Source organism: Platichthys flesus, chromosome 15 (genome assembly GCF_949316205.1).
Source record: "Platichthys flesus chromosome 15, fPlaFle2.1, whole genome shotgun sequence".
Lineage (NCBI taxonomy): Eukaryota > Metazoa > Chordata > Actinopteri > Pleuronectiformes > Pleuronectidae > Platichthys > Platichthys flesus.
In genome coordinates this window covers 5559068-5698975 of record NC_084959.1, presented here as the reverse complement: position 1 = coordinate 5698975, position 139908 = coordinate 5559068, and the positions used below count along the sequence as shown (strand labels likewise).

The 139908-nt window shown below is 42.7% G+C and overlaps 14 protein-coding genes and 2 non-coding genes across 21 annotated transcripts in view; 4 read left to right on the top strand and 12 right to left on the bottom strand.

Annotated features, from left to right (window-relative positions):
• caln2 (calneuron 2) overlaps positions 1 to 21149 on the bottom strand; it is a 22809-nt gene extending 1660 nt beyond the window's left edge. The window contains exons 1-5 of the mRNA XM_062406230.1: positions 20448 to 21149; positions 13947 to 14071; positions 9271 to 9414; positions 6980 to 7092; positions 1033 to 1186 (exon numbers count right to left, since the gene is read on the bottom strand). Of these exons, the coding sequence (XP_062262214.1) occupies positions 1033 to 1186; positions 6980 to 7092; positions 9271 to 9414; positions 13947 to 14064 (529 nt within the window). The 5' untranslated portion in view covers positions 14065 to 14071; positions 20448 to 21149. The remainder of the gene's footprint in view (positions 1 to 1032; positions 1187 to 6979; positions 7093 to 9270; positions 9415 to 13946; positions 14072 to 20447) is intronic.
• A 26048-nt stretch (positions 21150 to 47197) lies between these two features.
• On the bottom strand, positions 47198 to 51294 carry mettl27 (methyltransferase like 27). 2 transcript variants are annotated; one of them, XM_062406174.1, is made up of 7 exons: positions 50987 to 51294; positions 49473 to 49553; positions 49216 to 49338; positions 48910 to 49038; positions 48567 to 48702; positions 47965 to 48060; positions 47198 to 47875 (listed from the first exon to the last, which is right to left on the bottom strand). In XM_062406174.1, the coding sequence occupies exons 3-7, from the start codon at positions 49327 to 49329 to the stop codon at positions 47673 to 47675; spliced, it is 678 nt and encodes a 225-aa protein (XP_062262158.1). In that variant the 5' UTR covers positions 49330 to 49338; positions 49473 to 49553; positions 50987 to 51294; the 3' UTR covers positions 47198 to 47672. The 2 variants fall into 2 exon arrangements, with proteins under 2 accessions (XP_062262158.1, XP_062262157.1); XM_062406173.1 differs by lacking the exon at positions 49473 to 49553 and having other exon boundaries at positions 50987 to 51293.
• A 29-nt stretch (positions 51295 to 51323) lies between these two features.
• On the top strand, positions 51324 to 61277 carry nf2b (NF2, moesin-ezrin-radixin like (MERLIN) tumor suppressor b). The gene is made up of 17 exons (XM_062406172.1): positions 51324 to 51673; positions 51934 to 52050; positions 53163 to 53288; positions 53669 to 53791; positions 53917 to 54000; positions 54346 to 54414; positions 54526 to 54608; positions 54725 to 54800; positions 54900 to 55037; positions 55367 to 55441; positions 55530 to 55643; positions 55761 to 55883; positions 55996 to 56213; positions 57511 to 57613; positions 57801 to 57931; positions 58028 to 58196; positions 59070 to 61277. The coding sequence occupies exons 2-17, from the start codon at positions 51961 to 51963 to the stop codon at positions 59115 to 59117; spliced, it is 1770 nt and encodes a 589-aa protein (XP_062262156.1). The 5' UTR covers positions 51324 to 51673; positions 51934 to 51960; the 3' UTR covers positions 59118 to 61277.
• A 1204-nt stretch (positions 61278 to 62481) lies between these two features.
• LOC133969595 (uncharacterized) lies at positions 62482 to 66902 on the bottom strand. Its single transcript, XM_062406177.1, has 2 exons — positions 66347 to 66902; positions 62482 to 64054 (listed from the first exon to the last, which is right to left on the bottom strand). The coding sequence occupies exons 1-2, from the start codon at positions 66832 to 66834 to the stop codon at positions 63100 to 63102; spliced, it is 1443 nt and encodes a 480-aa protein (XP_062262161.1). The 5' UTR covers positions 66835 to 66902; the 3' UTR covers positions 62482 to 63099.
• Positions 66903 to 68462: 1560 nt separating this feature from the next.
• Positions 68463 to 69731, bottom strand: LOC133969594 (claudin-4-like). The gene has a single exon (XM_062406176.1). The coding sequence runs from the start codon at positions 69369 to 69371 to the stop codon at positions 68814 to 68816; it is 558 nt and encodes a 185-aa protein (XP_062262160.1). The 5' UTR covers positions 69372 to 69731; the 3' UTR covers positions 68463 to 68813.
• Positions 69732 to 71451: 1720 nt separating this feature from the next.
• On the bottom strand, positions 71452 to 79248 carry LOC133969829 (uncharacterized). The gene is made up of 4 exons (XM_062406533.1): positions 78694 to 79248; positions 76416 to 76987; positions 74141 to 74327; positions 71452 to 72335 (listed from the first exon to the last, which is right to left on the bottom strand). Exons 1-4 carry the CDS (start codon positions 79167 to 79169, stop codon positions 71594 to 71596), a joined length of 1977 nt encoding a protein of 658 aa, XP_062262517.1. The 5' UTR covers positions 79170 to 79248; the 3' UTR covers positions 71452 to 71593.
• Positions 73867 to 74982, top strand: LOC133969593 (claudin-4-like). Its single transcript, XM_062406175.1, has one exon. It carries the CDS (start codon positions 73913 to 73915, stop codon positions 74543 to 74545), a length of 633 nt encoding a protein of 210 aa, XP_062262159.1. The 5' UTR covers positions 73867 to 73912; the 3' UTR covers positions 74546 to 74982.
• Positions 79249 to 84956: 5708 nt separating the features above from the next.
• Positions 84957 to 90794, top strand: LOC133969493 (claudin-3-like). The gene is made up of 2 exons (XM_062406009.1): positions 84957 to 85805; positions 89020 to 90794. The coding sequence occupies exons 1-2, from the start codon at positions 85315 to 85317 to the stop codon at positions 89675 to 89677; spliced, it is 1149 nt and encodes a 382-aa protein (XP_062261993.1). The 5' UTR covers positions 84957 to 85314; the 3' UTR covers positions 89678 to 90794.
• Positions 90795 to 97663: 6869 nt separating this feature from the next.
• abhd11 (abhydrolase domain containing 11) lies at positions 97664 to 103120 on the top strand. The gene is made up of 6 exons (XM_062405882.1): positions 97664 to 97989; positions 99240 to 99375; positions 99716 to 99889; positions 100023 to 100193; positions 100668 to 100849; positions 100988 to 103120. The coding sequence occupies exons 1-6, from the start codon at positions 97862 to 97864 to the stop codon at positions 101121 to 101123; spliced, it is 927 nt and encodes a 308-aa protein (XP_062261866.1). The 5' UTR covers positions 97664 to 97861; the 3' UTR covers positions 101124 to 103120.
• A 22-nt stretch (positions 103121 to 103142) lies between these two features.
• On the bottom strand, positions 103143 to 107929 carry bicdl2l (bicaudal-D-related protein 2-like). Its single transcript, XM_062405881.1, has 6 exons — positions 107273 to 107929; positions 106840 to 106959; positions 106406 to 106564; positions 105764 to 105849; positions 105522 to 105642; positions 103143 to 104105 (listed from the first exon to the last, which is right to left on the bottom strand). Exons 1-6 carry the CDS (start codon positions 107819 to 107821, stop codon positions 103755 to 103757), a joined length of 1386 nt encoding a protein of 461 aa, XP_062261865.1. The 5' UTR covers positions 107822 to 107929; the 3' UTR covers positions 103143 to 103754.
• Positions 107930 to 110693: 2764 nt separating this feature from the next.
• Positions 110694 to 113388, bottom strand: sumf2 (sulfatase modifying factor 2). 4 transcript variants are annotated; one of them, XM_062405877.1, is made up of 9 exons: positions 113202 to 113388; positions 112972 to 113125; positions 112782 to 112896; positions 112133 to 112177; positions 111888 to 112038; positions 111722 to 111777; positions 111483 to 111567; positions 111206 to 111347; positions 110694 to 111121 (listed from the first exon to the last, which is right to left on the bottom strand). In XM_062405877.1, exons 1-9 carry the CDS (start codon positions 113254 to 113256, stop codon positions 111019 to 111021), a joined length of 906 nt encoding a protein of 301 aa, XP_062261861.1. In that variant the 5' UTR covers positions 113257 to 113388; the 3' UTR covers positions 110694 to 111018. The 4 variants fall into 4 exon arrangements, with proteins under 4 accessions (XP_062261861.1, XP_062261863.1, XP_062261862.1 ...); XM_062405879.1 differs by having other exon boundaries at positions 112972 to 113119; XM_062405878.1 differs by having other exon boundaries at positions 112972 to 113122; positions 113202 to 113387.
• A 569-nt stretch (positions 113389 to 113957) lies between these two features.
• Positions 113958 to 120456, bottom strand: cct6a (chaperonin containing TCP1, subunit 6A (zeta 1)). The gene is made up of 13 exons (XM_062406088.1): positions 120237 to 120456; positions 119546 to 119609; positions 118370 to 118504; positions 118060 to 118233; positions 117641 to 117744; positions 117261 to 117531; positions 116708 to 116790; positions 116081 to 116177; positions 115831 to 115978; positions 114974 to 115107; positions 114705 to 114807; positions 114439 to 114511; positions 113958 to 114331 (listed from the first exon to the last, which is right to left on the bottom strand). The coding sequence occupies exons 1-13, from the start codon at positions 120371 to 120373 to the stop codon at positions 114259 to 114261; spliced, it is 1596 nt and encodes a 531-aa protein (XP_062262072.1). The 5' UTR covers positions 120374 to 120456; the 3' UTR covers positions 113958 to 114258.
• Positions 115212 to 115349, bottom strand: LOC133970225 (small nucleolar RNA SNORA22). The gene has a single exon (XR_009924281.1). It is a non-coding gene; the product is annotated as a small nucleolar RNA SNORA22 (small nucleolar RNA).
• On the bottom strand, positions 116870 to 117007 carry LOC133970234 (small nucleolar RNA SNORA22). Its single transcript, XR_009924290.1, has one exon. It is a non-coding gene; the product is annotated as a small nucleolar RNA SNORA22 (small nucleolar RNA).
• A 960-nt stretch (positions 120457 to 121416) lies between the features above and the next one.
• On the bottom strand, positions 121417 to 128772 carry LOC133969494 (protein NipSnap homolog 2-like). 2 transcript variants are annotated; one of them, XM_062406010.1, is made up of 10 exons: positions 128542 to 128772; positions 127020 to 127147; positions 126894 to 126939; positions 126689 to 126783; positions 125400 to 125470; positions 124607 to 124747; positions 124455 to 124486; positions 123857 to 123951; positions 123301 to 123384; positions 121417 to 122698 (listed from the first exon to the last, which is right to left on the bottom strand). In XM_062406010.1, the coding sequence occupies exons 1-10, from the start codon at positions 128631 to 128633 to the stop codon at positions 122634 to 122636; spliced, it is 849 nt and encodes a 282-aa protein (XP_062261994.1). In that variant the 5' UTR covers positions 128634 to 128772; the 3' UTR covers positions 121417 to 122633. The 2 variants fall into 2 exon arrangements, with proteins under 2 accessions (XP_062261994.1, XP_062261995.1); XM_062406011.1 differs by lacking the exon at positions 125400 to 125470 and having other exon boundaries at positions 128542 to 128699.
• Positions 128773 to 129320: 548 nt separating this feature from the next.
• On the bottom strand, positions 129321 to 131877 carry mrps17 (mitochondrial ribosomal protein S17). Its single transcript, XM_062406013.1, has 3 exons — positions 131767 to 131877; positions 130582 to 130725; positions 129321 to 129921 (listed from the first exon to the last, which is right to left on the bottom strand). Exons 2-3 carry the CDS (start codon positions 130702 to 130704, stop codon positions 129595 to 129597), a joined length of 450 nt encoding a protein of 149 aa, XP_062261997.1. The 5' UTR covers positions 130705 to 130725; positions 131767 to 131877; the 3' UTR covers positions 129321 to 129594.
• Between the last annotated feature and the right edge of the window lie 8031 nt (positions 131878 to 139908).

Below are 139908 nucleotides of genomic sequence, written 5' to 3'. Positions count from 1 at the left end.
ACTGTAGGCCAGTACCCGATGGATTCATTAGGACTTTTCTGGCTTTGTGGCGCATTTGATCCGTCTTTACCTTTGTCCTAGTCGGACTATGTGGATGATTCACAGCAGAAGAGCTATTTCAAACTCTCACTGACACAGGGTCAGATTTATCCTTTCGTTTCCCTCTTCTCCCTAAAGCAACATAACTTGAGTCTTATGCTGCAAGAAAAATGTCTTTTCAATTTCGCTTGCGGTTTCAAACATTGGCAACATTAGATTGTTTTGGACTTTTCTCTCGAGACCAAGGCCGTACAGATGGAAGCTCTGTGTCAGATGGTGCCGTAATAGCAGCAGAAGAAACAATTAAGGATTTCACCTTGAAACTTGTCAAGCAAAACCTCAAAAGTGGTTTAAAAGTGTGTTTGTTTGTGTTATTTTTATCGTCCTCAATAAAACTGTTGTTTCCCATTTTATTAGGTCTGTTAATAAAAGCTTATCTAGCGAGTTCTGAGCTGTTGCTGTGTCGCTGACATCTGCCATAGATTTATTTATTCGTCTGTTCATCAATAATTTCACATCCAAGCTTGTTGCCATTTTAGTTTGGCTATATAATAATGGATGTAGCTACGTAGCTCACAGCGAGCTAGTTATTCTGAATCATCCCAAGTTAACTCTGATTGGCCACTTTCAACAGAAACAAAAAACAGCATCAAAAAACTTAAATGAATTCTTGTTCAAAATTGCAATAAATGTCTGGAACAGGCTAGTTTAGCTTTTCTTTCAGGCTGAGCTGAGCAGGCTGATCACACACATGAGATCGTTATGGATCTTTTTGTGTTTTAAGTATCTAAGTCAATGTCCCATCTGCGTACATGGAGTAGGCAGGGTTTATGCCTTGTACTGCAGACACCCAGCAGGGGGCGATTTGGCTTCGATTTTGTGTCATGACGTCCATCTTTATACACAGCATGGATTAAACGTGTCGTGTATTACAGTTACAGAATTAGAGGTATATATATAAAGCTTAAGTTTCCATGAGAACAGCTTCCTCACCTCCCTCGTACTCGGGGCAGTTCCCTGAGCCTTCGTTGAGGCTCTCCTCCTCGGTGATGATGATGTTCTCGATGTCCTTCATTGTCAGGTGGTCCCGGAAGGCGTGGAACAGCACCTGCTTCAGCTCATCCAGAGACAGCTGCTGCATGTCAAACTGTGGGGACACAAGGCGATCAATGCAGACACCGTCTTCCACAAGCCGGCTCGAGGGCAGATAAATATAGATGTGATAAGATATGGATGAGGTGTGAGATGCACTCGCGGTAAAAAAAAAAACAATGGCATCTATGAACGTGTGCTCTGTTGCCTACAGGGTACAGTATGTAAGCAGGGGAGGTGTCAGTTGTAATGTAATGGCAGCGTGTTTGCTCGTGCATCACTGCTGCTATTTTTGGGAGCCGGAATCAGTATGCAAACCTGCGTGTGTGTGCGAAGTGATTAAGTCGGATACAAGCACTATTGATTTAATGGGCATATCAATTAAAATGAAAATACCAGCACATTAACTCCATTGTAGCTGCTTGCATCCTCAGGTGTTTGTTCTTGTTCGAATTGAAAAGAGCTTTCGAGGCTCTGACCCATCGCTGACTTAAAGTGTCCGTCAGATCCCACCTACAATCTACACACACACACATGCATAGCGTCCGTGTCTGTGATTATCACTGACAATACAATCGGTTACCTAGTGGAACACCACAGATGGACATACTGCGCCAGACGTGGCAAAGAGGAAGAGAATAAGGGGTCGATAGAGAGTCGCAGAGAGAGGCTGCAGAAACGACAAAATGGAGAGTATGGCGAGGTCAGAGAAAACTGAGACGATGGAAGTGGGAGACACAGATGGAGCAAACAGAACTGGCAGACAATAGTGGTGGAGACGTACGAGTTGTGATGGTGGAGAAGAGATGCTCATTTCAGCGAGGGGACTGTAATCCTGCCTGAGCTTCATTGCTTTGCTCACTAAATGCGAAACAGTGTCTTTCATACACAAACACCTCGGGTAGAAACAACAGATACTGTTTTGCATAAGCTGCTTTCAAACATGTCTGGATGTTTTCCTGAAGTTTTCCTGAGGGGCGTGACGTAACAAATTCAAACAACAGGTCATTTGCTACGGACATCTGACAGAACCTTTCCTGGGAACCCCTGACAAAAAATGTCAGAGGGAGCCCATGGGAGACCACAGGGCTGCAAATTTTAATTGGGCACGATTTGGCATGTTGATGTTATTTCTAACACACAACAGAAGCAAAAACTGGAAGAACACAAACATCTCAGGATGAATTGGAGGAGCTGTACATGTAGAAGATGCTGCAGATGTGATGAACATAAAAAGAATAGATGCAGAAACAGCAAGTAACTGCATCCTCTACAATCCCCTGCTGCGCTCTTCATATGTGAAAAACAAAGCTCATGTCTGAAAACTGTGCAAATGAAAAATAGCAAATGTGAAAATTGTATTTTTGTGACTGGGAGCTGTCATGTCGTGCATGTTTGTACTGAGTTTATGTTGCCAAGCTGTCGTTTCTCCCAGTTTGACAGAAATGTTTGAAACGCCTCAACAGCAACCTACTCTCAGTTATTAATACTTTCGCATCAGGAAACACAGCTGCAAAACCGTCAATCATTTCAATAATGATTTTCATACATATGTTCAAACAAAGGTATTAGACCTTGAACTGCTGAGACCCATGCCACCCTTATGTGACACTCCAGGGCAGATAAACAGGGAGCGGCAGCAGCAGCTGGAGGCCGGAGATGCCTGATCGCTGCTCTCCTCCTCTCGCCACAGCTGTCTCTGCCTCCAACGGCTGCAGGGAGACGGAGGGAAGGACTCTTTGGGCCGCAGCCGCAGGACAGACGACATGACGGCTCAGGACAGAAACATGCAGAGCGTACAATGTTCCTGTCTGTCTGTTTGTGATGGGGGGGGGAAGGCTGCCACACCTGTTACTAACCAGCGGAGAGATTTCTCCTCCTGTCTCTGAAGGACATCCACTTCCCCAAAACACACACAGAGGTGATGGGGAGATAGCGACAAGGGAGTTCGTCCATTAGAGGGTTTTGTCTTTCACTGACAACTCAAATATGGGATGTGTGTGTGTGTGTGGGGGGGGGGGGGGGGGGTAAAAACAGCAGGGGATTTGTGAGCAGTGACCAGTGGGACGCTGAAGGAGTCAGGACACATCAATCAGAGGTCCTTCCAGTCTAATCCTACCAGCACTCCTCAAAGTGGTTTCGTCAGTCGACCACCTGCTTCGTGTTGTGACCCTTCTCGAAAAAGTCACCCAGAGTTACGACCTGGAACTTTTGTGTCTGTTATTCTCTATTATCCCTCTCATTTGTACTTTATTGAAAAAGACTAAAAAAGGGTGTTTATCCATGTGTTCTACATGTTGCACACACACATGCACACAGAGGAAACACGCTGCGAAACACTGCAGGTACCAGAGGATATTTTTAACCTAAACAGCAGAGGCTGGAGCCAAGTACAAATGAATAATAGATTAATTAGATCCACAGAAACAGAATAAGGCACCGGAGCTAGAAGACGTTTGCCCTTAAAATAGATTTGGTGAATGTGAAACAAAATGTTGTTCAGTGGAGCTGATGAATCAGAGGAGCTGCTCAGGTCAGACTTTTTCAGAAACACCAGTGTTAGAATAATTGCACTTATGGTTCTGCACTCTGGAAGAAGAAAGCAGCCACCAAATGGCAGCCGTTACGTAATAGAGAGACACGGTCTTTAAAAAAACGTATTCTACATTTAGCATCACCGGTCCTGAGCATAAACATCACAGACCGACTCAACAGATGTAGACGTCACTGGGCGAATACTCCATCCTGCTTCTCCTTCACTTTCTGCTCCCAATAGACAGAAATACTGGCAGCTGGTGGAGCTTAAAATCATAAATTTGGGGTAGAAAGCTCTGTATTGACTTCACATTTATAACATAACGTTTGACACAAATAAGAACAGACGACCTACTCGAGAAAGTTGAAGGGTCTGTCATTGATTTTCACTCAAACTAGTTTCACCCCGAGACTGTTTGTAAAGATGGATGAGAAGAGCTGGGGAAGCCATTTCTTAATTTCTCTAGTCTAGTACTCTGTGTGAAGCGAAGCTAACGAGCTGCTGGTAATAGGAACAGGCATTAAGATGATATTGATGTTCTCGTCAAATTCTTGGCAAGAAAACCAAACTGCTCGTTTTGAACAAGTAGTTTTAGTTTTGTTCGTAAACAGAACAGAACAGTGGGGTTTTCAAACAACTGTAATGATAAAGAGATGTGTCACGAAGGGGCTTTAGTGCACCTGCGCTTCACTGCAGCAGCATGAGAGGAAAACTACTGATCTGCAAAAGATGGAATTCATTCACAAATCTGCAGGGGATGTTATGATACCTGCTACCCTGCATGGGTGCATGTAAGGTAAAGTCGCTGTGTACGTTACTGGTTGGTGGAGTAAGTGTGTGATTCTTCATGTGGTTCAGTGTAGCAACTGTTGTTCTCTGGCTTGCTGTCACACTTGAGTGAGTGTAACCTGACCAACGAGGTGTTGAGCGAGCACCTGAATAAGAACGATCACTAAACCGTCACTACTTTATGCCCCTGGTTTAAAAAGATCGAACAATTAAAACACACAACTCTTAATTTGCAGTAAACTCTTTCAGGGTCATAGCTCAGGTCAAAGACTTGGTCATTAATCCATTTAATTGGTGCCCTATGGCTCCATGTTCTGTCCCGTGTCCTTGAGCAAGACACAAACCTCAGAGACCCTTCAGGACAAGAAGGTCTGACAGATGAGCGTGATGTGAAGTGGACCACTGAAGACTACATTTCCTAGCTATTGTAAAATGATCAAAGAGTCTGCAGACCTCTCTCCTGCAGTTGTTCCGCACAAATATATGTGTCAGACTCTCGTATACACACTGTTATGAGCTGAAAATGACTCTTAGGGCACCGCGGCTTGATATGCAATGGAAGACTGGGCGCTTCCTTTTTTCAACTTTAATTTCCTGCCTGTCAGCAGAAAATGGGGTAACTTGAGTAAAGAGTTTTTCAAAGCTAAATCTCCTCGAGGTTCTTTGTGCGACCGGGCGGCAACAGAAAATAAACAGAAAAACAGGAATGTTTCTCAGATATTTCAAACCGAATCAAAGAGGAGGGACACACACTGAGTGTTTTTACAAATACACACATGGAGGAAAAATGTCATTACACAAACAAGTCAACACCAGCCTTTCTGATGAAGTCGGTCATTACACATCTCTCTGTGTGTGAGGATATTACCTGAACTGAGTGATTATGGCCCAACCTGATGGGCCTCCTTCTCTTTCCATCTTTCTCTTTTCAACACAATGACTCTCCCTCTCTGCCTGCCTCCCTCTGAGGTCTGTGAAAAATCAACACACACACACACACAGCTCTCATAGTCCTCAGACACTCTTCCTCCCACCATCTCACCCCCCTCCTCTTCTTCCTTCTTATATTCTTTCTCCCTCTGCTCTTATCGCTCCCTCTCTCGCTTCTCCTGCATCCTTCCTCTCTGGCTTTTTTCCTGTCCCCCTTTCTTCCTCCTGTTTTCTCCCGGTCTTTGTGTCAGGTGGACATTGTAATTCACCCCTGAGACGCACACCGTCTGCGACCTTCATGAATTACAGTCCCTCGTACCTCTTTCTTTCATTGTCTCCCACTCTTCTCCTTTGTGGCTTTCACTTATATTCCAGTCTCTATGTGGGGCACCCCCCCCCCCCCCCCGCTCCCACTGCACCACCCTCCCCTTCCCCACATATTGTCCAGCGTGCCTCGCTGTTCTCTCATCTCTTTCAGCCTCGCTGGCTGGAACACACTATAGTCCTTGCTGCTTCATCTCTCTGCCACAGACGCATTGTGTCTCATTTAATTTCTATTTCACACAACGATCTGAAATGATCCTGGTGTTAAAATCTGGAGTTTTTTTCTTTGCAGTAAATTATTTTGTTTTCTGTTTGAATGGCTTTTTTTTTGGTGCATTTTCTGAAGTGAACAATGAAATCGAGGATGAAGACCTCCACACTCACACGCACGCACGCACACACACACACACACACACACACACACACACACACACACACACACACACGCACCACACCTCTTCATTTCAGTGAGTCACCCTCTAAACGTTTCTCCTCTCATTTGACTCAAGGAAAGCAGAGAGCAGCTTCCTGAGAGCTGTCACCCTGCTCAACCAGCCGTTCTCACACTCAGCACCCCAACACACACACACACACACACAGACACACACTCCAAACTCTGCACTTTTCATTACTGTCGCATGTCTTACCTAAGAGGCACAAAAGGAAAAACTCTCTGAGGGAAGGAAATTTTCTATCTGGAACAATTTCTCTGAAAACAAAGTAAGCACGTTCAAAAGCATGTAGATGAGCTGCAGCCTTAATCACCACTGAGCCCAGTTTGGACTCTTGAAGCACACAAGCTCAGACTTTCCCCATAAAGTGGTGCATCTGTGAAATCGTTATTATGGTAATACCTTCTGCACCACTGTGACTGGTAAACCCCCCCAAACACGGCCGAACCGGAAAAAAACATGCACGTACACACGTACGGAGAAACACACTTATTTCTCAGCAGGTAACTTTTCCTTCAAGGTCCTCATCCTCCAAGTTGAAAGAAAAAATGTCTCCATTTCTGACAGGGGAACAGAAGAAGCAGGCAGGGGGGGCCCGAAAGTGTGTTTGTGTGTTTTTGCACTAAAGTAGTTGCGTGCCTGTGTCGAGTTCCTGCAGAAACTAGGGCTGAGCTTAAGGGAGTAAGACCTGCTGAAAAACAGAGTCCGACAGACGTGAGACGGGCTAAGTGAGAGGAGTCGTTCAGGATGGAGGTGATAAGCGATGGAGTGAGTGATGAGAAGCAGACTCTCTGCCAGCTGGGAGGAGGGAGCTCACCTGCCAGAAGATGTTGTCAATAGTGTTGCCCAGGAATCCTTCTCTGTTGTCGGACGACAGCAGTTTGGGCCCAAGTATCGTCATGAACTCCTCAAAGTCCACCTGGCCGTCCCCTGCAGTCACACACACACACACACACACACAGACACACACACACACAGAAAGAGCCAGAGATAGACCATGACGATAAGTGAGACACTCAGGAAGGAAGGCTGGCAGACCATGCTGACGTTTATTTGTTTGCAGAAACTATGAAAATCAGAATGAGATGAATCAACAGGCCGATGAGCCCTCATCCGTGACAGACATTCACGGATCATCAATACTAAGTCACCTTTTCGAATCAGGTGTGTGCATCTGTGTGTGTGTCTGTAAACAATCATTGTCCGTATTGTTTTACAGCTGCATTATGCATTCTGCTGCTGAACGTTGTTAGAGATAGCAATCAACGGCCACTGTCCCGTGGAATTAGTTCTCAGTGAACATCTCAACAACAACAGGTCTTATAAACTGAGTTTCAACACAGAGTTATTACACTGGATATTGCAAATACTGACATTACCAACAGTTAACTATGTTATCTAATCTTTATTGTTTGCAACAATAAGCAGCATATCAGAGGAATAATTGTGAGTCTTCAGGAGTGCCAGTGCTGTTGTGTGGGATGTTAAATTTATGGATCTGTAGAAGTTTGCTCACGTTGAAACCAGATCATTCAGCAAGATCATGTCAACTTGTTGCCGCAGAAGTGACTGGAACCGCCTGATATTCTGACTGATTTACATCCATCCCTCAACAGGTTGGATCCATCAAATGAGACAGTTTAGATACAAAAACTGTCCGAGGAGTGACCAACGGCAGCGACGCCTGAATCATCCTGCAGAGGTTGCGGGTTCGGGTATCAGAACTTTGCTTCTATCGATACAGGTGAAATGCTCAAAAAGATATCTGAGGTCTGCTGAATCTTCTATTGAGGCGATATGAAACTAATTGGATGGTTTATTTTATCAAGAAGAGGAAATCAACACCTCCTGACCATTGTAGTCTCTCTACATTTTTCCGTCACTCTGTGCTACATCCTAATTTCTGTTGCTCTGACCAGTTGCAGGTCTGTTCTGTAAACATTACCCACGCCACTTTAAAATGGAAAAAGAACCGAGATGTTCCGGGACTGATTGCGAATGTGAATGCAAGTTTAGAAGTTCCCTCAAAAACACTTTGTAATTTGGTACTCATTAAAGGGAAAATCAAGTTAGTTTTATACCAGTACACTGGCTATAATTGAAGTCTAATTAGGTGCTGAGTAGTTTAGAGAGTCTTTGAGTCAGTGCACAGCAGCTGAACATGCACAATGTTCTACAGACAAGCAAACCATTCAAAAAAGGTTTTCAACAGTGTTTACTTGGGTTCAAACGGAGCTGTTCTTCCAAGAACATTCAGTTTTCCCACTAAATTCAGGGCTAAAATTACAGAGTTATTTTCAGGCAGGTTTTCAAGGGGATTACTGAGAAATGACTGCGCAATTACAGGTTCATAAAACGCAGCGCTGCCATGTTTTACTGTGTATTAATAGTATAAAGGACGAGCAGGTCTCTGTTCTGAAACCTGACTGCAGTTTCTTTTAAATGCAGCTTTGAATTACCATAATATAATCGTACATTTTAAAAGCACTTTGCCCCAAACCTGAAGGGAGGGTGAGAAGATAATGGCCCAGATCAGCGGATGAATATTCCTTAGGGACATGAAACACCTGATAATAACTGATATGCTTTGACTAATTCTTCCAGCGACCACTTTCCCTGCTTTATAAGAGATGACACTGGGATGATTGGTGTGAGATCTGTCCTCAGAGGGAAAGGTTGACCAGCTTGTTTTCGATGCAGAGACTGTTTCCTCTGGGAATTCACAGACGGAGCTGGAGTTTAAGGAGCAGGAAGTGGACATTGCTCTTTATCGTCTCAGGGGGAATTCGTTTTTTTTAGATCTGACCACCTGCTTCTCCTACGGACGTTTATAGAAACATTCGGAGGGAGCATTTCTGAGGAAAGCTGCAACGCTAAATCCCATTTGCCCAGCGGAAAGTTAAAAGAGGCTTTAATTTCCCTGTTTTTGGCATCATTTACATCACATTAAAATTCAACACACAGAAATATTTACACGACTCGGTTTCTTTGAAAAGGAAAATAGATACTTGAAGCTTCCACATATTTTAATACAGAAACAACCACTCTAAAGAAACACCCAGGATCTTTTTAACTGAACACTGCTTGTGTGCTTGTGTGTCGCCTCACCGTCCATGTCCAGTCTCTGCATGATAATGGCCAGCTCCACTTCGCTGGGCATGTAACCCAGGGAGCGCATGGCCATGCCCAGCTCCTGCTTGGAGATGAAACCATTCCCGTCACGATCCAAGATACGAAACGCCTCACGGATCTCTGCGTGATGAAGACACAACATATCACTGCACATGTTAGTGTGTCTCTCCTCGTCCTCACTCTCTCTCTTGGTGACTAGGTGAAACAAGACTTCACTTTCCTTTTAATGTCTTGTACGTGTTTCGAAGGTCTGAGCTCTCCACAGCAGACGGAATTATTCATTCATCTTTAATTTTCATTGCCGCCAAATAACTCAAGGCCGGTGCATAATTGTTTGAGTGATTTCTCTGGTGCTTCCTGTGTGTGTGTGTGTGTGTGAGTGTTTTTGATGAAGAGCTATGCTCCGCTATTTCAACGCTTTCCTTTAATTCATTTGCATTTCAGATGTTGTGACGGATATTTGGAAATAATTAGGAGATTTGTTTACCACCGTTTTTTACTTGTAAGTTTATTTTCTTGCTCTGTTTGAAAAATAGTCTTCCTGACACTCAGTGTGTGTTTGATCGTTGTGTTTCTATGGGTTTTCTGTTCTAATTTCATCCTCTATACCACTTATCACACAGATGCTGATAAAATGCAAAGAATAAAACACATAAATAATAACGACAGTTCTGCCATACCTCTTTGACACATTTTTGCATCCTCTCCCTATTCATGTTCAGCCTGGTTTTCTTCAATTATCTTATTTACAAACCCAAAAGCAGACGCACTCCATATATTTTTATTTCAACAATCCATTAAATCCCTACTTGTGTGTAATAGAGTTCCCCTGAACCTCTAACTCAGAGAATTACCACCTGACTCAGCTGTAAAGAGTCTGAGCTCATTGTGTTTTTTGTTTTTACAGCTCACAACTTTAGTGTTCTGGCTCACTACACTAATAGTATTGTGTTCGGATGCAGCGGTGATAAAGCTCTTAAAACCCTCACAGTAGAATTCCTGCTCGGCACCGAGCAGCAAACGCACAAAGAAGAAACTATCAAGTGAAAAGAGGATTTAAAAGTCACATATTCCTCAGCAGGTGGTAGAGACCAAAACTGAGCTGAAAGAGGGAAGATTGGACACAAATACACAAATATAGTTTCCTTCCTCGTGCAATCATCCTGTGCCACTGACAGAAGTAGATTTTCTAAAGATTATATTCCTATATGTAGTGAAAGGTGTATATTAGGTAAACACTTAGATGTGTCAACTTGGTAGCCAATTACAAACAGACTACTGCGGTTTAGGTTGGAGAACAACCACAAACATTGCATCAAGACAATATTCCTGTCTCATGCTGGTGTCTTTAGCCTCATAAAGTGTAATCCTGAAATGTAAACACAGAGCCGTCCGATGGTGTCGGTGAGATGGACTCATTCAGGAGATGGAATGAATGATTAACAGATAGGAGGCCGGTCTGGAGAGGATGCTGAAAGGTGCTTCCCCGGTGCTGATAACAGGCTTTCCCATTAAATGGAAGTGCTGCAACCTTTCTGTCAAGGTGAGGCTGAGCTCCCGCAGTTCCTCCTCCCCCTCCCCGTCCTCCCCCTCCTCCTCCTCCTCTTCCTCCCTGCTCTCTGTCTTACTCCTTTTCCTTGTTTGTACTACATCTTTATATACTTATTGCATTCCACAACCCCCCCCAGGGGCCCATCCCTTCCCCTTCGCACGGCACAATCATCACCAGCATTGCCAATAGCATTTCTGACTCTCTCCTCCCACATAAAAGCCTTTTTCTGACTTGAAATTGTAAGCAAATGTGCACATCTCCAAAGGCGTCTATCTGTTAGTGCAGGAGAATTACTGAACCCTCTCAGGACCTCACAAAATACTCCGCTCAATCACAGGCTAATTGCCTGTCAATCAGTTAGCCCCATGTGAGCTGAGGTGCGAGAGGGAGAGGTGGTCAAATTTATCGACTCGATAAAGACACAGAGACAGGGCAGACTTCTCAGGTCTTTATTCAACATCTATTCTCATGCCAGTGTTTCATTGTTCTGCAGATCACGGCACCCCGGTGGTTGGAAGTAGTGTCACCGAGGGTTCGGCAGAAACACAGTCGCAAAGAGTAAAAGCCGCCTGCGCGACAGATTTAAATCACAATTTCCCCAAGACTAATCCTTTTTCTAACTTAAACAATGAATTTTACATGAAATGCATCTGGCTCTCTGTCTCTCTCAGGCCGTTTGTCATTAATATTCTCGTCCAGACATGCTGTTCCTTCCTTCCGATGTGTAATAAGTCCGTCTCAGATCTGCCTCCTTTGCCTGACTCTGCTCTGTCACTTGCGTGAGAGACGAAGTTCAGTCGCGGCCCACATCTAAGCCTGTAAATATCCCCCACGGCTGCTAACTCGAGTCGAGCACCGTGCCGCCGCCGCCGCCTCACTTCCTCTCTCACTAAATAAAGTGAGAATCAGAGGCGATTGGAATGGGAATGTGGGTGAGAGTGTGGCCTCGAAAAACAAAGCGAAACGTATCTGTATGCAGCTCAACAGCAAAGAGTGCATTTCAGTGTGGTATGAATGAGCTGGTCCCTGATGTATTACTGTGCAATTCCTGTGTGTGTGTGTGTGTGTGTGTGTGTGTCTGTGTGTGCGGTTGTGTTTTACGAAGCCAGCCCCCTAGGATTGTACATGTTCTCACTGTGACTGATGAAACACCTCAGAACCAGAGCAGTGATAGCGGCGGTCTAACACAGGGGTGATTAAATGGCCGTCTATCTGCGCTAACAGATGATCCTGGAAGAACCTTCGGCATCTCTCTGAAGTGGGATTAGGAGTTTTCAAATGCTGACAGCAAACACAATGGTTAGTTTGTCCGCATCAAGCAATTTCATCAGCTGGATTTCTGGCTGACAGAGTCTGGATAATGACTCATCATGATGTCCACTGTCTCGGAGTCCAAATTCAATTTATGTAATAGCTTTACATAGGTTCAGAACGCTTTACCCTTCTCGCTGCCCTTGACGAGACACAAACTAACCGGACTAAAGATGATGAGATGTTTCAGTCACTGTGGCCCTCTCTGCTTTCAACGACACCAGAAGCAACTGTTTTAGCAAACTGGGTTGAGTTGAGCACAGGGGACGGTGGATTAAAAGATTTATGCTACAAAGTACTTCCTCGCAGAGCTTGTTTGAGCAAACGACAATAGGCCAAATGTATAAACACAAACAGTCAGAGACACACTGGTGCTCCGTCCTCACACGGTGACAGGATCAGATGTTTCTTTCCAACTGAAGAAGCGTTTTTGTGCGACGTGCAGCCATCAAAGTAACACGTGAGGTTGTGGCATGACATCAAATCACCGGAAAACACCCGGAGCAGGAAGTCGTAACTTCACTCTGTCAGTTGAAGACAATTTAAAGGTAAATTGCTTCTACCGTGGTGTAACTTGCTCTGGCCATGATGAATCAGCTATCCTGTATTAAATGAGCTAATTCCAGATTAGTCACCACCTTGATTGGTATGATACTACTAATAACTGATACAAAGGCAAACTGGGAGTGCAAACGCTTGCAACAAATACTGCAGCCGAACCAGAACATTTTCTGTGTGCTGTGATGGAAGCTCACAACCGATTGAGTTGACTCAATTACCCTGAACAATTAATCATTGGTGATCTGCCGTTTTGAAGCTCGGGGATGTGTGGGGGGGGGGATGTCATTCACACAGTATCCATGCCCAATGCACACACTGCTTTATCGTCTATTTGTCTCTAAATGAGACAATAGTTAAGAGATTAACATCACGATGTATTGAAGATGTATTGTATTATCTTTACTTACATTGGCTTCAATTTCTATGACTCAAATCTGCTTTGTACCAACTCTAGTACAATACATTACAAAGCAAGGTTTGTTTCATGTTTTACAAGAAGATAAATGCAAATTTCACCACTTATTCTCATTTCTCGATGGCACCTACAGTATTTTTAGAGCTTGCGTGCTGAGATCACATGAATTACCGACTAGAGCTCAGTATGACTATAAAATCGAAGCTGTAGGTTTCCTGAAACAATATACTGGGTTGTGTCAGTATGAGTCATAGGAGAAGTATTATGTTTTAGAAATCTGTAACTTCGACTTTACCATCAACCTGCAGTTGAAAACCAGCCTGCATAACAAAATCTGACAGATTGACACGCTGGACATAATATGCATTGTCCCTTTTAAATAAATTAAATTAAAATAATATCAAAAGCTATATTCAGTACAGTGCTGCTGACATCATTGTTCATGCCATATGGATTGAACACTTGAATTATGACTCTAATATCAATATATTTATGTCCTAATTCAGACTTGGTCAAACATATTTTAATTCTGTCAGACACCTGGGTCCTGTGACTCATTCAATTTCCTAACAACTCTAATCGGCAAATGGAAAAACGTAACCCCCGGGAGAGCTGGACCATTGTATCTACATTTTCCAGTTGAGGGAATAAATTGCTCGTAGGCGACCCGACTCTTTGCCCTGCATGCATACCCCCCCCCCCCCCGTCTCTGTCTGTCTCTGTCTCTGTCTCTGTCTCTGTCTCTGTCTCTGTCTCTGTCTCTGTCTCTGTCTCTGTCTCTGTCTCTGTCTCTGTCTCTGTCAACGCACTCACCTCCGAGCTCCTCCGTGGAGATGCTGTTGAGCTGGAAGGCTTCACTGCCCTCTGTCAGGGAGCTGCTCAGGTAGTTGTCTGGATAGAGCAGGCCCGCCCGCACATGGTGGAATGGCATCTTCTCCCTGTGGAGCACACACACACACAAATACACAGAAACACACTGTCAAAATAACCTTTGCATGTGTGTGTGTATGTGACCGAGCTACAGGTAAGAAGCGTGCAAGTGTTTTCAAACACACGCATGTGCCCTTGTTAGAAACACGCTTCTGTGGAGGGACCATTGTTTCTTCCACTCTGTCGATGCTCATTTCTGGGAGAAACCGCCGTCTCCTTGTGACTGAATCACAGTGACAAATGATGTAATCACATTATAATTCATTGTAGTCAGAAAGAAATATTCCACTGTTATTGTTCTGATAAACACCATCATTATTATTGTCCAACGATCATTCTCTCGCTGTCTTTCTCCTGCCTGCTCTTTGTTCAGTCTCCCTGCAGAGGAAAAGCACTGAAGTCCTGTCACTCGCTATCTTTTCTTAGGCCCACCGCCCCGTCACATCTGTTGACTTCCTGTGGCACCAGACAATCCAAGCCGCCACCCAGCATCTCACCCGGAGACCTGAGGGCTCGACAGGGCATCAATCAGCCACGGCTCCTGCTGCCACATGATCAGAGCGATCCACGGCTTTGATTCAGGAGACTTGTCGCTCTGAGGGCTGTCCCGGCATAATGTTTTGACACTTTGGCAATATGTTATCATGTGATATTCCTGCCAATAGTACATGCTGCACTGAATTGCACTGAGGTGAGGGAGACATGGGAAGATAAGACGAGAGGAAGAGATAGAGATCCCAAGAGCCTTTTCGTGAGCAGGCTGCTGGCAGGCGGGAGAGACAGAGATAGAAGTGGGGATGTCTCTATCAGAGGAAACATGGTCCAACGTACGAGCACAACCCTCCTCTTCGCTCCCCTCCCCTTCCCTTCAAGACCTTAATCCTTTGTGGATCTTGGGATCGGAGCCGAGGCACGAGGAGGACACAGACTGAGCGTGGAGACAAAGACAGTGTGAGAGGTTAAGAGCTGTGGGACATGTGCATGCCGGCTCTGTGTGATCTGCAGAGGACACCGGGTCTGACAACGTCTGTTTGCATGAGACAAGAGACAGACAGCGAGCAGAGTGTGTGCAGAGAAGTGTGTCAGGGCAGCAGTGTGTGTGTGTACAGAGAAGTGTGTAAGGGCATCGGTGTGTGTGTACAGAGAAGTGTGTAAGGGCATCGGTGTGTGTGTGCAAAGAAGTGTGTAAGGGCAGCAGTGTGTGTGTGTGCAGAGAAGTGTGTAAAGGTAGCAGTGTGTGTGCAGAGAAGTGTGTAAAGGTAGCAGTGTGTGTGCAGAGAAGTGTGTAAGGGCAGCAGAGTGTGTGCAGAGAAGTGTGTAAGGGCAACTGTGTGTGTGCAGAGACGTGTGTCAGGGCAGCAGTGTGTGTGTGAAGAGAAGTTTGTAAGGGCAGCAGAGTGTGTGTGTGTGCGTGTGTGTGTTTGTGTGTGTGTGTGTGAGTGTGTGTGTGTGTGTGCAGAAAGGTGTGTAAGGGCAGCAGTGTGTGTGCAGAGAAGTGTGTCAGGCTAGCAGTGTGTGTGTGTTCAGAGAGCCGTGTAGGGGCAGCAGTGTGTGTGTGCATAGAGGTGTCTAAGGGCAGCGGTGTGTGTGCATGAGACAAGAGACAGACAGCGAGCAGTGTGTGTGTGCAGAGAAGTGTGTAGGGTCAGCATCTGTTCCTGGTTCCACTCTTGTCTGACCTGACATTAAAGGTGCTCAGGTCACCATGACAAATCTGTATGTTCAGTCGAGACACACATACACACACACACACACACACACACAGTCCAACCTGCACTTTTTTCTCCAATCATTATGTCAAGATGTCACTTGCACTTGCACATACATGCCCCTCTTCCCTCTTACAAATTAAAAGTTAAATTTAAACACAACAAATTGCACCTTCTTGCTGCCACAGGTCTACGTGATGTGACGGTGGCTGTGATGGCCTGATCCACAGCCACACAATTAAAATGAATGGTACAATTCATCACAGATTCATTTAGGCTCATGGTTTCACACTCTAACATAATCATCGCAGGCTTTGTTATTTTCTCTGCATTAGTAAACGAAGACAGCAACAGATTTTTTGATCAAATCTTGTTTATTTCTATGAAACGACATTGTTTTCTGACCGCGGCACTCACATTAGGTTTACACTGTTTTAAGGTAATTAGTTATATTAACTCAGTTTTCTTTGGATGTTTGTTTGTAAGCTAGTTACTTAGTTAGTTTGTTAGATGGTAGGTCACCATGTGTCTGCTGCATCAGTCCTCCTTCCTGGTTTGGCCAAAAGATGTGGCCGAGGGCGCACCCTAGTTAAATACTGAGAAACAGTAGCATGGACAAGACCAAGTGCTGCCTCAGCATGGGGGAATGGGGATTCTCTGTATTGATATTTACATGTTGTCTATTTTGATTCCACCTATAGTCTCCAAATGGTCCGATCAGCCAGGTTATATGTCTCCACTGTAGCTCATTAGTGAGGTGAGCTGTTTGAGTTGAGGTCCTGTTTTGTTTGTAGTGTTTTCCAGTAGAGTTGACTTCAGTTATTAACTTAATCCCATCCTGTGAAAATAAATCCTGGGCTCACTTGATGTTGGGCTGCTTGCTCCCTGACACTGTCTATTGTTGTTTGTTGCTGTGTGTCTGACGTCCCCTCACTCCACTGATTGTGTCTCTTTTCTACTTGTGCTTCTGTTGCTTGACGTCTTATCAGTTTTCCATCATCATGATTTGATTTCACTTTGGCTGCTTTTCGCAGAAATGACACAGTCTCCCTAAAAGGTGCCACGGAGAGCATATTAACATCAAAGAAATACTGCTGCATTAATTTAGAGATTTAATTAATGTAGGATTTAATTAATTGAATGCGTGAGGCCATCGCTGAGAACACTGGCAGCCCCTCTACTACATTTAACCTTGTGTGGCATCAAGTTGGTTTTACAACATGGCACAAATGTCCTTGTTCAGTTTTTCACAGTCGCAAAAAATGAAATTTTGTGAGATATGCTCCTAATAAAGTAAAGGGCAAATCATTTGAAGGAAAAGGACATGTTTCGGGTGAATGCAGTTTTATTGGTTGTTTAGATGAGCAATATCTTTTGTTCGAGCTGCTTGTCCACAGCTCTCTGGTGTCAGGTTATATTTCCTGCTGTGTTCGTCCATTTCCGTAACTTTACAAAACAAACACTCCAACATTGACAGACTGTTTTTCACACCCACTTCACACAGTGATCGGCCAGCTGTGCTAAATTTGAAAAGATGGGGCCGGGGGTTTGCTCTCCCTGTTTTATTCAAGGTGCGGCTGTGGGTTAGATCCGGTTGTCCAAATTGTCCAGGGTTGATGGTTCGATCCCAGTCTCCCCCATTCTGCATCCTGAAGTGACCTTGGGCAAGATACTGGACCACAAATTGCCCCTGACAGCAGTGCCGGCACATGTGTGAGCGACGTGTGATGGAGAAAGTGCTGCACATAGATGCACTGCATGAAACTGTGCTGTGAAGTGCTCTGAGTGGTCATCAAGACTAGAACAGCACAGACCAGAGACCTTTCAACATCTCGACACAACTACGTCTGTGACTTTTCATGCACACAGCCAAGTGTAGCACTCTGAAACTAAGAATATAATAATAAAAAAGTATAATACAGTGTGTTTTATCGCCTCTCTCTACATGATGACCAACGTTTCACCCTGAGTGTGACAAAATAGACACTTCAGTTTTTCCAATGTATTTAAAAAACATGTCATCCTAAGTAGTTCCTTGCATAAGCCAATTATATATTTTTGGGTGTATTTGATCGGGAGGTGGTGACTCAATGTGCGTGTTTAAATTCCTAGATGTAAATGATGCATGTTTGTAAGACACGTCTATCGTGGAACACTGCATGTGAAGATTGAACTAACCCTAACCCTAACCCTAACCCTAACCCTAACCCAAAATGAAAAGTGTGGAATGTTAGAGCCACAGCTGGAACCCTGAAATACTTCTGCTCCTCGAATGAAACCCAGTAACTATTTAATCAGTGTACAAATTAATAAGACATATGATATGAAATTAATATGAGAGTATATTTTAACGGTCCATCTGCTCTCACACTTGTTCCACTGACAGAAACACCCACTCACTCATGGCGAAAACCAGCACACATGCAAACACATGCATCCAACTCAGTCGCACACTGATTTTCATATTTTATTTTCTCCCCCTACCTCTCACTCATTCTGTATTTTTTCTGCCGTGTATTTTTGGATTGAGGTCTTCTTCTAGTCATGCAAACGCAGACTGTTGTTGCACAGACAGACATGAGAGCTGACAAGGACATGGTTTGGTAGAAAAAACCTCCATCTGATGAGCCTCAATTATCGGCTGAGAGGCGGAAGGAGAGCAGCATAAAGACAGACAGACAGACAGACGGTTACAGTGATGGGTGGGGTGGGGGCTGGGGGGGTACAAAGGGGATGAAAAGAGCAAATGAAGAGGGGCTGACTGACGGTGTTTGAACTGTGGGGTCAGCTGTACCCCAGGGAGTCCGGTTTCAAGTCTGCAGCGTGGTGATCAGAGCGAGTTTAAGCCCAGAGAGGAGAGTCGAGGCTGAGATGAAGGGGAAGGAGCCACCGACACCGAGCCGAGAGTGGCAGAGGGGGGAGAGAGGAGAATCATGTTTTTCCTCTCACCTCCCTCTGTCCCCGCGGAGGAAAATGCATTAGCAGAATGACAGGTAAGAGCTGAAGGGGTCACAACAGCCAGTTTCCCAACATGCACACGCACAGCTGGGCAGGCAGCCCTGCACGACAAGACAACGCAATCAAGCCGTATCTGCCAAATCAAACAAAACAGGTTGTTTACTAGATGACGCCGCCAACGATGCAAAACATGCAAAACTGTGCGATTCAGCTTCATCCCAGGATTCTCTGATATGCACGACATCCGTTGGCTGATGGACGTCAAGATTAATCAAGTGATTCTCCGTCAGGGAGCTCTCGCCATGTCTTCCCCAGTCCTGGATATGAGGCCGCTGCAACCTGCCAGAAACAATGATAGATCCCAGCTGATCACTTGAATTAGTTCTGCAGGGAAACAGCAAGTCTCTGATTCGTCAAATCAACCACAAAAAACAACAACAGTCAAAATGGTTCAAAGAGAGATGAGTGTCACCTCAAGAGGCAGCCATCAATAAACTGACTTCTGATCAGTTGTTTGTCTCACCCAGTGCTAAAGCTTGTTAATGCTTTGCTGATTCTGCTCAGTGTCACATTATCGGTATCCTATTGAAGTCACCTTGGAGAAAGACAGGCAGGCAGCACGCGGCTGTGATCTCTGCTGTCTCTCTCTCATCCATCAAGGCTGTGTCTCTACTTCCTCAGCAGAGGCGCTGCACATCCTTACTGCTGCGCATCTTGACGCCTCTGCTCGAGGTCAACCTGGGTCACCCAGCGCGCTCCTTAGCAGGTTGTCTGGCCCCAACACCAGCCCGCCGGTGGAGCGGTTCTGGCAGAGGAAGGTGGACGCGTGTGGCCTTGATTTCGGCCTCAAATGACGCTTTTGTCGGATGTTATAGTCCCAGGCAACGGGGGCAGAGTTGGAAACCTGTGCCACGCCGCGCGCATCTGCAGCTGCACGCACACGCATATACTCCAAACTACAGCCACACAATCAAGGCACCCACGTTGCAGTGAGATTAGGATGTCAAAGAACTCATGCGTGTGTTACCCCTCACTCACCCAAAATGCTCTCACACACACACACACCATCCATTATGCGCTCGTAAACCCACCTCAACACCCACAGGCGGGTCTCCTCCAGGGATGGTGCATGTGTGTGTGAGCGAGGTGGATTTGACCACTGTGCAGTAACTATGGAGTTTGGGAGGAACTGGGAAACAGAGTGAAAACAATGGGGCTGTATTCTGCAGCCGGTCCACATTGATCAAAACCAGTGTGTGATGTATGGTGGCGCGCTTTACCTCCCGCTGCGTGTTGAGACAATTATCCTGTAATTACACGCATGGCGCGCGTGTGATGGACCTATAATCAACTAATCACACCGATCAAACCCACAAGGCGCGCACCGACGCGCGGTAACGCACACGCGCAGCTGGAGGGAGGTTTTCCTGAGCAGTTGATGGAAACTAAATGTGGACAGACACGGGCATCATTATGTTGTCATCTTGTCACCCGCTGCAACAACACGGCCCATCAGCACGCACACACACAGGTATATTTACACATAAGCACACGCACACGCATATTCACACGGATTACAACAGGTGCAGTCGCCTGCGCGGCGGCGCTGCGGCCGTCGGCGGCACCGACAGACGCATGGGCGGTAATCACCTTAACCACCTTTTGCACGTCTGTCCAGAGGTGTCACACTCATCAACCGACGGGTGCGAGCCATTACCTGCCTGTGAAACTGACCGCTCCCCCGCTGTGAGATTCACCCCCGCTCCGTTACACCACCGGATCTGGCGGAGACGCTGAGGGTGCTGCGAATTGCCAAGATGTGTTTAGTCCGTTCGCATCCGTCCTGTGCGCCCGAGGAGTCCGTCCGACCGCCAAAGATGGACTCATTCAGTCTCTGTGCTGGACTTCACCCGTGCGTCAATGTGCTCCACACTTTTCAGACAGTTGCATCAAAAAATATCAACTGGTTAGACGATGAGGAGGAGGAGGAGGTGGAGGAAGAGGAGGAGGAGGATGGTGGTGGAGGTGATGAAGATATTCTATCCGTATCAGCTGAAGTCCAGATCCACATGAATGGCCTCCCATCCGCTACATCTCATGTCTCATCGCCGTATCTTGAGGATTTGAGGTGTTGTTGAGATGGAGCAGTGTGGAGCCAAATGCTCGTCCAGACGCCACCCAGCCGCCCACGGGTCTGGGTCTGTAAGAACTGCTGCTGCTGCTGCTGGAGATGATGCTGCTGCTGTCTCTCGCTTCTTATGACAATGATAACAGGATTTAAATTCAGAGGAAGCTTTGAGCGTTCACACAGCGTAAGAATGGTGAGGGAAGAGGTCTCCTCTCCTGGTGCGCCCACCTCCGGTGCTTTGATTTCGGCTGCTGCCGTTGGCAGAGTGAACTCATGTACCGTGGACCATGCACGGCAGCGGAGGTGCGACTGTGTGGGTGAGCGCGAAATATGCGACGCTCAACGGGAGCTGCCCTCCTTGCAGGTGCGTGTGTGTGAGTGAGAGAGAGATGGAGAGAGAGATAGAGATATATATATATATATAGAGAGAGAGAGAGAGAGAGAAAGAGAGAGAGAGAGAGAGAGAGAGAGAGAGAGAGAGAGGAGGAGGAGGAGGAGGATGTGGGGTCCGAGTAATTAAGGTCTCCAGGTTTCAACGGATCACTGAAGCCACAACATCTCCCCTGGGGAGTGTGCTTGTGTGTGTGTGCGTTTGTGTGTGGGCGGGTATTTGTGTTTGTGTGTGTGATCCAGGTATTGCTCATGTTGTGGGGACCTACATCTGTTCGATGTTTAGGTGAAGACATGTTGCAATATTAGGTTTAGGTTAAAGTTAGTGTTAGGTCAGCGTTTAGGTTAAGGTTAGGTTTAGGATAAAGTTAGACATGTAGTATCTATATGGTTAAGGTTAGTGTAAGCCTCCAAAGCGTGTGTGTGTGTGTGTTTGTGGGAGTGTGGGAGTGTGCGTGTGTGTGTGTGTGATTATTAAAGCCCATTCTTTACAGATTTGAGAGTCATCGATGACCATGGTGCTCAGGAAATGACATCAGCCGCAGTACTTAAATGATGCAGAGCAAGTACCCCCCCCCCTCCCCCCCTCTCTCTCTCTCTCCCCTCCCCTCCACCATCCCATATTTCTTTTAATCGTCGTGGATTGAAGGAACACAAACCTCTTTTTCCAGCACTGTTGTCAGACGTCCTCTCCCCTCCTGTTAGCTCCTCACCAGGCTGCCAGTGGGTTTCCCTCTCTGATTAGAGAACCCCACCACTATCTCATTTACATTGCCCCCTTATAATTGCAGCCTATGTGTGAAGCACCAGTTCTCCACCAATGGGACCGCAGCAGCCCAATTGCAGTATTTGCCTTGATGTTGCTGCTGCGCCATTATAATTAAATGTGGTTGCAGCAACTTGGGCCTATAACCACCCAGTCTAATCTGCTGATTGTGAAGGGTTAACACACTGTGTGTGCGCCTGGGAGGTGTAACAGTGTGGTGTGCTACCATGCAGGCTGCTGCCACTGGGAGCGGAGGCATCACTGAAAAGTAAAGATAACAGTCTTGAACGTTTCACCCTGGCGCTCTAACAGCATTGTATATTATCAAATGAGTCAAACCAAGGATTTGAGCAGACTTTCTTAATATTCATGAGAAATTTAGAGCAATCGGAGAGTCAAGGCCGTTAAATATGCAATTAAATGTTCTTATAAATCATGTTGGAGAAGTAGAGCGTCCTCTGACCACACGTGTGTCTCTGGTGCTGGATTCCTGGAGCTGTCCGTGGTGCTGAAGGCTTTTCTTCTGCAGAGGCAGGACAAACGAAGGTCAGCACAACTAGGAATTATTGATTCCTTGATGTGTCACTCAAAAGAACATGAATCTGCAACCCATTTGTTGATCAGTTATTAATTAAGTAACATTTTAAACAAAACTATACCTTACATTTGCTGGTTCATTTATGGAATTCTCTATAAATGCTTCTCAGATGACAAAATAGGTTTGACCCAGATTCGACGCACACCAAACACTGTCATCCAGCCCACATACCGTGTGGAATGATGGCACATGGGGGGTGTGATCCTGTTTGCCAGATATGGGCCACAAGTGAGCATGTCGACAATAGGTGCGAAATTTGGCAGGAATTAGTTTTGTGCTATTTGGGCCTCGCCAAGAGCCAGACTACATGTTTGCCAAAAAAGGCCCATATTGGTTTTGGCATATTTTGGCCACGTTTGCGATTTAAAAGTGGGCCACTTTAGGCTCCCATCTATTTTGTCTGGGCCACAAGAAGGGCAGAAGTGCTGCATCATTGCCTGAAGTGGTCCACACCTGTCTGGGTGAGAGGCTTTGCGTGTACTTTTCAATGCATGTAATGAAATTAAATGTGAAAACGGACACAGCTGTGTGGTGGGTATCTGGTCAGTTAATCATCTTAAATCTCATGGTGAATTGAGCTCAAATCTCTCAGGTGTTGAGAAATCTAATTTATCAAGGTGCTTTTTGTGGCTGTGGGGGGTGTCTGCAAACACAGAACGTTTGCAGTTCAATCACGAGAAAAACACTTTTATACAATAAGAATAAAAATAATAATTATAATTATTACACAATATCAACAGCTTTTCTTTGTGTTTCCTTCAATACAAACCTCTCCGCTGAGTCAGAGAACTTGACTTACTTTCAGTGTCCTGATTCACTGTGTGCTGCCGTTCTCCGCTGAATACACTTCACCCTGGGTATTACATGGATTGTACATTCACAATCGGAACCTGCTAAGTGACCTGAGAGAATTGACGATTGGTAAAAAACCTCCGTCTTCTCAAATACAAAGAGCGGAGTCGTGGGAGGAAGTGTAAACCATAAAATAGAGCCACAGGGCTACGAATAACATGGACTCTGACCTCACAAAACAAATCAATACAGGGAGTCATGTCGACAATCAAAAGTGGCTGCTCCGGTTTTCCTCCCTGTAACGTTTGCTCTGTCAAACCATTTATTGCAACGCTAATAGAGATATGCTTTCATCCTGCCCCCTGAGCTTTAATCACTAAATCAATGAGCCTGGAGTGACAGAGTTAATACTCAGGATTTTTATAATTGGATTGTTGACAGAGAAGCGTACAGCAACATATAAGTGAAGGGCATGAGACACAGAGAGTTGAATCTGAACACCAGGACACCAAATGAATCAAATTCATTCAGGGGATAAATAAAATATTAAATAAATTAAACGATCCACGTTCACATAGAGAGAGAAATATGTGGTAGCATATTGTGAAGCGGAAAGAGGCATAATGAGATTTATAGATTGAAAGAGTCTCTGTTGAGGTCACAGTGCGCAGTAGGTACATTAGCATTTCAAAGTTCATGTTCTGATATGGCAATTTATATCCTCCGTGAAAGGTGATGATAATGTGCTGTTTTAATAGCCTCCTTCCGGGTGGTGCATTTATCAAAATGAAAGGATCATATTGAAGTTTGTGTTAAGATGATGAAGCTCAAATTGGAGATGTAAGGAAATCAAGTGTAGTGTGCTGTACCAAAACTGCAAAGATGAAGAAGACACTATCGTTCACGGTACGTCGGATATTGAGTATAAATTCTGTATCCTTTGTAAAGTTACAGCTGGAAGAGAGGTGGTGCCTCGGTCATATTTCCTGCTCCCTCCTGAAGTTGAAGCACCGGAGCCATGGGAACACGAGGAAGCCGATCACGGTCTCTGATCACGACCCTGCCGCTTAATGCATTCAACATCTCACCAAATCCAGCCTTATTTTCATTAGCATTTAAATATGGTCATCATGAATTCCACTCGACGTCCCTGCCGAGCTGATTCCATGTTCTGCAGCAGCGAGGGCTTTCGATGTGAGACAGACAAACAGGATCCTGACAATCGCTGAGAATAAAAGAGCAGGTTAATTCACATTCAGCCACGTGGCAGAGATTGTGAACAGGAGGAGACAGTAAAACAATCAGCAGTTGTGTTTGACATATAGTGAGTCAGTGCTCAGCGAGTGAGGCAGAGACCAAGTGAATAAGAAACAGATGGAGTGAAATCGGAGGAAAGCAGGTGAATGCCGGAGCTGAAAAATACATAAACATACATTGTGAGGTTCAAGAGTGCAAGGCCTGAATTTCCAACCCCCCTGTTATTCAATCACAACCGCTCAAAGGTCAAGCAGCTAAACAATAAGCCTGGTACATGTGCAAAAACTTGGTGGTATACACACACACACACACACACACACACATATAAGTGAATATGTGTCCTGTATAATAGACAGTACCTTGAGGAGCTGGGGGAAAATCTTAAAGTTCTTAAAGTTCCTCTCAGGAAGGTTATATCTGCAACACCTAATGAATAATGCAACACTAACTGGATTTAACACCCAGACCTTTGGAAAGAGTGTGTGCGTGTGTGTGTTTGTGTGTTTGTGTGTGTGCGTGTGTGCGAGAGAGAGAGTTATAAATTGGTCAGCTACTTGCAGATGTGGTGACAAAGTGCTTTGATGGGGCTGGAAATCAAAGCAAGGGCAAGATAGTGAAAAACTGTAGAAACCTTTGCAAATGTTTAAGATGTTTAACAGAACTTTCAGTACTTTTATCTGTTTTCTTGAGACAGATATGATCCTTTAAAAGCAGTGGAATCTGATCATTATACATTATAGAGAGTATTATATCAGTGGACAGTGGAAGAGTGTGTCCTCATTCCAGCTTGAATACAAGTAGAATAAAGTATATTATATAAGGATTATGCCGGGATATTTGTTATATGTAGAGACATCCTCTTAGTTTCCAGTTCCAATCAGCTCCCCTATTTCATTTCCTTTTTGAAAAAGTTTTGAAAAATAGAGAAATTGGCTTTATGGTCTCATTTTGAAAGTGATACACACTTGAGTGTTTTAAGCTGAAAACTAAATGATATGACTGCGCTCTGATGAATTACATTAACGCTGGTTTTTTAAAATTGGATTTCTTATCACATTTATAGAAAATCTACATTCATGGCTCATAACACCACAGAACCATCTTGGAGCTTTCGGGGCCAGTGCTCGTGTATAGCCAGTCATTTGGAACATCTCTACGTCATTACATCTATATATATTTAAAAAATGTACTCTTATCAAAGGCGGTCTCCCACTGGCAGCAATTACTGGTGAGCGAGTCCCAGTCCCGTCTCCCATCACTGTTCTCAAAGCATCATTTGAATTTCCAGGTGGAGGCACATCACCAAAACCTTGGGGTGAAGTATATTTGATGTAATCATTTTTACACTATAGTGCTGCACATTAAAACTGTTTGGATGAGAAGGCTTCAGCGAGGACACATGAAGTGCCTTGGAGAAAGTCAGTGAGGCTTCACCTGCTCCGTGTTTGGAAGCCGTCAGCCGAGTCACTTTAGTAAAATGTATCCGACAGCTTGTAACGACATAAGGTGTTTTAGCTTCAGTACAGTCTGTTGCCCCTGTTCTTTACAGACCATGACATTTAGAATTACTGCCATTAGCAACAGGTGCAGATCTGCTAACCGGTTAGCTGTGCACCGCGACCGCCCTGACAACCTGCCGGTACCTGCTGGAGACATGATGGATGTCTTCTCAAAGTGTAACAGCACTCACTTCCATTTGGAGATTAGTTGGTGACTCATCATCTCCCAGAAATAGATGATACACTCAGGAACACACACACATACGCACGCACACACACACACACACACACACACACACACACACACACACACACACAAGAATGCATGCACATGAACACTGTATTCCAATATATCATACTTGTCAGTCAGTGTCAGCGTCATTGTGGATGTGACAGATCCAAAGAGCCATCTTAATATCCACTGCAAATTTAATTATCTAGCAGCGGTTTGGTAAATTTAAAGCTCATTTTATGCTCAAGTCTCAGAACGTTCAACAGGAGACGTTAAACCCTGAGAGAATTGAATATTCACTGAGTTTCGGGAAAAGTCTGAGTGCGATATTTTGGTGTAAATGTGATTTCAGAATCTTCCTCTAATCGAGATATAAATATTAGCGTGAAAACACTTAATTGTAATGCATAGGATATCATCTATAGGAACCTTATTTCCAAAATATTCCATATCAGCTGTACCTCAGCAGACCCACACACACAGACACACACCCACACTCAGACAGCATGAATAAATCTCACACCTTGGTAGGTTTAAGCTGCTCTACACTGCTTTCTCTTCTGAGCCAGGCAGCTGCCAGTCCATCATCCCTCCAGACACCTCCATTGAGCAGCAGCAGTTTCCCTCTTATCTTGTTTGGTTCCAAATGGTTTGAGTTCGAATCGGGCTGAATTTAAATCCAACAGGCACACGGTACGTGGACAGAGTCAGCAAACTGATAAAAAAACAATTCACCCGACGGATTCAAGTGTCTGTGAATTCTCTGTGCATCTTTGTGTACAACTGTATGAAAAGCGACAGTGGAGGCACACAACCGAGCCTGATTCAATTTAGGCTGTGGAAAAGGGTAAATACAAAATCAAAGCGAGAGGCGAAAAATTGAATAACTAAACGCATCAGCGAGATGAGCTCAAGTTGAGAGAGCAGCTGTGCTATCAGCAAGTGTACGAGTGGGGGTTCTTTAAAGTCCAGCACCACAAACAATACACAAGTAAAAGTCTTCAAGCCCTTGTCTTACCCTAGCGCAAACCAATTACCTCATCCTAACTCTAACCTAAACCCAAAGCTAAACCAGCACCTTCAACCTGGTCTCCTAACCCTAACCTAAACATGTAATGATGACGTTATGGGGACTTGTTTTTTGTCCCTGCAAGGAAGACAAGTCCCCATAATGTGACTGTGCAAACAGATTTAGGTCCCCACATCATGTGTAATACCTGGACCACAAACATACACATATTCTTACACTTCTGTATAAGTGAGGACTCTCATTGACATAATGCATTCCCTAGCCCCTTACCCTAACCTTAACTATCCCACCAAGTTGCCTTAACTTACTCCTAATTTCACCCCTAACCCTGAAAACCAGTCTTAACCCTAATGCAGCCCCAAGAATGTCCTCAGTCTGTAAGTCCTGTGTTCAAATGGTCCTCACAAAACACGCGCACACACACACTCTCCACATGCTGTAACGGACCCAAATGAGGTTTAATTAAAACACGATTCAATTAGTTTTAATTCATGATATGGAAATGCTGCTGACGCTCTCCGAGAAAGTCTGAGGGATCAAATTAACAGGATTACAAGTTCCTCCGAGCTCCAAACTTCATGACTCACAAAGTAAACAAAAATTCCCAGTAAACAATGGTGTGCGATTAGAGCTGGCCACAAACAAACTCTGCCTATCTGCACAAAAGAAAGCATCAGGCTAATCAGGGGACGCATTGAATAATTACACTAAAAAGGGATGCACTATTTCCTGTTTTTGTATTGTTTACCAAATGATATTTGTTGTTTATTTGTGTAACCATTTGTCGTTATTCTGAAAATCAACTGCATCACAACACAAAAACCCGTTGTTCTAAAACTGATGATTCCTATCATATGAAAACACAGTGTCAACAAATGTCTAGTTGCAGCAGCTTATATCACTATATCATTTTGTTGTATTGCCCCGTGTATGATAAACTAAATCAATGAGATGTATGTAATGTTTATTCTGCCAATATACTTTTATTGCAGGGACATTCTCATGTGACACGATCTTAAGGTTAAACAAAATTTATAAAGCAGCTTTGTGCCACAGGCCCTTTATTTCAACAGATACATATCACAGAACGACTGCCCAGAGAAGATTGTACTTTATCTGAGACATTCAGATCTGTCCTCTGCAGCTCAGAGTCCTTTGGGTTGAATATAAATGGGCAATACATTTTGTCTTCATCGCCACAGCTCCTGCAGCCGCACGTCACAGCGTCTGGAGACTATCCCAGGTGAAGAGCATTCCCTGCAGCTAATAATTCCCTTGTCAATAATGCATGAAGTCACATAAATCACAATGCGTCTGTTTATCTGGCCTCTTCAAGGTCGTTCCTCCTCTTCCTCGCCTTCATCTTCTCATCTATTTCTCATCCTCCACCCCGTGTTTCTTCCCCGCCGTGGCTGTCAGAGCATTACCCCTCATCATCCGTTCATTCCAGCGCCTCCTAATGTCTCCCACCTCATACTCAATCATATGAATAAGTGATGACCATCTTGGCGTGATTGTAAGTTAGTTTGTTTACTCGGAGACAAGCTCAGGCTGCAAAGAATCAAACAATCTCTGCTCTGCTGAAGGGCAATATTGTGCACACTGCAGACCTGCAAACGCACACACACACATGCGCTCCATTGTATACACACACGCACACTTGCACGCACGCAACAGTGCAGCTACACCCCCTGAATCCCTGCTGAGCCATCACAAGTCACGGCTGTCTAAATTAAATAACATAAAATCAGGTTAAAGTGAATGAAACATCGCTGAGGAGCAGGAGGAGGAGAGGATGGAAGGGCTGTGTAGGGACAGTGAGGAGGACGAGAGCAGGGAGAGGTGGGACAGAGACGCAGCCAGGTTCTATAGATTTAAGGTGAAAGAAAGGTCGTGGAGAGAAAGACAGGAGAAGAGCAGGGGGAAGTAAACAAACAACAGCCGGGCCAGGAGGAGCGTATGTGTGTGTTTGTGTGTGTGTGTGTGTGTGCCTCTGTGTGTGCCTCTGACCCTGTGCAGCATATCGTTGTCTTTTGTAAAACTAAAATAAAACCCCCTGAATGGAACATGCTCTTTGTGGTGCTCCTTCATGTGCTGCCAGCTCATCAGACTCAAGCGACAGGAATATTCAACTCAGCTACCATGGGGATTACCATGGCAACATGCTATTAGCTTTTCTGAGTCACTTTGCCCATTGGACCAAAGTCGGGGCTGAAACCGACTCTAATACCTATGACAACCTTACCAAGCGTTTTGCAGTGAACGCTGCACTCAGACAGAAAGCGTTCGTTTCCGAAGGGCCCACGACGTTGTTGCAACCGCACCAGTGCCCTCCAGATTTCCCTGAGTAATGCTCCTCCTCTCGGACTATGAAGTGTCCTATAAAGTCCCGGCTACAGCAGGTGAATAGAACCCCCGGTGTTTCCTCAGGTATTAATATCCCTCCTGGGACGGAGCACTAAACTGGAGACGGAGGCAGGCGGCCATGGAGGGGATCCTAATCTGAACTTGGGCAGTAAATCAACCCCTGCTCGAGGCACAAGGAGGCTGAGACCAGAGAGAGTGATGGGACCCCTCCACCTCCAGCCACCCGTCGACCTCTACCCCCCCCCCCCCCCCAATTTGCCCCTTTTCCCACCACTTTCCTACACATGCACACCTCCTCCGCAAGTCTCCTCACGCTCCTCATCTCAACCCAGTGCACATGCCTTGGATTTCATTTAATTCCTTTACCTCAACTCTCCCTCCATCAACCCAATTTTGGCAGTCCATCATAGGCAGTTGCAGTTCCCTTCTTCTGTGTCTCCCCCGATGCCTCCCTCATCCTCTCCTCTCTCACCTCCTGCTGGCAAACTCCCCGGAGATGCGGAAAAGGAGGTCAGCTTTGTCACAACATAGGTTCACATTTCATTGCCACAGCGTGGGGGCTGCCAGCATGAGGGATTGATGGTTTTTAGGGGTTTTCCGCTGGCCCAGAGAGGAGACGTCACCTGTGAGGGATGAATACAATGGAAGCCAATGATAGCAGGTAGGAAGTAAAGAAGGGCGAGATTCAAATGTACAGTTTGTGGGAGATTAACTTCAGCAACAACAAGAAACACCAGATCTGAAAACAAAGACAAGGCAGAGGGGAAAGTCTTCCAGATGCCTGAGGGGGAAAATTCACGTTTCTCACTAACATGAAAAGCCCGGTAAGAAAATTAGTTGATTAAAGAGTAATCTTACTTAATTCACTCACTCTCTGATTCATGTCTTTCGATTTACAAAATCTAGAAGCAGCTTTAACAGATGTTTTCTGCCAACCTGTAGGAAGAAAAACGACTTAATATACATTTTATCGACATATTAGCTCCCCAACCCTATAATAATAAAGTAAATTATTAATATGTTTCTGTGTCTGCTCTATGCTCTAGTTGTGTGTGTCATCATGTCCCTGCTTATATTTCAACATGAAACTCTTTCATTTAATGTTCTGCCCGCGTTGACCAGGAGTCTATATCCCAGTGGGACCCTCGTGTTTAATTAAAAGATGCATTTTTAAAAAGTGTTTTTATCCATCTGATGGATTTCAATCAAATATTTAGACTCTTTCAGCTCCGCTTTGGTCCCGACTCATGAGGGAAATATCTTCCTCTTTAGCGTCTAAATGCAACGAGAAGTTCCTTAACCGGCTGTAATCTTGCTTGTTTGTTGTTTGGTGCTGGAACAGATGCAGACTGAAAACAAGAATGATAAGGGGGTGTGAATAATGAGTGAATTAGCCGGCTTTTAAACCAAAACAAAGAACTGAAAGAGGATAAAACACTCTGCAAAGCTGCATAAGAATACACAATTTGACCTATATTCACTATAACATATAGTTTAACGCAGCTTTAAGAATTAAAAACAGTTAATTAAGCCTCACTATACTCTGAGGCGCTGACATCCGCTATCGAAGTCATTGAGCTGCGTGTCACAAGTGTTTGTATATTTCCTCCCTGGTGCTTTGTTTCATATCCTTTTTTGATGTTTACTCAAACAGTGTCTCTTTGAACTGAATGGAAGGAGGCAGAGATAATGAACAAGTTGTAGATGGTGTGTGATTCATTAATACTAATGAGTAAAGCATAGATCGGCAGCATCAAGAGGGAGATGAGACGCACACACGCACCCACAGACACTCACACACATACACACGCACGCACTCAGGATTCAGAGAGTAACTGAATCTTGTTTGAACTGGAGCAATGGGCAAAGGTCTCTATCTGATGCCAGTTTAATGCCCGATAATAAACTCGCCAGTCTATTTGTCAGTGATGCTCTCATCACCCCACTTTTATTGTTCTCTACCAAACCGACTAACACACTCCTCTTCCGCCTGGGTCTCATCTCAGCAACAATAACATCTGACCACCAAGTCTGATCACGACTTCTGTTTGTATTGTCGTGTTCAAAGTGAAATCAAGTAAAAGTAAAACATGTTAAAAGTGAATGTCTGTGTTGACATTGAACTTTGCCTCCTCCTACATGTGACCATCTGTCAGCAGCTGGTGAGGGATAAGCAACCATACATGTACCAGACCCTCTGCATGTAAACATGCACAGATGCTCACATACACTCGGATTCTCCTGTCACATGCAATTAAATACACATGAAGTGACAAAAAGATTCAGATTTGTGTCCTTCTGTCTTAGAATATAATCAAATGCACCTAATTTACTTGGCAAGTCAATTAACAATTTTTTTGCTGGAACCAGATGTCAAACCTTCCGATTAGCACATGGGAACGGAAAGAGGAGCGAGCCTCATGTTGTCTATACGTGCGCTGGATGCAGATGACAAAGACTGTTGTCGGATGGGGTGGAGGTGGTCAGGGGCAGGCTCACCTTGAGGTTGGACAGCCAATCAGAAAGCAGGATGTGTGTTGCAACAGCACCACAATAACACCTAAACAAACCAGCACATCATACATGAACTTCACACACACAAACAAACACATAAACACACACAGACAAACAGCTGGTGTCCCTTTGTTTCTTTTATTCAGTCAGTAAAAAAGCTCTGAGAAGCTCAGCTAGAAACACGGTAAATGAGAACACTGAGAGTACCGATCGATTTCCTGCAACTTTCAACGTGTGTGTGTGTGTGTGGTATGTGTGTGTGTGTGTGTGTGTGTGTGTGTGACGGACGGTACGTATTCATGTCTGCTGGCACAGTATTGATTCTGCAACGGGGCGATCAAAGACATGCGGGAAGAAAGATTTTCTGGAGAGCAATTAAAGGCCAGTTTGTGTCACTCAGTGGGTCCACAAGGAGCTTCGCCCTCTTGCTGAACGTTACCTCCGTTTCTTTAATATTCAATCGCTCTTTTCATGTGGGGCCGACGCAGGGAGAACATGAAAGACGGCTCGGATGAATGACACGATGAGGGGCAAGAGCGAGAGAGCGAGACATCAATCACTTGTTTTTTTTTTAAGGCTTAAATGGTTGATGGGAGCCAGAGGAGACGTCCGCACGTTTTTTTTCTGCAATTACAATGTCAATGGTGCTGTGAATGGAAATAATGAGGATTGTGTAAACTCGTTTTTTCATTTCCTCCGTCTTTGTCTGCTTATTAACTTCATCATGAAAGGGAGAGTGTGAGTCAGCGATATAATGGGATCTGAATTTGGGGGAAATGATAAGCGTGTGGATTGAGATTTGGGAAATATAAAACAAGACCCGGCTGAACATGTCTCTGTGCATGTGTGGTTGTTTGTGCATTTGTATGTTTACCCTCTGCCTGTTTGTGTGTGTGTGTGTGTGTGTGTACACATAATGTGATTCAAGACCACATCAGCAGAAGGACGGAGGGATGAAGGGCGTACTTAATATGGAAAGGTGCTCTTCATTAACATGAGAGCAAACTGCGGAGGAACAATAGCACCTCTAGGTGCAACTCTCCTTACAGGCAATTTCACTCACTCATATTTAATCTTGTACATTTGTGTTATACGTTAGTGAGCAGAGAACAGAGCTGGAATAGTTGGAGTTTCCACACTGTGTGGCACAAGTTGTAATAAGTGGCTCACAGGTGCCACTGTTCACCGCAGCGTTTCCAAGCTGCTTAATGAGGGATGTGCCCGAGGTGGATTATTAGGCTCAGCACACAGCACAAATAATTCATACTGTTAAATAATCTGTGAAGTCTCCATACCTGGGTAACTTGGTTGAAATGCAGCTAACGAGCCTGAAAGACTTGACACATTTCACGTTGTTAATTTGGTCATAAACCATGGTGGTGTAGTGGTGTGTTGACCAGTTCATTTATTCTGTCCCGATTCTGGAAATAAGTGTCAGCACAGAAAAACCAACAGATAATTTTAAGGGGATGTTATGTCTGCCTAGGAGGTTTGGTTTTCACCCCTGTCCGTTTGTATATGACCAAGATTACTCAAAACTCCTGCACAGACTAACACCAGACTTGGTGGAAGTTTGTGTTAAAGGGACGGTTCACCCAAAATTAACTGCTGCCAGTTCTCCCAGGAGCCGCAACAGTAAGTAGGAGGAAACTAATAAGCAAAATAAGGCTAAAACATGGTGTAAATGACGCAGTTTCGAGTTGTACTTTTTCCTGTTGTTTTTTTTATGTTTGAAGTTGTTTCAATTTTATTAGATTTGGCTGAAACTGGAATCAAACACTTCATTAAGGGTCTGATGGGCCTCGGCGGAGATTTGTACTCGACTCTGTGACATTCTAATTTAAATTACATTGGCGACTATGACCAGTTGTCTAGTGAATCAGTCCTCAACAAGGATTCCTTATCAAGGCTCAACAGCCCCTTTAAATTCTGCCCCAGATCTGTCATGTTTGTTTGGACATAGTTCTTGTTATTGGAAATACATATAAACTGTTGATTCCCTTCTGAATCTACCTGATCTTATTGGCCCTGTTTGTTACGTACAGCAAGTGAAAAGAATCCCATTCTCGTAGATGTCTGTCCCCAACATGTGCCTGATGTGTTTCACCAACATTCATGAATTAAAAACATGTAAAAAAAAAATTGCTGCGTCTCTGAATGTTAAAGTGAAAATAATAAGTGAAACTGGGCCTTAATGTAATGGGTTCTTTCTCAGCCCATGTCCCATCCTTGCACCAAGTTCTGCTGAGATCCATTTGGTAGATTTTGTGTCATCCTGCTAACAAATGAACAAACCAATGGAAGTTGGTGAAAAACAAACATCCGTGGTGGAGGTCATCATAAGACAAGTAATGAGAACAATTTGTCCAGTCGCGGCAATATCTTGGGAAGGTCATTCAGCCGCTCTCTCAGCTGAGTCTGATCGAATTGTTGCATCTGCAGTGAGGAGACCGGGGACCAGCGGAGATCATCGTGTAATTGAAATGTCACCGATTCAATCTCTGCACAAAGTAACCAACTTGCTCTGAAGTCATGAGTCCTGTCAAAGTTCACTTTAATATGACACTTAACTCTTTTTCAAAATCGGGCAAGAGCATCAACAGGAGGCCGTGAGGAAAGAACAAGGGTATTTCTCAAAAGGGGGATTCGACTTGACAGTGTGTTGACGTTGTGTTTGCGGATCCAAAGTATTTAACAGACAAATAAGCCACAACTGGAGGTTTAGACTGAAACCAGTGAACAGCTTGTCAGAATATTCTCTTCGACACACAACACAAATCTACAAGCTCACACACACACACACAGACAAACACCTATATAAACTCATACTCACACACACACAAAGACACACATGCACTCGCCAGAGGCAGTGATTGCTAATTACTGACAGGAGGGGTCTCAAGGGGACAAGGAAAAAGGGAAGTGCCCCTCGGCATCTTGGGACCTGTTGTGCCCTCCAGCGTCGTTGGACCTGCAGTTCTCCCACTTAATCACCAGTGCTGCCAGCTGCTCACGTGATCGGGGAGGAAGTAGGCCATAACAGAGGAGCAAGAGAAACCGCTGGAGTGTGTATGGAGGTGTGTGTGTGTGAGAGAGAGAGAGAGAGAGAGTGAGAGAGAGAGAGGGGGGAACATATTAGCATACTTATACTTAAAACCCCTAATATCTAAATATACATACTCAAACAAGAAGACTGCCAAATCTCAGATGATGAAATGAACAGCCTGAGGATTTTGGAGGTTGAGCCAAAACAAACACATACACATACACACACACACACACACACACACACACACACACACACACACACACACACAGTTGCATCTATTAAAATCTTCAACTTGGAGAATTTTAGCGTTCTATACAAATAAATATAAGTCTATATTGAATCCTCTAACATCACAAATACACACAAACATTTAACAAAAAAAAAACAAGGACAGATCCATCACACACCTTCGCCTCTCACAACAGATCTGCACCTTGTTGTTCTGTGCAAACATATGTGACTTTGCTCTTACCTCTGCTGACTCATCTCCTTCAAATTGTTCTTTGCTTCTACTCAATCAGGTTTTCTGGCCAAACAACTGAGACTCTGACTTCCAGGTAGCAAAGGTGGAGCTAATGGAGTCGCTCCTTAATGTGATTGGATCAGAGTATGTGAACATTATCATAAATAAACCGTTTAACAGGTTAAAGAATAGTAACTGTTGTTGGCCATGGAATCAAAAGGTGGCATTTCATCTTGTATGGTTCATTGTTCACCAACTATTAGCCGCCTTTTGCCTATTAGACGTCCAATCAGTTGCAGGTTTTACTCTTGCCATCAAGATAGAATGCTCTACTTAAAAGCTTCACCACCCAACATGGGGCTCAAACCCACAACCCTGAGATTAAGAGTCTCATGCTCTACCTAACTGAGCTAGCCGGGCTTTTTCAACAACAGAAATGCGCACATCACACATTTCAAGTTATAAATATCCATCATCAACCAAAATAAAATCATTACCCAAACAATTCTAGAAAGACCTTATACAAAATCACTATGCTTACCAGACAGAAGGATTCTAAGATGGCATCAGTAAACATGTGATGAACTGAAATTGAGATTCCTCATCATCTCGTGGTGTGACATTATCCTGTCCGATTGATCCATCGCCAAATCAACACTGTCACCTCATGTTGATGAGCTGCATTACAGAAAAACAGGCGGACTCAACCTTCACATGCAGAAGGCTTCCCATACAAATGAGAATAGATCTATCCATATTTGTTAAATAGATCGCAAGCACACACAGAGAGAGAGAGAGAGAGAGAGAGAGAGAGAGAGAGCGAGAGAGAGAGAGAGAGAGAGAGAGAGAGAGAGAGAGAGAGACAGACCAGATATTTACCAAGTTAAGTGAAGTCGGTTAATTCTGAACATGCCATGAGGGCTACCTTCAAAGAGTGACCTGCAGTTAACAGATACTATATCGTTTTTCGAGAAATCAATGTCGGTTGGGGGGGCAGAATAACAGGAGTGCCCTAACATTAATTCACAAACACAATCACGCACACAAGTTTGATCAATATCTTGTTTGACATCGCCTTCACCAGATCTGCGAAGCAACGCAAAAGGTGAGGTGACAGCTGAGAGGTGACAGCGACTGTGATCACGAGCTTATAGAGGAAAATCGCGAGAATGTCACTAAAAATATGATGCCATAGCAAAGTGTTTGTTCAAATAGACAGGAAACTAATGCAAAGGATCAGACAAAGCTCATATGTGTGTGGGTGTGTGTGTGTGATTCCATTGTTTTCAATCATTCGAGATTTAATTGTCGCATCCGCTTTGTCCTCTGCAATGTTTTAATGCCAGAATCAGTGCCACCAGCTGCTTATCTCAACGCTCTCAACTCAAAACATTTGCATAATTGTGTGTAGCAATTGGTGGAAACTTGTCTTCATTTGCATTTTCTTCTGACCATTCTCAGAAACCGCTGTTTTGAATCTGCCACAATGGGAAGGAGCTATGCCTCTAGAAGAAGACACCCCCATGCGGCACCACTGGATGAAAGTCTAATATATGGGAACAACTTTTACAGCAACTTCTTCTCCAGTGTTCCGTGTTTCTCCAGATGGTTATTGGATCTAGTTTCAGGGAAACATCTTGAGAGGCGTCGGAGCAGAAGAAGAAGAAGAAGAAGAAGAAGAAGAAGAAGAAGAAGAAGAAGAGGAAGAAGAAGAAGAAGAACATGTGACACTGACCACTTAAAAAATACATACATCACGAGGAGCAGTGTCAGAGTGACACAACATTTCTAAGATAACTGACATCACAAAAGAATGAATCTCTCACGACAGTACGGCTGCAGCTGTGACCGTCTCCTGAAATCTCCTCATCAGCATGAAATTGTCCCCACATTTACAAATTTATTGCGATTTTATAATAATTGCAAACTTAATCCCATTCGCTCAAATTCCACTACTGAGTCAAACTAAAACTTTTGGTTATGATATATTTCAACAGCGTAATGGATAAAACGTGTTTCGGAAGACAAATCCTCTCTAACTGAATAAAGCCCACACAGAATACCTGTATTGCAGAATGATTGGATTTTCAGAGGCTGATTGGCTTGATTCAATTTGTGCAGGGGGTTGCCCAGACGGCTGCTGTGCTGCAGCCGACACCGATGGTGACTGATCACAAAGAAAGGCCTTTTTACAACACAGTGTCTCGAGGCACCGGCATGTGTGAAGCATTGGGGGGAAAAAGTTGGGCTTTAATGTGTGTGGGCCTGTCTGTGCTTGTGTATATATTTGTGTGTGCAGGCCTGTGTGTGTGTGTGTAGTAGCCCGACTCTCAACGCTTTTTTTCCCCTCCCCAGTGCTGCATGGATTTGCATCTCATTGACAAAGTTACGCAGCAACAGAAGCCACTTTCTTTTGCGAGTTGCACCAAAAAGCCTCAGTAACGACCCCTTTGAACCAAAATAAAAGCATCTCTACCTCTGGTTATTCTCTCTGCGTCAAGTCAAATGGAAAGAATAAACCGTGATAGATGAAGTTCTCATTTTTCTGTCTGGTTTGTCCCTTCTTAGGCAGCACAGTGTTTGTAACAAAAGAAGTAGACATAAATAGATCTCTCTCTCTAAAAAGACAGGAGCATATGGATAAAACACAAACACACAGCCACACTCACTTTTAAAATAAAAGCTCTGGAATATGTCAGACTGCATCTGTCACCTCTATGCAGTAAACTGTGGCCAGATGCTAACAGATAAGAGAGGCCCTGACCTTGGCAGGTAGACTAATGGTTTCACAGGTACAGTATATACAGGGTGAGCACACACACCCTTAAACATGTGTGTGTGTGTGCTTGACACAGATTGGACTGCATGGGTATACACATCTAAAGTGGCAACCATCCTCTGCTCAGCGGCTGATCACGCATTGATTGATCAATCACCATCCATTCATTCATCAATTATCTATATAGCTTTTTACTGTAAAGGTCAAGGAGCTGAGCTTTAGCAAATCCCAGTGGATATTGGACCAGAGAGGCGAGCTACAGCCTGGACAGGTCGTCAGCCCACCACAGGGCCAACATACAGACACAAACAACCATTCACACTCACATTCATACCACTGGTGAATTTAGAGTGTCTGATTGACCTCACCCCAATCTGCATGTCCTTGGACTTTGGGAGGAAGGTGGAGCAGATGCAGAAAACTCACTAACTGGTAGTAGAACCAGGAGTGGGTTTTTTGGGGGTCATCAACAAATAAAACATCTCTAAATCATACCATCAAACTGAATAGAGTTGTTCTGCAGATCACGGCTGCACACATAGTTTGGTCTCAGGGTAACTTCTAAGGGAGATCATTTGAAACTTTGTCTGTCACCTTCAATTCAACACAACACATGAAGCACTAAATGTCATTGAGTGTTTAGTTTTCACAGATAACCACAGAAACATTAAGGAGGGCAGTGATTTTTTTGATCGAGTTTGCCAGTTAAAACTGAGCTTGATAACTTTAAAGAATTTAAAGGCTAAACGTGAACAGACAGATCATTCTGAGAACACATCTGAATCAGCTGCTCCTACAGTGCACACCTGCTGAGAACTGGCCTTCCAGCATGTGTCAGGTCGAATGCTGCAAAACAAGAATGAATGAAATCATTTCGGTAATGAGTTGCATTCTCTGCATGGTGTTAAAGTTATATCATGCATTATAGGAAAGTAAAGAGATTTAAAGACAACGTGTCTTTTTTTTGCAAGAAGGTCAGAATCTGCCTGCCAACCAGGGTCTTTCTGCGGAGTTTCATGTTTTCCTTGTGTCTGTGTGGGTTCTTTCAAGGTAGTCCAGTTCTCTCCCACAGTCCAAAGGCATGCATATTTGGTTAACATGTGAACATGAATGTGGATTGTTGTTATTGGCCCTGCGATGTGCTGGTGACCTGTCCAGCCTGTATTCTGCTCCTCGCCAAATGTCAGCTGGGATTTGCTCCACTCCCCCTGCATGCTTCAAAGGATAAGCAGTATGGAGGATGGATGGTCTTTCTTTCCCACAAATGGATGAGAAGTTTATGTAGTAAGTGTGGAGCTGGAGCCAGAAAAGCTAAAACAGATCTAACGAAGCAAAACAGCAAACTTCCTGGAGGCTTCCCAGTGAGGCACAGTCACCAGTGCTTTGCTGAGCGATGGGACTCCAGCTCCAGGATGTAACACCACAATAAAGTCATGAATTGTTTTGGCATTGCTGTGTGTGTGTGTAATTGTGTCAGGCTCCATGTCCCAGTGATTCTGTGAAGTGGTTTCCATGTAGAGAAAAGCTCTCATTGTGTATTCACACTCACTGAGCCGAAACACAACTGAACGGTGGATATTACCCATGATCCCTGGCTTCCTGAACCAGAACAGCTGCAGCTGTAACAAATCCACCAAATTCTGTTTAGAATTCTTCATATCTTAGAAGTTCCCTTTCCTTGCTGAATATTAGAGATTGAATATGGAGTTACATAGAGCCAGAACAGACATTCAGGGTGAGGAGTGGGAATGAAAGAGGAAACATCTCTCTATTTCTTGAAAATGTATTTTTCAAAATGTGTGGATCCCTTTAGCAATGAGCTATTTACCCAGAGTTAGATATGATTTGTGAGTGTGTATATAATATGAGCCATGAATCAGTCAACACTAATGTCATCATCATTGTGGAAGAAGATTGATCTTTTTCTTCCTCCTTATTTAGGAGGTAAACATGACAAAGTGAGGTTATATGTTTACAGTTTTAGGGGATTTTGGTTCTTGATTTATTTGGACCAGAAATAAACCCAAAGCAAACACAAAATATAAGTCAGAGATTAAGTGTGAGACATTTGGGTGAAATATTGGCCCAACAACCTTAACTGGATGAGCATGAAGGAGGACAAGTCTGCAGAGGCCTTTTCCTATTGTTCTTTAAAGCGAAGCCCAATTGCTGTAAGAGTAGATCACAGGATTACATTCAGCTCTGTCTCAGTTTCTCTCTGAGGCATTCATTCATTCCCTGCCAAGTTCACCAGAGTGATACCGAGCAGGGAAGCGTCTCTCTTTCAGCTGCAGCCGTACAGTTAGCCATGAAAGAATCAATATCTAAGAAGAAGCAAGACATTGTGTCGCTCCCTAGGTACCAGTTCTTTTGCTTCTTCCCAAGGCGAAATTCTGTTGGAATAAAAATGTCCTCGTCCAGTGAAGTGTAAACGCAAATATATTGAGACCCCTTATTTTAGTGGATGACAACCCCTGACACCCCACTGTCCCTCCTCCAGATGCCACGCACTCATGGAAAGAATTGGGTTTGCACTCTTGCTTTTTGCTGAAATGAGGCCTCCAGCATCCAATTATTTCACTCCTTTATATGCAGTCACAGCAAAACCCCTTTCAAATGCCTTTTCTCTCTTTCTCCCCCCGCCCCCCCCTTTTCAGTGAGTGCGGACTCGGATGCAAAATGTGCCCCAGCCCTGTCTATATTACACTAATCTGTGTGCCAGATGACATGGGGACGGATCACAGCGGAAACAGGTGGGAGAAACTCTCTCTCAGTTTCCTGATTTAAACAGGTAGCAAACTCATCTGCAGGCAGAAAGGATTTTGCTGAATAAAACTCTTCCAATTCTGATACTCCTGTGGCTGCTGGACATCCCGCTGTGATGAGTCCCTGTGAGGGAAGCCCCCCCCCCCCTTACTTATCTCCCTCACCCCTCTTTTGTGTGTAATAATGATCTCGGCTGAGCGGCTCTGTCATTGCCACTGAGACAGTTAATGCAGGAGAAAGGCCCTTTAAGTGATTCTGTAAATGGGGGAAGCGTTTCTCACCCATTCTGCTTCCTCTGCCTCTGTCCTTCTTTTTATTTATATTTTCTGCACCGCTGCTTCTCTTTGCTTTGTGTCTGCAAATGTGTTAGAGTTAAGAGATTCCATTAGCCTGCTGCATTCATATTAAAAAAAGTCCAGACACTATCAGCCAATCGCTGCAGCGAGTTGAACATAGATGTGAGGTATGATGGTAGTTTTCTGGACAGGGCTTTGGAATTAGAAAGAAACCGATGCGCATTGTGTCTCTAAGAACAGACCAACAAACAAAAAGGAAACAGTGGTGAGCAAGGCAGCCATCAGCAGTGATAAACCTGCGGGCCGAGGTCCAAACAGAATGAAATCATGTCTGTGAATTACATCCCTACAGTCAAGAAGTGGTCGGAAAGCTGATTCAACACTCCTGCTCCAGCTTATCAAAGAGAATTCGATCTTCTGGTGCTCTCACTTTGGTTTGATGTAGGTTCCCCCTGCAGGTATCTCATGCCTCGGCCCCACAACTCCCTTGAAACGGTGCTGTAGGTAAGCAGATTTTTTTCCAAAATAAAGAAAAAGATGCAAGAAATATGCTTTTAAGTGTCAGTTTAAGATTAATAAGAGAATGTTGCAATGCTTATGAGGAGATACACAGTTTGTCAATGACTGACGGAACAAGATCAACAACATAGTCTCACCTATTGTAACTGGCATTAAACCAGACTGGATTACCAAACCAGTAAGAGGCATTATTTCTAAACGCTCTGCTGCTTCCTATTAGTTATCAGTTAGCCGCATTACACAAAAGCTGCTGGAAGGATTACCGTGAAATTAAGTGTAAGGATGTGGTGTGGATCAGGGAAAAACCCATTACATTTTTGTGCCGCTCTGGATAAATGCTTCTCAACATGGCGAGATAGAGCATCAACCCTGGCAGAGCTATGCACTCTCAGAGCACCCTTTTAGTTTCCAGCTGTGTTTGTCTGTTTGTTATTCAGCAGGTCCACACAAAAACAAACCAATTATCAAATTATGTGGGGTGGGGGGGGGGGGGTCGGCCATGAGCTGTGGAAGAGCCCATTGGATTTTGGATGGATCCGGATAAAGAGGCATGGGGCACCTGTTTTCAGCACCTATACCATGACCTGGATGACTGAGAAGCTCCACAGACATGTTGTTAATATCTTCTCTATTGTGCAAAGGGTCCATGTGGAACAAACACTGTGAACTATGCCTGGTGAGAGAGAAAGGTTGAATAAACACATGATGTGTGCAGAGGCACTTAAGAAAAGGAGACTTCTTGACATGGATGGCCGGAAGTGCTTCCTGCAGAATGGATGCCAGAACGGTTGCGGGCTGCAGCCGTGCTGGGACTCTAAAGGGAAAGATAACTTTGTTTGTTTTGCAGATGATGAAACTGTGGCCTGGGCATCGTCTCACATTGTTGCCCAGGATGTGATGGAGGGGGGGAAGTGCAGTGGCTAATGGAGAGCACATTACAACAGGTACCTGTGGTGTGCAGATAATGGATGGGCTGAAGGAGTCAGTCCACAGCCGAGGATACAAACATCGTGCTGTGAAGACCAAGCTTCTTACAGGGGGCCATAAACATCTGGATAGACAGGGGCAGGTGGACGGTCAAGTTCACCCACAAGCTTAAGTTTGCTCCCAAACTGAAAAACCTCTTGTGCCTCTACCTGGGGGGTTGTCTGCACCAGGGTTTTTACTTTTCACAGACTTCAGACTTGGTTTTGCCCAAAGGGTGAATCCATTCTTCAGGGTGTGCAGAGCGCCACGTTGCTGCAGCCATACGTTATTGTTTGGGGTGAGACTCCCCACAGTGGGGGCACAGCCGCCTTGTGTGATGAATCAATGGCCTTGGAACTTCCTCTGCGTTGACTGAATTAAAGCTGCAAATTAATTATACGGCTTTGGGGGGCAATAATACCTAATTACACTCTATCAGTGGTGTGAGAAAAAAAGGTGCAATTAGTTCATCTCAGCTCGTCTTGCTACTGCACTTCAAGGAATTCATTTCGCAGCAATGCAGCTTGGAAATAATAAAACCATAACCATTGTATCTTAAATTTGTCTTAAATGGATCTAGATGGACAACCTGCCGTCAAGTTGAAAAAAAACATTTATGTTGCAAGTGTAGTTAAAGTGATAAAGATAACATATAAAGATAAGTTAAAGATAAAGATAAGATAAAGATAAGATAAAGATAAATTAAGCTTTATTGTCAATTTCTTCAAATGTTTAAGACAAAGGAATCGATAGGACGTTTCCTACTCTCCCACGGTGAAACATATAAAGTGCACAGGCACAACAGATAAGACAAGACATTTCCTAATACTAAGTAAATGACATGAACAATATAAAAATGACATGAACAATATAATTAAAGAGAGACATTTAAAGTGTTTAAACTGTAAATCAGTAACATCCACATCAAGAGAAGAGTCTTTGGCCCAAACCGAAATATCACAGCAGCTGTTGGATGGATTGCCACGAAATATTGGACAGACTCTGCCGTTTCCCAGATGATGGGTCATTATAACTCGTCTGCCAAAGTGCAGCCTCAAGAGATACTCAGAAATAAAAGTATGCAAAGCTGAAAGAGCAAAAAATGTGTGTGGAAAATACCTGAAAGGAGGGTATTGAAAGTCTGCGGGCAAAAAAGAAAGTAGAGCCCAGTTTTTCCACTTCAGTGACACCCACACAACTCCAGAGCCCCTCTTCCTCCATTTGTTCCACGCTCTTGCTCCGAGGTAGCTTTGTATTCCAGATTGTTATGGCCACGTCTGCACATCATAAAAACAAAGCACTACCCCCCGGAGCAGGAGCGAAAGGAATTTTCTTCAGAACTTAATTTTAATCCTGCGGTGGAAACGCAGAGGTTCCTTGTTCCTGGGGAAAGATTCTGCAGAGGAAATGCAGCTATTGTCACCTGCACTGTGCAGCTGTGCATGTGTTACTACATTTTATCACTTGTGCTGAGTAAACACCCATGTGTCAAACTGGTTATCTGACAGCTCCCAATACACTCTATACAGTCGCCTTAATTTCTGCACCAAATCTGTCGAGGTTGTTTGTTGTAAAACTGCTGAAGACGCAGTAAAATGACATAAAAGTATCATAATTACATAATTATAAAGTGCCATTCATCCTCATATCCTAAAGTGCATATATCGCACGTGATTATTTCACAGTCCACAATATATATTGATAACACAGATGTCATCATTAGACCCACAGACCCTCATTATTCAGAGTCATTATTTCCTAGGCTATTTATTCCTTTTCTTTTTATCAGAACTTGACCAACTACAGGACCAATCAAAATCATAACATGACCAACCAACTTGTTCTCCAGCTGTCATGCTACCTGCTTTGGCTCCAGCCCTGGACCTCTAACCACATCCGGCACCGCAGCTACATCACCATCGCCAGTAAAATGTGGGGAGATGCTGTTTGCTGCTCGACTTGCTGCGCTGGATATTCCAGACACATCCTGTCCGGAGCAGGATTAACAGAGCACAGTGGTTCATAAAACAGTCTCCTGACTCGACTGGAGATGCTAATGAGCAAACCTGGTCGTGTTTCACAAGCTGTGTGGAGAAATTTTTATTTCTACTCGATCGGGGAGTCCCGTAATGATCATTCCCTGCCCAGGTGTCACAGAAGGACGTTTTATCACCAGCTGCAGCCGCACTGTGAACTGATGCAACCCCTTCTTTTACGGTTTCACCATCAGAGAGAGTCAGCTGAATATCTGTTCGAAACTGAAGAATGGTGTCTGCTAACAACTGACATTTATATATCTCCCAAGAGAGACATTTTAAATATAATGACATTAAAGAATTATGAGCCATTTCCTCTAAATGGTTTAATTTAACCTTTTTTTCTATCACAAAAATAAAATCTGGGGCAGAGGAAAAAAGAAGATTTCGGTAGTACGATTAAATAAAACATCTTTAAACCTTATGTTTCATATATCACATAATATCATAACCAGCTTTTACAGAATAGAATAGAACATATTATTCCAAACGCCAAAATAAGATAATTGGATTTCTATCCCTGGATAAAAAGCAGGGATCTCCATCAGAGAATATGAGGTAAGCCTGGAGAGATAAAGACGTGAAAGAAAACAAATCTTATGCATTATTTGAAAAGGGTCCATTCCATTCAGCAAAGGTCCCAGACAGCCAAAGTCCAGAGCTGGAAACCGTCCATGGTTGTCTGAGGGAAGTGAAGTTCAACCAAAACATTTCAAAGACCCATCCACTCCATGATGAAATATCTGGAGAGTTGTAAGGGTCAGAAAAGGAGGTGGAGGAGTCTGAGGGATTTGAGGTGTGAGAAGGAGTGAGAGGTCTGATGGGAATCAACACGAGGTGGAACTATGAGAGCCCTGAAGCGACGTCGGTAATATCTGCTGAAGGAAACACGGAGGACGATCTACCCAGCAGATACAACTGGAGCGTTGGAGCGTCATCTTCAAAGAGTCTTTACCAGAAAAACCAAAGAACGTTCCCATGCCGGGAAACAGGGCGAAGCAAGTTAAAAGCGTCCAGCTGCTGAATCTACAGCAGATTCCGACAAGGAGGTAGATTTAACGCAACATATTTTATAGCTTCTGAAGTCAAACTTTATTCATCCCTCCTTTATATCTGCGTTGGTTTGTTTGATTGTTTGATTGTTAGCAGGATTAAGCAAAAACTAGTCAACCTTTTCCCATGACATTTTGTGGAAAAGGTTGAAGAAGACTTAAATCTTGGGTGCAGTTCTGAATCAGGGAATGAATCCAGGAAGGTTTTTTATTTTGTTTGAACATTGCGAGATTTGGTCAGACTCGTTTAAGGGACTGATATTAATGAGAGTAATTTGCTGCAGATCTGAATCTAGTGAATTCAAATGTGTTTTCATTATAGGGGACTACTGGGTCTTCTTTGGTGGAGGTATACACTCTATTGAGTCGCATTTTAGTTTTATTTATAAAAAAGTTAAGGATGTTTATTTCACCTTTTTTAGCCTGTTTATTTGCTCCTGCATATTTACATCAGAATATTTGATCACTTCTTAAAACAATAAAACCCTGAAAAGCAAAAAAGTGTCTGCCACTGAAAATGCTTTGTCGATGTGACACCTGTGTAAATGTCGATGCTTTAAAATAGAATATTATGATGCATAAATAGCTTTAAATAAAAACAAGAGGGCTATGATTTAAGTAACACTCAACATGAATCTCTGTGCATGATTTTTATTCAAAATCATTAACCAGTTGCTTGATTAATGCGCTGCAGATATTAAAACATTAAAGACGAAGCGTACACATAAATTATATTTTCATTTATTAACACACGTCCAAGCAATTGATTTCAATTAGTAAGACTTCTCTGCATATCTGCAAACACCAGTTTCACTGCAACAAGCTCATTCGGGTAACATGGATATTGTTAAGCATAACAACTGAGACAAATCTATAGGAGGCTCCTTTCTAGGGCAACATACTCGTTCTCTGATATTTATGGCTGCACGTTTGTAGATAACATTATCTGGCCATTCTCTTTTTTATTAAACTGCAGTGTCTACGCGCAAAGACCTATTATGGTAATAAGACAAAGGAGGTAATTTGAAGGCTGGAGTCAGATACTGTGCCTCGGTTTAACACCTAGTTAATTTAGCTCACTGGTATATTACAGAAGATCTCAATAAGGTTTCTGATATATGGAGGTCATTTCTGAATGACCTTGCTCAGCATGATTCTGAACCAGACCAGCTACAACATCTTTAGTGTCCTGTCCACCTCTCTCATAGAGAGTTTGTGCTGGTGGTGCAGGAATGTGTTACATTATGGGAAATCCTGATGAAAAATATGTTTAAAAGATAATAATCATGAAGTTTCACATTCTCAGGTTTGGGTCTGAAAAAATATATTGTAACTCTTCTTTTGGGTGAAATTCATTATTCTATTATTGGAATATTTTGTATCTTTGTGAGTAATTTAATTTTGAACTTGGCTGTTAAGAACTCATGTTTGCTGGGTACTGTGTTAGATTTTCTTATAGAGGTACACAACACCGGATACGTAGCGCCCCTCCTTCTCTGACACAGACCTCTCCCAGTCTTTCACCTCAATCACCTCCACACAAATCCACAGCCCCTCTTCTTCCATCTGCTTCAGCTCGCGGTCCAGGGCGCATTTGTATTCCAGATTGTCAATGTTGCTTCTGGTCGTCATGCAAACGTAGCCACCTAGTGGACGCAGGCGACAGTGCAGCGGTGCTGTTGAGGGATTAAAACTAAACAGGAGATACTGACACAACAAAAAACTTAAATCTCACCTGGTTTAGTGGCTTTGCAGAGATCTCTGACCACAGCCACCGGGGCGTGACCACCACAGAGCGCTCCGACCATCAGAACCGCATCAAATGAATCCGCTGGATGAGGAGCAGCGAAGCGGAAGAAGAGTTCATCAAGAGATAAACATATTTAAATGTTATGTCTTTAGATACTGATAATGCTAAAGACTGATATTAAATATGGGATTTCCCCCCAAAACAACTGAAGTCGATGAGACAGACTCTGCTCAATAAACTACGGCAGGCTGGGACAGGAGCTTCCTTTAAATCAAAGATTAAATCAGAATTGTATCGTACTGCATTTTACCTATTTTACCTAATTATAGTTTTCTTTATTGTTTTGGGAGGCCATGCTTAAATTTCTGTCACATATTTAGAGTTTTTGTTAATTTTACAGTATTTGTACTTGCATGTATTGGTCAAGCACTTTGTAACTATCTTTTGAGAAGTGCTATATAAATAAAGATATAATAATAATAACAATAATAACAAAAACACACGACAAAAACTAGTTGAAACCACCTTGTCCTGTATTTAATCACAGTGGTCAACGAACCATGTGGATTAATGCACCATTAAATTACCCCAGTGTACCGGCAGTGGCTCGTCGCCCAGCAGTGACTGCTTCAGCTCCTGGTACAAACCAGTCCCTCTGGCCAACTCCAGCATCGCCTCGCTTCCATCAACACCCACAAATCGTCCAAATCCATGTTTCTTCAACTGTAAGACAGAGACTGCTTGTTATTTGATCACACAGATCAATTGTACATGGAAAGTGAAACAAATTACAACAAGACAGAAAGGGTCTGAATTAAAAGTTTTGATCCGAACAGTTAGAATAAAAAAAAAGACAATGATGTCCTTGTAGAATATCGTATAATGTATTTCTGTGTCAAGACTAGTTTGTTCTCAGTCTAGTGAGTTTACCTGCTTGGCCACTAGTCCTGTCCCACAGGCCACATCCAACAAGACGGCTTTTTCCCGGTCACCGCTAAAATGCTTGGAGATGCTGTTTGCTGCGAGGGTCGGTGCACGGTATTCAAGAACAGCCACATCCTATAAAGAAATATGATTGAATTGAGAACTGAGGCTTTGAGTGCACAGGAGAAAAGTAAACATGAAGTACATGGATATTTTGGACGGAAGTTTTTTTTTCTCTTAGCCTTGTTTTCAACCATCACCATTGCCAATATTTTCTGCATATCAAATTGTATGTTTCCTCAGTCATCTCACCTTGTCATAGTTCTCTGCCCAGGAGCTGTAGAAGTCCACCTCGTATGTAGCGTTATCATGAGCGGATAAGACGACTGCTTTCACGTCTTCGAATGTGTTGCTGCCAGCCGACATCTCGTAAAACTGTTCAACGGACAAAAGAAAAGAGCAATCGGCAAATTAATCAAGTTATAAAGCTATATGACAACAGGTATCTGAATCAGATATCACTTATCAAAGAGTGTACTGTTTGATGGCAAATGAAAATTACAGCTCACTTTGCTTCATTCGTCTCCTACGTTCGTTTTGTGAAGTGTGTCGCCAAACAACTACAAAGAGAGGGCTTGGTACGACACAATCTAAACACAGATAGAAAGAAATATTAACCATAAACGCAAAGTGAGCACAAATAAGCTCAAAACGATCACAAAGAGAAGCAGGGAAACAACCACAGTCTCAAAATAAGTAAATATTTTAAACTAAAGTAGCAAAGTCATTACCGAAGGTCTGCACAAATAAATCAAAACAACTCAAATTGATGCGAAACAACCAAAAAAAGACATAAAATTAGTCCAGACATGAAACAAGTAAAAATACACATCAAAGGGAAAAGAGGAGGAGTAGTGTGATGGAAATCTGGAAATACAAGAGGCTGGAACACCAAATGTGTCTTTGTGTATTTAATAGAGGCTTTCTGCAGAGAGGATCCACACAGAGAGTCACAGGGATCTCAGGGTGAAGATGCAGGATAGTCAAATGCAAGGATCTTATATAGGAGGACTAGGGCTGTCTCTCAGAACCAGTTCAGACTGGTTCTGTAGGCGCAGGTTGAGAGAGGAATCTAAATACAGGGAACTGATCTACATATGTTTCCTTTGGAGACAAGCAGTCATACATTCAGTTCTTTGGAGAGTAAATAAGTGATAAAAAGTGTGTGACAGTGTCCAGGTCCTACACAGTTCAGACCATAAAACAGCTCAGGTCATAAAGTATATAGACAGGTTTTATATGTTTGTAGATATAGGTCATAAAACTTACTTTTCAACTACAACATTAAGTTATTTTTTCACTATGGTAGAAACAACTTAAAAGATGCAAAACAAGTTTTAAAGAATGAAGTCACAAATTGCTCCTATGTAGATTAGGTTCTTTCACGTGTTTGTGCTCAGGTGCCAGACCTCTCATGATGCATCCATGTGCCAAACTAAACTACAACCTTCTCCTAATTAGTTCTGGCAAATCAAATGACTTTGTTTGAATTGTTTAACTAACCTTCACATTGATCTAATATCAAAACTATATACAGTCCATCAAAGACGATGAGAATAAACAGGTGAAAATGGGCAAGTTCAGTTTTCTTTATGTATTGCAACAAAGTTATTAGTAAACTATTACAACTTATTGAAAAACCCCACAACCGTGAACGAGTAGTAAATCAGGGCTGTGGGGTTTTATTCACACATTCATATATTTCTATATTTCTTATATAATTATGGCATCTATTATTAGCTTACTGGTGCCTATTTTTAACCCCTGCAGGTTTAATATTAGCAATTTCCCCATTGTGGGACTTCTAAAGGATTATCCTAAGTTGTCTTATCTTAAAACAGCATTCAAGCACACAACTAACACATAAATAGTAAAAAGGGAAGAAGCACCAGTAGCTGAAAATCAGATTCTATCAGTTTGATCTGATCTTCTCTGAGCTGTCACATGGTTTTGAAATCACCAGGCAGCAGCACGTGAGGCGACAGGAAGCCTCGTGCAGGAGGTAAATAGTCCCGAGTGTTACCTTCAGGAGCTGCTTCTTTCTTCTGGGGATTTCAAAACACAAGATGACTGGCAAGACGATGCACGCAGAAGAAAAAAGACCCAAACTTCCTGCAGACCAGGAAGCGTGGATTCAGGCTTCGCTGTTCCCTCGGTTCAGACTGTCAGGGAACTGATCCGCTTCTTCTGTCTTTCTTAACAACCTGCGCGCCTGTCAGACATGTCGTTTCCTGCAGCTGCATTCACGGCCATCACACTTTTTATCTTTAATAATATATAAAACTATTTAAAGAGCAACATTTCCTAAAGTTACGGACGCAGCGTCCAAATTCACGCACATGCGCAGTCGCCGCTTCCCAGGCTGCAGTTCCTGTTCCCACCTGCAGGGTCAAAACAAAAAGTCTCCTAGAAAGTCCTGCGGAGCTAACAAGCTAAAAAAACCCGTTGCCGACCGACCTGGGGACATTGTCTCCGTTTCCCTGTGTGAGGAAAAAGGTTTTAACGCACAGGCTTGGTTCGCTCGGCGGGTGCCGACATGGAGAATCCCAAGTTACGCGCTTTCTTCAACTTGTTTTGGTGCGTTTTCGTAGCCTAGCCGCGAAGCTAGCACCCGTTAGCTTAGCATCGCTCTGCCCCCCCAACAACAGAAAAGCAGCCCAGCCTCATCCGAGCCTCGTTGGACGGCAGAAGTTTCTCACTTTACTCCCTGGTAACTGGCCTCATGTGCCTTTTCTATTTAAATTAAAATACACCTTTGGTTGAACAACGAATGAACGCATATATCTGTATTTATTCGTGTTGCCTGGTGGGTGATGTCCACCATCCACTGACATGTCCCTGTCAGGACAGACGCTCCCTCCTGAAGTTTAAAACTGTCAACAAAATGTGATTTATCAGCAGCCTCCACCTCTGTTCTGGTTCGATTTTGTGTTTGTGTTCCTGAAGAGCTTTGTTGTTATTTCTCCACAGGTTTATTTTGACAGCTAAACCCTCAAAATGTCAATCATGGGTTTAAAGAAGAAACAGCCCAAGACTTTCAAAGTCAAAGTTATCACCATGGACGCCGAGATGGAGTTCAGCTGTGAGGTGAGGATCTATGATATGAAATGATCACCTGTCTGTGTGTGGTCGATCATTTCCACATCCAGATCAATAAATAAACACATATCGTTGGCTTGTTTTGTGTATGTGAGTCAGTAAAGTTCATTTAATAGACCACCTTTCACAGAACAGACTCACAAAGTGTTTCACAAAACTCAACAAAGTGCTGTTAATAATACATATAGAGCCAAAACAAAAGTATATCAAAAGCACCAGACATAACAAGGTGATACAAAGGCAAGTTTGAATGTCCTGAAATGTCCTACACATTTAATAATACAAACAGCACTGTGCACGGTTTCTAGGCACTAAGACTAAAGTGAGAGCGCTTTCATAGTTTGTACCTCCGCCAAAGAAGTGTCCACCCATCTGTCTGCTTGTTGGTTTGTTTATAAGCAAGTTTACACAAAAATAACACTGCAGATTACCACGGAACATGTTGAAAAGATGCAGCACGAGTGTGGGAGGACACAATCAACCCTTTTTAACTATTCAATATGGTTTCTGACCAAATTCCCCGAGCATATTGAGGTGCAGCTTGACACAGCTCTGCTATAATAACTTTTTATAGCACATCATTCCCACACTGCTGGGATTCTGTATCTTGCCCAAGGGCACTTGGGCATGTGGAGCCACAGATTGGACCACTCACCCACTGGTTAGTGGACAGCCAGCTCTCCCACAGAGTCCTTGTTTCCATGTCCAGATCAATGTATGACTATATTATGTGCATGCATTTGTAAGGTTGGAACAATTTATTGGTCCACATTAAGTTTGGAATGTCCTGCACATTTGATGAGGCTTCTCGTGTCTTCCTTCACAAAAGCCACAATATATCTCATATTATGTGCAAAACACAGTTTCTCTGTTTTCCCCCTGTATTTACTGTATGATTTTGACTAAGGTGTAGTCACTGTTCATGTTGATAGTGAGGACTTCACTCCCCCAACCAGCACACTGCAGGAAAACTCAGTCATTTGAAGTTTACGTTGAAAGTGACATACTTTTAGTTTGAGTTATTAGTAGAAACAAGTCAACACGTTACCTTCCAGCCTTTCAACTCACTGGTCTCTTGGCTGCTCTCTGTTTTGTTTCAGGTGAAGTGGAAAGGTAAAGACTTGTTCGACCTGGTGTGTCGCACTGTGGGTTTGAGGGAGACCTGGTTCTTTGGACTCAGATACACAGTGAAGGACACGTACGCCTGGCTGAAACCAGACAAACGGGTGAGTAGTAATTTTGGATCCTAGGACTGTAACTGATTATTGTTTTTCATAATCATTGAAATCCATGGATTATTTTTCTAATCCAACAATGAATCCTTTAAGCTATAAAATGCCTCTTATATTTTCCCAGGGTAAAAGGCGACATCTTCGAAATGTTTTGTTCAATGCGTGTCAGTTTGCAATGCTGAGCAGCCAGAGGGGGCTAATCTTATTTAATTGATCTCTTGAATTGTGGATCAATTGATTTAATTTAATTCCAGATACTGATCAGGGCATGAAATTCTGGCTTTTGTGAGACTGTAGCCTAATAAAAAAAACATTCTTATTCCCCTTTGATCTGCCCCCCCCCCCCCCCCCCCCCTGTTTATTTGTTCATCAAGGTCCTGGACCAGGAGGTTCCCAAGGACTCTCCCATAACATTTAGTTTCCTCGCCAAATTCTTCCCAGAAAAAGTAGAAGAGGAACTGGTCCAAGAAATTACTCAGCACCTCTTCTTCTTACAGGTAATCTAATCATTTAATTTAAATAACTTTTGGTCTTATATATGCAAACTCTCCTTGAGATGCACATGTTTTAGAAAACTGAATAATTTAAATTGTTTCAACATGTTGTCATGTTCTTTTTTTAGGTGAAAAAACAGATACTGGATGAAGAGATATTCTGTTCCCCTGAAGCATCTGTTCTTCTGGCATCATACGCTGTCCAAGCCAAGGTAAGAGATCCGTGCAAGGTTATGGAAAGTTAATGGTCCATTAGTGTCATTTGAATTTCGGCTGCATATTAGAAATTATTGTTCCACTTACATCTCAAAACATTTAGTCAATTGAAGTTCAGCTGAAATCCACAGATCTAAACTTTTGCAATTCTCATTAAAATGTCTAAAAATCACTAGACCTGTTGTTTCTTATGTTGACTCGTGGACTTACATCATCCAAAATGTTTCTAACATTGTTCAAACCCAGTGTTGTGCTCAGTTAGACTTGTATTTGTTTAAAGTTTTGCAAATGTGCAACATTAACACCCATATCTCTCTGTCTTCCCCTCATCTCAATCACAGTACGGCGACTATGACCCAAACTTTCACAAGCCGGGCTTCCTGGCCCAAGATGAGCTTTTGCCTAAAAGGGTGAGTTTACATGACTAAATTCACATTTGACTATCCACAAAACATAGTGACTGCTTGTATATATTATCCAAGGTTTTTTCCTGTGATCCTATGTGTGTGTGTGTATCTCAGGTTCTGATGCAATATCAAATGACAGCTGACATGTGGGAGGAGAAGATCACAGCTTGGTACGCGGAGCACAGAGGCATCGCCAGGTAAGAAATGACCCAGGAGGCACGTTAACACATTTACGAACGATGAAGTCGGTGTGTGATGAATGTATTATTGCTGAATGTGTCTTCTCCAATTTATTTGGACATCGTCTGTACAGGGATGAGGCAGAGATGGAGTACCTGAAGATCGCTCAGGACCTTGATATGTATGGTGTCAGCTACTTTGCCATCACTGTGAGTGTGAATCACTGAACCTTGAGGTTCCTTCGTTAAATAAAACATTGTGTTATGAAAAATACAATCTTACAAATGACTTGCATGTTACATTGACAGCAAAATAAAAGGGACACCGACCTGTTGCTTGGAGTGGATGCTCAGGGTCTTCATATCTACAGCCCCAACAGCAAACTCAACCCGAACAAGTCCTTTCCCTGGAGCGACATCCGCAACATCTCTTACAGTGAAAAGGAGGTAAATCCACTCAGACAGACAGTTCACACAACTGCATTTTTTCTGCCTGTCCCTGGGAGAATTAGAAAAAATTGACATCCTGCTGCTGCAAGGTTTCACCAGTTTTAGCAGATTGGAATTTCATTTCAAGGACATATGTTGCAGAGAATTTTTTTTGTGCTACACTACCAAATAAATACATAACGGAGGGTGCTATTTATTTATTTATTTTTCTTCACTCGTCACTATCTTGCAGGCAAATAAAGTTGTCTGTGAACATGTAACCCTTCACTCAGCCAGTGAGCTATACTGTTGTAAAGGCACACATTTTTAACTTTCCAATGTTGCAGTTCACAATCAAACCCCTGGACAAGAAGAAAGAGGTCTTCAAGTTCTACTCATCTCAACTACGTGTGAACAAGCTGGTTGGTTGACCTGTTGGTTCATGTATAACAATTATAACAGAGTTACATTAAAGTTTTATAAAGTAACACATTGCTGCTCTTTGTTTAGATCCTGCAGCTGTGCATCGGTAACCATGATCTATTCATGAGGAGAAGGAAGGTGGACTCTATTGAAGTGCAGCAGATGAAGGCTCAAGCTAAAGAGGAGAAGGCCCGAAAGAAGGTCAGTGCGCTCTAAACTCGCCTTGACTAATAAATGGGATAGGCTGTACACTTTGCATACACAAACTGCAGTTATGATGATTTGATCATGATTAATTGTATTTAATGTGCTTTCTAGATGGAGCGTCAGATCCTGGCACGGGAAAAACAGATGAGGGAGGAAGCGGAACGCGCAAAAGAGGAGATGGAACGAAGACTTTTCCAGCTACAAGACGAGGCGCGACTTTCCAACGAGGCACTGGTGAGAGATTTATCCTGGACATGAAATAATAGCTGAGCATAATGCTGAGCATAATGCTGAGCCCTGATTTCCACCATTAATCCTTTTGAATGTTACAATTCATTTTCTCCAGCTGCGTTCTGAGGAGACCGCGGACCTGCTGGCAGAAAAGGCCCAGATAGCCGAAGAGGAGGCGAAGCTCCTGGCTCACAAGGCTGCAGATGCTGAGCATGAGAGACAGAGGTTAGAGGTCACTGCGATGAAGACCAAGGAGGAGAAAAGACTGATGGAGCAGAAGATGAGGGAGGCAGAGCAGCTGGCTGTCAAACTGGTGGAGCAGTCCGAGAGGAGGTATGGAATCAGTTTATCATTACCTCACTTTGCTATGAACACATGAAATGCAGTTGTTTTAAGACAATTACACATAATCAGTAATTACAAAGAAGAAACAAATAAACAAGTGTATTTGTAAAAATGTAAAAATATTCCATAAAATATAAAGAGAGGTTTACAATCAAATGGGATAACGTTTTAAATATTATATCTCTTATCTAAATATGAAACCTGGTTTAGTCCTGATTTCTCCAGGAGAATAATCGATAACGATTAACAGCTTTATCTAAGCCTGCATGTGAACGACTTTAGACTGCAAATGGGGAAAGTTACAGTGGAGCGGCTTTGTCTTTGTAATGATCCAACATTTTTACTGAAACTTAAATTTAACACAAAATACCCTCTTGAGGTCTTAATAAGTTGATCTCTGTGATGAAAATGTGACCATTTGTTATATTCAGACACTTTCAGACTATGAGGAAAAGCTTTGCTCTGTCTGTCTGTGTGTCTATCTCTCTGTGTGTCTGTCTGTGTGTCTGTCTGTGTGTCTGTCTCTCTGTGTGTCTGTCTGTGTGTCTGTCTCTCTGTGTTTCTGTCTGTGTCTTCTTAATGCGTCCGACTGCCCCAACTCAGACACACACATCATAGAAAGTAAGGATGTCACGACAGAGTCTTTTAACTTTTGTCAGTGGCAGGGGAGGAATCTAATGAGTGACTTGCCGCAAGCACTTGCAGATTTACAACAACGAGGTTACTGCAGTGCATGTAAACACATTCCCTGATTACCCAGGTCAGCTTGTTCCTCTGAATGTAAATGCAATGATTGCACTCCTCAGAATCAGGTTTTATTCCACATATTTTCGTTCCTTTTCAAAACCTGGCGTCGACATTACCCACAATGCAACTTGACCACTAACAGGCCGGTCAAAAATTCAGTAAGAAATGTATTTTGTAATTCTAGAAGTGATGATGACCAGACTACAGAGGTATACCCCAAAAAATGTCTATGTATATTGGGTTTTCTATTTTCTTTCCTTTCTAGAGAAATTGCATCCAATATAAATAGTATCCCACAAACCAATGGTTTATTTCAATTCTATATGTTCTACTTTTTCAGATTTTAAGTATGTGGCATTTTCCTCCACTGATTCACAAGTAGGACACGTTTCTTTGTGTCAGCTCTGTGTCACAGCCTCCTACAGCAGATGTAATGTAAAATGTAATTCTAGCTGTGCAGTAAAACGTATTTACTGTTGCTTAATACAAGTTTTATTGTGTTTCAGAAGCCTCGAACTAACCAAACCTCTGTTTCCAGGTTGAAGGAGTCAGATCATCTGAAACAGGACCTGACGGAGGCGAAGGACGCAGAGCGGAGAGCCAAGCAGAAGCTGCTGGACATCACCAAAACCACTTACCCTGTACGTGATGGAGCCTTTGTTATTTTATCTTTGTGGATTATGCAGCTTGTTTAGACTGTAATCACTGTATATGTTTGAAATGCAAGTTAACTTTGTGCATTTGTGTGTCACCAGATAGTTATGTGTTAAATTTCCTTTACTTCATGACTCTATTCACATACTAGACACTTGTTTGACTTTTCTCCAGCTCATACCAGCGTACTCTGCTCCACCGGCTCCTCCCGAAGCAGCCGACTTCTCCTACGAGTCAGCATCCACACGTCTCGACTTCAAGGACTCCGACATGAAACGTCTGTCCATGGAGATTGAGAGAGAGAGGTGAGCTGGAGTTTAACCCCCCCCCCCGCAACAACCCTTTGGAAATAGAGTTTTGGCTTTGCCTCCTTATCATTGTAATATCTGCCGTAAATACAGGCTGGAGTATATGGAGAAGAGCAAACACCTGCAGGATCAGCTGAAGGAGCTAAAGACAGAGATCGAGTCTCTGAAGCTGGAGGAGCAGCAGCAGCAGGCCGGACTCTACAGCCTCCAGAGTGAGGCGAGGGGATACGCTCAGGAGCCCGTCTACTTACCTCACAGCAACGTATGTACCATCCCGTCACCACATCCTCTTCTTCGTGCTATTAGTTCTCACTATTTGAGCTAGTGGTCAATAGAAGTACTAATTGTTCTCCTGTCTAGCGTTTTATAATAACGGGGTTCACAAGAAGAACGCAGTTTAATGTCTGACTGCAGTGTAACATTAGACTTCAAGTTTGGAGTACCCAAAATGTCCCTCTCATATTAAAATAAGAAAAACTGCCATTTTTTATATTTACACTATCAGTGCATCTGTTTTGACAAAGCTAAGCTGTTGAATATCCTGTTGTACTGTTTGTTCTTTGTAACAATAGGAAAGGATTAAAAGCAGTAAGAAGATTAGACAGGTCACTAATAAAAAATAATAAATAAAAATAAAAGTATGACAGCTGAAATGCGTAAAAAAAGAATAAAACATTTGAAAAGCTTTACAATAATCATTCAGATCACAGTCAGGATAAAAAGAAAAACTTAACTAACTTGGATTGACAAAGGTTAAAGAGCTTTAAAAAGTTGAAGGTGAATTCAGACGTCAAGTTCTGAGGCTTATACAAATGTGTGTGTGAGTCCAGAGAGACTTAAAAGAGGATAAAGAGCTTGTCAGCCCTTCTCTCCTCAGGGAGGTCGTTCAAAAGAGGCGCCGACAGAAAAGACTTGATCGATAACGTGAATCTTGTAGTGCCGGTTTCAAAGGCTTCAGAATGAAGTTTAAACATGTGAAATGAAAGACATGAATCACATCAGTAGTTATCGGTAACACTCTAACGACATGTACATTTCTTGTCTTCGAGTTTCTCCTTGTATCATAAAAGCACATTTCTTCCCACTGATTTCCGCCTCATGTTCTCTTCTCATTAGTCCTGTTTTTTTTTCACAGAGAAACTCTGCGTACATGTCTCAGATGGCCTACTTTGAAGAAGTCTGATCCTAGTCCTGCTCAGATGACGAGGGACGAGGACACCGGCTGATTAGATTCACTATTTTCTTGGGTTATTTTTTTACCTGGCTGAAACTAACAGACACAAACATACACGCATCTAGACTATGTGTTTCTGAGAGACTAAATCCTCAACAGCAAAGCGTCTGTCAGCCACGCTCATCTGTTGCCACCTGAGTCACTACGGCACCTTTAATATTTCTTTCATATGCAAAACACGCGGCGGTGTGAGCCATGTATCTCCCACTGATTCAGTATTTGGTGCTGAAGATGGATTTATGAGTGGGTTTTTATTTGATGATGTTTTTTGTGTGGTTTTAAGGGATACTCCGATATAGACTCACGCCTTAATGACACATTACACAGCGATGCCTTAACAACACGATGTGACAGGGATTCTCTGTATTTCATTTTGTTGTTCTTTTCAGAAACTGGCCTTACGTCCTTTCTTAGGTGTTATTCAGTGAATGGTCATTTTATGGTGGAAAAAATTTCAAATAGTTACAGATAACCAGAGGATTTTGTGCATATTTTGGTCATTTTCTTTCATACCAGAAAAGTGTTTCTCAAACATTTCTGATTCTGCCTATAACAAGCCAAGGTTGAAGTTATCTTTGAACACTAAATATACATGAACTAGAATGGCTGCCAAGGTATCGGTCCTCTCAATGTGCCTGAATCTTTTCATCAGGACCCATGAGGTGCACTGGGAACTCTGGGGAAATATATTTCTTAACAACGCCTTATTTTGCAAATGTTAAAAGAGTGAAATATAAGATTCCTGGATCTTGGTGCTTCATTGACCCATGTCTCATCCTTATACTGAGTTTCATGTTCCGACGTTCTGTAGATTCTATGTAATCCAACCAACAGACAAGTGGGCAGGGGTGAAAACATAAGCTCCTGGGCAGATGTGTGGGTAACTCCTCGTCAGTGGAGTCCTAATGGGATCTTGTCCAGTTGTGTTGAGTTTGTGTGTTCGCAGGAACAGTGTCAAGAGTTGACAACTCCAAAAAATGTTGATTTCAGTGTTTTGATGTTTGAATTTAATTCGTTTTTTTGCTGTTTCTGTCACAGAGGTCATGAACGGCCTTTATTGAAAACAGCACACTGGTTCCTACGTTTTTAATTTCTAGTGCTTCTTCATGGTAGTTAACATACGTGTAATATACTACTACAAGCTTGAGCTCTGCCATTTCAAGTCTTTATTTTTTTGTACTTTAGACTGTTGATGTGCCTTGAACTTTATTTTTTACGGTTGTGATTGGAGTTGCTGAGGGTTTATTTGATATCTTGCTCTTGTGTCTCAGCTTCACAGTTTCTATAAGGTTCAAGTTGACGACCGCCTTATTTTCTTATTCTATTTTTTCTCTCAGGGTTTGAGTTGGAGACAATCACTGCAGATAGACTCTCGTTGTTTTCCCCCTGAGATTAACACTATGATATCCATTATTGTTTAACCTTTTTGTGAACAGGAGGTTTGATTTAACTTGGATATCAGTGATTCACATGTTCCATATTTCTGCCAGTAGAGTGTGTGTTTGGTTTTATAAAGGTGTGAGTGAACCTTTTCTCTACGAAACTCACTCATCACATTCTTAAAAAGGGAGCGGCTGGTCGCTAAATGTTTCGGCCAGAGATTCTACGCGTTTGTTTATTTGGAGACTGACGTCGCTCTGGACTAAACATTGATCACTGATTGGTTCATTATTGCCCTCATGACAGGGTTATCGTTGTGTAAGGCTTTTGTTTTGTGTTGGACGTTCAAGTAGAAATGTTGTTTTCTTTCTTACAACACATTGTTCTTCAGTTTGCATTTTAAACATATTTATTTGTGCTATAAATCCTTTAATAACATCACACGTGTTCTTGAGGTTTATGTTTGTTAGGGACTTGTAAATAATGTTTGTTTTCTTGTTCTATAATGGGATTTAAGTCGCATCTGAATACATGTTGTGGGTTTGTTTTGAAGTGATAAAAGAAATGATGCAAGTTCATATGATTTTTAACCTCAAGTTATTTTGTTATTTCATACCAGCAGTGATTGTACATGTCTGTGTGTGTCTGTGTCGCTGATGTTGTCCTGCTGTTTGTGTCGATGTCCTCAGTTTGTCTCATTGATGTTTATAAAATCCTTCTTGCTTCCTAGCGTGTCCTTAAAATGCATTTTTTTCAATTTCAGAGCAAACTACCACATCCTCCAAGAATTTCCTCTTTGCTGAAAAACTTTTGCACTCAAAACCTGAACCCGAATATGCATCAAAGTACATATTAGCTTACACAGCGGATAAACTGGATCCTGACCAGTAGGTTTGGTCACTTTGATAAATGGGCAAAAACTTTGTATGAGACTCTTGACAACTAATTTACATCCATAACAATCAATCATGCTGCAGTAATATAATCTACAGGTGAACTGATACAAAAGGGCATTACTCAGACTCATTTTAAAAACACACTATCATTTAAGAATAAATGTTTTAACTTCAATTGCAACATTCAAATTATCACAACATTTGACTCTTTGTTTGTTTGTTTGACCTCCAGCATGATAATGTTTTAATTCACTACCTCAAGCAACTATTCACGAGCCAAATGGATGCATGCTTTCAAACATGTATATTTAAATTACAAAGGAGAATAGGACCTTTTTTCCATTTACAACTATTTTGTATTTTGTAAATGTCTAAAATCAGACAAAATCAAAACATTTCAACTTCAAAATAGCCAGTTTGTCTGAAGGACAAAGGCAAGGATGAAGCTCATCATCCAGGATAAGGATGGAGACAAACCTGCTGCTCCTGAGACAGATCCGTCTCTGACCACAAGGTGGAGGTGTCTCTCAAAACTACCTGATAAGCAAAGGTATCAGTGTAGTCAAGTGCTTTACCCAGTGTCAGTCATCAAACATTTCTTATTTGTTTATTTTACTCAATAAACAATATATATTTGATATTATATATTCTATTTTAGTCATTTCTTTCCTTTATTTTTAATGTTTTACCGTACCAAATAAAAACATTCATATAGGTTTAAGTTGTGTATCTACCTCACAATGGAATGTGTATTTTGCATTTTGACGACCAGCATCATTGGCTCTTGTCTCAATGTTGATGCTGCTGCATCTTCTCACTGAAACTGAAAATGTTTAATTCTTTCAAACACATGGTTTCCTCCCTCCTCCAACACTTCACAGCTCCTCTGTGAGCGCACTCTCTGTCAAACCTGTTAGTCCTGTGGGTTTTAATAGCCAGGAAGTGGACTGAGAGTCCAGAGGGGGATCTGTAATGTTTGCAGATACTAGTAGTTAAAAATAAAAAGGTTCGTGACTCAACCTGATCACGTTGCAGTTGTTTATTGGCAAGTAAACGTACAAATAAAACATAAAATTGCATTTCACACCAAAAAGTATCACATCTAAATCTTTAGAAAAAAAACTCACATGAATAATAACAACTTTATCGCTGTTGGTAAATTAAACTTCATTTGTAACAAGTGGAGTCTGTCATCGAAGGGTCGCTCATCAACTGAGCACAGACATCGATTGCTGCTTCCTTGATAGTGTTGCATTCAGGTTTGGTACAGGTCAAACAAACAAACAAACAAAATGTCATGTAAAAATATTTATACAGATGGATTTATCTTCTTCAAGTGCATTTAAGGAGTAAGATAAAATCTGTAATCTTTTCAAGCTTCACACGTCAACATCGATGACGGTGATTTTAAATTCACGAAGCTTGTTTTTCTAACAATAAGACAAATGTAACTTCACACGCGCCTGTTTTAGTTCAGGTTCAGTGCACCTGACCTGTTGGTGAACACGACTTTTCCCTGTTTTCACTTCATTCAAAACAACATGATGAAGGACAAAAACTATTCTACCTCAGCTAACGTCAGTGTAACAGGTGAACATCTAAATCTCTCTCAGTAAAGATAACATAGTTTCATTCTGTATAAATGTCAGTTCATATTATAGGTATGTTCTTGCTGGATTTGAGGATTCATCCGGATTTTCACTCTTTGCCGATAAAGTCTCGTCCAGTTCGGCTCGTTTCAGCTGAGACTTGGTCGACAGCGCCTCGCTCTCTTCAGATTTTGTCGACTCCGGCCTCTTCATCTGAGATTTGGTTGATGGCGCCCAGGATCTTTCGGACTCGTCTTCCCAGGGAGGCCTCTTGTGCAGCTGAGACTTTGTGGACGTCCCCTCGGAGCTTTGGGAGCGGGGAAACGCTGCCCCGACAGGCTGGGCCTTCGCCGACGGCACCCCTGTTGGGCTGAGGACCCTGCTGGACCCGTTGGAGGAGCGGACCACCAGGTAGCGGACTGAGGGGCTCTTGTCTGTGTCGCTGGGTTTGAGGGGGCACGCTGAGCTGATGAACAAACCCCCTCCCAGAATGAGCAGGACGGACGCCCCCCAGCCGATGTAGAGGCAGGCTCCAATCTCCCGCCGCTGAGCATCATTGGAGGCGCTGTAGAACTTCTTCACCACGGCCCCAGCCGCCCAAGACGTGGGAATCAAACACAGAAGCCCTGTGGCGATCAACACTCCCCCTGCCGCCAAGGCCACCTTGCCCTTAATGCCGCCATCTTCCTCATCCAAGAAGCGAGTGCACTTTCCCCCAATGAAGGCCAGAAGGAGGCCTGCACCGCCTGTGACGATGGCGAGGACGGTGAGGGCCCGGGCGGCTTGCAGGTCAGCGCTGAGAGCGAGGAGGGAGTCGTACGGCTTGCACGACATCTGCCCCGTGCTCTGGACCACACAGGTCATCCAGATGCCCTCCCAGATGGTCTGGGAGGTGACTATGGTGCTGCCCACGAAGGCGGTGACCCTCCACATGGGCAGTAAGCAGCTGATGATGACCCCCGCCCAACCCAGCAGGCAGAGGGCGGCGGCCAGCAGCTGCATCCCCGTGGACGCCATGGTGCTGAGGAGGAGGGAAGATCTCTGGAGCAGCTGGATAAATAATCCTCACAGATGTTTCCACTTCCTCTCTGGTCACTTCTCCTCTCTCTCGTATCTCCCTCTGAGTTTCTCTTTGTCAACCTGTGATGTTGCAGGTTTCATTTGCCTCCGGGTCCCCGTCTCTCTGACTCTTTCTCTTGTCGGCCTAGTGTCCACCAGCGTTAACTTGACACCAGGTGTGCCTCAGTCCTTCCTCGGTTCATTTGTTTACACTCTACTGTCCCTCCCCCTTTACATCCCTGACTACTGTCCTCTCCTCCCCCTCTCCCTCCTCTCTTTATTTTCCTACCTGAGAATGCTCTGCCTCTTCTGTCACCTGAGCGCCTGCCTGTGTGCTTCTGGCTACAGGTGTGGATGCACCACCAAGACTACAGGGAAGAGGAAGGGGAGGAGGTTGTCAGACAAAAAAAGGAGGAGGGCGCGAGCTGAGAAGCCGTGACATCATCTCCTCCCGCCCTTGTTACCTTCAACAGATTAATTTGGGACAAAGCAGAAGGAACGACAACAAAGAGCTTTAGACATGTTTATATGTTTTGCTTGATGTCTTCACAGAGCACCTCTCTGCTGAAACTCTGAACTGAGCCGAAAGTGATAATGAGAGTTCTAATATGTTTCAAAGATGAATACAAGTGAGGTCAGCGCTCACTGTGTGTGTTTGTGTGTCTGTGTGTGTGTGTGCGCGGAATGTGTTTCTGTAACAAAAAAAAGGAGCGAAATGTAGAACACAATAAACCAGTTTCATTCTAGCAGCATCCACAGTGCAGAAAAACCTGTTTCAAACATGCAAAACCCTCGCCCCACCTCACACACAAACGAACACGTACACACCACTGACACACACACTCACACAAACTTACAAACCTTAATCAGGCTCAAAATAATCTTTAATCTCTTGTCCTTGTAGCTTCGGGGGAGAGTTTTTGGTGTCATTACATAAAACTAATATGTTGGCCTGATAGCGGGATATTCGAAACTACCATTTTATTATTATTATTATATTATTGTTATTATTTTGTTGCTATTATAGTCAACCTAAAACCACAAAGAGTCTATTAAATAAGTCTGTTTTATATATATATTTTATTATTTTCACATGAATTAAATTATATCTTCTTCAAGAAAGCATACTTTTCCATCTTTTTATCTTTATTTCATTTTTTATTTAATTTGTTTCATGTCCAACCTTCACGTGTGTGTTTCTAAAAAAGATGTTAGTCATAATTGTCAATAACACAAAAAAAAAACTTTAAAACCAATCACAGCCACTTTACTTTGTAATGAAATATTTATTAAACTTTAACAAAAGAATATGTTGAATTCAAAGTGAGGTGTTAAATTTCTGTCTGGAAAAATGGATTTTAGTCTTATAGATATAAATAAGAGGGAATAATACATATACACAAACACTGTTTATCATTCAGAGTGACAGTTATCTGTAGCACAGTTTCTTCAGCAGGAAGAACACGTTGTCACACAGGCCGTTAGTGCAGATTCTTCCAAGTACACTTGAAAAACCTGATTCTTGGCATTTGTCACTATAACTGTTCCTCTCACTGGGAAACGTAATCTCTGATGTGTCTTCAAGATGATCTACAACAGTGCAACAATTCACCCGACAACAGCACACAAAAAAAATTGGAGAAAACGCCAGAAAAAAAACGTTAATCAGTCTCCTCATCATCAATAATCAGTTGGTTTGATGGAGGAAGAGGATCCAAAGTATCAGGCTCAGTAGCAGCACTGGCAGGTTTCACATGTAAATACACAGTAATGCAGTATTTAACACAAGTGTTCTGAGCCTCACGTGTCATAGGGAACATGTAATGTGAGTATTTGGGACTGATAAACAAGATAAACCAAAAATATAAGTAAATCTGTATGAAAATGTCCCAAATAAACCGTAAAACAGAAAAACATTAAATAATCTCATATAGGAAATCAAAAACTACACATTTAACAGTATGCACAGTTTTTAAGAAGGTTTAGATTTTCCAGTCACATACTGCAAAAGCTCCAAGCTATGTTCTAAATGGTGGAACTTGGCTCTTCCTCGTGGGTCAAACAGGTTAAAAGGTCCATTGATTCTCTGTCTTATCTCCTGCTGACGCTCTAGATGTAGGCCTTGCTGCTCTCCACAGAGCGAGCCTTGGCGTATTTCGCGTTGTACTCGTTTTCCTCTCTGGGGGGACAGGAGCTGCAGAGGAGGCCCCCACCCAGGAAGAGCAGCCCCGCAGTGGCCCAGCCAACGTAGAGCGAGGCCCCCAGCTCCCTCCTCTGAGCGTCGATGAGGAGGGGGTTATAGAAATCCCGAATGACGGTGTGCGCAGTCCAGCAGACGGGGATGAGCACCAGGACCCCAGCGATGAGGAAGAGGATCCCGGCAGCGATGGCCACTTTGCTCTTTTCCATTTCCTCCGACACAAAGTTGGTGCACTTGCCCCCGACCACCGACAGAAGGATCCCAAAGACCCCGATGATGATGGCGAGGACGACCAGTGCTCTGGCAGCCTGCAGGTCTCGGGGCAAGGCCAGGAGGGAGTCATAGACCTTGCACTGCATCTGGCCGGTGCTCTGCGTCACACAGTTCATCCACAATCCCTCCCAGATCACCTGGGAAGTGACGATGTTGGCACCAATGAACGCCGTTACTTTCCACGTGGGGAGAGCGCAGATGACGATGTTCCCTATGAAGCCGATGAAGGCCAAGGCCATACCCAGGTTCTGTCTTCCAGCGGACACCATGCTGAAGCTCCGTGGATCTCTCCAAACAGGCCAGAGCTGCAGAGAGACGGGGCCTATTCAGGGGTGAGGGAGCCGAAGGAGCAGATGGTGGTATTTATTGTCCACTCAGAGGGGAGGTGGACTGCAGCCAACTTACGGGTTTTCTTCCCAGTTCAGAGGAGGAGTTTGGTGACACGGCCTCTGAGCTGAAACTGGTTAGTCGTGATTTAATGTTTCACTCAGCCTCTGGAATAAGTTGTCGGCTTCTTTCCCCATCCCAGGCAAACTTTTTCATTTTATATAAATACTTTATAGGTGCAAAGACAAATGTATCAATGTTTAAATTAATCCTTTTATCTCAGACACTCTCTTTTCTCAGGAATCTTTAAAATATTGTTATATCGATGTTCCACCTTCACAATATTCACTTTGGCTTCTTTCTCTTGAATAAGCCTGTCCTCTCATCTCATGTCCCTGATCTGTCTGACGGATTAAAGTCCCCTGCTCAGACCCTGGTTGTCCCTAGAGGCTGATTATACAGCTCTACCCCTCACACTCTGAGCTGTGTTCAGGGGGTTAAAGTCTCTCACTCGAGTTACGAGCTCTCACTCCCACTCGGTGCATGAGTAAATATCCTGGGGCTGTTTGATCTCATGACATCAAACATGACAGCGGCTGTGTCGTGCAGGAGGAAGGTTGGGATAGACACGGGAGGAGGCCCAGACAGTTTCTCAGTTTGAGATGTTTGCTCGTGACTGAAAGCAGGATCAAGATGTCACAGAGCGCGACTCCCAGCAGGAGAGCAGCTGGAAACACAACGATTTTCTGCAGAAATCTGCTGATGTTTATAGAGGTCTAGGATGTTATTGGTGGAAAAAGAATTAAAACATCACCTTGTAACCTGACGAGTCACTATCAGTGTCTTAATCAGTCGGAAATGTTCAAATCTCACACACAGACACATGCACACACACAGACACACACACACTGTTTTTCAGAGGATAATTTGTTCCTTACTTTGCCTGCATTTGTTCAGTGATAGTGAAAACAGGGTTTGTTTCTCTGACCATTGAGGCCAAACAACAACATTCACACGTATCAAAAGGTAGAAAAATGACTTTGAATGTGCAACTGCTTTAGAAAACTCTATCAAGGGCCTGAAAGTTTTAAATTGCATGTGATAATATCAAACCTCAACTCATCTCATCAATTTCAAGATACAACAATACGTAAAGGTTTTTCTTTATGTCACTGATACATTGTTTTGTTTCCACCATCAAGAGGATTGTTATTCTCCTTCACATTGAACTATTAGAGATCTGCCTGCTCCGCCTCCGACTTTAATAATACACACTTACACAACAACAAATGAAATATCCGAGTGAATTATTACTTTTGATATTCTTTGTAGGTTGTTAGAGAAAAGAACTATGTGATTGCATTTCTCTTGTTGATGTCCTGTTTAAACAGGGACTTTGATTAAATTCAAAGTTGTGTTTCGTTATGACATCAGACGACACAAAGTTTAACAAGGATATGCAAAAGTGAACTCGACAAAGGTGTGTATTCAAACACCGCGGAGCCAGATTCATATCAGGTTTTTCAGGCTTTTATACAAATTAAAATGACCAACACATTTTTCTCTCACTTCCATTTTATTCTATTTCTCCGTCTGTTTAAAAAATACAAATATACAAAGTAATACAAAGATATAAGCCTGTGTGTGTAAAAAGCGACTATTCTTGCAGCATTCATTTGTGCAAAATAAACAAGTCACATAAACTCATATATCTGAGCTGATCATTTTCTACGGTGTCACATTATACAACTATTAGCTTAACTAGACATTTCCTTCAACGTAAACCAACACATTTATTATTTTACACCAATTTTAAACTAAAGGTAGAAAATTTGAATACTCAATGTCCATCACAGTGAACACAACACTGTACATGTTTACAGTTTGTATTTGATCATGTTCTTCATTTTTCTCCTCTTCCTCAGCACCTAAAGGTACTGCACAATATTCCTCCTCCAATGACGAGCAGAGCTCCAGACACCCAGCCCACATATATGGAGGCCCCGAGCTCCCCCCTCCTCTCGGTGGTGGCCAGGGGGTTGTAGAAACCTGTGATGATGCTGTGGGCCGTCCAGCTGACAGGGATGAGACACAGGAGACCTGCTATTATGAAGACCACACCCCCAGCTGTGCCAATGTTGGCTTTGTTCCGCCAGTCGTCACGAAAGAAGTTGGTGCAGCTCGCCCCGACCACGGTGAGCCCAATGGCCGCCGCACTGACACCGATGGACACACAGATCAGAGCCCTGGAGGCCTGCAGTCCCTGTGGTAGAGCCAGAACCGAGTCATAGGCTTTACACTGCAGGTGTCCGGTGCTCTGGATCACACAGTTCATCCACAAACCTTCCCAGAAGACCTGAGCGGTGATGATGTTCGCTCCCACAAAGGCTGTCACCTTCCACATGGGCAGGCAGCAGATGAGGATGGTGCCCAGGAAGCCGATGATTGCCAAACTAAAACCAACAAGCTGTGTGCGCATGTTGCCAGAAAACAAATCCAAGGCATGAATTTGAAGTTACCCACAAAGTCAAAGACACCAACAAATAAAACCCACAGCTGAGCAGTTCAGTCGAGCAGTAAATCCTTTTGGTCCGAAAGTTTTCCCTCGGTTGTAGAAGCAGCTGGTTGTGTTTTGTTGTTTTGCGCTGCAGGTATGAGGTGGAAGAGAAACAGGGAGGGGACTGGTTAGTTTGCAGATCAGGTTTCCTGCTTGTCCTGATTACAGCTCGCTGTGAATGAACAGGAGACGAAAGCTGTTAACAAAAGCCCTCATGTGAGAAGAACTGCTTTGTGATCCAGAGCTAAAGGCTTTGGGTTTTTTACTTTCAATCGACTGAAACTAACATTTTAACCATTCAACGTCAAACAGTTTCTGTATAAAGCATCTTATCTGTACAGAGCTTAAGAAAAACTGTAAGAAAGCACTGAGTGGTGGTAAGTTTACTATGGGATCAAATGAGGGTTTGTGTGTGCTTATAAAAAAAAGTTATGTAGGTATAGAAATATCTTGTGAATGTGTAAGAGATTTGTAGTTGTAGAAATATTCTGTACATATGTAAACAGTTTTAGAATTTTTGGAATTTTGTGTATGCTTTACAGTTTTACAGCTATATTTACAATTTGTAGCTGTACAATTATATTGTTGATGCATAAATAAAGATTTGTATCTCAGGAAATATTTTGTTAATGTATAAAAACTTTTTTGTGCTATAGAGATATTTTGTACATGTTATATTTTGCAGGAATAATTTCAACAGTGATGTTTCACATAGTGAGGGACAGATACAATCCTCTGGCTTAGTCGCGCCAATCAGCAAGCAGCCACATGAACTCAGATTTCAAACTGTCCTATCAGGGGGAAGAGGACCCACCTGAGACCCAACCTAGGTGATGACCTAACTGCTAACGTTAGCCTAGCCTAGCCATCATGCTAACCAGTGCTACAAGGTTAACCAGGCAAGGAGAGACACTCATTACAAATCATTTAGCTCAATCCTCGCCCCCACAGCTCATGTTGTGCAGCTATTGGAAGAAAGTTAATAAAGCTAAACTCCGCCATAAGCAAAGTTTATTAGTAACACCAGCATTTAGCAGTGTCAACTTTTAAAATTAGATTTGGTCCAAACCTTTTCTGCTTTAACTGTGTGATGCAGTTTTTAGTTAACCCTGATTATACTGAGAGAAACTGGAGTATTAGATGTTATGTTCTGTAAATATAAAGCCAGGAGCTGGTTAGCTTAGCATAAGGACATTAACAATTCCCTTAATGAAATGTTTAAGAACGTAAGGTTCCCATGTTTAGGTTCATACAATTCACCATAAGGCAAATTGTTTAGGCCGTGTCCGCTCGACCCAAAGCTGCTCCAGTCGGATCGTCCAAACATGAGTTTTAGCTGCAACTCATCACTAAAAGTTTAAAATGTCCATATTAAGCATTTAGGGACAAAACGTACCATTCCTCTCCACCTTGTTTTACCAGGTTTTTCATTTCCTGACTTCTTAAAATGTTTTAGCACTGAGCCAAGAGTTTGTATGTAGCAAGCTGCATTATCAGTCAGATCTTCAGTAAATCATGCAAGTTCAATTTAAGGTTTTGTAGAGTTACAAAAATTGGTCTCTCCCACATATATTTAAGCAAAGAGAATAAGTTGTTGATTTAGTTTACCAAGGTAAGCCCTAACACACATGAGTGGCCACGGGATGCAATGTGACTTAGTGTTAAATTGGACATAATGCCCTCAAGGTCTAAAATTACACATTGTAAAGTAATAGACTTTCAGCAAGTTAGAAAATTATATATTTACTTGTCACTAGATTCCAGCCTAGTCACTTATAAATAAAGCATGTAGAAAGTTTTACAGCCCCTGGTCTAACTTTTGAGAAGTAGTTAAATAAATCCTGGATTAAAAGTTGCTGAATCATTCACACCCTCAATAAGCTGCTTAAAAATCAAGAGACCATTAACTTCTTAAACTGGATGAGGCCGATTCACCCCAAGAAGAGTCAAGGCCAAACCACCAGTTTGAACATTTGTCAAGCACCACGCAAACAAGAGAACCTTGGGGTCATAAGAACTTTTATTAAAATAGATCAGTAAAAACACAATTAAAAAAGGTTAACACTTAAAAACAAGCAAATTTACTTCAAATAGTCCAGTCTCCTGGTGGAAACAAGTGCAGAGCTGATTTTCCTGCAGTCATCTCAAACGTAGGCTCCTCCACTAGCTGCTGAGCGCGGGGCTGAGTATTTAGCAGAGTACTTGTCATCCTTGCGCTGCGGACACTGACAGCACAGAAGTGCCCCCCCGATGAGAAGGAGTCCAGCCGATCCCCAGCCGATGAACAACGAGGCTCCCAGCTCCCTCCTCTGCGCGTCATTCATGATGGGGTTGTAGAAGTTCCTGATGACCTCGTTGGCAGACCACGACACAGGGATCAGGCACAGGGCACCCCCGACGATGAAGAACACCCCCGCAGTGATGGCCACCCTGCTCTTGGCAATCTCGTCCTCGAGGCAGTTGGTGCACTTTCCGCCTGCGATGGAGAGCAGGAGTCCCATGAGGGAGATCAGGATGGAGATGACGATCAGGGCCCGGGCGGCCTGCAGGTCTCGGGGCAGGGCCAGCATGGAGTCGTAGACCTTGCACTGCATCTGGCCGGTGCTCTGCTTCACACAGTTCATCCACAGGCCCTCCCAGAAGACCTGCGCGGTCACGATGTTGTTCCCGATGAACGCCGACACCTTCCACATCGGCAGGGCGCAGATGATGATGGTTCCCAAAAACCCAATGGTCGCCAGGAACACGCCAAGGATCTCAAGACCTGCAGATGCCATGTTAGTATCAAGTGGTAAAGAAGCAGTGTGGCAGCCGAGCAATGAAATACAAATGGTGGCTTCCCTCCTGCAGCTTTTATACCTGGTGTCCATGGTGTTCCCTGATTGGCTGATCAAAATGATCCAAACTGAAAACACCTGTGGTGATCAAGGCTGCACCAATCACACACAGGTTGAAGTTAAACTGAAGTTAAGGTTTGAGGGTTTTGCTGCTGTTCTGAAATAAATTGTGATACTTTACAAATAGTAATGAATCAATATTAATACATCTCTAAATTACCAATTCACATTCCTGTTTATTTATCAGAATTGGGTTTTATTGCGAGGCATTCTCTGTGGTTTATTTGTGCAAGTATACTTATAAAAAATAGGAATAAAATAAAAATACAATAATTATTAATCTAAATGTATTTTCTTTCTTCACTCTTTAACTTATTTTGTTAATCCATATATGTTCTCAAAATATTTATTGATTAATGTATTTTATTTTAATTCTGGAGTTGAATTGATATCAATTTATGTAAAACATGGAAACTTGTCCCTGATGCACTTCCACCTGAACCATGTGAAGACATGAGAGGAGGAAGTTTATTGTCACTTCAGGATTCTACATTTTACAACAACACATTAAACAACATTCTCCCTTTTCTCCACAGTGAAGTTTCTGAAGGAGCTTTTTGTGACGACTGCTGCTGCTGTTGATCTCCTTATTTCAGTTTCCTTCACCAGAGCAGGAATCAAGCTGAGTGTCTCCACCTGTGCTAATTAGTCAGTGAAATCAGCTGCGTGTGTGTGTGTGTGTGTGTTTGTGTGTGTGTGTGTGTGTGTGTGTGTGTGTGTGTGTGTGTGTGTGTGTGTGTGTGTGTGTGTGTGTGTGTGTGTGTGTGTGTGAGAGAGTGCGTCTGGCGTGCGTACTTGCGAGAGAGAGAGAGAGAGAATTTATCTTTACATAAATTAAATTAGAAGTTCAAATCTTGAAGGGACACTTTTGATTGTATAGATGGAACATTTATTTTACAAAAATATCCCGTCAGGATTTGCACATTAAACATTAAATGAATAATTTATATAACATAAAGAAGTCTAAAAGTTACAATATTTTATTGAACCATTATCCATCTCTCTAAGCTATTTCCTTTGACAATGCATTTACAGTTATGGTAAAGATTAGCACTACATCCAGAATTTCCTACTTTTTCCTACTTGCTCAGCTCCACAATCTTTCTACACATTCTCTGGCAACTACAGAAGTCGGCCTCTGACTGGAAATCCCTGTTCGACCGTCTGACATGATTTTATTGACCCATTATCGTGTGACCTGCCTTGTTTGCGAAGGACTTTGAAGTTAATGTTTTACAATAAATCTTCCTTTTCCATTATGTTAGATTTCCAACTTTTTGCCTTTTGACTGAACCTCAGTATGAAAGCGTCTTCTCTTCCTCGGAGCTGTGCTGAGGCACCAGAGGGCCTCTTTGTTGCACAGAGACACCTCTGAACTCAAAGGCAGCCTGATGGATGTTTACACTGTATCTGAGCAATGGAGCCAAAGCCCACCCAGAGGAGGGGGCTTCTCAGGGGGCATCTGTGGATCATATAAAACTTCCCCACGGTTAGAGAGATTTTAGTTGCCAGCTCGAGAGAAGAACTTTGACATTGATTAAGAAGGGAACTCGAGCTGAAGCTGTAATGCCATCTTTAGGGTTGCAGATCCTGGGCGTCGGGCTGGCGGTGCTGGGATGGATAGGAAACATCCTCATCTGCATGCTGCCCCTGTGGAAAGTGTCTGCTTTCATCGGCAACAACATCGTGGTCGCTCAGACCATTTGGGAGGGCCTGTGGATGACCTGCGTGGTGCAGAGTACAGGCCAGATGCAGTGCAAGGTCTACGACTCCCTGCTGGCCCTGCCCCCTGACCTCCAGGCAGCCCGGGCCATGGTGGTCATCGCCATCCTCTTCTCGCTGTTTGGCATCCTGCTCTCCGTGGTTGGTGGGAAGTGCACCACCTGCGTCGGGGACAAATCAGCAAAAGCCAGGGTGGCCATCGCCGCGGGGGTTTTCTTCATCCTGAGCGGGGCTCTGTGTCTGGTGACCGTGTCTCTGCCTGCTAACACCGTCATTAAGGACTTCTACAACCCCTTGGTCCCCGATGCCCAGAGGAGAGAGCTGGGTGCTTGCTTGTACGTGGGCTGGGGAGCTTCAGGACTGTTGCTGGTCGGTGGCGCTCTGCTCTGCTGCCAGTGCCCGTCGGGTGGAGACCGCTACAACGGGGCAAAGTACTCGCCGCCCAAATCCACGACGCCTGGGAAGGAATTTGTCTGAGGCGATAGCTTCTGTCGAGAAGCGCCTGACTGTACATACAGTACAAACCTGTTACTGTTACAACGTTTGATTTGCATTTGTCTTTAACTTCTTAAAACTAACAAACTGTGGCCTCTTGTTTCTGAGAGACTCAAAGGTATGAGCCATGTTAGATAAATGCATCATTGAGTTAGGACTGGAGTTCAATTCATTTATTTTCACTCGGTCACTGTTTTGTGTAATAGTTTAATATTAATTCAGACTCCGCTGATGTTTTTAGCAAAATAAGCACTTCAGGAAAAACGAATGTGATCACCTTGTCAAATGTATTTTGTTTTATACATTCATGTACTAAACTGTACTTTTTTGTCAGAAAAGTTTTTTTAAATTATGCCTGATTTTATGGAATACAACAAAGTACATGTTCAGTCCAATACTATGAGAAATAAAGCAAATTTGAGATACGTCCCATGAATTATTATTTCTTATTTGACAGAGATACTTACCAGTAAATGTTTATACTCAAAACCTACAATCAGCTTATAAAAGGATTCAGTGCTTTGTTACTTTATGGTTTTTTTACTATAAGACTCGAGGTAAAACTGTGATTTATGCTATTTTAACAATATAAGTAAAATTGACTAGACTAATCAACTAATCAAATATCTTTATAGATTTAATATTAACGTTATCCATTCTTTGTGATTGGTGATTTTATTTTGATGCTTTACACTTTCTCAAAATATCCAAATATTGTTTTACCAACAAACAAACGTAGTATAAGTAGTATTGTTACTTTAACCAAAGTAAAGGCTCAGTGGTCAAAATGTAATGAAGACACAATGGAGGGAGAATTACAGTGGTGTATTGTTTTTTCTTTTCAGGCCAATTTCAAATGAAAATGTCTGTAGACAAAAGGAAACCCCCTAAACGAGGTTAAGGATATTTCATCCTGACAGGACTTGGCAGATGTTCTCTTTCTGGGCAAAGTGTAAATATCCATTCTCCCCAAGATGTAAGACGGTTCCTTAGCAACATGAGTCTGAGCATGTGCAGTGCTATGTTGTCTCAGGCAGTGACGTCCATTGGACTCACGGCACAAACTGTAAATAACTGTCCTAAGAGAAGGGCAGTAGATTACAACGCGGCAAACATCTCAACCAAATACATTTAACTCCCACGGGTCCACTCCCCTGGATTCCTGAATGCCTAATCATGGTTAGTGAGAGGAGCAGTTTCAGTTGAGAGCAGGTGCAGAGGGAACACGAGAAGGACGACGTGAAGGGTGTGAATCAAAGACGCTTTATTTCTGACATTTCAAAGACAGGCAGTGATCTTTGTATCATTAAAAACAACATAAAGTTTTTCAGGTGAACATCGTCTCATATCAAAATTATCTTTTTTTTTATAGTAAATTCAAATTGTTGGGTTTTCACATCATCTCTGGGCAGCAAGTTGTGCAATAGTTGAAATGAATATGATAGATGAAGAACACGTCTGTATACATTACACATCTAGTGCATCAGTTCCTCAGTCTCAAAAGCAAAAGCAGGTATTGTGATATATTCATAATGAAGTATTGGATCAGAGAAATGTCACAAGTTTACAGTCATTAAAGCTTAAAAAAGACAGTGAAAAATAATATTTATGACTTTCCTCCTAGTGAAAACCTGGGAATCAGCCATACAGTCATTCAGGCTTTTCTTGACAATAGATAAAGTTTAGAGTGCTGTGTTACATCAATTAATGAAATATTCAGTAAAGTTATAGAAAAAATCATTATTGTTCCAGGTTAAACACAGTGAAATGTAATTTAGTTCCTTTTTACCACTTTGCTATGAGCACAAACATTTCTAAGCACATTGTTGGTAAATGTAGTTTGTGACTCCTCACACATAGTCCACGTTGGAAGCCACGGTTCTTACAGGGGCGAACTTGGCAGGTATGTAGGGTCTCCCGTCTTTTGGTGGGCAGTTGTTGCACAGCAGGCCCCCCCCCAGCAGCAGCAGCCCAGCAGAGCCCCAGCCGATATAAAGGCCGGCTCCGAGCTCCCTCCTCTGAGCCGCGATCACCAGCGGGTTATAAAAGTCCCTGATCACTGCATGAGCTGACCACGACACCGGGATCATGACCAGCATGGCGGCTATGATGAAGACCACACCGGACACAATGCAGGCTTTGGCTTTGGCCACCTCGTTCTCCATGCAGTTTGTGCACTTCCCTCCAACCACGGACATGAGGACGCCGAAAACGCCGACCATTACGGAGATGATCACCATGGCCCTGGCAGCCTGCAGGTCTTGTGGCAGGGCCAGCATGGAGTCGTACACCTTACACTGCATCTGGCCCGTGCTCTGCACCACGCAGGTCATCCACAAGCCCTCCCAGATCACCTGAGCCGTGACGATGTTGGCACCGACGAATGCAGTGACTCTCCACATGGGCAGAGCGCACGTGATGATGCTCCCCAGCCAGCCGACAAAGGCCAACAGTACACCCATCAGCTGGAGGCCTTGAGAAGCCATGGCTATGACCGCAAAGCCACAACCCAACTTCTACTCTTGAAAACTGGAAGAAAAAGAGGATGCGGTAACAAATAGGTCCACGTCTTGAAGATGAATGGATTCTGACCGAATAAAATCACTGAAGACTTTAAGGGTTGGGTCTCACACGCCGCTGCTTGAGGAAGGGTTTGCTGTGCTGTGCTGCACTGAGGTCCAACTGTGAGATGATAACACTAGCTGCTGTGGTTCAAACTTTCAGGGAGGAGATTCTGGGCTCCAGACAAAGGGAGAGGCCTGCTACCTGATATCCACAACCCTTGTTTTTCTCTGCTCATTGTTCCCACACATACAAGCTTTGTTACCTCAAGCAAGGCTTCAAGATTGGGAACAATGGCTCCAGATCCCACCTGTGCTCTCTCACAAGCACACACACACACAGAGACACACACACACACACACACACGCACACACAAAGAGAGAGAGAGCGGGACCCTATCACAAACCTTGAGCAAACAAAAACTCTGGGTGTGGGTCTTTGCAATGGAAATTGAAAAACAACTTTGTTTTTAGTTAGGTATTTTTTGTACAACAATTAAAACCATCTCAGATATGGTTTGTAGGCACATTAAGGGACATTATAATTCGGTCAACTAATGGAGTGAAGTTCTATTCCAAGAAGAAGAATTATTTTATTCACAATACGAGAAAATTAGTAAAAACCCTAATTCCAGATTCCTGATTTTATCAAAGGGACATGATTATTTCCTGACATTTCAATATTTTCACTTCACAAATGAAAAATGTGTCCTGTGAGTCCATGTTAAGTGCAAATACTTCTGCCTGTAGGCTCACAGTTTAAACAAAGACAAGCCACAGTGCCTCTTTTCTGCCACACCTAAACCTGATCTACAAGAAAGTCAGACAAAAGATGCTTCTCAAACGCCGCAAGGGTGAGGATCTTTGTTCTAGAATGCAAGAAGTGAACATAAGTCTCTGCAGGTGTAAGAAGTAGAAGTCATATTAAAACACAATAAATACCCACTTTAAGATCAGTGAATTGAAAATTGAATTGAATAAATCGAGATGAACACAGATGCCGTGTGAAAATAAGAAAGGAAGCGTGAGAGATCTCAGATTTGTAAACAAATATTTATTTACAGTATAACCATCACATCAGGATTCTCATAGAAATACTTCATAAAAAACAACCCACATAAACATGATTTTCAGAATAAGGTTATAAAATATTTATACAAACAAGCAAATGTTTCTACGGCCATACAAATACAATGAACTGTGTTAAATTATAAAACTGAGTTTCCTCTATGGGTGTGGTTCCTTTTCCTGCTTTTATTTTCCTTCAAACGTGCTCATGAGGAGTAACTTCTTGATCAAGAAACATCCTGAATGATCGACACTCACAACCCAGTGGCACCAGTGTTTTTGTCCCTTTATACAGTTCTCCAGTTTCTGGAAGCCACTGATTTCTAGAACCCGACTCAAACGTAGTCTTTCCCACTTGTTGGTGCTGAGGCATCAGATCTGGCAGCTTTGTACTTTGCAGTGTAACCTTCATCCTTTTTGGGGCAGTTGGAGCACAGCATCCCCCCTCCAATCAGCATCAGAGCGGCCGCCCCCCATCCAATGTAGAGCGCAGCACCCAGCTCTCTCTTCTGGGCGCTGACCAGTAGCGGGTTGTAGAAGTCTCGGATGATGGTGTGGGCCGTCCAGCACACAGGGATGAGGCAGAGGACCCCAGCTGTAATGAACATGACCCCAGAGGCAATGCCCACCTTGGCCTTGGATGTCGGATCAGCCACACAGTTGGTGCACTGCCCCCCGGCGACAGAGAGCAGGATGGCCAGTACTCCAACCACGATGGAGATGATGGTCAGGGCCCTGGCAGCCTGGAGGTCGGAGCTGAGGGCCAGCATGGAGTCGTACACCTTACACTGCATCTGCCCTGTGCTCTGGTGCACACAGCTCATCCAAATACCTTCCCAGCTGGTCTGCGAAGTGACGATGTTGCTGCCAATGAAAGCGGTCACCTTCCACATGGGTAGAGCACACGCAACGATGGCACCGATCCAGCCCACAAGCCCCAGGGCCGAGCCCAGAATTTGAAACCCGGCAGACACCATGGTGGATTTGTTCCGGTCTCGCAGTGACGTAAGCCTGTGGGTTGTTTGTCTTCTTTCTGCAGTGGAGCCTCTGGTCCGTCAGGTGAGTTTTGCTGAATGGGAGCGGAATCAGGGGAGAGCAGGTACATATTGGTGAGGAGGAGGGGCCGTGGAAGCAAACACTTCACCGTCATCCCTCCCTGTTCTTAAGGTCCAACCCCAAACTCAACAAACACATAACCTGTTTACCCTCCCCCCAACCCTGTCATTCAAAGAATTCTTGTGAAACGGCTTTGCATGAAGCGTCACACACACACACAGCAAAACACATAATTTAAACACAATACAAGCAACTTTTCAAAGAGAAGTTTATGATGACTTTTGTATTATCAAATTCCTTCATAATGCCCCCCCACGTCTCGAGTTTCACCTGCAGCAAATTGGAGGGTGGAGTCCTGATTGAGACGCTTTAAATGGTACCTCTGACGAAGACATCCCAATGACCAAATATGGTGTTGTGCTCAGAGTTGTCGCCGTATTAAAAATAAAACTATGACTAACATGCTCCAGAAACCAAACTGGTAATCAAGACCAATTTGACTCATCCAAGTCACGTAGACATGTACCTTTGTGTTCTGTGACAAACACATCCTCAGATGGGTGTCTGACTCCCAGGGTTCCTCTCTGGTTAAAGTCAGGGAATGATTAATGCTTCAGTTTAATGTCAATTATGTAAAATCATCCTATATTGTGTTAAGTCACTTTAACTTTCCACAAAGAGGCCGACTGGGCCATGTGTCTCCGAGACTCCAATGGAAAGTGAGGAAACCCAAATGCTCCAGTCTGGAGAGATGGCTTCAGAAATACTTGGGCTTGCTCCGGATGCAACAAGCAGCTACAACCTAACAAAGGCTGGACAACTGACTTGAAGGCCTAATTGACTTATTAATTAGATCACAACTTAAAACATTTCATAATTTAATGACATAGTGTGGTGGGTCTTTTATCAGTCCTGCTCATTTTAGCGCAGTCTGAAATAGTGACACACTGCAGACGGGCGGTTTATATTTAAATAATATTGATTATTCTCTTATTACAGCTGTAAGGAGATAAAATGTTTGTGGACTCATGTCAACATTTCTAGGAGAAACATTGTCTTCACCTAGCCTGGATGCCAGACGAACTTAGCCCCGCCCACAACATTTGAGGTCGGGAAGTTCGGTCTGGAGTCGCTCCGTTGGGGAGAAATTATGCCCGACCGGGCCAATCAGATTGTCAGGGCGGGCTTTATACGATGATGGACAGATGATCAATGGTAACGTAATCAACCACCTCATCAAAGTGCCCTTGGGTTGAATTCGTTTTCAACAAACATGCCTGCCGCTGGAGAGCTGAGATGTGTAGATGCTGCCATTGAGTCTGTTTTAGAAGACATCGACAGCGCATTCAGCCTTGGTGCAGCGCGGTGCTTCAGCCTCCGGTGTGACAAGCACAAAGGTTTAACATGGGAGTGGATGGGAGCCAGCTGTTATTTAAGGCTTGGCGCTGCGCTTAATCGTCTCTTTGGCGTGGCTACAGCGTCCGGTGTGAACACGGCGTTAGTAAATAACTCACATTGCGTCACTTAACATACGTCACATACTATGTTGCTCTGATTGGTTGAAGGTCTATCCAATTGAGACAAGAGGCATTCTTTTTACTGGTTCGGTTGAAACACGCCTCATAATCACAGCCCAATGGAACGGTATCAGACTCACATTCTGACTAGAATTGTGAGTATGACAATGTCAGGCTAGTCTTCACCTCCAATAACTCCTCAAATAGATGATTTGTTAATTTACTAACTTTTTATGGACTATGTCCTCTCGTTAAAATTAGTTCAGGGTATTATATATATCTAAAACTTTATACATCATATATAAAACTGAGGCATTCAACATTCTTCAGACTACTCATGTGTACACGGCGGGGGGGGGGGGGGGGGGGGGCCTCGCTCACACACTGAGTCACATTCCTGCAATAAAGTCTTTCATTAAGGCGACAAAACAGCATGTGAGTCATGTGACCCCTGCTCTGATGTAACGCAGGTTGGTCAACAGTAAATCAGCCACGGTCACATGATCCACAAGTTCAAGGCCTTGAAACGTTTAATTTGGTTGTTGTATTCCTGTAAGAAACAGGATTATGTTTTCCCCCCCCAAAAAAGAAATAAGCAGTAGATTCACTATTTAGAGCTAAATGTGAAGAGACCATATGAAATGATGGAAGTTCTATTTCTTCTGATGTTCCCTCTGTGTGTGTCCTGTGAATCGGACTGAAGGCTGATTGTGTGAACGCACAGTCGGTGTTCTGTTCACAGGAGATCACAGGAAAACAGCGTGTAGGGAATATTGATGGCGTGGGGAAGGGGGACAGGCAGGGGTCAGCGTGAGCGCAAGAGATGTGATAATAATACACATTTGACAGGTCTGGATTTTATAACCTGATCCCATTGATATCAAATGAAACTTCTGGAGCTCTTCTCTCTGCTGTTCTCCCTTCGGCCCAGCGGGAGGCAGCAGCTTCTTCTCTGTGTGTCGTAATCTGTCCTGAGTTTCGCCGGGACGAGTCACTTCTGGGTTTGTGTATGACTCACAGGGTGCAGAGATAGAGACTAATAAACCAGAAGGACTTTTTAAATTTTATCTTTTGCTTTCTGTTTATAAACGCTTCACAATAGACGCCCTGTGATGGAGAAACTCATGTGTTTTTATACACAAAGAGAAAGAAGAATGTGAAAGAAGTGGCATCCCCCAGGACACAAGAACGTTTAAAAGCAGCTTTTAATGTTTCTATAAACCTCCACGCAGCCTTTAAACCCAAGGTTTTCAACCTATTTCAGTGGAGTGATACTGAATTAGTAACTAAGAGTCATCCTGTATCAACACTGACCTAATAAAAGCTTCCAGGAAACTCTGGGATTGTGAATACAAACACATATATTGTCTGAGAGACATTGTAGTGTCACTAACTCATCTTGATTGACAGATTAAGAGCTTGATATCTTTAATATGATCCAAGAGGATGAGCCTGAGTTTCTATGGATCATAGCATTATTTATTGTTTAAACTTCTTCCTCCCTCCATCTTTTATTCTACATCAATCCATTCCTCTGTTAACAGAAGAGAACATACAAGTCTTATAAAAAGGCAGGATTCTAACTAGGAACCGTCTTTCTGTGAGGCAACACAGTGCTGTAACCACTGCTCCACCGTGCCATATAGCATTTACTTTGACAGGGTTCCAAAATATCCAAGTAATTAACTGCTTAATGGAGTTTCATTATTATTTTAGTCTATATAGATTTTAGACGGTATTATTGATTGGAATAATTTGAAGCTTACATCCAGTGTTGGAAATAGTATTTCACCATTTTATGTAAGAAAGAATCAAATTAATATTATACTTTAATAAATAAATAAAAGTATTAATAACTAAATGTTTTTTGAATGTTTAAAGTTGTTGTGTGTCATCATTTAATTATTATTTTCCGGATCATATCAGATGATGAAGGTGTTTTCCAGTTTGGGCAACTTTATACACTGTTCTATGAACACCACCTCCCAGCAAAGAAATCTCGGAAGTGTTTTCCAGTTTGTGTGTAGGTTAGTATGATAAGTGCGTTGGCAGCGTGTTGTAAACTCCTGCACATATGTTATCTGAATTCCTCTTGGCAGAAGACCAAAGAGATAAACCTGTTATTCACTCAGTCGTACACCCTCCGATTTACAGTCTCCAGTAAGTGTTTCTATGCATGTGAGCAGGAGGAAGAGATCTCACTCTCACCGAGCGTAAACAACAGGTAAACGGATAATCGTGCTGAAACTCATACGTCAGCTCATGTGACAGATTCTGAAAATGACGACGCAATTTATGTGTATGGATCTTTGCTCGGCTGTGCAGTATTTGAGTCGCTCATCTAGTCGCCCTCCTTGGATGAACTGATAAGAAGATGTTTGTAAAAGGTCAAGGTCACAGGAAATGTAACTAAATCTGTCTAACTGGATGAAATAATAGAAAAATTACGTTCCATATCGAAAAGGTCAAAGGTCAACCTCACTGTGGCATCAGGATTAAAGGCTTCAATCCAGAGGGGGAGCTTGTGACCTGTCGTGGCGATTTTTCTGCAATCCCACTTAGACAACGAGGAACGAGACACAATTCTCTTACAGTATTGTCACACTTTAGGTCAGGATCCTCTGATGAGATCAAGGCAACAATGTTTTATTTAAAGCAATCAGGCCAATATTCATTCAGTTATACAGGATACAGCTTGATCAAGGTTTCATTGTATGAGATTCAATCATGATCCATCAAAGGGGAAATTAACAAGATCATATTGGGATCAAAATGTTACATTTCTATTACAGACCTTATATTTGTAACGTGATTGTTCTACGCAGTCATGATACAGTAATCATTTGGTGAAAATAGGCTCTGTCTTTCGCAACTGTCCTGATGAACTTAAATTTTTATTGCAGCTTCTCCAGCTGACGAAACAGAGAGATCCAACACAGCTGAAAGTCAAATATCAAAGTTTAATTTGACAGCTGGCCAGGAATACGATGCAGAATGGGAGGCTGTACATGCTGTGTTTGATTAATAAGATAATACGTCTGTGCTGTTACTTTATGCACCAAACTGGAGATCACACTGTAGAAGTGTTGTTTAATAGTGCAAACAAAGATATAGATAGCGTTGTGGTCAGATATGATTTGAGTTAGTATTAGATTGTTTCCTTCCTTAATACAAGCTAATCTCAATGAGCTGACTTTATCTTATCGTGGTCACTGGGCTGGCCATTCTTCCTCAGACGTGTTTGAGTAATACTGAATAATATAATAATGATAACATTGATAATGAGAGCAGGTAGAGCAATGGCCCGAGATCAAGAGGAGCCACACGTTAATGTGAGGCCTGTGTCTCAGAGCAAAACACTGGGTTCACTCAGCTCCACTGATAACAGGACATTCCTCACATTTTAGCTGGTTGTTGTATTTAGGTTTTATATTTGCTCTGCCTGTGGAGCCTGGTTAATCAAAGATAGCGTTGTGTGAAGATGTCCTGAAAAGCGCACGTATACTCTACTTCATGACATAATTGATCCCGAGCATGAAACCCAAGAGGGAGTTTCAGTACGCAGTTAAAATAACTGCAGGTGATTCAAAGAGGCAACACGTCTATAAAGACATATTCTCCACATTTCTAGTTTGTCATTAACTCAGATTTTACAGAACATTGCCTGCATGGCCCAGTGCAGGTGGAACGAGGATATGGAATATTTCAACTATGAAAACATGACCAATCACAACAAAACAGAAATAAAACTAGAAACCAGATCCCCTCAAGGTTAAGCTGTGCTGAATTCCTTCTTTCCCGTGTGTCCAGATCCACTCCCTCTCTTTGCAAAGAGACAAACTCTCTTTCTCTCTCCACACACACACACAAACACACGTCTTTTTTTGAATATGCATGTTTGCATATCCATTACAGTCTCATGTGGTCTGCTATCAACCACATAACAAGCTCTGCCCTGGTCACTCATTACCTGCTGACAGTCATAAAGCAGGCACTCCCAGCCGCTACCACGGGCAAAAGGTTAAACCATAAAAATACTCTTCATTTGAAAAAAAGCACGCAAACAAGCAGTTGCACACCCAGGTGGTAAATGGGGTCAGTGGCCAGGTCGCACCTGATTGGTTTGGTTTGGTGAGTGATGTCATTTCTTAGGAGGGCCCGGACAGTAATCTATAAAACGATAAGGGTTACTGACGCCTTAAAAGCAGAAGAGCACAGGAAACCAGGATCCGAGCACGCACGTACACGCAGGGGAGAGTCCTTAGAGGAAGCGGACTGTGAAAAATCAACACTTCACTGGATTCAGGAGTAGCTGCAGTAGCTACAACCTGAGGACGAGGCGCACCCAGTGGAAGGAAGGGCTGACAAAGAGGAGCTCAAAGGGCAAAATCAACACAGCCTTCAAGTGTTTGTCGAAAAACAAAAGTGGGAAAAGGAGGCAGGGAAATCTGAGAGCAAGAGAAATCTAAATTTATAGGAGCTGAAGAGGAGAGAAAGCACAAGCAAAGGAGCTGTAGATTCACCGAGGGGACGTTTGTCTGGGCGCAAGATGGTGTCTTTGGGACTTGAAGTGGTCGGAGTCGCCCTGGCGGTGCTCGGCTGGGTGCTGAGTGTGGTCAGCTGTGCTCTGCCAATGTGGAGGGTGTCCGCTTTCATCGGCGCCAACATCGTCACGGCCCAGGTGTACTGGGAGGGCCTGTGGATGAGCTGCGTGTTCCAGAGCACTGGGCAGATGCAGTGCAAGGTCTACGACTCCATGCTGGCCCTGCCTCAGGACCTGCAGGCGGCCAGGGCGCTCACCGTCGTTGCCATCATCGTGGGCGTGGTGGCCCTGCTCATCTCCGTAGTTGGAGCAAAGTGCACCAACTGCATCGAGGACGAGGGGGTTAAAGCCAGGGTGATGGCCGGTTCTGGGGGGGCGTTCATCATAGCATCTCTGGCCCAGCTAGTGCCTGTTTCCTGGTCGGCACACACCATCGTGGTCGAGTTCTACAGTCCGCTCATCCTCTCTGGACAGAAGATGGAGATCGGAGCGGCGCTGTATCTGGGCTGGGCCTCTGCTGCCCTGCTCATGGGCGGAGGGTGCATTCTCTGCTGCAGTTGTCCCCCACAGGAAGAGAAACCGACGAGATACAGCGTGCACCCCCAGAGTCGTGTGGCATATTCGGCGGCACCGAGGTCGGTGGCTCAGAGCTTCAACAGGAAGGACTATGTGTGAGCAGAGATCATTGAGGGATTATTATTCATACTTTATTTTCGCGTGTGTCATGCTTATTTGTACATGTTCGGGAAATGTGTATCAAAAAGTAACCAATCGATTATTTGCATTAACTGGAACCATCTGTTCACCAGAGAAGAGCTTAACCAGATGTTGTTGTTTTTTATTGCTGATCAAAAAATGTCTGCTTATATTTTTGAATGGGTTTTTGTGTGAACGTGGTTCTATGTCAGCGTTCAGCAAATTTGTGCTCATCAATATTTGGACCCATTATTGATATTTCTCCTGTGTACATATTAAGCATCATTCTGTCAACAACTGTTATTATTTACAGATATTTTTATTTTTCTTGCAAAGCACAGACAGAGGCTTAGTCACAGATGTGACAGCCGAGCAAAATGGAGTTGACGTCTCCGGTGCAAGGTCAAAATGGCTGAGTTCACTGTAAACAGAAGGAGGGAAGTTCAAATCAAGTGAAATGTCAGTGATTGTGTTTGTTTCCCCTTTGTCACGTTGTTTCCGTTGCTGTGTTTAGACATTTTCTACAAAGGTTAAAACGTTTGTGTTGCATGTCTTCTGTTGTGTTAACATTGTAAAGACTTTTATTCAAATGTTTAAGGCGTGTGGCTTCATGAATGAAAGTGTTTTATTTTGTCTTCTTGTTTCAGATCTACTGAATTTATTAAAATAATTTAAATAACATAAAAAAACTGTAGTAGTGATTTTTTCACTGTGACATGTCAGCCTAACTTACACTGGCTGATCTTAGCAATGATTGAAACGATCATTAAATGACAGCGAAGGCACACACGATGAATAGTGGTAAGGTTTTGATTCCATAAGTTGTATAAATACTTTTGGCGGTAATGCACCTTGGCATTGGTTGCCACCGACCAATAAACCGGAAGAAGAAGAAGAGGAAATTCAAAGACACATGGTCATCATAGGTATGGAAAATAAACTGTATGATATAATGAGCACATAGAAAACTGAATTTAAACGTTCATTTGCTCTTAAGTTCTCCGGTTTTTAAACAGAAAAATGATTTAAATCGACAGGCTGAAGAAGAGTTACTGGTGTCGAGGTGAAAAGTTAGTTACACCTAATGCCAGTGAACAGAAACCTGATGCAATGATATGAACAGGAAGTCCCTTCTGTTTGCTGACTTAATACTGAAGCACTGATACCAACCTCTTCCTGATTTGAATAGTCAAAACTCTCTGTGGGTTTTGGCAGGGGTGATGCTGATATGACCTATTTCTGCCCGTCTGAAATACATAATAAAAATAATAAATAGTTTGTATTGTTGTTCTATCAAGTGTGCATCACGTTATTATAGATAGGCCTAATTTGTATTACTTGAAGTACTGCTTGGTAATAAGTACCTTGAATTAAGTACAGAAAAGGAGGAAAATATTCCCAGTTAGTTTCCATCGCTGGTGACATCATCATTTGAACCCATGATTAATAGATGTGTGATAGATATTCGCCTTCATCCCGTCACAATGATGATCATTTATATGGTTGAATGTGTAAATCCCTGTTGAAGCAGTTGGTAAGTGCCGGTGTAAAGACACAGGGAACCTACAGGTTATAGTTCTTATCGCAGTCAACTGATGTTGTTGCATAAACACACTGAGGTGAAGATACTCATGATAGAACAACAATAGAGACTCCCTGCTGTTTGGCCCCAGGGTTTGTGTGTGTGAGAGTTTATAGCTTCGTTAAATAACCATTTTGTGCTTCACACCTCGACTGTGAGGACATTGATCTTATTTTTACAGAAAGTCTCCCTCACAGTTTAGTAGTTATGTAGATTTGTCCATGTAATGTCCTGGTTATTAGACTGTTCTGGTCCTGAATATAAAGTGGTAAAGAAAAATTATAATTCTTTATAGTAAATAATGTCAGAATATATAGTTCTTAAGGATCGTCTCCTGAAAATGTCAAGTTTGAAATGTTTTTAAATTAGTTTGCACAGAACTCTCTATTTTAACAAATGCCTTTTGTTTTCCATTATAACTATTTGCCATTGATTCCTGGATGATTCTGCTGTGTGCCTTAGAGTATGTTTTAGTATCATGTGTGTATATTAAACTTTTTTAATGTAACCTGGGCCCATTTTGACAGGGACCAGAATTTGTATCTCAATGGGAACGTTCTAGTTGTAAAAAGGATAAATAAATACAAATAAATATCAAAATGTAATAACTATACATTTAAAAAATAAACAACTTTGTATTTTATTTTAACCTTGTTATTCTCTCACTGCCGTATTTATTTATAAATATGTGCAAAGCCTCCTTTGAACGATCCACTCAGACAGGAGCTGTGTGAGTTCAGAGTTTAACCGATACTGAGATGATCACGTTGTCTGTATGCCTAAGGTGTCTGAAAACCGACCTATTATGTTTTCTCCCTGCTCATATTTGCTCAGGGGCAGTTATTCCGGTTTCCAGTAGAGCTTTGGGATCGTTTTCCTCCCACCGAATCCCTTCAAGTGGAACCAGGAAGTAACAAAGGATCAGTGGTATCAGGGAGCCAGAGTGTGTGTGTGTTTACAGCAGTGTGTTCCTCTCTGGTCTCCACCGTGTGTAGCTCGTCTACTCCCCTCAGGTCCCACCTTATCTACGTTGTTTACTTCACACCACACCTTGATTTTACTCATCACAGTTCTATCAACCTGCATCACACAAATAAAGGGCTTTTTTGGAAGAATCAGCCGTCTTATCAACAACCAATAACCACAAACACACAAACACACAATTAGACACTCCCTCCCTCCCATACCTCCTCACCTGTTTCCAGATCCCCTCCTCCACTGTATATGCACACAGGTGTTCTTGTGTGTGTGTGTGTGCGTGTGTGTGTGTGAAGGCGGCCTCCTGCTGACATCATCACCATGGGACTCCTCCTTGCTCCACTGACATATAAAGGATCTCTTGTTTCCGTGGCAGCATCTCTACATCCCACACAGGTGCTCGTGCTGCTCACTGATCCACGGAGCAGGAGACTGTTCTCAGCTTTGCTCCTCAGACGTCGAGCCATCATGTCGATGGGCATGGAGATCGTGGGCATCGCCCTAGGAACCATTGGGTTCATCATCACCATTGTGACGTGCGCCCTGCCGATGTGGAAGGTGACGGCCTTCATCGGCGCCAACATCGTCACGGCTCAGACCATCTGGGAGGGTTTGTGGATGACCTGTGTCATCCAGAGCACCGGCCAGATGCAGTGCAAGATCTACGACTCGATGCTGGCCCTGACTTCGGACCTGCAGGCCTCCAGGGCCATGATCATCATCTCCATCATCCTCGGGGTGCTGGGGGTCCTGATCTCCATCGTCGGCGCGAAGTGCACAAACTGCATCGAAGACGAGGCGTCCAAGTCCAAAGTGATGATCATCTCTGGAATCTTCTTCATCCTCGGGGGCCTTCTGGTCCTCATTCCGGTCTCCTGGTCGGCCAGCGTCATCGTCACGAATTTCTACAACCCCCTGATGGTGGACGCACAGAGGAGGGAGATGGGGGCATCTCTCTACATCGGCTGGGGCGCCGCCGTGCTGCTCCTGATTGGCGGAGCGATGCTCTGCACAAGCTGCCCGCCGAAAGAGAAGAAGTACAAGCCCCCCCGCATGGCGTACACTGCCCCACGCACAGCCAGCGCAGGGTACGAGAGGAAAGACTATGTTTGAACGGCTCTCAAATGTTTGTCAAATTGATTTCAGAAGTAGTAAAAAATGTTTGTTGCACATGAGTGTTTTTTGTTTCCTTATCTGGGACCACAAGGTGAATCCCACAAAAGACTCCGACATGAAGACGTATCTACACATATTGATCCTTCAGCTTTGCTTTAGGTAGACATGTTTTTTGTTTTGAGGTGTATCGTGCTGGAGATGCTCTAATGTTGAGCCTTCGGACACGAGAGCCTGGTTTCCTATTTACTTTATTCTTTTAAAACATGTTGTTTCTTTACCAATGTAATATTTATACTAAAGCTTCTGTGGCATTATGTGAATGTGAAAACTATCTGCAGCTTGTGTGTGTGGCTAGGTCGTTGGTCGGCCGGTGTCGTGTTTCACTGAAACTTCCAGTTTAAGTTCTGTGTGACAATGACGAGGAAGAGACAGCTCTCATTTTACATGGATTTGCTTGTGTGATTGCTTAGTGTGTGTGTGTGTGTGTGTGTGTGTGTGTGTGTGTGTGTGTGTGTGCATGTGTGTCAATGTGTGTGTGAGTGTGTGTGTTTTGCATGTAATATTTGCTTAGGTGAGTTTCTGCCGAGACTGAAACTGAAGACGGGTTTGTGTTTTGGCCCAAGGAAACAACTTAATCTTCTTCCACACACACACTGTTCCAGGTGGCCGTTTGACTTCATGTGTTTTTTTGTTTGTATCTGTGAGTTTGTGTATTTACATTTCTGTGACAAAATGTATTTCAAAATGTATTTTATCATCATATTATTCAAGTGAGTGTCTGTGTTTCAAATAGATTTTTATCGATGTGTCTGAATTTCAAAACTTTTATAGCTTTTTATAATATTTTAGATTATAGACGATGGCCTATACAGCCCTGTGTAGGTAAAACAAAGACAATGTGCGTGTGTGTATGTGTGTGTGTGTGTGTGTGTGCGTGTGTGAGAGAGAGAGACCCTGAGGGACCATGACCACAGCTGTTGAGCTGTTGCAGGATGTGTGTTTCCAGATCAGCAGGATGTGTTTTGTTTGCCTAAAGCTCCTCAAACACTGTGCCATGATTGTGATTAATTGTTTAAAGTTGTGTTTGAATTCCAAAATAAATGTTGTCTCGAGACAGAGGTGTTTTTCTTTTGCCTTTACTCAGGACTGAAGTTAAGAAACACCAACAACATAAAAAAAAGACCCTATTAAAAGTAGGGTTTCTTTGTTACGCCGCAGTGATACAGTCGAATTCATCAGTTCAGTCCGAGTCATCCTCAATGTTAAGGTGTGACAGGCGCCATAGGTTTTATAGGGAAGGAAAGGAAAGGACGAGTCGTCACCGTAGCTCCAGTGAAGTGTCATCAGGAAGTTAAACCACGACAAACAAAAAAAAAGATCCTGTAGCTGTGTCCAAGGTTCAGACGCCTCATCCGCAGCCTCAATGAGACGGTCCGGTCAATGTAGGATTTGTGTCACCAGCTTGGTCCCTACCTGCCCACGGGTCGTTAGCTTCTTCTTAGGCCTGCACTTACTGCAGCGTGTCTCTCCCCTTTTCAACATCTACTGCTGCCACTCGTGCTTTAATTTGCAGATTGTCAAACGGCTTGGTTATTATTATATTTATACAGACGTGTAGGATTGTTTGGCTGTGGTGGATGTGTGAGATCTACTCAGTGCTGTTTTAATTTGAATTGGCCTAACTACATGATACAAAATGATTAGATTTGATCAAATTCAGTTTTGCATTTTGCTGCATAATAAACATTTAAATTAATTTATTTCTGGTTCAATGCCCTGTTTGTCCTTTTGCCATGTGGCACTCAGTTAAGCTTTGTCTTACATAGTTACATTCACACTGCATATATACAAACACCTCTGTATATATATAAACTAGGATATTGACACCCACAATAAGAGCCAGAGAGTTAACTCTATAGTAATATTTGCTGTGTTGTCAACACCCTTATTTTTCTGTAAATAAAGGTCAGGTTGGCCATTTTGAATTTGTTTCTGTATTCCTGACACACACTTTAAGTTTATTCATTAGATCTGAACAATTGAAACTATCAAGTCAATCACAGTCATCATGTTTACAACTGGGATGTTTAATATGTAACCCTTGACTTTCTGGTTTTTAACTCGATGTAGATATATTACACTTACTTATATATAAATATTTTGCTGTCTTAATATCAAGAGCATGGTCTTTCACTATGAGATCAGGACTTATTGATTTCAGGTTCAGATTTATTTATTCTTTCACTCAAAACACAGCACTCGCACACCAACATGTGCCCCTGCTTGTGCTTATATCTGCGCTTGAACTCAGATTTTTTTTTGCTTGGAAAGTTTTCCTGCACTCCACTTCAGCTCTTCTCCTCGCGGTCACGCTGCTTCCGCACGCAACTGAAACTTTCGCTCTCAGATTTCTGAAGGGCAGGAAATCCGTCCAAGCAAGTGCAAGCGCGCAGTCTGAGCACAAGCAGGGGCGAGATGGTGAGAGAGCTGGTTATTGAGTGAAAGTAAAAAGAAATCTGACTGTGAAATCAAGAAAGTGAAAGATAATGCTCTTGACTGAAGACAGTGAAACTTAATCAGAGTGGATATGACGTGATGAGCAGCGGTAAGTCAAAAAGTAACAAGCACCCTTGCTGAAATACTGATGTACCAGGGGGATGTAAATGAATGACAATAAAGATGTTTGGTAAATAATAAATATTTAAACTTAAAGGTTCATTCTGTTGCGTCTCTATTGGGTTCGGTAAGAAAACCCATGAGTTTGAGCTGACTTATCAAGATAACCCTCATTAATGCGGGGGGGGGGGGGGGGGGGTGTCAGAACACATGAAGCACTAATTCATCACATTTCACAGCCTTATCTGTAGAGACGTGCAGCAAAGGAACTTTATCAGCCCCAAGTTCACTGTCACCAGGTTCACCCCACACACACACACACAAACACACACACACCCCTGTACTCAGAGGACCATGATCAAGCTGGGTGTGTGAGTGGAATTTGACCAATTCAATGGAAACATAACTGTGAAAACACAATTGTGAATAAATCATCCAGCAGCAGTTTTACTATTTGTTCTAATCTGAGCAGTGTCTTTTTTTCTTGTTGTCTTTGTGTGAGAGAGAACAAGACGCCGCATTCCAGCGAATTATAATTTTGATCTCAACACATCCCTCCTCAACAGAGCTCTTCAGCTGTAAAACCTAAAAATACCCTGAACAATCATGGGCCCACTGCTTTATAAAGGCAGCATAAAAACAGACGGGTCATAAAACATCCGGTTTAGAAGAAACAAGTCAAATACTTTTGTTTATACATATATGCTAAGTAAAAGTTATAAAGAAGTCAGTTATAAAGTCGTCTTTGAGTCGTGGAACTGACTCTTATCTGCATAGATAACTGGTGAATATCAGATTTGGATGCTTTCACACCACCAGACATTTATCTCAAAAATGTTTTCAGAAACCAGCGGTCATGTTTGTTAAATGTATTGATCAATCAAAAACAAAACATATATCAATCTAGGATTAAAGAAATCCATGATTAGCTGCAGTCTTACTAATATGGCAGCATGTCAGAGCTAACTTCAGTCAACTAGTTAGTTTGGAAATATTTAAAACCTGAATATTGAAAGACCGAATAGACTCAATAACCTGGTGGAAAATAAATTATGTTCAGAATCAACAAACTCAACTTATCGTGAGCCTAAATTAACGACGTGTCCTTATTACATCGATAGGAAACGTAACTGCAGGGTTGCTCAATGATGTTCAGCAGCGGATGTTGACGGGAGCAGGCGAGTAGCGTGACAGCAAATAAAAGGAAAAGGTCAAGAAAATGTTGTGACAAGTCAGTGCAGAGAATCAGGGCCACTGATCTCTCACACATGTCCCAGATAGCACATCTGAGAGGCGACACGTGAAGTGGACAGGTAGCGGATTTCTGTCCAACAGGATGACGACCAAACAGCAAAGTCCGCCGGGTTCCTGATAGAGACACTAGAAACTACAATCCCACGTTATCGCTGGTTTTTTAACCTCATTGCCAGATTGGCTGTAAAGTTGTGTAAAGCTGATAAAGTATCTACTGCAAACACTTAAGTTGACAGGTGCAGGTAAATATCATTCTTATCATTGTTCATTTAAAAAAGAACTACAATTGTAGTATTTTTTTTACTTAACTCACAAAATACTTGATATACAGCTCTCATCTTTTGATACAGGACACATACATGTGCAGTAATTCATAATAAAGATAATTCTTTGCCCATCCTTTTGCGAAGCCCCCGCTGATTCAAGATGTCTGCTCCTCTCCATGATGTGTTTGTTTCTGACTGAAAGTCAAAAAGTCTAAATCCCAAACCTAGAAGATTAAGATCCATTTATGTATCCCAAACACATGCACAGACACACTCATGCAGTTTAAGAAAAATTTAACCTCTGCATTAAACCCATCTGGTGCAGGACACACAGAGCAGTGAGCAGCCATTTACAGCGCCCGGGGAGCAGATGTTGAGGGAGTAAGGCGCCTTGCTCAGGGGCACTAGTCAGGGTAGGGAGAATCCTCTTGGATTTTTGGACAAATCAATCCAGGTTCATCTTTTTGTTTATACTCCATGGAGTTGAATCAGAGTCGAACCAGAGACCTTTTCTGCCCATAGTCCAAGTTAATATGTTTTTTTCTTTGTGACTGTGTATTGAATGAAGTATTTGAACTTGCAGATTCCGGCCGCCCTAATAATTTGGAGCTCAGGCTGCAGCGTCTCTGAGCGACAACTCCACAAATTCCATTAAAAACCTTTTCAAGTTCAAAGTCAGTATATTCAATCAAAACCAGATCACTGGAGACAAACAACAGGAACATGACCCGAGCCTCCATGGATACCAGAGAGTTAAAGAAGGACCAGGAGTTTGGATCGTCCTCTGCTGTTCTCTGCTGACATGTTCAGTGAAGGCAAATGAGACGTCAGCACTGTGACCCCAGAGGTCGACAACAAGGACTGAACCATGTCTGCAGTTGGAACTGATGCCTTGAAAATGGAAAACATTTCTTTCCTCTCGGATCATTTTGTTTATCAGGTGGCTTCAAGCTGAGGTCTGAGACTTAGCGAGTCATCAAACCATTTATATCTAAATGCTGATAAGTCTGAGCTGTTGGGAAAAGCCCAAAACACGTCTAGTAGAGGGAAATGTGTCGGTATCACTATGTGGATTAACAACATATAATGTCTGGCTCCCTTAACTTGTTTTTGTTTGAACTTTCTAGAGCCAAAGTAACAAGGAAAAAGTGTTTTTGACAAATAAATGTAGAAAAGTTTTCAATTTGTTGAAACAGAACAGACGGAAATTTATGTTGTGGAGACATTATTTGTGAAGTGCAGGATATTTATTTATTTTTAGAATGTGCATCATAAACCTCAATGTGTTGCTTTTATTAAAAAGAAAATCTCAATATTTCTTCATGAATTATCAATAGGGTCTTTTTGAAACCCCTGTAACTTTTTAATAATTTTCTTTATATAGTGAAAATGTTTCTTTTATGGTTAGACTGGAAAAATCTAGAAGTTTGAAATAGAAATAGCATTGATATATAAATATATGTCTAACTTATAATATTACATAATTTATCCACTACAGACAGCCACAACTGACGAAAGTGAATGAGAAACCCACATCAGAAACCTGGTGGTGGCGTTTTTTTTGTTTTGTTTATTTGGTTCAAGGAGAACTGGAGCTGTGACGGTGATTGTAATGGAATAGAAAGTGCACACTCATCTGTGAATGCTCTATTCTTCTCTCAGTCGGGCCGGAGCTCCCTTGGGCCTCTGTCTCATGACTTCACTATGGCGACAGCTCGCAGCGTGCTTTATCCCAGCAGACTTGTCTCCCATAGCAATGCATGTTTTTCAGATGCAGCGAGGGAGGCCAGGTTGTCTGGGATGATACACAGGGGGTTTGTTTCCATGTTCCTGAGATGACAGAAGCAACAGACATGAGGGCAACATTTAACACAACTTATTGAGGGAGAGTAACTGGCGACAACGATGTGTAGTTTGCTGAACTGCACAGCGCAGGAGGAGGAGCGCCTGTAAACAAACGTCCTTGAGGCTGATCACCTCACTGAGATAATTTGGCACCATTCTGCTTTGAATACTCAAGAGAGCCTCAGATTCAGGAAGCTTGTTTAAATTTTGACCTATACACACATTTTTAGCCACTTCAAGCAAAGTGAGGATGATTATAGGTTGTTATTTTGAGTCCACTTGCCGACGGTGTTTTAAAATTCTCGACACGTACTTTGTTCAAAGTATCTATGAGAACTTGCCACAGTTCTTCTGTGGATTTCATTTATGTGTGTCTTGTAGTCTTCATCTCCCAGACTAACTCTGTGATGTTGGGATCAGGGTTTACCTGTGCCTGCTGCTCGTCTTCTATTCACTGTTAATATCTACTTGGTAATGCCTGACAAACAAAATGTATTCTAAAGTGCCTAAACCTTTGGCACAGTAGAACTATTGAAGATATTAAATTAGGTGGAGCTTTGTAGAACTGATAAGTTACAACTTATTAGAGTTCATAAGACTGAACCTGCAAAATGTAATAATGTGGAGCTGAGACCAGGAAGTAATTAAATAAATAGTATAATTTAAAGTATTGACATTAAACTGAAATTGCTTATATAGTCGACTGGTGACATAGAGTTCCACATAGAAGAACCATCACAGATTTGATTAGGTTCTTTTATAAATGTCCCCATTGTTCATTTACTGAAAGCTGCTATCTAAGGGACCAGCTCTATGCATAACAATAAGGAAATAACCCTTAATGAAATGCTATGGCACCACCAAGTGGCTCGGACTACAATCACATTGAATATCACTGTTGAGAAAAATTAAAGTAAACAAGGGAGGCCTGACAGACAGTAGGGCCTGGCTCCCAGCACCGGCCTGGCAGTCTGTGCACAGGCTTTGCTGCGGCTTACAGGAGGTCTACTGTTCTGTTTGTGGAGTCTGGTTGATGGGCAGTTGCTGGTGGAGGAATATAGGACAGAGGTGAACCGGCTGGGGCTGAAGCCACTTCAGGTCTCTAAAGAGGGGCCCAGTCGAGATCCTGGTCCACTCTGACACACTGAGGAACTGAAGGATACAAAGAAAAGTGACAATGTATGTGGAGTTTAAAATCCTCAGCAGGCTGTCGGCCTGGTCACACAATATGTATTACTTGTTATTTGAATGTCAAAACTTGACCTTTAGTGATTCAGAGACTCTTTTCAAACATGTAAAGACGCTGTAGAAAAATGTCTTTATGTTGAATTCAACTTCAACCACAAAGAAACTTTTCATGTTGAATTAACAAACATTTCTGTCTGTAAACACACAGAAATACAATATAAAGTAGTGTGAAAGGAAAAGATCTGATTGATACAATAAACTGTCCAGAGATCAATTAACAAACAAGACAGTAACACTTTCATGAGACAAACAAACTAATCAGTTCTTATCATTCTATTTCTCAGACTTTGAGCACAGTAAACCCTCTTTAAGATACTAAACAATAAAAACACAAAAAAAATGTTTTTCCTCCAATAGTGAAACATCTTCTCAAACAAATATCTAGGAGAACAAGAAGTAAAGTGACAGCTGGACTCTGGGAAGGTTCACAGGAGAGAACAGTCTAAGATCTGCTGCTTGTTTGGAGTCAGAGCTGCTGCTGGACCAGATGCGGTGAGGCCATCTCTCCACACGGGGGCGCTATGACTTCTACTCCTCCATATTAATGGGCGGAAAGACTAATCAGTAAATGCTATGAAATTTTATCAACAAATGAATTATGATAATTACGCGAGGTTATCAGTAATACTATTTCGATGGACTTGTTGATTGGTTAACATTGCATAACAATTTATCATCTATAAGTCCATGTACTTCCTCAGCCCCAGTGAACATTAATAGAGACTAATTTGTTTTATTGTATAGTTTACGGCGCCTGACACCAGGAGCCTGACAGACCGAACCCAGGGCCCTCAGACCACCCGACGTGTGTAAGTGCCACGTCATCACGCAACCTCGCCATCAGCTGTTGACACCGTGGATCCTCAGCCTCCGGACGCCGGGTCTCCGCTGTCACTGCGTCCGTGTGTGAGCCCCTCATGTAGTTTGTGGACCGGCCGGTACCGGAGCTGCAATGAGCGCGTTGTGTCGCCTGATCCAGAGAGCGCTGCCTGGCGGCGGAGCGTGTCGCCGGCTCTTCCCCGGGCAGCAGCAGCCCGTCTGCGGGGCTGCTCTCACGGTGCGGACCGCCAGCTCATCCAGGTACCCTCGCTAGCTTCCCCGGCTAACCGATGCCCTCTGCCCGCCTGAGGTGCAGCGTCGTGCCGCGGCGCCGGACTGACATCACACCCCCTTCCTTCTCCTCCTTATAACACTGGCAGTTGTTTACCGTTAGAAACTGACGCCGTGTCGTGTCTTCGCGTCTCTATTTACCGGTAACTTCCCCGAGCTTACGTGAATGACATTCAGACGCTCGGTTAGCATCCCGGTGAATGAGTCGAGCTTAGATAACGTCGATAACGCGACGGACGCTTCCTTTGTTTAACTTTAACAATTACTTATACAAATAAAACGTTAAATGCTTGTACGTATAGATAATTCATGCTATGCTACATGTTTGCTAAATGTACGTTATATTTGTATTAAGCCATGGCCGTATTAACCTCCTGAGGGGGCCATGGGTAAAAAAATGTCACTGGGCCCCCATTGATTTCCACCATATAAGATCATTCATCATTTACTTAACACCTATACAACCTGCTGGTAATCTAGAGCTGAATTATAAATCCATCAATGCTGTTACATCTAGATTGTTTATGCTATGCTACATGTATGCTAAGGGCCGGGTTAACTTCCTAAGGGGGCCGGGGGTAAAAAAAATGTAATCGCCCCACATTCATATCCGCTACACATGATAGTTCATCATTTCCTTACACAACTTGAAACCAGCCAGAAAGCTAGAGCTGAAAATAGTTATCTGTGTGTCAATACACACAAATTGATCATAAAGGTAAATGTCGGATGCATCCTTCTTTTCTTATATGATGGAATTATGCTACCTCGCCTGACGATGTCTTTGTTTTCATTACTTGATAAAACACAATAAAACTTCAACCAGTTAGGTCAATATATCCAAAAACAAAGATAAAGGTAATAAAGATAAATATTTCTTAGCTTAAACTCTTACCTAAACTATGATGTATTCATCCTTAAGTTGAGAAAAAATATTTGTGAGCAAATAACCCATCGTTGATCAATGCTGCCACTTTTTCTCTTTGAATCAAACCCCCTTTTATCTCCCTTATTAATATGTCCTGCACATTTGTCTTCACTGAGAGATGAAGCAGGCGACTCTTCCTTTTCACTCCTGAATTAAATCAGTTTTCACAGTGTTTTCCCACTTCGACGTGTCACTGGTGCCTCTGAACATGTGACGCAATTCACAGCACAGACGTGGAGTCGGGGAGAGTTGAATTAATCAACATGTTTCTTTTTGGTTTTATTTCCCACAGCCCAGTCAACTTGACCTACGATGTCTTTGACGGGAAGGGAGAGAGCACTCCCCTGGTGTTTCTTCACGGCCTTTTTGGCAGCAAATCAAACTTCCACTCAATAGCCAAGTCCTTGGTTCAGCGCACGGGCCGAAAGGTAATGCAGCGATGAAGACACCTGATGCTGTTCTGTCGTAACAACTAAAACAATTCTCCTTTTGTGTTTGAGTTGGTTCTGAAGCAGCCTGACAAAAGCATGTTGTGTGTCTGTGTGTTACCAGTCATTCGATACAACCCCCTGTAACTCTGTGCTGTTGTAATACAATTCTGAGATGATCTTTTGCTTCCTCAAAGAACCTCATCACCTCATGTGAACAATACAGCTTTTGTTTCCTCATGTCACTTTCCATTACCGCAGCCAAAAATGTCTTTTGTCAGCCCCCTGTCACCTCCTTCCCGCCTTTTCCAAGTGTCCTAACTCTCCTCTGACCAGTTAGGTGCTGACCGTAGATGCCCGTAACCATGGCAACAGCCCTCACAGCCCGGAGCTGACCTACGAGGCGATGGCCGGGGATTTGAAACACCTCCTCTCTCAGCTGCACATCGAGAAGTGCGTCCTCATTGGCCACAGCATGGGAGGGAAGACGGCCATGACGATGGCCATCACACAGGTTCGCAGTCGAGAAATGTCAGCATGAATTAAGCAGGGCACTACAGTCCCCTCGCTGGATGTCACCTGACCTTTTGCAGTATCTGAAATTAATAATTCTCTGCTGCTCTCCATGTGTGTCTCTCTGCTTGTAGCCTGGTCTAGTTGAGCGACTGGTGGTTGTGGACATCAGTCCAGCCCAGACCACCACACGCACCAACTTCCGTTACTACATCCAGGCCTTGCAGAAGGTGAAGATCTCCAGTGACATCCCGCGCTCCACCGCCAGACGGATGGCTGAGGATCAGCTGCGCAGTTTAGTAAAGGTCAGGGGAGTCTTTCATTGAGTGTAACACATATCTATGAAAGTTTTTCTGAAATAAGTCAGGAAAGTGTTTTTTGGATAATTTTTTTCCTTTATCTGAATGTAAACCTGCTGAAGCTGATGTTATAGCCACCTGGGGCAGCAAGGATAAGTAATTTGACACGGCTCTGAACTTCTCAAGTTAAAGTTGATGTGACTATGTAGCTGCTAAAAGCTATTTTTGTTTTGAGCTAGTCACTGACTGTGTCTGTCTGCAGTTCAATACTGAACAGATCATGTAAAAACTTTTTTTAAAGTTTATTCACGGACTGTTGTGGTGATAATAAACCAAAGCACTGATTGAATAGACCATAAAACCAAAGCTTGTGAAACTGGGTGAAAAAGTAATTTGAACCATTTGAAGAATAAAAAATATTGATTACATCTGTTTTTAAAGTCGAACTCTGATCCTGAAAACTGTTCTTCCATCCCTCAGGAGCACTCTGTGCGTCAGTTCCTGCTGACTAACCTGGTGGAGCAGAACGGACACTATGCTTGGAGGGTCAACTTGTCGGCCATCTCGGAGCACCTTGATAAACTCATGAGTTTCCCCAGCTTCGACACAGTCTATGAGGGACCTACGCTGTTCCTGGGTGGAGCCAGTTCAGCTTATATCAGGTATAAACGACCAGAGACCTTCTATTTTTTTTGTGTGTAAGTTATCATAAAATAAACCCTAACCTCAACTCTTCTACACTACTTAGTCTTACCAGATATTCTCTTTCCTCCTCCGTCTTGTCTTCGCCCTCGATCCAGCTCCGACGATTACCCAGAAATCCAGAGGCTGTTCCCTATGGCTGACATCCAGTACATCCCAGACGCCAGCCACTGGATCCACGCGGATAAACCCTTAGACTTCATCAGCTCCATCAGCTCCTTCCTGCAGTCCTAGCTGCCTCCCGTCAACACCTCAGAACGGTTTCTGTTAACGCTTGGCGCCTCGGAGCGTCCACTCACTGAAAACGGAAGGTGAGAATACAGCAGCTTCAGCGAGAGCGAGCGGAATCACTGATAATCCTAAAACCTGCAACCACTGGACCAAGCTCGCTCTCTTACAGCTGTCAGTTCTTTTACCAGCGTCAAATGATGTGTAGTGTAGCGTCAAGTAGGCAAACCTTTAGTGTTACCAGATTGGCTGGTGTCTAGATTTTTAGATCCATGGAAGACGATAGCAAGGAAAGTATGTCGAATTTAACATATTTAACATAATGGGGCTGTTTTGGAGGTGATACTAATCCAAAGAAACTCTCATTTGCACAGTGCTTTCTTTTGTTTCGACTCATTTATGCCAGTATAAAAGAAAAGAGGATTTAGACCGAGTACAATGTGGGACGACTGTGGTGGACCAGCAGTGAGAAGGTTGGATAAGAAGGTTGAGGAGCTCCTCTTGGAGCGAGATGAAGGGGGAATTTGGTTTCACGTGTCAGGAGGATCCAGCTCTTCAATGAGGCTGTAATACAGACATGATGTTTTGTTGTAGAAATGTAATTATGGTGATATATTCAGTATTTTGAACAGGTTTTTTCGATTTTTCCACCTCCTTTGTGGGTTTTTCTTGTCTTATTAAGGAGTGTGGTCTTTTCGGTTGAGAGCAGCACTTACTGATTTCAATCCTGCGCCCGCACTCAAATATACGCTCCTTGCGTTTAGAGTACCTGCTCTCAAGCTTCAGCTCAAACTGAAAGATCACACTCTTGATTAAAGATGGAGAAAGCAAAACTCTCGTACTCCTGTGTGCGTCTGCCGAATGTGAGAGATGATAATATTACAGTTCGCTTACTCTGACTCAACTCAAGCTTATCGAGAGCACTGGTTATATTTTTAATGGCTGCGTAACCATCTATGAAAAACCAAGCTGAAACGCTCAGAAGCAGCAAAGTCACAATCTGTTTCCTGAATATCTCAGGTTACATCTGGATATGCTTCTTATTATACCCTTATACTATTCTGTCTGTGTGGCAAAGTTGTTGTGTCAGTATTTGTTCAGTCCGATCCGTGTTTTGATGAAACATCTTCAACTGTATCCCTCTTTATCTTATCAACTAAGGCGCAAAGCTATATGGGTCATATCCCACAGATAAATGCTGCAACTGTGACCGTCTTTATATAATCCTGACAGTGTTCGTCTCTTCTGTTTCATTTGTTTTGAACCGTACAGTCCAGTAGTAAAACTGCCATTAGTATGAATAAGCAGGGTGTTGTAAATTTGTACGTGCCTCTTTTGTCGAGAGATATTTTTTCCATTTCTGAAAAACTTGATAAAGATTTTACGATGTTAACTATCAGGCTTGAGATTGGCAGCTGGGTTGCCGGTTGTGTGTGTGTGAATTTCTCACAAGGAAGTCTTAACAAGTGAGGGTGTACCCCTTCACGACGTTAGATGTTTACTGCAGTTGATGTTTAATGTGAATATGAAAGTCCAATGGGCTTTGAATCATCCGAATGACGTTGAGTGAAAATCCTCATTTCTTTTTTTATAAATCTCCAGGTAGTTGAGAAACACCCCTTCACCCTCCTCAGCCGCAGCAGTGGGGGGGTCGGTGGTTGTACTGACATTTGAATGCAGGTCCTGCTTCAGCGTCTGTAGCGTTAAAGTGGGACGAGAACATATGAAAGAGGATTTTGTGTCAGCGATGTAGGAAATCAAATGACTTCGGTAACACAAGAACCATTTTGAAGACTGAAATCATGTGTTTAGGATTGTACATCGTTTTGCTGTGCGCATGCCTTCTCTATTGTCATCAGCTGTGACTTTGCTGTGCTATGTACGTCTGTTTGTTTCTCATTATGGCATATGAGTATTTTATTATGTACAAGATGCATATAGGAGTGGATTATATATACATTTATATATGTATGTATATATTATCGTAAATGTACTAAATGATATTCTACAATAAAATGGCAAACATCTGCAACAAAGTTTATTTTCTTCTTTTGAATATTGAAAATGCAGCAGGCGAAGGTGCAGAAACGAAGGATTAGAGTTGACATGTTGACAGTTTCTTACAAAATAAACTGCAGTGTCACTGAGACATTCCTTTACTATACAACACAACAGTATTCAGGAGATAGTGTAAAGCGTTCAAGTGGTAACAGTATTAAACAGATACGTGGCTCATTTCAAATATATAAATTACATTAGGCAAAGATCCAAAGCAGGTGCTCCCAGGAAAACTATAGTTTGTGCCGGATAATGTTTTTCTTACTTCTCTTAAAATGTTCAATAGAAAAAATCCACAATCCATGAACATGTAAATATTGCTCATATCAAAAGGTAATGGAAGCTCTGTGTCCATGTGTGTCCGCAGCTTTAAGTTTCCACATCGCACTTCTAAAAGCTGCTTCCAAACAAGCTGTCACAGAGTGCTGCTCGGCTCACACTCAGATCTAAAGTGAGCAGAGAGAAACGTTCCCCCTTCAGACGGCTGCACACACACAGAACACATCTGTGACTGAGGAAGAGTCAAATGTCAGACACCACAGTTGTGTATCAGAGTGAATGTACCGACTCATCACGGTTTCAATCGAGACACACGGCCTGGAACCCGTCGTCATTGCCCCGCTCTGAATCCTGCCCCGCTGGGTCTCGAGTGGTCTTGCCCCTCCTCAGCTTGTCCATCCAGTTGCGACGAGTGAAGCTCGGAGAAGGCGTGCTGGGAGGTGGAGCAGGGGGCTCCAAAGCTCTGGGGATGAAGATTTGGTTTGTGTTGGTTGTGTGAGGCGTGGCCGCAGACGGAGGGACAATGGTCGGCCGCTGGGTGATTGGTCGGTTTCTCCTCAGGATGCCCAGGGTTCGGGACTGCTTCCTCTGGGACTGCTCCGCCAGCTGCTGACTCTGCAGCTGCTGCTGGAGGATCCGCTGAACATCCTCCTGTGGTGAGAAGGGAAAAGGACGTCAGAACACGGAGAATATGGATTCTTTGGGAGGAAATATGGAGAAAAAAGTAATGATGAGGCACAAGGGATGGTATAAAAATGAATAGGGGGATAAAGAGTGATCAGCAAAGGGGAAAGTGATGTATTTTTATTTTTTGTTCACCGGAGGAAAACCTCATTCCTTCAGTATAAGAGAGGAGGTCTCTTATACTGAAGGAATCAGGTTCCAAATACAAATTTAAGCCTTCGATTGTACAACGAATTAAAAAAAAGGGATTTTATTATGCAAACTGTCATAAAACCGGTCTTGTAGGTCTTGTGTAGGGTCTTGTATTTTTAAAAGATAAACTAGTTTACATCTGAAGCAGCCTCTACAGTACCCACAGGTAAAATTACATGGTGCCGGTTCAACAATGAAAATGAGCACGGCGCTCACCAGAAGAACATGTGCATGAGCCTGAGGCCAAAACAATGTCTACGGATTCCAGCTGCCATGAGTTGACACGCTGCAAGTTCTGGATGAAATGTTTGAGAATTTTAATTGTAGCGTGTGTGTGTGTTTTACACATTCCAGGCTCTGAAAGAAACGTGTAATTAGCACTGTCCTTTTCACAAGTGCTTGTGTCCTACTTCTCTAGACTAACATGTTCGAATGTTCCCATCGACTCTATTTGGCTCAGTGCACAGCTCTCTGTCACTTTATTCCTGTGTTGTTATGCCTCCGCCCGGCAACACATTTGGCCGGAGGCCTTTTATCCGCCCATCCATCCCGTTGTCATGATCTCAATATCTCTGTTAGGGAGGGTGGGCATTGGGCCTCTATAGACAAGAAAGTGAAAGTGTGAAATGGGGGAAGACATGAAGCAAAGGGCAGGGGTGGAGGTGAAGGCTCCATGAATAGCTTTAAGTTTGGCAAAAACACTGACTAGAAACTGGAGGTCAACGTATCTGTGAAATAACAAAACACATTTTTGTCCGACCATCCACCATCTAGATACCGCTTATTCTTTGAGGTTATGGGAGGAGCCAATCACAGCTGAGATCGAACGAGAGGAGGGGAACGCCCTGGGCAGGTCACCAGCGAATCACAGACACACAACAATCAGAGACAAACAACCATTCAGACAATTTAGAGTCTCCACTCCAGCTAACCCCAGTTCTTTATGTCTTTGGACTGTGGGAGGAGCCGGAGAGAACCCCCACAGACACAGGGAGGACATGAGATCCTGGTCGAACAATCTTGCTGTGAGGCGACAACGTCAACCACTGCACCACCGTGTCAGTTTTGGGCCATAACTCAAGAACTCCTAAGCTTATTATCAAAAAAAACACTTGATGCCTTTAATCAAATGTCTTCACTGTCAGACATGGATGTTTTTTCTGAGTGAGGTTGAACTGGTGTGAGGTTTACCTTCCAGGCGTCGACCTCCAGCGACAGCTCCAGACGTTTCTGCACGGCCTCCAGCAGCTGGTTGTTCAGCAGCATCATCTCCGTCTTGCTCCGCAGCAGCTCGGCCTCCATCGCCTTCTTCCTGAGTGGCGGAACGGAGAGAATGACACATTGCTCAAAATAAATCGCACCTTTCAACTTCCTTTTTACCCCCCTTAAATCTTGACTCATCTGGTATTTAGAGGAGATGACTGTGTACTCACTTCTCCATGGCGTCGTCTCTATCCCGCAGCGCCTGCTCAAGAATGGCACTGTCCTCTCCTCCTCTTCCTCCTCCAGATCTGAACCCCTGAAGGGACGAGCAAGCAGAGGACGCCGGTTATTTTTTGTCCCAACTTTAACCTCACTGACTGAAACCTCTCTTATCTCAAATCTAGTCCCTCCATCGCTCACACACCTCGTGACTTTTTCTGAAATCCAAAAAAACCTGCTGTAAATACCAGAAAGGCTTAGATCACAGATACTGTCCCTCGGGAACTTGTCCGACCACATAGCTGAGAGTGGAGACATCAGTGAATCAGGGAAACAATGAGGAAGGCTTCATTCTGAGAACACTGGGTGTCTGTCACATGTGTATTAACATCTGCAGACTACCTTTAACTACCTTTCTGATACTGTAGTCATGAAAGCATGTTGAAATAAGGCCGCTACACTATCAAGTAACTGAAGTCAGATTTTGGAACACTTGTCCTTCTCAATGACTATCGACCTTCGTCCCCTGCTCCGTGTGAGGACAACAAGTCTGATGCAAAGCAAACATTCCTCTGAGTGAAAGTCCCACTGAAACTTCCACTCAGACTGAGATTGCAGGGAAATGGTGAGGGTGAGGTGGGTGTTGTCCTGACCTGCTTGGTGTGGCTGATGGCCAGACTCCTGGCCACATTCTGCAGCTGGATCAGGGCACTGTCCAGGCCGTTGTCCCTCTGAGACGGGTCGGGGGGGCTGGACTTTTGCTCCGTGAGCGAGTTCAGCAGCCGCACAGCGGACAGGATCTCCTCTGTGACCTGGGACAGAAATGACAAGAGAGAATTTACAACAATCCAGTGTGTGTGTGTTTGTGTTGTAGGTGTTGTCCAGATATTACTCATGTTGTTGGAACCTAAATCTGTTATACAGTCACATTATTATAATGTTAATCATTATATTTTAAGTTGAGGATGTGTTTAAAGGTTAAGGTTGGTCTGAGGTTAGGTTTGGGCAGAGTCTTTAACGCTATGAAGTCATGCAGACACGTTTGTGATTGTTTGTGTGTTTGTGAGTGTGTGTGTGTGACCCTTACCCTCTCTCTGCCTTGACTCCAGCCTCTCCCTGACCTGTTCTCATGGAGTTTGTCCACCTGAGCCTTCAGCTTGATGCTTCGTCTGCGGGACAGCTCTACTTCTCTGCGCACTTCGTTCAGCTGCACACAACAAGCATCACATCATGTAAACAAACTGCGCCACCATTTGTTTTGCAGGTAATTGCAGGCCCTCACTGACAAAGCACAACCTCGGCAGTTTGTTTTGCAGAGTGTAAACAGAAACTGCTTTATCTGGATTCCAGGGTGAAACTGTGGAGGAGAAAGCCAGTTGCACCGGCTGAGAGGTTGTTGCTCAGCACTGCAGAAGTGAATGCATTCATAGACACAATGACCACATTCACCCTCCACTTGGTACATTAATGTGAATGCAATCTCTCTCTCATATTTTGACATTCGAAGACCGCTGTCCTACCGTGGCTGAGACATGTCCCAGTGTCCTGCGTCTGCTGAGAGGTTTGCCGCTGTTCAGCAGGTCTGGTAAAGTCCCATCGACGAAGCTCATCTGCAAGGAGCTCCCACCTTCACTGCTGGAGGGTCTCGACCCTGAGGAGTTTGTCGTCCCCTCAGTTGGCAGTTCCCCTTGACTGTCCTTCTCCTCAGACTGTGAGGAGCTGCTGTCCTCGTCAGCCAGCTCCTCATCGCCCACATCTTTCAAATTCAGCCCACTGATGAGGCATGTGTTGAGCCTCATGTCTGCACAGTTCCCCTCTCCCAGGTTGTCAGACACCAGATCCTCCTGCTCTGCGTCCGCCTCAGGTTCCAGTGGACCATGTGGCTCTGTCATGATCACTAGACCTTTAGGATCAGCGGGCAGAACTGTTGGTCGGTAAGATGTTCTGATCCCGAGTGAGCCCAGCTGTCTGTCCTCCACTCTGTTCAGGGACGAGTAGAGCTGCTCGCTGGTGGTGACTCGAGGTTTCAGCTTCTCGTTGAGGGCTGAGAACGACTGAGAGAAGTCCATGGTCTGCCTGGTAGAAGTCAATCAAACCATCTGCTGTGCAGGGTGGAAGACAAGAGAATCAGGCTGGAGGGAGGGTGACTGGCTGAATGTCTCCAAACTGGTTTTTCCTGACCTACGTGCGTCTTCAGAGCTGCGTGGTATGATGTGATGTCACAGGAGGCTGTGGCTTCGTCTGGGCCTGAGTTCCTTCCTCCTTTTGAGTCACTACACAAACATGTGACTAGCAAACATACCAGAGCGGCATGGCAACAAAGGTGCGCTGGTTTTATTTATAATCTTTTAGGACAATCGAATTGACGCACGATACCTGATTTAGACTGCATGTACTATCAAGAAGCTTGAACAAACAAAGAACAGGGCTGGAGATGGTGAACAGAGAAAACAAACAAACATTATATTTATACTGTGTCAAAAGCAAGAGGACAATTATACCTGACTCTTCAAAATAAAAGTCAAAACCACACAGCTGACTGAAAGGCTCTGGTGACATCACCTGACATTTTCATTGTTCGGTCATTTGGGGTGACGGACCTCCTACATGTTGAGAGATGAGCCACTGACACACATACACATCCTATTTCAGAAGTGATTACAGTGAAGGACAAAAAGTGACATAACACAACGTTTTCTTTGGAGTTGCGCGTCATGTGTTTTGTCCTTGTGTGTTGTTGTCTGTGATATTTGTGTCAGTCTCACTTATTTAGTTTAGTTTTTGTCCTACCTGCCCAGAGACCACGGTTGTAAATGTGAACATATTCTACAGAATATGTTCACATTTAGTATTTTATGCTATTTCTCCATCAAATAGACAAATGTAATAAATGAACCCATATCTCCACCAACACCCAACAGTCAATCAAGCTTCAACAAATTACAAACACTCATAGAAATGAGTTCCCTAAATGTAGGCTTATTTAAACAAGATCCACAAATAATAATCTGAGACGTTGGGACAATGCAATCACCCTATTTGGCTATGTTAAGGACAGTGAAGGAGAATACCTGGATCCGTAAACAAAGGCCCAACAGTCCCCTTCTGAAAACACATTTAAATTCACTAGATCCAGATTTCTATTTGGATCTTCAACAAACTTCCCCACATTGATAATGCTCAGTCTCCTAAACGGACCTGAAACAAGATCCATGAATTATTCTCAACAGAAAATGTTGAAAAACATCGATCATCTCTCAACGTTAAAGAAAGAGAAGAGAAATCCCTCCGGCTCAGATTCACACTGACCTATAATGAGTTAATCCTTTGGTCATCCCTCACTAAATATCATTGAAATCCAAACAAACAAACAAACACAGGTGAAAACATAAGCTCTTTGGAAGAAATCATGAATGCAGAAATACCGAAATAGCCTTTTTCATCTTCAAATATATTTATTTATTTCTCTATTCGTGTTTTCTGTTCTTCATCGCTGGCTCATGTCTTGTTTTGACAGAATAATTTGCATGCAGATGGGGGTAGTTTTAAAGGCTGTGGCCGAGGTACAATAACTAACATACACCACAATTATCAAGTTGATGATGTGGTGATGATACACAACGTGATGTCTAACCAGTTTGAAGATGTCATGTCACGTTAGAACTGGCTCCTCTCACGTTTCCACCCCCCACCCGGCTGTACACATGCTTTTATTTAATTTAATACCTTTAATTACACTCCTGGTTTTGGGTATTGATGCAGCAGGAAGAGTTTTCCTTGTCACGTCCGTCTTGCAGCCATTTGCCAGAAATGATTTGTCCTGAACTTCTCTGCAGGAAGTGGGTCACTGCTTCATTACGACTCAGGCAGGTGGACTCTTCACTGTTGATTGTTGCTTTGTCACGTTGGAAGACTTTACATCAAAACAGGTCAAACAACAGATTGTTCCAGAGTTAGTAGATCGCATCAATTATCTATTATTAATCTTCAGGTAATAAAACATGTCTCAACAAGTCATTTAGTCTCAAACCTTCAGGGCCTTTATTAAGGAAACCACTGGAAAGAGACCGTTTTCTTTATTTCAGTAATCATTTATTTATAAAACAGACAGAGATGGAAAATATATCCAAACGATAATTATGAAAATAAAACCAGTTGATTTATATATTCAAAACAATGAATTTCCCTGTTTGTCTTCTTCTATTGTAACTTATTATCAGCATTTATCTTACTCTTAAAACATATTTTTAAGAGTCTCGTTGTCTTGTGAATAAACCTTGTTGTCTAGAAATGTTCTAACATTGCATCAGCCACTGAGAGGAGTTCTTCACGCCTGGAGGCTGCTCTGATGCAGCGGAGAAGCAGAGAGACGTGTGGGGCTTGATATGAAGCAGTAATCCATATTCTGTATGATTTACAAACTAGTTCTGTTAAATTACTGTCCTCCAGAAAGAAACAGCCAGTCCTGGTTCTGGGGAGTGTAAATATTTCACAACTAAAAGATTATTCAGTTTCCCCATCCACAAACTTCTCTCTGTGTTACTGCTTGTGTGTTCGGCTCAAAACTATTTGATCGTTTCATAAGAAGAGAAATAAAGGCTTGGCTTTTCTCAGTTACTTGATACTTGAACAAAGCTCTGGGGAAATGTCTGAGTTGTTATTAAACAGAATCAGTGGTAACGAGCCGTGAGCGGGCGACACGTGACGTAAAGGTAAACAGAAAGACAAAGACGGGATTAGACCAGGCTTTCAGCAGAGCAACAGAATCCACTTTACTCTCAAGTCACATAAAAAGACCCAACAAGAGACAGATCCCAGGATGTGGAGGAGGACCACCATCGTCCCAGTGTCCCAGTTCATCCATTCAAGTGCTTTCACCACTTCCTTTAAAGATTTGTATTTTCAAGTTAGCACAACTACAGAATAAAAACAGTGAGAAGGGACTTTTTTGGAAAATTATTTATTGCTTGATGCTATGTATCAGTATGTTTGTATTCAAAAAGATCTGTGTTCTCCACAGGAGAAATACATTTAATTATTACACTATAGTATATGATATAGTATATTTTCCTGCTAGACCCCTTGTAAAATAGCTGAGTGAGCCCAAATGAGATTAGAGCAGGAAAACTCACATTGAGCAGTGTTTATTAATCCTGTAAACTTTTTCTTGCTGTTTCTCAACTTGAAAGTCATGAGATCCATAAATCAGATTACCACCTGAATTCAAAGGAATAAACTTCTCCTGAATCTTTTTGAATTCCTGTTCCTACAGCTCGGCTTTGTCTTGTTTCTTCCCTTGTTCCTGTGCGTGGTCGGCAGCACACCTGAATCCCAGGTTATCGGAGGCAGAGTCAGGAGTGTTGCCCATCCTGCAGGACACACCATCACAACCATCAGACACAAAGCACAGCTGCAGGCCGGGGGATCTCAGAAACACTGTAATAATAACCCACCTGGTTGTGATTCGAGCCTTGTGATTGGCTGAGCCGTCCACCGTGTCGATCCAGGAGGCTCCGCGCAGCACAAACGACGGACTCGTTCCGGGAAAAGGAGTTGATGTCCATTCCCACGCGTTTCCCATCATGTCATAAAGTCCTGCAGGAAGAAATCAACTGAGTTGTAATAATATTGTTATAATTCTTTCTGTCTATTGCTCTCAACTCGATCATCTGCGTCTGTTCCAATATAACAGTTCTGTAACATCATCTATTTTAATAAAGGCACAGTTACCATAGCTGTTCTGAGGAGGAAATGCAGTGACCGGTGAAATGCCGTGATATCCATCCTCTGCAGTGTCTCCATCTGGAAATGATCCCTGAACCACACAGAAAACACACTAGTTACTTATTGCAAAGTTTAAATGCATGTGAATAAGAGATTCAATATGTGATTTGTTGAGCAGAGAGCTTCTTATATATATAGATAGTCTGCCAATGCTGATTCATGATGTATAACTGTAGTGGGCTGACCTGCCACAGGTTGGTTCTGTTGGCCTGGAACTTGTTTCCCCACGGATAAGTTCGACCTGAAGCACAACAGGAGGGAAAGAGGTGAGGAAATATTTGATGTATAATACAAAATTGTATTTACTCTGTTTAAAGAATGACAATTCTTAGTTTCCTGTGTGAAGTGTACCTTGCAGCCCACCACGTGCAGCCCACTCCCACTCCTCCTCAGTGGGCAGTCTCTTGCCCTTCCACTGGCAGAAGGCCTTGGCATCGTTCCAGCTCACCTGAACCACCGGGAAGTCCAGGCGCTCCCGAATCCCCGACCCGGGTCCTGCAGGCTGAGCAGCAGAGAGTCAGACGGGGGAGAGGGAGCTGATGGAGGCGCGATCACAGAAAATGAAATTGAAACTGAGGCAAAACACTGGACCTCACCTGTCTCCAGAACACCCGCTCTACAGGCATCCACCAGGGAGCAGACTGGGGGGGAAACAGAAGAGTGGAAGTTACTGACATGGTTGTGTTTTAATAGTTTATATCAAAATTAGATCAGGGTTTGTTGACACACACATGAAAGATACAGCCTAACATTTAGTGCTTCAAATATAATTGGACAGATGCACATGAAGTCTAATATTTAATTAACCATTCATGCAAATCTACTCAAATTCAAGATAATATTGATTAAGAGGTTATGTTTTCACCCTTGTTGGTTTGTTTGTTTTTCAGCACGATGGCTCAAAAACCACTGAGCAGACATTTCACGAAACTTTGTGGAATGATAGCATATGAATCAAAAATGTATCTTTGAAAGGTTCAGTGTGTAAAATGAAAAATAAAATTATTCTTGTGTTTCATTTAAATAGTTATTTTTCTTTACCCTTTATATTTAAATACTTTATATTTACATCAGGAGCATTGGTAGCCATGTTTTTTTTACAGTAGCCCGAACTGGACAAATTAAACATCTTTAGAGTTTAAATTTAGGAAACCAGATTCTTTAGAGGCTTATGACCCACTGAATTTCAGATTAAAACACAGGACACGTCCAAATAATTATTTTGTGTATTTATCATCCCAGTACCTCAATTTTCTGTGTGACTTTACTCTTCAGCTCCTCAGTTACAAAGTCCTGAAACACGAAGCTCCAGCCGAACGTCTCGGCCTCGGTTCTGTACTTCTGCGCTCGGACAAAGTCTCTGTGAAGAAACGAGGATGTTAACACTGAACTTATTGTTCCCGTCGCTGTGAGCTGAGGTTTGAGGTCTGATCACCTGAAGTCAGTGTTGGTGACTGGAAACTGGTCCATTTGAAAAGGTCCCAGCTCAACCTCCTTGGTGTCTGATTCTCCATCCCTCCCATCAGCTGCTCTGGTTCCCATCAACATCTGTCCCCCGGGTAGAGTCACCATCTCTGCTGCTGCTGCTGCTGGGTCAGGGAGGAAGTTCACTTTAAATCATGATCAGTGGAATATGTGGATTAACGCCTTTAAGTGAGTTCTCACCTGCCACCGTAAGTAACACCACAGCAGAGATCCACGACGCTACCTTAACCTTCATGTTCAATTAGCTTCACTCAGCTATCATCCATCTAACGAACCGCTTTGAAAGAAAGAAGAAACGAGCGATTCTTCACATCGACGAGTTCATGCTTCGTTGCCCGTCGGACAGATGTCACGGTGACACTAGAGGGGGTGCAACGATCAACAGGTTCCGTGAAAGAACATTGGTTCCGCTGTACATTAGGACTGATCGTTCTGTGTATCGCAGGAAGATACAAAATATAAAAGCTTATAATTTACACTTAAGACTGATGTATCTAGATTTATTTAATGGAAGACTGATGTATCTAGATTTATTTAATGGAGTATTTAAATTAAACAGAATTGATAACTGAAACACTTTCCTAAACTAACATTTAGCATACAGCCTGCATATTCAACACATTTATAGTTGTATGTGCACTATTAAATGCTAGTGTATTTGTATGTAGCCCAATACACTAACTTTTTAATATCCAATATTGTAGCGGTAACTTAAACTTTAATCAAAATTATTCTGTAAACAATACCTAAGACCTACATTGGTTTGAAATGTATTTATTTTCTCTGAAACATAGTTAAACAAAACAAAGCTTGTAAACAGTTCTACATCTGGTGGTGTTACTGTTGTAAAGTTTAGTCTGGATCTGGTTCATAACACAGATGAACTCTCAATAAGAAAACAACCCATTCATTTCTTCACAGAAACACAGACAGATCTCAGGAGCCAGGAAATCTTTTAATGGGCAGAAACAAAACTCAGTGGCAGCGGTGGTCAGTGCTTTTTACAAAAAAAATCTCCATAAATAAACCAATCAGAGGGAGGCATTAACAAATCCATGTAAATCAAACTAGCAATACAATGGTTTCTGACGGACACCGGTGGACGCAGTGGTGCAGACAGCCCATCAGACTGGGGTTCCTCAGAGTGCCATGAGCGAGAACACGTCGACTGAACCGCCAGGAAAGGATCCATCCCTGTGAATGTGTGATAAACAGCTGCGGCTTCTCCACTTGACCTTTAACCTCTGAGAGAAGACATTCCAGCTCGCATGATCTCATCTACCAACAGAATGTTGCTGGCAATCACCGTGCTGTTGAAAAGAAAAAGCACACCAATGTATTGAAGAGCCAACAATGCAGGATACATCTTTGTTGAATGATCCACTGGTCGTGTATAGTTCAGAATTTCAAATCTCACCATGAATGGAGAAGCTGTTTCTTGACACTGTAATTATCCCATACGCCTGCTTCTCCTGCCACCATGGGCTCCCCTGAAAACAAAAAGTAAATGTTGTGATACATTTGAATCAACCTCGAACAGCATTAAAAAAAGAAAACCATGACTCAGACTCAATATACAAACAAGAGATGATGAAATAACAGTATTTATTGCTGTGATGTGATGAACTGTGTTTGGAAACAGAGAGACAGGACTTTCCAGTAACAGTGTGTTGTGGTTCTGACCTGTGCTGAGGTCAACTCCAACGAGCTGACCAGACTCTTTGTACTCCGTCTGCAGCTTCAGCACAGTCTCCATTGGGTCGTAGCCGGAGTTCTGGGCCAAAACCTACAACAGAGGAAGCATAACTGACATCAATAGAGGTTCAAGTAGCGTGAACACTGACATGACAAATCAGTTTTGCGATTTTTTTCCTCTCAAACGATGGGGACCAGAAATGATATCAGCAGGCAGACAGAGAAGTGTGTCTCTGGTTGGGTGGGGGGGAAATCACCTTAGGGATGACTAGGAGAGCATCTGCAAATGCTTGGACTCCCAGCTGAGCTCTGCCCTTCACATTTGGCTTGTGTTTTACCAAAGCGTCGGCCACAGCCACCTCGAACGCACCTGCACCGGACACGACGCATCCTGAGGAGACAAAGATGAAGATTTTCAGAGGGGAGAAAAGTATGAATGCCTCAGATCAGTGTATTTAAAAGGAAATTATCAGTGGTTAAAATAAACATTGGCAAATTTGTTCTGATCAACTGAATACATGTAGGGGAGACTGCAACTCCCCTAATGCAGAGGTAAAAGACCAGAGTCACTGTAGCACAGACGTAAAAGACCAGGGAGAACCATGATAGCATCCCTGGGTGTTCGCTGTGCAAATGAGATCAACAGCATTTGACCAAAGAAGAAAAAAAAAAAGATAAACTGACTTTATTTTATTGATGTTAGTGTTGTGATACGGTCAGAATCAAAATAAGCTGAATAAGGACAAACACGTGGACATACAAACACTTTGTGAAAACATAAATACAAATCAGGCAATGAATGTGCCAGAGTGGAGAAACACAATGTTTATCCCTGCGCTGTGTGGATCACTACGTCTGACCGAATGTTACAGACAAAACCAGAAAAGAGCCTGTTATTAATACTGAAATAATAAACTGTTAACATTGGTAAACCAGTAAGAGGATCAACATGGGGCTTAGGGCTCAGGAATCTTGAGTTCAACACTGCAAACTAAATGTTGAACTGCACCCTGTGGGCAAAACAACATTTGTAACAGACACTTAGGCTGAAACAAAGTCGTTGGTCAAAAGAAATTCGTGGTACAAACACATATCAAGATTTGAGTTGTTTTACCATCTTCTATGGCGTTCTTAACAGCCCGCAGACCATCCCTGACGGCATCTTTGATCTGCATGAGGGTGTGTTTGTTGGGTCCCTTCACCAGCAGGGTAACGGAGAGGGGGTTCTTACACTTCTCGATAAACGTGAACTTTGACTCTCCCTGCAAACAAGATTCAAGAGGATTAAAAGCTCTGCCTGGACACGTTGAACATATAAATTACACAGACCAACTGTTAAGGTGCAACTTATCATTGATACTCACCAGTGTGTGTTCATAGACCAACCCAGCATATCCCAAGCACTCGGGAGTGAGGTCATCGACCGAATTCATGGCAATGCCACCACAAGCGAGGGTAAGCCTGCCGAGAGAACAATACATCTATAATAATAATAACAACAACATGATGCTACTGAGATAATTGTCGGCCAAACTGAAGCAGCTGTAGAGAGATGTAGTCATCTGCAATAAGAGGCTGAGGGCTAACGAAGATGCTGCAACTCTGCTACTTTCAAAGGGGATTGCTCAAAGTTTGTTCACTGCAATATTACATGTATTTGATCTTCTTGATTCAAAGACTAAAAGAAGTAAACATGATATATACTTTGAAGTTAGTCATGAAGTCAAAGTAGCAAACAGGATTAAATCCAACCAGTGCAGTTGTGAGTTTCCTCAATCAGTCGCATGATACATTTGTTTTTTCCCCCATGTTATTAGCTTGAGCTCTACAGATAGAATAAGGAGCCGGTTTTGCTGGGTTCTGACAGGCTGAAGAGCGCCCCCTTGTGGATTAACTGAATCAAACTGTTCCTTTTTGTAAGGCACGTTCTAAATGCTACGTTTTTGCTCAGCTAAAAATCAACAGCATTGTACAGTAAATAGGATTATTACCTCTCCATGTTCCTCCTCTTAGCTCTGCGCAGAGCTACAATGCCTTCCTTGGCCATGGCATCCAGGGAGAATGGGTCAATTCCCTAAACAAGAAAAAACACTTCAATCAACCAATGATGTAAGATGATCCATTCAATAATAATTCACTGTTTACTCCTGTAAGATTATTCTGATCCGTTGAATACATGTAGTAGAGGAATGAGCTCTTCTAATGCAGAGGTACAGATCAGAGTTACTGTAGCACAGATGCAAAAAGACCAGGGGGAACCACATTAGCACCCCTGGGTGTTCACTGTGCATTCAATGACCGATCATAAAAAGATTCAGGTTTATATTTAGTGTAACTCAAATTAGCCAGGGTAATATTAAAATCATCCAAGAATTCCTAAATCATCTGAACAGTAGAGTGCAAGTAATCATACAGAAATCCAGAGTTAGTCAACCATGCCATAGCCATAATGGATTAATGGTTTAAATGGTTACACATTCCAAAACGATGTGACATCACATCATTTCTTCGACTTTCAGATCATCGTGGAACCCCAATGCATACCTTCTGGTTAAGGACGACAAATCCCTTCTCTCCATTGGGACAGACACTTTTCTTTAGGGCAATGATCTTCTGCACTCGATCCTCGATGAACTTCCTCTCGGCAGCTACAAGCTTCTCCCTGTCGCCTGCGCTCTTGTAGAAGAAGCCAGAGTTGACTTCTGTCTTTTCATATTCCAAAGAGACATTGCAGGTCAGCACGAAGGCATCCTCGACCCTCTTCTTCATGTCGGGGTGTCTGGCCCCGTGGTCCAAAACCAAACCTCTGATCAGTCTGAGAAAGAAGGAAAATAAGACCATTAGATATCTGGGGACCCTGAACAGTACTGCACCATCAGTTAGAGGAACAGTTTCCTCTTGCTCCAAGTTGTTCTTAAACTCACTGTGTGTCACAGTCGGTCTTGTGCTTCATCTCCATGATTTCCACCATATACAGGTCAATAGGCTCGTTGGGTTTAGCAATAGCCAGCACAGCATCTACTACAGCCTGAAGAGGGGTAGAAATAGATTTAATAAAACAATAAAAGCAATAATTAACTCAATGCGGTAGGACCCTTTAAAATGGAAAAATGACTAAATGTCACTGAACATGTAATATATTTACATTTTAGCAGTTGATGAAAATGACTCTTTAGGGAAGGACTTAATGGTTCTCAAAAGGCAGAGAGATGCTTGTTTGGCTTATTTGTCTGACTTAGCACTGTAGGCTACAGAAGCTTATGATACCCATCGGCTCATTTAAATTCGAAGTCAGACTGAGCCTCAGCTCTCGTGTGCAGAGGGTCAGTCCCTCATGTCTCACCTCAGTGAGCAGATCGGCCAGCTCTGCGTGGACCTTGGTCCTGAGAGAGGTTTGTGCTACGTGGATGAGCGTCTCTCTGTCCATTTCCCGAGTCACCTTCAACTCTTCAAGAACAGCCAAGGCTTTCTCTTTCGCTGCTTCAAAGCCCTCAGCAATGATTCTTGGATGAAGACCCTGCAGGAAGAAAACAAAAAGGGACTTTGGTTTGAAATACTCAAAATAAATTTATGTATTTTGAAGATACAAGTAAAAATGACACTGGGTGGGAAACCAGCCAGACCTGAGACCTTTGAGGTCTTTCTGTTTTTACCTCGGACACGTAGAGATCAGCCTGCTTCAGCAGTTCACCGATGATGAGGACATTGGAGGTTGTTCCGTCTCCTGTAATGTCATCCTGCGCTGTGGCAACCTTTGCAATCAGTGATGCTGTCGGGTGCTGAATTTGCTGTAAAGGGAGGGAAACAAACAGTTAAAAACAGATTTGCCGTTTATGGTGATTATGCAAAACCCATTCACCGTCCACCTGGAACAAACTTGTCCAGGTAACACCTGTGATCAGTGAACTACAACTTGCAACAGTCTGAGCTGAGTCTCAGTTAATATTAATAATCATGACGATAAATGTCTCATTATTTATTTTTAACGGTTAATTCTTGCTCCTGAGTGAAAGTTGAGGTTTTGTGAAAAGAGAACGACAAACTATTAACTACACAGCAAAACCCATTAAATCAAAACATAAACGGGCCTTTTATTGAGCCGTTTTCAGACATGAACTCTGGAACACGTCTGAACAATCGGGTCTGGAGTTTTCTGCCTTTCAGGCAATAAGAATGCACCAGGAGATATTCATCTTAGATGCGGTAGCACAGACCTCCAGAGTGTTCAGATCAGGGGTAGCACAACATGCAGGGACAGGATGTCACACTGCAGAGCTCAGGTGTTTTTAGGACCATTGTCAACCAAAACTTTTGAATATCTTATTTCCTCAGTGAGATCTTTGTGTTTTCTACATATATGGCTTCTCTTTTTCATTGACGACTTCTTTGTTTTCTTATTGTCTATCAGTTCAGATTCTTAAGTGTGAGAAACTCCATCAACACACTGTCTCCCTTGTGGCGATCCTCGGGAGGATCTCCTGCTGTTCTCTCACATGGGCTCACCTTGGCATTATCTGGTGTTTAACTAGGAGGTTAGCAGGAGAACATCTTCAGAAAGTCCAGAGCCTCTGACTCAGTGAATTGTTTTCTCCAGAGTTCAGTCCATGTCTGAAAGCAGCTTAATTTTGCTACTGATGACAATTATCAATAATCATTTCTTTTATTACTTTGCTAAAGACAAAACAGTCAGGACCAAAATACTACTGCATAAAGATTCCATGGGGAAATAGGATATTTGATCAGGGATACAATTATAATCATTTTAATGTACGCATGCAGAGAAGTGGGTGTGGTCAGCTTTAAACAATACTGTTGCAGCCCTTTCTTACCATCTCGTGTAACAAGACGTTTCCATCTTTGGTCAGCTTGATGTCTCCTGCACCAGACACCAGCCTGAGGATCAGACAGGCGGGGTTAGGGTTAGAGTTTAGACCGAGCACCGAGCGGAGCCACGGCCGGTTCACCGCAGCCCGATGTAGGCTAATAAGCTAACGGGCAACTGATCATCTGCAGCGGCGGAAGCTGTCGCACAGTGGGGGTTTAGAAACCTTGGCGACAGGCATGGTGGATTTGCTGTTATTAACCATAAACACCTCAAATACACACAATCAACTAACAACAGAGTTGTTAATTAATTCGTTAATCACGCATGTTATTATAGAAGCTAGCTAACCACTAACAGACATTCATTCTGTCAATCGTAGTTAGCATCATTGGCTAACAGCGTGATGCTAACGATAGCTTGGTGGTTGCCGATGCCGATTGTGACGATGACTGGGCAGGGCAACGTGCCCCGGGAAAATACGTATAGCCATCGGGGGCCTCGGCTAACTCAACCCGTGGTGAAGTAACCTACAGCGGGGGTGATAAGGAGTTGCCCCCGGGGAGGTGAAGGATGATCGAATCAACATGTTCTCAAATCAACTGTGAAACCGGGTGGGGAACTTTTGATGCTAACGCTAGCCGCTAGTGGGTTAGCTTAACCCGCGTGCTGCACAAAGAGCTGCGCCATCAACTCACATCTTCATGGTCCCCTTCGGCCCCAGGTTGCTCTTCAGCACGTCCTGCAGCCCGCGGGCGGCGCTGATGTTGACCGCTAAGGCGGCCTGGGCCCGGGCCACCTCCGCCTTGGGGTTCAGAGCTTTCACGGCAGTCATGGTGAGGAGCGAGTGAGAAGGAGCCGCTGAGTGTGAGTCCGCACTAGTCGGGCCCGGACACTCCAGAGAGAGGAAGCAGCTTCCAGAAGAGTCCAACACGTGCTCTGATGCTGCCTTCACGGATCCGTCTGAGCTCCGACTTCCTGCTACTCACTAAGCACCCAGTGTTTAACACCAGGGCTTCTTGTATTTTAAGATAATTTTAAATACATAAAACCTCACTACTTAACCAACAATATTTTAGCAATACTATTTTAGCATCCATTAATGCTCCCTCCCTTTACATTGATCAGAGCCATACAAATACGACACTCAGTGAAGGCAGCATGCGTCTCACCCCAGACGGCGTGAAGACGTCACATCCATAGACCAGCCTTGTGAATCTGCTACTTCTTTCAAAAGATCTATTTGTGTTATAACGGTTTAATTATAGAAAATGTCTTATTGTCTGAAGTTTATTGATTTTGAACAACAAACAGAACCTGGGACATGAGAAAAACACTGTTCTTTTTTATTCTAACTATTGGTCGATTATACAAAATGAACTCATACTCTCTGCTCAGGAGCACTGGCTGGTTTGTGGTTACCGCCTGCAGAAGTGAAACTGACATGTACGGCGAGGGTCAGAAAAAACCTCCAGCCATGACTGACTCTGATGTGAGGAAGAGAGCTACAGCCTCCTATGGTTCACTCCTGGATCTGAACATGTTAGTGGATGAGGTTTGTCTTTAAAACTTAAGAGGTCTTTTAGGCATCATGGCTGTACTTAAGTCAGATGTGGTTGTATAAAGAGAGACAGTCACTGGTCCCAGTGGATGAGTTGAACACAGGACTTTCCCCAATAAGACTTGGGTTTGTGTCACATTTTATTTTAGGACTTTGGAATTCTTTCTATTGTTATTTTCACTTTTCAGCTGCAGTTTGGTTTCTTCTAAGCAACTAAACTATACGATCAGGTTGTTTTCTGTCAGAGAGCTGAAGTAAGGATATACAGGATGTACTATCATTTAACACACACCACGAAAGAATACAAAGTCCTGGACTTTTAGATTTTCATTAGAACTTTAATTCAATATGTACAACTAATCTTAACAAGCACTGCATTTCACTTTCACCACTCTGAGATATTACTCCTCTCCTGTCCTCGTGTTTGTCAACATACGAACACCCCACCTCATATATACAGGATCGACCATATTTCTGGCTTGGGTCACCAGCCCACTATGTTCTTCTATGATCTGAACATTAAACAAAAACCATGAATCTCATCGAACAATCAACCGCTTGGCATTAATCCGTTGCTTGATATAGTAAAAGGCCAAACTAGCCAGTGAACAGAAGTTAGAACTGTGATCAGTTCTGGTGAAATCAAAAAGACTTGAATCATTTTAATAAATCACGTTTTCCACCCTCGCCACAGCTGAAAGTCACAGGGTGGCTTGACTTTGATGTTGGAGATGTGGTCGGATTATTAGAGGAGGCACAAACAGAGAAAACATCTCCTGGTTCTGCACAACATAAACCTCAAAATCTGGACACTTGAAAAACCAAACAAAACTACTGGCGCACACAGTAATCAGTCGTGTAACACACTAACTCTAACAATCAGTGTTACTAATCATACAACACTGATTTGTAAACAACACACTCCTGTTTGTTAAACTGAACATCTGTAACTTTTAACTAGACTGAACATCTGTAACTTTTAACTAGACTCATCCCGTTAACATTGAAAGTGAAGTACCGGAGGCAGTTTGATTTTATCTTGGTAGCGAAACAGGGCTCGTACCAAGTCAGGCTACGTATACATCTTGTGAAATATGAATTTATGAAGATGACCAGCGTTACAACTGCTAAACCGATTGAGTCACTTCTCTTCCCTCACACTCAATCAGTGGTAAGTATTTTCTTGGGATCATCTAAAAGAAAAAATTACAAATAAGACAATAAATGATGGCGATTTTGAGAAAGAGGAGCGTGTCAGATTAGACCCATTAAATGAAATGATGCATTAAATGATCAGTAATCCAGTAACTTCAGTAACAAACCGTTAAAGATGATAAATAAATTCAAGCGCATAATCAAAATCAGACATTCTAGGCTGAAAGAGCAAAGAAAGAAAGGAAACAAAAACTGAAATAACATGTTGATGCTACATGCACATCCCTGGCAGTGCACACTCCGACGGCTCGATACGCTCTCTGCAGATCTGTGGGCGGTAGTCGTAGAGGCTGCTGAGAGGTTTTCTCTGTGAGTCTGGTTACTTCAAGGGTGAAGTCTTCATTGGAATCATGATCCTGGACTCCATGTGCTGAATAAGAGGGACTGTGGATGAGGAGGAAACATGATTAGCAACAGATCACTCTTATGCTTAGAAAATCATAATCAAAGACATTATATTGCACTGTAGTGACCTGGACAAACAGACAACATATGTGTTTCAACTCAGCCATTTTATCAAAAAGTGTTTTTTTTACATGGGAATAATATGAGAATCCTATATTGAATAGTGAAACACAATTTCTGAGTATTTTTTACCAAGAGCTATGTGTTCAGTTTTGAGTCAAAGCCACAGGAGAAAAACACGGCGTGATCCAAATAAAATGCAAAGACAGGATTTTCTTAACTGTTTAAAAATATTGTAGAAAATACAAAGCACTGTAAAAATAAAAAAACAGGCCTATGTCTGAAAATGCCACTCCAGTTATTTTATAATTAATTAAGAATATCACAACATAGTAAATATACACAAGATCATAATGTAAAAGAGGCAAACTGATGTTTAATACAGTAAACTCTGATACACTCTTACTGGTCTTCACACATGCAACACGATCACCTCAATAACAAATGTTGTTGTTCGAAAACTACAATTTGCAACATATGTAAAAATACTGAACAGTGTTATGAAAACGTAAAGAACTCACCTGTGTAATAAACAACCTCGTCCCAGCCGTCACGCTGCCACGCTAAGTTTCTGGTGACTTCTCTGGACTGGAGGTCTTTGTAAGCTGAAAGAAAAAAAGATGCTTCCTGACTTGAGCAATAGTTATTTTCATTCCGTGCAATTTCATTATCACACTTGTACCATAAATTATACTTTTGAATTCTGTTTACAGTGTATATATGATTTTCTAGTTTCATATTCGTATGTGTTTATATTGTATGTTTATTTATTTATTACTTTGGTGGATGCATCTGTTTTTTCTGTCCCCACAAAAAATGTCCCCATAGTGGGACTAATATAATCGTATCTTAGAAAATCACTTTACTTTTCACTTTAAATTTATATAGATCATTTCCATGACCTAAAAGTTGATAATACCTTTTCTGAATAGTCAAAATGATGGACAGAAATTAAACCCAGTGAACATGTAAGTACATGTAATACATCATGTCTTAGTATTGATAGAAGTTAACGTTTCGTTGTATTTTCTTGTATAAAAACATCACGAGTGTATTCAACTCATGAATGCTGCTCACCCCATAAGTGATGAACCGTGTACAGACTTCCTATCTGAGAGAAGAAGCCTCCCACCGCCTCGTGGTTCTGCTGGCGGATGTCAATAGCTCGCGCCCTGCAGAGCACCAAAGACTTGTGTTAAAAAAGAGGGAACATTTTTTTTATTGTACTGATTAATCCAACTCAGATTTGAATGAAACTGACATTCATCAATATCCCAATAATTTCTTTAGAAATTAGAGCATCAAGTTTTGACGTTGCAACCTCAGAATTGTTCAAAACGTTTCAGAATGTTGGGTTTAAATTACATTAACAGGCACATTTCACATGATCATTATTGAGTTAATCAAATACACATACATATTAAATCCAGAGTAACAAGGTCAATTATGCCTGAGATTTACAAATGAAGTGCGATACATGTATTCATGCTCAGGAGTCATGCATAGGTTTTATTGTCAGAAAGTACCGTTGACTCATATTCATCTGCTACAATCTGTGAAACCAATAAAATAGTGAGGAGTTTTAAAAAAGGGAAATACAGTGATAATGGTAGTTCCATAACTGTGAAAGTGCATGTACAATAAAATGAAATCGATTTACAAGGTTAAGTCTTACCAGTAGTTTCCCCACTCAATCATCGTTCCAGGCTGAAAAAAGAAATTGAAGAGGTGAGAAATGAGGACGATAAGTTGTCAGACTGTTCGCTAATGCAATAGAAATGAACATGTATTTATCTGAGGCTGGTAAATGTAGGAGAAGAGATTTACCCTGAGCTGGTACGATCTGAGCTCGTAGATGTTGGGCCCTGAACGAGGCACAGGTTCGTTCCAGAAACTGAACTCCAGCAGCAACTGGTTCCTACGAGACAGCAGCATCTTCCCCCTCTCTGTCCTGTAGTTGGTAAAGTCCTACAGCAACGACAAACAGGAACACGTTTACATTGATCCTGCTCAGATCACCAGCCATTAAAAACATCTGTAAAATATAAAAACTCTGTAGATCAAGACAGAACAAGTTAATACCAGCTCCAGCACACAAAATCACTTATTAAATGATCTAATGTGTTTGATTGAAATACATATGAGGACACATCCATGTTGAGTTGATAAAAAGCCACAGAGTATTTTATATCTGCTTATTTTTGATTAATTACATCTTAATTTTAAGTCACATCTACATATTAAAGACACCTGAAACAGTTTTTAATTTACCAACGTTGTACTTGTTTTCATTCAGAAGTTATCTCTTTATTTCTTAAAGTTTAAGGAAACACCAAAAGCAAAACAGAAAATCCAGGTCTTGTGACCATTAAAGAAGAATACACCATACGGATCAGACAGGATTGGGTCCGTTAACAACACTAAACCCAATTTACAGTAGACATTTCTGGAAGTGAGCTTTGAAGACAACTAAAACAAAATTCACACCAAACTGCTGAACAATCTCAAAACAACAACTACAAAATGCTCTTAGAGTCTAATTTGATGGGTGCACTGTCAGAGGAGGTTGCCTAAAGATCACCTGCCGTCAGTTAACTGAACTAGTCCGAGCACCTGTTACCTTATTCTGCCTGAGTTTGTTCATGACTTCGGTGAGAGCCGGGTATCCTCCCCGATATCTCCACAGGTGAACTAGAGTAGAAGGAGCAGAAGAGCCAAGGAGATTGCAGCCCTCAAATAGATCTGTGTGTCTGAAAATTAATTGGGCAGGACATTCTTTTCTCTAGTTGACTGTTGATACTATATTTTTATATATCTCTTGACTACCTGGCAGGTGGAGCTGGCATAAAGAGATTCAACCACAAATCTACGTCCAGAACTTACATCTTGTTGAAAAGTCAACGTTGGAATTGAAATCACAAGACTGGTGTTCTATTCTATATAGTCTTCTATCCTTTTAATTTATAAGTTAATAGTCACTGTTGCTTTTCGTGTGTTTAAATATCTTTATAAAAGAGTGTGTGTTAAGTAAATGGTATTTATTGTTCTGTTTTTGCCTTTTGCTGTGGTATCGAGAATCTTGGAAAATGTCATAGTTTCCTTATCACCTACTAAATCTTTGCCTTTGTGACATCCCTAGATTAAATTAATAAATCAATCCTGAAAATTGTTTATTGTACATTAGGACGCTGTTTAATGGAAAACAAAATCTCTCAGAGCAAAGTACCGTATCCTGTGTGCATGTTTTATTAATGCAGCCTGTTCGATTATTGTCATTTGTCACTGAAGTTTCTGATAATAAAATATTAACTTTAGAGTCACAGCTGAGGAATGACAACAGTCACCACAAGAGGAGAACAGTTGAATACACTCACAGCTATAAATAACTGCAATATAAAAGCTGTCAAAGTTCAGATTTTTAACACTGAGGAGGAAAACAATTGCAATGTTCGTATGAGATTTCTCTTTTTATATCCTTTGAGTCCCTAAAAGGAGAAATATCCCAGTTCAAAAAACCCTTAAAACCTCAATTGATTTCCCAGCAGCAGCAGTAAACAGATGTAATGTTGTTGAGTAACAACCGAGGGTCAGGGTGGAAATAAAGTCGATTTTCAAGGTGACAGATTCTGTGTTTCAATAAATATTCCCAGATCCCAACGGACTTAACAATGCCTATAACAATAATCCTCACATTTGAGGAACGATTGCAATTTTTTGTGTCAACTGCATGATCAGTTATAATTGTCAATTCATTTCCTCTTGAAGTGTTTTGTAATTCATGTTTTATATTTTGAAAAGGAAGTATACCTTTCACTTAGATGACCTGATTGATCAATCCGATTTATTATTGCAGGTATTTGAGAGTGTGATCAATGTTAACATGACACAGAACTTAATGTGTGGTCTTACCTGCCTGGTCCTGCTCTCCATACCATGTGTTCCAGGTGCCCACCAGCTCACAGGGTAAATCAGGGTTAGCGTGAATAGAAGGCAGGACGTCCTCACTGAGGATACACACATGAAAATAAATATATACTGTCAGTACAGTTTATTAAACCAGCGCTTTGACCAGCAGACAACTGCATGAAGTTGATTAAGGTGCAGGGATTCTTACCAAAGTTCATTGTAATCATCAAGGCATTCAGGCTTGACATTGTGAACTGCAGGAAAAGAACCAAATCGGAGTTGATACTTAAGCATCTACACAATTTTTAAAGTTACAATCATCTTGTTCACATACACTGAATTTTGTACAGATTGTTGTCTTCTTTCTTGGCGAGCAGATGAGAGTGAGCGTCTTTTCTGGGGTCGACCTTTCGCACAAACAGAGACTTGAACCAGCTGTCCTCACGCAGAACTGTAAAGCTCCTGTGGTGAAACACAAAGTACAGAAGTTGCAACCTGTCTCTACAACACAATAAAGAAATAAAACACAAAGCAGCAACAACAGAAAGGTCTGTTATAGTACGTATAGTCGTTAAAGCTATTTGGCTCCTCAGTGCACTGATGTCCTGTTTTTCTAATTGTACCTGGTCTGATGGGAACTAACTGTGTGATGACCTGATGTCTGTTGTTCTGAAAACTGAACTTTTTTATTTATTTATTTTCGAGGCAGATAATTAGTCACAATATGAACGTTTATTCCTTGTATGTGTTAAACAATATTAGCTCAATGCAGATTTATCCAAATTGATATATGCCAGCTCAGGATAGAAATAATGACTGTCCATGATCAATACTCTGCAGGACTATTTGCTGCACTGATTTCTGTGGTTTGGAGTTCACAAAGTGCTCAGATTCACATTTTAATATAAATTTCCAAACAGATGAGTTACGAAATAGGTTTAATGTCATAAAATAGAGATTGTGCACATGGTTGAGAATTTAAAAAACCTTCCAGCCTCAAACATACAGTTTATAAAACTTTACTTCTTCACATGTGACTTGTGTTTACTTGTGATAAAACGTGCAAAACAAGTCAAACTTCCAGCCCTCAATAGGAGTGCGATCAGTGCATAGATACCATGTCAAGTTATGACTACAACAAAAGACAAAGTGTGCAGCTCATTCATGTCCAGGAGCTGCAGCTCAGAGGAGGCTGTAAGCTGAGAGAGCTGTAAACTGAACATAATGCCCATAACAGGAGGATCAGTGGACGTGTCACACAGGAGCAGTGTTCAATTCCCTGCCGCTAATCTTTATTTAAACTAATGCCTAAAGTTTTTGTGCTTTGAAAAATAATATGGCTGAAGGCAGCTGAAGGAAAACTACCTCAGTATTCCACTTGTTAATGTTTTGTTATTGCAGTCGAATGAAGGCTAAAACTGCTGCAGTACGAAACCACACCCACCCACACACACTCACTCATACACACACACACACACACACCCACACACACACAGAATCAAAACACTTCCCTGCAGAGACGTGCATGTTGACCTTGAAGTCTGAGACACACACACTTGTAATGATATGTCATTGTTGCACGTGGCGGCCGTAAACCTTATTTTCCTGTCACGATGAAGAAGTAAACAACTTTCTGACCCCACGAGGCTGAATGTTAGCATTATAATTAGCATTAGCTAGTTATGAGGCTAGCTCCAGCTAACTTCACTGCACGCGCAACAGGTCGTAGCCGCCGTAGCGTTAGCTTAGCCACCTAGCATGTCGGACTTTGTTTGTGTGTCACTGACTCAAACCGTGTTTATTTTTGCCGTCCCGCGGCTGCAGTGGTCACTTCCCCGGCGTGTTAAACCTCTCACCTCGCTGCCACAGCGACAAGTCCGCCGGCATGGAGCCCGTGTTTGGTCGGAGTGAGGCCGCAGCCGACTCTCTGAAGGACTCGGGTGGCCATCTTTACTGGGATCACTGATGGAGGAGGGTTGACCCGGGTCAGAGAGCAGGCTGGACCCGGGTCAGAGAGCAGGCTGGTCCCGTGTTGGAGAGCAGGCTGGACCCGGGTCAGAGAGCAGGCTGGTCCCGTGTTGGAGAGCAGGCTGGTCCTGGGTCAGAGAGCAGGTCGGACCCGTGTTAGAGAGCAGGCTGGTACCGAGTCAAAGAGAAGGCTGGTCCTGGGTCAGTGAACTGGGGATGAACAGAGTCTCTGGAGGACTGATGGTGATGAACTGATGTTGATCACTTATATTTTACTCATAAATACAAAACGTTGTATTCTACACAAAGTCCATGAACATGTTAATAACCGTATTTACTTGGACAATAATAGTAGATTGTTAACCTGATTAATGCAACAGTCTAAATAAGACACTGAATATGAAGGTCACAATAAGCAGTAATAACTCCATCAATTTAGTGTGTGTACTAAATCCATCACTTTTATACTCATCGGGCTGAACAAGCTGTTAATGTCAATAGCTCATGTAAATATCATAATCAATAATGTATTTTCAGAGAAACGTCAATAGTTGAATTATTGGTCTCCATGTAAACATAGAACGTTTAACAATGAAATGTAAGGAATCATAGGACTTTCTGAATTAACATCTGTAACAGAACACCAAGAAAAAAACAGCAGCATAACTGGTGTTGATAAAAAAAAAGTGTATTTTGTTTTATTGTGACTTTTTTGTTGTCTTTCAAGACCACATCTTTAGTCTGAGAGCAGAAATGCATACGTGTTTGTAATTTTATTGTGTGACTTCAAACTACCCGAGCAGGCAGCATTTACACTGTATTCAGGCCTTCTTACTTCATATATTATATGACAAGATTGTTGGTTTTAAAGATTACTATTTACATGAACACCTGAAACATGTTTGAACTAACATTAACACACACAAGAACATAGTTTTCTATCACGGGGCTGGAGTTGCCGGTGGCTGGGACTCTGTTCCACTGGCGGGGGCGGCAGAGATGTTCAGCTCCTGCAGTTTTTCCGATAACGTTGTCTCGCTGTCCGGGCCGAGTGCGAGGTCAGTCAGCGGCTCCAGGAACTCGTCTCCTGCTACACTCTTTCCTGTCAGCGGGTCGACCACCCGACCCACTTTATACACTATCTCAGCCAGTTCGTGCTTCACGTGTTTGGACCTGGCCTCGGGCAGGGCCTTGAGGAGGACGATATCTCCCACGGTGCACTGTCGCAGAGCATCATGGGCAAAGTAAGTCTTCCTCTTGTTGTAGAACTACAGGCAGAAAAGACATCGTTAGACTTGTTTAAATATGTAATCACTGCACAGGACTCAATCGTTAATCAGAAAATCAATAACATTTGGTTCTACACCATAAAGTTGTGTATTTCATGTTCCATTTCAGTATTATATGAAACTGAGAAGAGAACAACAAGGGGTTGGCATTACTTGCTAACAAAGGAAAATAGTCTAATTAAACCTAGGACTGGATCCGGTGATATAAATCATTTCTAATCAAGTACCAATAATATCATTTCATGATTAATGTTCAAACTGAGTGTATTTTTAAAGTGTTTACGAGTGTTTTTTCTATTCCAAGTCTGTTAATCTATGGGTTGAGACACAGTCATATTAACAGTATTATTAGTAGGAGATGTTGTGAGGTAATTATGTTTTCACACTTGTGATACTGTTTTTAAATAACTCTGGTACTTTCAATACAAACAGTGATCATTTAAAGCTGACTTTATCTTTTACTACATTAGTTTGATTATCTGAATCATCTAAATGTGACAAATTAGCAGGAATGGCAGAAATTTGGGGGGGAAGGCAAATACTCCTTAACCTGCTGTGAGCAAGTGATGGGCTTGTGTGGGAAGTAACAACCATGTCACCTGTCCATCCTGTGTGTATAAGCAGAGAATGACGACTCACCTTGAGCAGGTAAGGATCCAGCACCAGGCGTGTGACTCTCACTTTGGCAGTTTTGGCCATCTTGGTCCCTATGACTCTGCCGATGATCCACTTGGCGTGGACCGACGCCTGCTTGACCGACATTCTGGAAAACACTATTTTACCCTGATGTACAGAAGACAAAGAAAACAAGGCGATCAGCTGAGGGGCTCAGATGTTATGAGATCACAGCAACTGGCTAATGACTCTATCCAGTTCTGAAAGAAGTGCTGTCATCCGATCCTTTAAAAGAACCAATATCGAAATATAACAGTACTCCATTACAAGTACATGGCCTGCATTTAAAATCCTATAAGTACTGAGGAAGAATCAGGGAAAGTTTTTAACCTGCAGTGGAATGACAGTATTATACAGCATGTGGGGTTACAAGATTGTTAATACTGAAGCATCACTGTGGTCACTGCCTTTAACTGTTGTTGCTGCTGCTTTAGGAGGAAATGTTTTTTAACAAGTCCAGAGGTTTCCAACCAAAGAGTCACAAGAAAAATCTTAAGGCTGACAACAGGATCAAAACAAGAGAGGACAATAAAGTTTAAACATGTTTCTGTTGCAGGTTTTGGACTTTTTTCTATTGTTATGTAAAGTATTGTATCATTAAACTTGTTTTATCCTTTGGGTCCAACGTTATTACTGAGAAGTTAAGAGAGTAAGAGTATTTAACAACACAGATTTCTGAGTAATCAAACATCACCATATTTGTTTAGTAAAATCTTGACTGACTAGTGTCTCCTGACGCTACCTCTTAAAATGAATATAACGTGGGAGAAATTATCACGATATACTAGTGAAATGGAAATGTTCCAGTACAAGTACACTTAAATGCAATACGTGGAGTAAATATACTCAGATATTCTCCACCACTGCCTCTAGTAGATCTGGGATTTAAAGCGATTTAAGAACTAAACCTTAAAACGAACATTACTACATTACTTGTAGTATCACGAGTATAAAGCAGAGACATGTCAGTACATTTTGAAGTGACGTTGTGTCAGAACTGTTCTGCATGAAGGGGAGAAGACCAGCAGCAACATTTAGCTTCACAGACACGTTCACCCGAAAAACTGCGGATACAAGCTGCAAATACTTTGAATCACATGAACACAGACCAGCAGCGAAATGAATTAACACAGACAAAAATCAACTCACCAACAACAGAATGTAGGACAAACGCTAAAAGGTCAAAATCCCTCAGTGTAGCTGCTCCTCCATGCTGCGACCGCTCGGCCTGTTTTGATGACGTCAACTACGGACAGTGACAAGGTACAAAAAGGAGCGAAGCTGAAAGCGGGTGTTTTTTTTTGGCGTTTGTTAAAATAAAGTTGAAGCTTGATATGAGTTTAACTTGTGATTTAAAAATAATACGATAGATCAAGACGACATCTCATGTCAGAATTAGACTTGTTAATATATAAAAATGTATATATTTTGTGTTGAAAGAATGTAATCAGTATTAGTATATATATATATATATAATTAAAAAATATATATATATATATATATTCTTATTTTAACCATTTGATTTTAATTTAATTAAAGTACACGTTGATGGTTTGGTGTTCTTTTATGATGGGATATTACAAAAATATATATATTCTTGCCACAAGATGGCAGCAGAGAAGATTTAAAATAAGAATTTGAGTGAAGACAATATAATGTAAATAAGTGTAAATGTAAAACTGACACTGACCAGCAGGTTGTTCCCATCGCTCCACCTGATGATAATGTCCAAATGCTGATATTTGACAGGTATAATTTACACCGACTTTAAATTAGTGAACAGTGATCTGACCCCACAGGACAAGGTTCTGGGTTCGAACCCCAGTTTGAACTGAGCCTCTCTGTGAGGAGTTTGCATGTTCTCTCTCTGTGGCTGTGTGGGATCCCTGCAGGTGCTGTGGTTTCCTCCCACAATCCAAAGCAGCTGAGGTTAAGATGCTGACATGTTCTCATAGTAAACACAAAGTCCAGGTCAGGCAGGAGTGTCATTAAATGAGAAACTCACATTTTGATGATAAAAACCAAGGGTTCCCAAAACGTCATGAATGAACTGGAATCATGAACGTGACGTCCGTGGAGCCGCGAGTATCAGTGGGACACGTTTCCCTGTGAGAGCCTCCTCCTTGAATGAGTAAAAGTGACTTGAATCAAGTGATAAAATGATCCTGTTATCTTAAGAAAGCAACATTTGTGACGAGGTAATTATCCTTCTCTCTCTGGAGGAAAAGCTCTTTTGTTTTCTCAACAGGCCATTATGAGAAAACAAAACATGATGATGAGATAACACAATAGAAAATGACATCCTTTGACATCCGTATGGGGGAAATTATTGCACCTTCTTTAATATGGATTTCTTTACGCTCCAGTTTATAGTTCATCCAGTCATTTGGCATTGATAATAACTCTTCTGATCTCCTATACGGCAGATACAGGTAGAAGACGTGAATTCATACAGCACCACATTAGCAGTCCTGTCCCAGAGCAGGAGTTGGCTGTGACTCAGCACCGACCACATGCAGACCGATCTGGTCTTAATCAGAGCCACGTTGTAGTAAAGCACAGGTCTGGGTCTCTGTTTCCCATTTAAGGCAGTGCAGCGTTGGTGCACCGCTGCCAGAATTACAGCATTCGACAACTTTAGTTTCCTTCGTAGGAGAACCCTGAGAGAACTCGCATAGTGGCAGCAACTGTTTTCATACGTGTTCTCACATACATATGATCTGATGATGCAGACACTGGCTGCCTCACATCAGGCAACATACAGTCATGGGAGTATAGACTCGTATTATTTAAAAAAGCACAGTCCCACCAGAAGGTCTTACCAAATCTGTGGTTACGCCTACGAGTGCAAATCACATGGTATCAGTGGCCACATTCAAATATTTACCCACAGATAATCACATTCATACCTAATTGCAAACGCAGCCCGTGTTTTCTTTTATTAGAGAGTTGACTCGCTCGGTTATCAGCTCTGAATCATGTGAAACCCGCGGAGGCCATGACACAAGACAGAGGCCTGATAGCACATAGACGCTGTGATCACACATGTGTGTTTTCTATGATAACACACTGACCCCTTAATCAGCAACTCCTACATTTTCAGATTAACCGCAGCGGACCTTGGTTTACATCTTCTCGTGTAAGTTATTGGTCCCCAGATTTGACATTTTTCTAAAAGATTAGACGATTTAGCTTGAGTGTTTGTGTACGACTTGGAGTTTAACCGAATTAAAATCAGCCTGGAGGACCTGTGCATGGGGTCGTTTTCAAGCTGGGAAAAGTTAAGGGACTGTTTTGTGGAAATACTGACTGGGTTTGGTTCTGAGAGAATGTGTTGTTGTTTTCTCAGTACAAAAAAAAAAGAAAGAAAAAAGGCCACAGTATCCCACACACTGATGAGCAGAAATGTTTCCCCGGTCGTGAACTGCACCTCCACGAAATCTTTACTAATGAATCTTTACAGAATTGACAGGATGAGATTAGAGCCATGGTTGGATTTGGTTGTGTGATGTTTAAAAGTAAAAGTTTTTATTCGGGTTCCAACTGGGAATAAGCATAAAGGTGGCGCAAACCACAAACCATCAACATGGAGACATCAAAGTTTAGTTTGAGTTTAATGTAATTGATTTTACACAATGTAAATACAAAATGTATGAATCAAATATTAAAATATGTGTGGGATGGGGTAGAAACCAGTAATGGCTTATATGATTATATGAAAAGCTCACCCAAATAAAACAAACAAATAATATATAGAACATACACAATCTTCAATACAAGTTATATAATAGTATAAAAACAAAATTGGACATATATGACACAGAGGAATAAATGTGTGTTTTCGTTCCACGAGATCACTCCAAGATATTTAATAGAAATTGAATGCAAAGGTAGATTTCTCCCTATATGATAATTATAAAACTGGGAATTGTTATCTTAGTGTCCTTCGCTCGTCTTCACACACAAATCGTACAGCTGAGGTTACAGCTGCACACTTTCTAGCCTCAACAGAATCAACAGTTTGGCACATGGGTGAGAAGTTTGAGGCTCGACTAACTCACACACCTGCACACCTGCTGACAGCCGTCAAAGTTCAACCAATAAAAGAGAATAGTTAAAAAAGAAGACTCGTTCTTTTCTCTTTCTCTCTTTTAATTGGCTGATAAGCGTGTGGGTTGAAAGTTGAGAGCGAGATAGCACGGCGATGGCAGCGAGAGGCGAGGAAGGGCGAGGCCCGGCGAGCAGGAAAAGGCTTGGCAGAGCGAGGGCTTGTAGTCAACGAGCGAGGGCAGTGAGTCACACAGTCTGCCAGGCTGATGTGTTTGTTTTCACAGTGGATCGGCCGTGTGGGTCAATGAAAGTGTTCCCCCTCTTGGGCTGCAGCCAAGCTTTAAACAGAGCTGGTGATGATTAGACAGAGATGATTATCCTGTCCGTCTCTGACTATCTGTGCACGTCCTCTCCTCTTTTGTTCTCTTCAGTGCAGATACAGTGCAAGTGTTGCTCTAATGTCACTACCGAGCACTTGACTCAGAGATCAGCGTGTTAGTCATGTTTACTGAGCAGAGGGTTCACGGAGCCACACGGCTAAAGCAACATGTTCGCCAGGCTTGAATAATGGAGTTTGTGCTCGTGGTTTGATTCCATTGCCTGCTTTCATTCGTGTGCTTGTTTTCAGTTATTCCTCTCAATTGAAGTGCACTTTCATTTCACCTCCATTAGGACTGAAAAACCCCAACATGCAAAACATTTACCTCGATGCACGATTCTGCAGATGCCACTGTGAAGTCACCGTAAATGCAAAACACTGTTCATGGTTCTCTGTCATCAGTCAGATGATCAGTCATGTCAAGTCGTGAGTAGTAATAAGCTCGTAAACTTGGTTTAGGTTTGACAATCATCAACAGACATAAGAAGTTGGACATTTTGCATTATTCTCTTTGGACTTGAGCCACACAGCATCATTATTATAAGAATGACGGAGTGGTTTTTGAAACTATTCATTGCAGCAGGGATAAAATAACATTTAATTTAATGATATCTTTCCAAAACTACTATACCACATCTATCCAACGTGAACGCCCTCAGGTGAGTGAGTTCATCAGACCTCTGTAGATCCCTTCACTCGCTTCTGCCTGAGACTAGTAGCTCAGGCGCTTAACACACATGATGCATTGTGGGTAATAAAGGTAGCAGAAGAATGCATGGAATAAAACATTAATCTCTGGTACTGCTGCATTAAATGAATCCTTAAATCTGTGTATTCCTTTAAAGTTGTGGTGAAGGAGTAATCTTCCATCAGGAGACACTTCCCTACACCCAGTTAGGACAGTTATTAATTCCTGTCATATGTAAAAACTCATCAAAGTTGCTCCCGTGCTGTAAAACTGTTGTATCTATGAATCCTGTAAATATGTAAGTTTGACGATCACTCTCTTGGTTCACACTCACACACACACACACACACACACACACACACACACACACACACACACACACACACACACACACACACACACACACACACACACACACACACACACACACACACACACACACACACACACACACACACACACACACACACACACACACACACACACACACACACACACACACACACACACACACGCAGCAACTCCTCCCTCAGCAACTATTTGATCGAGACCGAGGTGAGAATTTAAAAAGCCTGAGAGCTCGACTCCTCGACAGTGCGACACTGTCACAACACATGAGACCCTGTCTGCACGACTTCCATCACATTACAAAGTGTGTTTTCACCCCCCCCCCCCCTCTTGTCACAGCTAATAACAATAATTAAAAGTGGCAGTTTATTCCATATTTTGCATTCAGTGAGTGACTGTGAGGCGAATGTGTTACTGTGCTCTGTTTACTCTGGTGTGCGCCGGCCGGCCGGCTGCGTCCTGACAGACGTGCAGCTATTACATCAACATCAAGCGCCGGGTCCTCTGGAGCATTAATCATCGAGTATTAGCAAAAACAATATGGAGCTCTTTTGGATCACACGCTGAGAAACACGCTGTGTGTGTGTCAAAACACACACACAGCCGTGTGTGTGTTTTGACTTTTCAGAAGTGTTTGGACACTCAAACTCCAGTGTCTGTGCAGAGTCATTCAATTAATGTAGCTGTACTTTATATTTTCATCTGCTCAGTTTTATATCTTACATTTGTGCGTAGTTGGAATTAGCTACAACTTTCTCAGAGTAAGAAATTCACTGGAAACGAAGACTGAAAATACATAAGATACATCATAACTTAAAATAGTCCAGCTGCATGTACAGTGACAGTGTGTTAGTCAGTGGAGGAAGCAAACGGTGACTCATTATCAGGCTCATTAAGGGGACTGATATCTATGAGTGTGTGTTGCAGCTTGATTGAATTGAAAGGACTGTTGGGCCTCGGCTGAGGTGTGTTCTCTACTGAGTGCTATTGTACCTCTGTCAGTTGTTTTGTAAAACAAATGTGACAATTTAAGTACAGTATGCAACACAATATCTTAGGTTTTAGTCTAGTTCTATCACCTCTTCAACGGTCCTAGTACTTTTCTGCCATCTCAGGCCTTGTGTTAACCGCTCTTCCTTAAACTGTCTCTGCATGGTTAAACTCATCGTTATTATCAAACACTATGAAAAGAGTGAAACATGTACATACTGTTGTGTGTATTATAAATGTAATATAAGCACAAAAGAACATGTCCTGGTTGAGTGGAACACAGCGAGGCAGCTGAGGATGTAGCGGCACCAGAGTCGTGTTCGGTGCCATATGTCCTATAGCAAATGCACATTGAACATTAAAGTAGGTCATGTGTAACAATGTGGTATCACTTTGGCTAATGTGCTGTAAATTAAACATCCAAGTGGGGAGGGATTCAGAGATATTCCCCGGGTGGTGACATCATCTCTTCCTGTCTCCGCTGCCAGCCCCCTGACCTTGTGCAGTGCCTGTTGAAAGCGAATACTCAGGCATCGAACAGCCGGGCCCTCTCCACGCCGCACGATGGGGTGTACGTTAATATCCTTGTTGTTACCTGTGGTAGAAACACAAGAGATACAGTATTCCCATTTGAGCCGTGTGTCATAGCCCTGAGGAGAGCTTCAGTTTAAGACCCATGGTCAAACACGTTGATTGGGTTTGTGAGGCCTGTCTTTCTACAGCGGTGTAATCTCACATATACACCGGCAGGATAAAGGGAGTGAAACCAATACATCGGTCTCCATCTAAATCTAACAGCAAACAGATCCTCGAATTGTTCTCGTCCATATTGAAAACATTATTCAAAAGTGCAGAGTTAGAAAAATGAATGTGAACCCCGAGGCTAATGACATCAACGAGAGCTAATTGGATTCAGCAGTTAACCAAAACCTGGAGACCAGCCAACAGAAATGGATCTGAGGTGTGAGTCTGATTTACTTTGACTCACGAACAATACTCACACATTTTTTTTAAAGATATTTCTCAAGCATTTTTCGACCCTTGTTGACGGGTTGGAATAGAACCCGCGGCCTCTGCAGGAGTCAAACCTCCCACACTCACAGATTATGAGTGTCTGCTGAGCATCTGTTGAATTTGAGATCTCAGGAGGATTAGAATCAAGAGCTGTTGGTTTGTGTAAAGATGCAGAAGTTTACAAAATCCTATCTAGGAGTGTAAATTGTTATTGATCCAAATGAGTTTTAACATTTTTTTTGTCTGTACCAAGGACTTAGATGATGGTTGTGGATTGTCCAGGAGAATTTATCATGACAAGGATTCAAAGACGAGGATCCAAAGCAGGTCAGACTGCTGATATGTGCTTAAGAGAACAATTCAATAGTGATTTCTAGAGGCAAAAAGAAAGAAGATTTGTTCAAAAATGTTCATCACCCTCCTCCCCCAGTCATCAGGGCAGAAACTAAAGCAGGAGATAAAACCTGCTGGCAGAAAGTTAAAGTACTGCAATACTGTGCACAACTGTGTATGAAAGAATAAAGGAATAGATCTATGGGAAATTGAGATGTTAAAAACTGCATTGATTTTATTTAAATGGGCAATAACTGGCGATGTGGAGGCAGCAGGAAGAAGTTGTGAACACAACACTGAATTCATCATTGAAGTTTCTGTCCAACAGATGAATCTGATCCATGTCAACTATTCCCTCTGTTTGTTTGTCTCCACTGACTCCTGAGGGAAACTCCTGACTCTTCAGCTGCCAACTGTTTCTCCATGTTCACCAGGTAACAGCCAACACTGTCAGTCTGCTGTTTGGCCGCCTGCACAGCGAGAATGAGCTCCAGCTGAACAACTACACTACGAGAACGATGACAGTGAAAGAAAACAGCCTCAATGTGATGAGTTTGTGTGAATCTAAATTTGAAAGTTGTGATTATGGATTTGATGGAACACTGGTTTGTCCTGAATCTGGCTCGCCAATGGAATCTGTTCTAACAAAACCCAAACACACCACAGCTTCATCCCATGTGAAAGAGCAACATTCAAACTTTTCAGAGACACCTTTCAAGTTAACATGGGTCTGATACTCACAGGGACGGTTTCCTTTAAGAGTCACCAGGAATCCCAGCCGCCATCCTGAGAATCCCTATTATTAAACCTGCAGAGAGAAACCTGATTGAATTAAGCAGCGGGGGAGGCAGAATACCACGGACGTTTCCCACAGTGCAGTGAGGTCATGGTTTTGGCTGGAAGTCTGCAGGGACCTCCACAGATAATGAAGCTGTATCTCTGATCCACATGAAAAGAAAAGTCGCCACTGATTTCGTTACCAGTCAAATAATTCTCCTCTGAGGGATATTTACAGAGCAGCATGTTGGACCCAGATGAGCAATCACTGCACAAGAACAGTTTTTATCTCTTCAATCAAGTTTTTTACAGCTGTATCGAACTCTGATGACGTGATGTCAGGAAAATTATTTATGTTTACAAGTTAAAAAAACAATGCGATTCCCCCTGTTTTGCATCAGTTTAGAGCAAACATGGTCTGAATCTGTTTCCACAGGTGACAGAAAGTGGCCAGAGGCATCAACCCAAGTCTACTTTTGTAAGATTTCTTCAAATGAATTCAAGATTAACTGATCAGATTATAAAATAAATGTTTGTAGACTTAAACTGCACTGGTCCGTGTAAGAATACAACAAGATGCAGTCATTCTAGTTAGATGAAGCTGTGGTGCGTTTGGGTTTTGTTAGAAATTACAGATATGAAACATATTTTCTTCTGATAACTCTATAAAAGTGTTTCTAATGTTGAATCAGCCATGTTTTCACTTTCTCCC

Excerpts from the sequence above, each read along its gene's own strand:
- mettl27 (XM_062406174.1), bottom strand. The coding sequence starts at position 49,329 with ATGTCGGCTGGCAGCAACACATTCGAAGACGTGAAAGCAGTCGTCTTA. Across the intron at positions 48,703-48,909 it reads CAGGACTAGTGGCCAAGCAG|TTGAAGAAACATGGATTTGG; the intron begins GTAAACTCACTA and ends TCTGTCTTACAG. Across the intron at positions 48,061-48,566 it reads GCCACTGCCGGTACACTGGG|CGGATTCATTTGATGCGGTT; the intron begins GTAATTTAATGG and ends CTCCTCATCCAG.
- nf2b (XM_062406172.1), top strand. The coding sequence starts at position 51,961 with ATGTCAATCATGGGTTTAAAGAAGAAACAGCCCAAGACTTTCAAAGTC. Across the intron at positions 54,415-54,525 it reads ATGAGCTTTTGCCTAAAAGG|GTTCTGATGCAATATCAAAT; the intron begins GTGAGTTTACAT and ends TGTGTATCTCAG. Across the intron at positions 55,644-55,760 it reads AGGAGAAGGCCCGAAAGAAG|ATGGAGCGTCAGATCCTGGC; the intron begins GTCAGTGCGCTC and ends TGTGCTTTCTAG.
- LOC133969595 (XM_062406177.1), bottom strand. The coding sequence starts at position 66,834 with ATGGTGTCCGCTGGAAGACAGAACCTGGGTATGGCCTTGGCCTTCATC. Across the intron at positions 64,055-66,346 it reads AGGAGGGAGCTGGGGGCCTC|CACCATGGCGTCCACGGGGA; the intron begins GCTCTACGTTGG and ends CCTCCTCCTCAG.
- LOC133969594 (XM_062406176.1), bottom strand. The coding sequence starts at position 69,371 with ATGCGCACACAGCTTGTTGGTTTTAGTTTGGCAATCATCGGCTTCCTG.
- LOC133969593 (XM_062406175.1), top strand. The coding sequence starts at position 73,913 with ATGCCATCTTTAGGGTTGCAGATCCTGGGCGTCGGGCTGGCGGTGCTG.
- LOC133969829 (XM_062406533.1), bottom strand. The coding sequence starts at position 79,169 with ATGGTGTCTGCCGGGTTTCAAATTCTGGGCTCGGCCCTGGGGCTTGTG. Across the intron at positions 76,988-78,693 it reads GTCAGCGCCCAGAAGAGAGA|CATCATCACGTGCGCTCTGC; the intron begins GCTGGGTGCTGC and ends CTGGCTGGGGAG. Across the intron at positions 74,328-76,415 it reads TTCCAACGTGGACTATGTGT|GCAGAGACACGGTCACCAGA; the intron begins GAGGAGTCACAA and ends CGGTGTTAGCAG.
- LOC133969493 (XM_062406009.1), top strand. The coding sequence starts at position 85,315 with ATGGTGTCTTTGGGACTTGAAGTGGTCGGAGTCGCCCTGGCGGTGCTC. Across the intron at positions 85,806-89,019 it reads ATGGAGATCGGAGCGGCGCT|ACGTCGAGCCATCATGTCGA; the intron begins GTATCTGGGCTG and ends TTTGCTCCTCAG.
- abhd11 (XM_062405882.1), top strand. The coding sequence starts at position 97,862 with ATGAGCGCGTTGTGTCGCCTGATCCAGAGAGCGCTGCCTGGCGGCGGA. Across the intron at positions 99,890-100,022 it reads TGACGATGGCCATCACACAG|CCTGGTCTAGTTGAGCGACT; the intron begins GTTCGCAGTCGA and ends CTCTGCTTGTAG. Across the intron at positions 100,850-100,987 it reads GCCAGTTCAGCTTATATCAG|CTCCGACGATTACCCAGAAA; the intron begins GTATAAACGACC and ends CCCTCGATCCAG.
- bicdl2l (XM_062405881.1), bottom strand. The coding sequence starts at position 107,821 with ATGGACTTCTCTCAGTCGTTCTCAGCCCTCAACGAGAAGCTGAAACCT. Across the intron at positions 106,960-107,272 it reads TGGGACATGTCTCAGCCACG|CTGAACGAAGTGCGCAGAGA; the intron begins GTAGGACAGCGG and ends TGTTGTGTGCAG. Across the intron at positions 106,565-106,839 it reads GGAGTCAAGGCAGAGAGAGG|GTCACAGAGGAGATCCTGTC; the intron begins GTAAGGGTCACA and ends TTTCTGTCCCAG.
- sumf2 (XM_062405877.1), bottom strand. The coding sequence starts at position 113,256 with ATGAAGGTTAAGGTAGCGTCGTGGATCTCTGCTGTGGTGTTACTTACG. Across the intron at positions 112,897-112,971 it reads GTCACCAACACTGACTTCAG|AGACTTTGTCCGAGCGCAGA; the intron begins GTGATCAGACCT and ends GTTTCTTCACAG. Across the intron at positions 111,568-111,721 it reads ACAGAACCAACCTGTGGCAG|GGATCATTTCCAGATGGAGA; the intron begins GTCAGCCCACTA and ends TGTGTGGTTCAG.
- cct6a (XM_062406088.1), bottom strand. The coding sequence starts at position 120,373 with ATGACTGCCGTGAAAGCTCTGAACCCCAAGGCGGAGGTGGCCCGGGCC. Across the intron at positions 118,505-119,545 it reads ACGTCTTGTTACACGAGATG|CAAATTCAGCACCCGACAGC; the intron begins GTAAGAAAGGGC and ends CTCCCTTTACAG. Across the intron at positions 118,234-118,369 it reads CTGATCTCTACGTGTCCGAG|GGTCTTCATCCAAGAATCAT; the intron begins GTAAAAACAGAA and ends TTCTTCCTGCAG.
- LOC133969494 (XM_062406010.1), bottom strand. The coding sequence starts at position 128,633 with ATGGCCACCCGAGTCCTTCAGAGAGTCGGCTGCGGCCTCACTCCGACC. Across the intron at positions 126,940-127,019 it reads CAATCTGTACAAAATTCAGT|TTCACAATGTCAAGCCTGAA; the intron begins GTATGTGAACAA and ends CTTTTCCTGCAG. Across the intron at positions 126,784-126,893 it reads GATGATTACAATGAACTTTG|TGAGGACGTCCTGCCTTCTA; the intron begins GTAAGAATCCCT and ends GTGTATCCTCAG.
- mrps17 (XM_062406013.1), bottom strand. The coding sequence starts at position 130,704 with ATGTCGGTCAAGCAGGCGTCGGTCCACGCCAAGTGGATCATCGGCAGA. Across the intron at positions 129,922-130,581 it reads TGGATCCTTACCTGCTCAAG|TTCTACAACAAGAGGAAGAC; the intron begins GTGAGTCGTCAT and ends TTCTGCCTGTAG.